At 39.5% G+C, this 144,179-nt stretch overlaps 2 protein-coding genes across 4 annotated transcripts; both read right to left on the reverse strand.

Moving 5' to 3' along the window:
* Positions 1-381: 381 nt before the first annotated feature.
* Positions 382-35,804, reverse strand: LOC149300554 (death-associated protein kinase 1-like). 3 transcript variants are annotated; one of them, XM_089485202.1, is made up of 25 exons: positions 35,587-35,804; positions 32,940-33,078; positions 32,039-32,168; positions 31,832-31,880; positions 31,714-31,740; positions 30,218-30,370; positions 28,729-28,774; positions 27,484-27,573; positions 26,508-26,600; positions 21,306-21,425; positions 18,363-18,461; positions 18,066-18,164; positions 17,486-17,584; positions 16,267-16,464; positions 14,842-15,039; positions 13,937-14,035; positions 13,258-13,260; positions 12,657-12,734; positions 11,213-11,435; positions 8,280-8,468; positions 7,744-7,941; positions 5,027-5,165; positions 3,961-4,081; positions 2,085-2,273; positions 382-1,617 (listed from the first exon to the last, which is right to left on the reverse strand). In XM_089485202.1, the coding sequence occupies exons 3-25, from the start codon at positions 32,154-32,156 to the stop codon at positions 382-384; spliced, it is 3,864 nt and encodes a 1,287-aa protein (XP_089341328.1). In that variant the 5' UTR covers positions 32,157-32,168; positions 32,940-33,078; positions 35,587-35,804. The 3 variants fall into 3 exon arrangements, with proteins under 3 accessions (XP_089341328.1, XP_089341329.1, XP_089341330.1); XM_089485203.1 differs by lacking the exon at positions 13,258-13,260; XM_089485204.1 differs by lacking the exons at positions 7,744-7,941; positions 13,258-13,260.
* On the reverse strand, positions 32,558-68,332 carry LOC149300555 (death-associated protein kinase 3-like). Its single transcript, XM_089485038.1, has 4 exons — positions 68,271-68,332; positions 35,587-35,808; positions 32,940-33,078; positions 32,558-32,566 (listed from the first exon to the last, which is right to left on the reverse strand). The coding sequence occupies exons 1-4, from the start codon at positions 68,330-68,332 to the stop codon at positions 32,558-32,560; spliced, it is 432 nt and encodes a 143-aa protein (XP_089341164.1).
* Between the last annotated feature and the right edge of the window lie 75,847 nt (positions 68,333-144,179).

Genomic DNA, 144,179 nt, shown 5'->3' on the forward strand with positions numbered 1-144,179 from the left:
ATCAAGTGGGGCAAGATATGGACAATGTTTATACACATGAATAACTGAGCAGATTGTACAAAAAAAAAAAAAAAAATCACTTAAAAAAATAAAACGTGGGAAAGAAATTTAACGATCCCAGTGGCAGTAATTAGCAGCACATTCATTTATAAGTCTAGATTCAAATTCAAAAATGTACCTTGAAAAAGCTACAATAAAAGGCAACAATTCTTATTAAAAAGTAGAAAGATCGCATTATGGTTTTGGGGGGCATGTGGCATTTGTAGATGGAAGGCTTATAAATTAATGGTTAAAAATGCAAACCCTAGTAACACTTATCAGAACTAAACGCTTTACCCAGGTTCCAGCAGGACAGAGGTAAAGTCACCCCAAATAATGCAGTCACCGTGACACTACAGAGCTAATTGAATTGTAAGAAGTTCCACTGTTACAGCTTGCTGCATATGCTTCTTGTCCGTGGACATCAAGATTCACTTTAAAAACAGAAGAGGACTTCAGCAAAAAATCAGCTGCGTCTCGTCGCCCAAGTTCTCTCAGTTTTGTCATTAGAATGGCTACTGTGCTTTCTGGGGAGTTACCCCATTCTTGCAAAACAGCACACATTGGGCTTGGGAGAAAACCATTCTCCACTGTACTGCTGTTCATATTGTATTTGGCAACCAAGTCTGGCAGACCCAAATTCATAGCCAGAAGACACCAGTCCTTGCCCATGGGATCTGGAGGGTCTAGAAGTCGGCTGAGTTTTCTTCTAGTTAGAAGGTTCAGTTCTGAGATGTGATGATCCATTCCTAAATTTCCTTGTGAGTAAATGTCCAAGCAACCAAAGCACAATATACTGCTAAAACTTTCCTTGTATCCAGCCATTGTATTCGCCAGGGAGGTCTCCCTTTGCACCTGTGCTCGGAAAAAGTCTCTAGGTTGGTAAACCATTACTGGTTCATGGTGTTCCCTTAGTTGCTGTGGGCTTAAGTAATATTTTACAGTTAAAAGCCCTGGTAATGTTGTGGAGAACAAGTTGTCAATGATACAGCAAATAGAATCTTGAAGTAAACAACACTTAATTTTTTCAGTTTCAAGACCCCTAACTTGCACTTCAATACCTTGACCATGGTTGACCAGCAACACCAAAACTTCAGCCCCCCGGTTTGCAATTTTGCAACCATTTACCCACAGACGTATATCGGCGTCTCCATCAGTGCTTTGTTGATGTATCCATCTACAAAGGTTTACTTGGACTTTGTGGAAAATGCCACATGGGAAAGGAGTAAGATGTTCCACAGGAACAATTCGAACTCCGCCATAAATCATGATGTCCTCTTCTTCATCAGTCCATGATCTGTGGAGGCTGTCTGTTTTTATAAGAGCTGGAATATCCACCATGGTTCCACTGCTTAAGTCTCGGGCACAGATATCCATTGCGTCTAAGATCTGTACAAGTTCATCAACATCACTGTCTGAGACCAGGCGCTGGATATCATCCATAGTGTATCTCCCGCGATAATGGTGTAGGGCTTTTGGGTTCTCTATGGACAGGAGTTTCCCAAGGACATTGTGACACAACCATCTTGGGTCTAAAAGCACCACATCTTGAACAGTCTCACTCTGCATTATGCTGACCTATTTAAACAAAGGTGACAGGATGATAATTAGAAATACTTCTGCACTATTGAATACAATATTTAGCAGTAAGTTGCAGTGCTTTGATTAATTAAAGTAGTCTATTAAAGTGTAATACCACTTATGATACCACTGATACCACTTATGATATCAAAAGCTGTTGCTTTTGATGCTTGTTGTATGCCCTTTGTAATTCTGCTATACGTTCACAATTTTCCATGCGGCTCAGGATTTCTTGGGTTTCGTCAATTTAGCTTCAACATCAACTAACACAGAAAACAAAACTGGAGGCTAGCAGAGGGCCCAACACACTATATATGAAAACTACTGGTATGTGTAAGGGAAATCTCTCTTCCTTAATGTGCAAATCTTTATTTTGTTATCTACAATTTAAAACAGTTTATTGAAGTCAACAAGTTGTGCTGTAAGAATGCAGAGAAGCATGTATTGTGTCTGTGGCCTCTTACCTCTCCAATACTGTGCAATTGCTGTGCTATAATCCTTATATCCTCTTCACTAGCAAGTGGGTTGAGCTGCTCCTGCACATCATAAACAAACTGCTGGAATGACAGCAACTGATTGGGCCCATTTAGCTTTCTCCATGATGGCAGAGTAGATATTATTTTCTCACATAAAGGTGTCACTGTTGGACAAGCCTATAACAACAATAGATAAGTGTCAATATCCTGGGAAAGAAAGGAAAATGGCTAGAGACATGCTAGAGACATTTTAGAGCAGACCCAGAGAGACCCAGAGATTGCAACGACTTTATACAAATGACCCATTGAACCCTTGAAAGGTCAACTGAGAAGTTTACCGGTCACCAGAAATGGAAGCTACAAACAGGACTGCTGAGTCTGCTGCATGCCCACAATGGTCACAGAGGTGTCCTCGTACTTACAGTGCTAGTACACTCAACTGGATGACACAACATAGAGAAATGCGAGGACATGTAATCCACCTAGTGTCCAGGCCTGACGAACATAAAGCGACCAAAGCCTTTGATAACGTAGCATATATTTGCTATAATTTACTCAGAGGACCCTGTCATTCAGAAATTTGTGAATGATGAGCCCAATTTAAGAGTCGATTTGCAACAGGTATTTGCATGCCAGTGTATCATAACCATGCTAGTTGCTACTGAAACTCTCTGAAGGATTACATACATAACATTTTAATATCCAACCAGATTTCACTTAGCGCTTTTCAATGCCGATGCCCAGGATTAAAAAAACAGCCTATGGAAAATGATCAAGGCAGAACTGAAGCTGTTCTGATGCAGCATACCAAACCTAGAACAGGTAATGTTTCTGATCCAAATTGAGCAATTCCCCGAAAATACTTGCCAAGAAGAGTTTTCAGGTTCATAGTTAAAAGATGATGGGGACTTGCTGTATTATTAGCTCCTTACTTTCTTTATGTGTATAGGTCACAAGCCTGTTTAGAAGGCAATCATTCTTACTATCAAGGAGAAATGCACCTAAACATGCCACATATGTCTGTGCAGGTTACACTCACAATTAGTTTTAAGAACTTTATAAAACGGCAGCTTAAAGTTGTTGATTTATACTTTGCTACATGGGTAAGAACTCCAAAACAACTACAGGGTAGTAATGTGATCCCACTACCACACAAGACAAAATCTGGCCACCAGGTGTCACGTAACATGTTTGTGAGCCTCTAACAGTCTTGTTTAAATGTATGTGTGGTATAAGTCTTTGGCCAGATTCAGAAGGAACTGCTTAATTTTAAATATAAGCTAGTTCTCTATTGGGCAAACTTACAGGTATATAAAACACACAGTGTTTCTTCTAATGGTAAGTGGTAAGGGCACCCCCTCATCTATCAACAATATAGGTACATCTGAATATTGCAGCTGTCAACATCAATTTACAGCACATGCCATGGTCAATATGGAAATAGATCCAAAATGCTATTACGGTAGTTTACATTATAGCCACAGTGTATATTGAAATGTTAATTTTATCTGAGTATATCTTAAATCCATGCAAGCAACATTGTAAAAATTAGGAAACAAGAGGGTAATGATTATAACCAACTATACAGAGATACAGGTTAGGAACAGGATCTTGTCCCACCATATCTGTAAAAAGAAGTTTTCATGTTAGCGGTACGCAACACAAAGATCAATTTTGGGGCAAAATACTAAATGTAGCACCAGTGGCTTTGCGTTCTCTCAGGTGCTATGGTATGTGTTCTACATTTAGAATCTTGCTACAAAACTTCTCTTCATAAATATGTCGCCTTGAGGATTTACCTCTTTAAAATAAACTATGCAAAGGGTGACAGCCACTAATGTCTACAGTAATTAAACCGACTTACAGAAATTAGCTGGCTCCTTAGTTCCTGGAGGTGATTACGTAGAAGCTTCATATCCTTGGAATTAGATGCTCCTGCATCCAACACGAACAGCTTGTCAGAAATGTGAAGGTCGTTTCCAAAACTAAGGAAAAGAGAATTCTTTTATTTACTCCACAAGAGAAATTCACCCCACTTATAACAACGAAATAGCTTAGTAACTTCCGTCAGGCTAAAAAGAAAAACCATCATTATCACTTAGCCAGTTTATCCCATAAGCCCCAACAACCTTATTAACATCCTAAGCTGTGAAAGTGATCTTAACAGTGCATTAATTCAGTATTATTTGTAGTAGAAATACTTCACCATCTGTCCTAATGGTGGCCTTGTGTGGAGGAGTTTACACTAACATGTCTTATGTCCACGAATAGTGTTCCGAAAAGTTTGACAGATTTATGAAAAACTATTCTGTAAAAAACGTAGAGAATATAGTTTGAGTAACCCAACACTCATCTTGGAGTTGGTAATCTATACGTAAGCACTAGTTGTTGCGGTTTCTATAATTTACTGTTGGGATTTTTTCAATGTACGTTCCTCCTCATCTTGGTAAGTGAAACTTGTGACTATACACGTCTTATACATCAGACTATACGTAATTGTGCACACCCAAGGACCTGTTGGATAAATACTGTTATTAGAAATGTTTACGTTTTAAGAAAGTATGAACATGAGGGTTCCATGTAGAACATTATATTATATGAGAGAGCTGCCGCACAATGACCCAGTACTTTGAATGTCTATTGCTGTTATGTATATATGGCAAACAGAAGAATACAGAAACATAACTCGCATTTCACCCATTAGTCCAAATGGGACAAAAAAAGACGCATGTGATCCTAGAAGGCCATCTGCTGACTGGCTGGCACTTCTAACACCATTAGACCAATGATTTACCAGCAGGTGCCGCTGACGTGCACTTTCTATTTACCTTTCTTACTGAATGACACAGTGTTGATTTATATATGCCATTTGATTTAGTTGTAACAAACATAATGCAATATGACCTCATATGACTTTTGTTAGTTCTTACCGGTTTCTGATTTCTTTTAGCAATGACATATCTTTGTCATATCCAAACTCTCCTCCAGCTGGGCGAGGCAGATTAACGATGTCGGCATGCGTGGCTACGAGCACGACTCTGAGTGGGCTCTTTAGCTTCCCTCCGAAGGCTAAACCATACGGCCAAAGAGATAAAGAGACACACAGTTACTCAGTGCTAACACACCTGTGTCGGGTGTTATTTCATCAGGGACATCATCTGCTGAAAACAGTTCTTACACATAAGCGATATGTACTGTACAGGTCCCAAACACCTAAATAACAAAATAATGTTTCCTAAAAGGTTCAGGAAATACTAATATGATTGAAGGGAAAATATAAAATAGTCATATTACAGCTACACTCAGGGGAGGGCCCTGGGGCAACATACAGCTGAGTGACCCCCACTCTAGTAACTAACACACTAGCACACACACTAACACTTACGCATACACACTTGCTATAACACACACTAAAACATGCCACATCTTTCATCCGTACCTTACACAGCACCATTCCTTATAGCTACTCACACTGTGTGAGAACGCATAATTTCACCGTTGGTTATGTTGCCTTTCTGTAGCTGCTACCAAGTCCAGGGAGCAATTCCCCGATCCTCAGAAGACAGAATGTACTATATGTACTATAGTGATGTGTTGAGCGAGTGTTAGTTTAACAGTGGTAGTATAAAAATAAGAATTTTAATATTCAATATTGCCGGCTGAAAAATGTTAATCATATTGGGGTATGCTGGGGCAGCACCTGCTGTGAACGCACACAGCGATAGACACATTCATTAAACCATTAAAGTTGTGAATGTGGACCAGGAGAAAGTCTATACCTACTTCTGAAGGGAGCCTGTCCCATGTATCTACCACCCTTCCTTACATCACAAGTTCCTTACATCAGATTAAGCTTCCTAAAACTGGAAAAGCGAAATCCGGATCACTAAAAAAAAGTTGGACTGCATTTCACAGTGCCATCTTGTGGATACATATTTAAGGACATATCACTACACATTTTTCTTAGATATTTTCCACAAAATACTAACTTTATACGCACAAAATTCCTAAATAGGAATATCTTTTCAGTGTGATTCAAAGCAAGACTGCTCAGAACCTTTCACCGGGTAGATTATTCTTGTGTGTGACACAGAAAACCACTGGGACCTAAAAATACGTCAAAAACTAGCTTTATGTGCATTTTGTGGATAGAACTGGTAACATATTTGTAATTTTTGTAACATTCTTACACTCAAATTGTACAGCGTTGCTAGGTTTCCAATCGATTCTGAATAATTACTCACACAGTACAGACCCACATCTGAAAAAAGTTACACCAATACAACTGAAATACTTTAGTAGTCAGTAGATTCCTGAATTGAAGCATTCTAAAAATCAATTGATCTTTCACCTCTATAACATATGTTGTGCATTACCATAAATAGGGCACTATAAGGTAATAAAATAAACTAATCTTTCAACCAATTGATTGGACGTGAAAGATAGTTACGAATGGAACATGTCACTAAGTAAATGAGTTGCCCTCAAGGGCAGACTGTCCTTGAGCTTAACATCAGAATTTTCTATGAATGGCAACGCACCTTTGAAAGGTTAGGTTACTTCTAGACCGATGTTGAACACGGTAAAATTAATAGTAAAGAACCTATATATTTTTCAAGCAGGCCAGAAGCATGAGGGGTTTATTAACTAATGGAAGAGTTGTCAGGAGAGATGTGGCTTCAACGCCTTGAGCTCACTATACGTTATGAAGGGTTGGCTGGCCCTATATAATGTATAGTTAAAACTCTCCTCGCATATTTCACTATACATTATACAGGACCAGCTCAGAGTGTCTTACTGTCAGCCCTTTAAAATGAATAAAGAAATGGGGAAGTTGAAACCACAACTTCTGTCATATCAAGGTCAGCTCACCTAGATGGACAACAATGATCTACAGTGCTTTTCTATTCCATTAACATTTTCTTCCTACCATATTAGAAGTCAATCAGTAAGAATTTTTCATTAATCAGGTTTCCCACTGAAAATGTACTTTCCAGATCTAGCGTTCACCCTTACCCTAATGTAATCAAAAGCCACTTTCAAAGGCTTCCATGAAGCAACCAAAATGGGGCCAGACAGAATCTGTTCTGGACTGAACAACTCCAGTCATTTAAGTAGGGATAGTGAGATATTTTTCTACTTGATCATAAAATACATTACCATTTACAGTAATTTAGACAAAAACTAGTGTAATTTTGTTCAAACAAACAGCATGTATTTGCAGACCTGGATGCTGCCAGTTGTTGTCAGCCATGTTATATTTTGGTTGGCTTTAAAACTGAGCTGTTTGGCAATGCTAATGAAGTATGTGTCTCCATAGATTTACATTAGTCTGAAAACATCACCGTTTGCAAGAAAACACAATCTCTTTTAAAACTTTTCTATTTTTAATGTGATAAAGATCATAGAGTACTTTTATATGCATTTGTAGGATATTAGTAATTGAAGAAAGGTTAACCACCAATGACTGTTTTAGCTTCTTAACCTCAGTGTAGGGCCATTCAAACACAGGGAAGTCTTGCCTTACTGATTGCACAGGATAGTTTTGGGTTTTATTTGCCAATCTCAACTATGCATTCGAGTTCTTAATGCTAAAACTGAAGTTACCATGTTTTTATATACCATAAAATTTTTTCAAAATACATACCTATAGGTTCATCTACAGGAACAAGCGACTTCAAGAAGTTGAGCCAGAAAATGACTTGATTTAACTGAATTTCATATGGTTCCTCAAGGCTGAAAACCACAACGTGAATCGATGTAGGGTCATTGGCAGCGAAATAGTCATAACTGCAGTAATATGTAGGGTTTCCAGAGAACTCCCAGACACTGAAATCTCCAACACCTTGAAGTAAAAATATTATTACATTTTTGTGCTGTACAGGACATGAAACAACTTAAATATAATGAGTCAAGTCAACAAGATTAATTTAGGTTCCAAGTTAGTTTCCCCATCTACGGTGATATGATTTAGACTTTAGCTTACCATAGTTAAAAGCCAAGTCCTAGTTGAACAGATTACATCTAACCATCCAGTGCCTTAAAAACCAGGCAATTTTGGAATGATACACAAATTGATTTTAGATTTTCTCTAGTTAGCTAAATCTGCTAAATCGAAGCACAGTTCACGTTTCCAGGGCCACTTTTTTTAACTTAAAATATGAAAAAGATCTTGCCACAAACCATTCAAGTTGGCATTCTGGATTTCAATAGCTTTGGTGGACTGGTCATCTGCAGAAGAGTGAGGGTTATGAGATGGTGCTACAAACACCTCCAGTACTCCTTTGGTTAATCCTGGCTCAAACATCATGCTGCGGCTCCGCACACTGACATTCTCACAGCCGGGGTAGAGATCCGAAATGCTCACTGAAACTGAAAAACGGCAGACAGGGGAGATGTTAGAAACAGAGTTGCAAATCACACCAAAGCTGGATTTTGGGCAGCGCATCAGGCTCTGGTTTTTCCACTCAAAAGGTACTTCATAGAGAAAGCGCAAACGTTAACTGATGAACAAAAACCATACAGATTTCCACCAACCATACCATCTTGCTATCTTTGGGATAAAACACCCTTTTCTCTAAGCAGTCTTAGTGTTCAAACCGTTTAATCACATTAAAACTGGCTTCAAGCAGTCAATCAGAAGTCAGACCATGGAGAAGGAAGGCAGCTGCTTCGGTAGGACACCAACTTCTGTGTCAGAGCCTTATTTTGTTTTTTTATTTTCATTTTGGAAGAATGCCCATTATTATTCTTCTAGTGTATTCTTCTAGTGGAGGTGTCAGGGATGTAAACCACCCCCTTTAATGGGATAATTCTAAACAAATGCTTTCTCAGTACTTTGCTTGTTTACTAGGGACTTTACTTGCTTACCAGCACTGAGTTTTAAAAACTGTTTTTCTGATTGTTCTGAAATGTTCTCCAATGATCAAAGGTTAAATGTTCCTGTTTTCAGAGCCAGAATGCATTTTCTCAGAACGTTTGCTATATTGTGACAGCAATGCAATTCACAGAGGACTCCTTATCAAACACCGGTCAGCAGTTCTGGGCAGTAAGCACTACAAGGTGTGCTTCCTGCATTCAGAAAGAAACAGGCAAGCCATAAAGACACTTTCTTTAACAGATTCCCACTAAAAAATCTAAACTTTTATTTGGAGACAATGGGAAATTAAAACTTTTTTTCTGGAGTAGGTGCATAAGATCAAATGGGATTAGTTTAAAGCTCAGGGGAGCTGAACATGGAAATGCTTTGATTAACCTTGAGAATAGTTTAACCCCTTAAGGACAATGGGCGGTCCCAAATCCCATTGAAAACAATGCATTTTGATCCCCTACATGTCCGGGCTTTGTCATTAAGGGGTTAAACTAAGAACTTGGTGAGTCTTTGTTAGTAAAAACATTTTGACAGTGGTTGTGGAAGGTGACCACAATCTTAGTCAAACCAAGTGCAGGGCTGGTCGTCTACTAGATAGAGCTGTTGATCATTTATGGAACTTTATTTGTAGAAAGTGATAGAAAGGATTTTTTATTTTTTTTTGAGGAATCTGTGTAATAATATAAAATAAAAAAAAGATAACCCAAACTTTGATGTTTCGTAACTAAATCGTCATTGGAAACATCATTCCTAGTACTGTTCAATGCCCATAAGAGTCCCATAAATAATTCTTTAATCATGCCATTTTTGTTAATTGATATTTTTGCTAGGCGGGGGATTGCCATGTGATATAAAACCAGACAGTAATAGGCTGTTGCTCTTGAGAGATTAAACCTTTAGAGGAAAAGAAGAAAATGCAGATCTGCTAAGGTTTATCTATGGAACACGCTAGAGTCAATTGAATGTTTTGTCTAAGTGGAACAGAATCTTTACCGCTTCCAGATAAAACTACAAATAAATACATTATCACTTTATCACTGCCGTGAAACCACAAAAAGGGCAAACCATAATATCATATTTTCAAGAGAAATACATCCCTGTGTCTGTATTTGTTCCATGGAAAACTACCACAATACAAACAATTGATATGTATAGCTCTGCATTCAAACGGCTTTTAAGGCATTCTGCCCTTTGTGTCGAACGATCCTTGGAACAAAGCCGATAAATGGTCTCATGCAGCACTTTGAATAGGCGCTGGAACAACAACATTGTGCTTTTTTCTCTGCATTTACAAGTGACTTTAATACAGATTAATAAACAAATTTCTTGAGGGTCAAAATCATTATTATCCATTACCACGGCACACAATAGCTGGAATACAAATCACATGATTACAAGCTGCTCATTTTACTCCCCGTATCTGAAGCAGCGACGGGTTATGGTATGCAGGGCCGGCCCGACAATGGAGCCGAGTGGGGCAACCGCTCCAGGCGGCACTTTTTTTTTTTTTTTTTTTTTTTTTTTTTTTTAAAGCGAAAGAGAGAGAAAGGGGCGCCTAGTGGTTTTCGCTTACCAAGCTATCAGTACCCGCTCGGCGCCCCTCTCTCTCTCCTCTGCGGCGAGTCTCCCTGTTCGGTCTCGGTGCCGGCTTGTAATGCTGAGCATTACAAGCCGGCACCGAGACCGAACAAGGAGACTCGCGGCAGGACTGCTGAAAGGCAAGTACAAGGGGTGGGGGGGCGGCATTTTAAAAAGGCATTTTGCCTTGGTCCGGCCCTGATGGTATGAAACGTGCCTGCACAACACTGGAATGAATCTAAAGTGAACCTGTTGCTCAAATGGTCTGCATATAGAATTGTAGAGCAAATAAATATACATTAGTTAAACAAACAAAAAACATTAAAATGCCACAGTAATCTCTCTCTCTCTCAGCCAACCTTAACTGATGGTCTCCATCAAGGCATGTCGTTTTCACAGCCTGTGGTGGCTATGTGTTAGGATCATTAAACATTAAATTAATAAATGAAATAAATATTATTCATATATCATCTTCAGTCCATAGCGAGCTGATTCACAAATTATACCTCATTAAAAATTCTGTGCTTCCTTCCACTACAGGACATCGTAAACATACTATTTTACGTTACTAGTTGGAAATGGTTAGGTGGAAAAATTATTAAAAGTGACTGCATTCTTTTTTATAACTGGGAATCAAGGAACCTTTGAGAAAACTGTAGAAACGTACGTGAAGTTTTAGAAGACAGTGGGGAAGGAGGAAAGCGACTTGAATTAGTGGATGAAATACGCAGTCTACGTCTTCTGAAAAAGCTCCGAAGAAGGCCGCATTTCAGAGATTCCACAAGGGTGGTTTTTCCGGACCCAACATGTCCGAACAATTTCAACTTTATCCTTGACTGTGGGTTCTGGGATGGCCTGAGTTGCTGTATGAAAATACTTCGGTAGGTGTCCTAAAACGCACACAAAAAAAAAAAAAAACAGTCTCAAGATTATAACATGACTGACTGAACAACATGGTGTATGGTGAAAGGAAATGTCTTTCCACTGGTGGCAGAGAAGAAATGGCTCCATCCATGCAAGTATCTGGAAGAAAAAAAAACGAAAAAAAAAAAACAAAAGAAAACCAATAATCCAGGGAGGCTTAGGGTAAAAGTATGTTATTGGATGTTGATGTACTTTATCATGTTTATACGTACCTCTGAAAACTCAATAAAATCTCTTTTAAAAAAAGAAAACCAATGCTCTTCCATACATGCATGCATTTAGGAGAAGGATGGTAACATTCAAAGCCAGGGAATAAGACTCACAAAGTGGCCAAATACCCACAGAACACATACAAAGAAAGATACACACTCCCCTAAAATAACTTTATAGAAAATCCATAAAGGAGCCAGTAAGGATCTAGGCAGAGTATACATTTGGCCTACTTATTATACTAGAAACCCTACTAAGAATTACAAGGAAAACAAAAAGATGCTACAGTATATGGGCCAAAATCTTCAAATTGGAGCAGCCTAGTGGGGCAACCGTCCCCCTTGTATTCATCATACCATAGCCTTTATTTGAATTATCAGTTTAGAGATGGAAATACAAGCTCATACATTTGTAATAAAGGGAGTTTTTATATTTTATTTACTCAGAGAGGGATAACAGGTGTCTATACTCCAAACTGAATGTAACAGCAGCATCATATTAGTAGAGATACCCATCAGACAGTGTATGATGTCTACTGGCAATTATCTATGAAATATTTTTTTTTTAGCCAGGAGGCTAGGAGAACCATCAATAATTTAAAACATTTCTAATACAGAAGAAAACATAGGTATGACGCCTTATTTTAACAGAATTTAGAGTACATTTTTAGGTTGGAAACACAAAATAAAAGTACATAGAGTTCAAGAAAACATTTTCTTCCCTAACAGCAATCCAGACAAACGCTTCCTGCGGCAGACGCTCATGGGGATTTGTCTTTTATAACTATAGCGAGGTCAAAGAGCTGAAACCAGAACTCTTAACTTCGGTGAACAGACCTGTATTAGTTCTTCCAGTCCAGAAAGGTTTTTGTTAAAAATGGCAAAACTTTTAATACAAGTATGTGTGCCTTCTATGAGTGACCATCACAAATGTTTATTGTGTTTTGAGTGCATTTGTTTTGTCTAAACTACCATTACCTTTCGAAGTCTTGAAAGCAAACTGACAACAGCTTCATGTTGTTCAGATTTGGCCAGATCTTCTGCTGTCTTACCATCCTGAAAACAGATAAATGAACATAGATCAAGAATAGAAGTTTCTTTTCTGTCTCATTAACTTAGTGGAATGTACATATAACTCACTTAAATTACACATGGGAAATTTAAGTATAAAAAGTTATTGTTAATGTGGTTTAATTATTAAAGCAGCCAATAGATTTGCCTGGTTCTTCTGCCTAAGAATAACTTTTTACACATAACTAATGCGCGATTAATTGGTGACCTCCAAATCACCAAGCAATTCATAGAGCAAAACAGTTGCTTAGATGTAAATTTAACTGAACTATATCTTTCTTTACCAATACTACAAAATAAACACTATTATCTAAAGGCCAGTTGTCTGGATTAGGCAGTAACTTCCCAAACGTGGAGAAAAAGAAAGGCAGATCTTTATATTGACCCTGTTTTGTTAGACTTACCTAGACCTACCAGAGAGAATATTTACCATGGAATGGAGGCAAAACAGAATTAAAAAATGTGGTCCCATTTAAGATGCCCCCTTACCAAAACACATTTTATTAACCTGCTGAGCAAATATGTAATTGTCACAATAATATGAATCACACATTATTATTGTTAAATGGGCACCAACGAGGACATGCATATTACTTTGTAAGTACTTTAACATGCATTCTTCAACCTACAAAAAATTTCCCTTGTAAAACGCTGCAACTCCAGAGCTGGAAAACGCCATGACGCTTCCCTGCTGTCTGTATTTAGCCTCAGTTTTGGCTTCTTCAGGAAGCCACTCACTGGCAGCAAAGGATTCCCATTGAAATCAATGGGAGTGCTTTGAGCACACGGTGTCTTATTAGACCGCTGGAACCCTTGTGCGAGACAGAGCTGAAACAGGCTGGCAGTGAGTAACCAACCATGTGAATTGCAAGGAAGAGCTGGGTGGCAGGGAAAGAGAGTAAATGCATAGTTACTCCTAAGACAAAATACAATTTCTCTACATCTACTGCTAAGCTAAAAAAAAAAAAAAGTGTGTTGGTTGGAAATTTTGTTCTCGGGTAAACTGGGGGCATTTATGGATCTTCACAAATATTAAAAAAGGAAATGCAACCCTAAAGGCAAAATTTTTATTATTCATGACAATTATTCAGTATGTCAAAGGTTGATCTCCGCAATCACATATATACTCTTACTGAGTGACACTTTTGAACATTTGCGGTTAAAATACTGACGTGAAGTAATATTACCATGGTTAATGCCTCCACATTGGCACCAGTCAGGCAAAGATAACGAACCACCTCCAGAATGCCGTTATTTGCAGCCAGATGTAAGGGAGTGCGGCCATACTAGGAGAAAACAAAACACGTGTTGTGAGGCAATGGAACTCCCAAAGTGACACCAAATGCAGGTAACGGAGCAAAGATCACAGAAGTATATTGACCATGATTGAAGCCAAACAAGCTCTCGTCAACACTAGTCAGACTCGTGTTGTAGAGCTGAACTCATCAAGGGGCTCAATGAAGCTGAGAAGACTTGCAAGCACTTCTACTTTGACCAGGCCAAACTGTGTCCTAGGATATCTGTCACCGGACAGAGCTGACAGTTCTTTTCATACATAATACTTGAGGCTTTCCCGTGAGTAGTGAGAAGAGTTTACTCATAATGACACACTATTAAATAGCAAGGCATATATATCAATGTCATCGATGCACAACCATACTTATCAACAGTCGACCAAATAACTATGTTGCATGGAAGGTGCATTTGGAAGTCTGAATCTCAGCGAACATGTTAAAGCCAAGTGAAACATTGGTTAACACAGTGGTTTATAGTAATAAAAACACTCATCTGCTTCTGCAGTGCAATAGATATATAGATAAACCAAGTCCTAAATCTGTAGATTGTTTCAGTCGGCAGATAAGACATTTATTTTTTACAAGATTACCCAAATAAAAGCAAGCCACCACTATATATATATATATATATATATATATATATATATATATATATATATATATATATATATGTATATGTGGCATCTGGTGACACTTTGAATACACACAAAAACACACGCTTCTCTGGATGGTAGATTTGAGTGCCTTTATGTAATAAACTGAGAAAAAAACATTTAAATTGCATATCCGCAGCTCACCTTGTTTGTAATATCCAAATTGCAGTTGGATTCGCAGAGTGCCATCACGATAGGAATATTCCCGTCTTTACAAGCGACATGTAAGGGTGTGTTGCCATGACGATCTTGGAAATCTACATTGCACCCCTTACTGATAAGGGTTTTTACCACTTCCAGCTGACATCTTCTCACTGCAAGGTGCAGGGCTATATGCCCATCCTGAAAGCACAGTACACACAATCCGGTCAGCTGCAATCGGAATCAAATATAAAAAGCCTACGGCCCTTCACATTTCTCATTACCGGGCAATTAAGACATTACACGCGCTATATCATGTGTCTCCAAATACATTAGCACATTATAAATCAGCTAATGATAAATCAGAACAATTTTATGTCTGCAAGGCATATTTCAGACCCCCCCACACTGCAGTTCATGTAATTCGGCATGAGACCGAATGGAAATAATTACATAAAATTATTATAGAAAATATTGCTGATCTCAGTTTGATAATATTTGCCATTAAAATACCTTGAAGTGTCTGGATACAAAATTACTGGTTGATTCAACTCAATATCTTATAAGGCTGTACAGAAAATTGGATGGAACGGTCAGACAGTAATATATGGTTAAAACACAGAAAACCCACTTTTTGTCTTGCCCCCCCCCTCATTTTATTTATTGAATACAAAATGTGAGTATATTCTTATATTTACACTTACATATAATTATCTGAAATAATGTAAATGAATTGAATAAAATAATTTGATGAATTTAGCCTATGGAAGTGTGATAAGTGACAAGTTTACAGAAAATAGATATTTTCATTTTCCCAGAGTAGCTTTTAATAATCCAGCTCATGAATGTAATTACTGTTTCTGGTTATCTGCGGAATGCTAAAGTGAGAAACTCCACAGGACATTGTGACCCATCATCCTGCCTCACGTCCTGCACTCAGCTTTTTTAATTCGGAACGCCCCCCCCCCCCCCCCAACAAACTAATACTTTCAATGTGTTATACACAGGGAGTGAGAACACCGGATATAAGTATATAACTTTTTCCAGATAAATGCCCGAGGTGCAGATTTATAAAACGCTACCGCCAGACAGAAACGTCGCAGCCTGTATTTTTATCCAATTTCAAATCATGCAGAGAGCTGAGAAACGATGCCAGCTCCTCTCGTTATTTACCCAGCCACTCCGGATTTACAGGCACACCCCACTAAACGGAGTAATGCCAAACGGCAAGCCTGGCACTGCATTTACAGCCCACGGAGAGCCCTCTTTATGCGTTAATGTATCACTGCCTGTCTTTCACAATGAGGAATTGCAGGTTACTCGCCACAGATTAGGTATCCGTGGAGATGCAATTCAGGGAGAATAACTGGCCTTCAAGCGACCATGTATGTAATTTCCAACAAAGTGAATCATTCACCCGCCATTCACCTTGTCTGTTGCATCAAGGTCAGCTCCGTGTTCAGCCAAGCATTCTACGATGTCATGGTATCCTCTTGCCGAAGCAGTCAGAAGAGGCGTCTCCCCTTCCCGGTTGCGAATGTTAACATCGCAGCCGGCTTGACACAAAGCTTTTGCAACAGGGTAGTAGCCGTGCCAAGCGGCACAGTGCAGAGGAGTTTCTTCTTCCTAGGAAACGACAATTTCAGGACGGCAATCAGACTAAAGTTATGCCAATTGTACCCGTCTGTTACTAAGAAACCCAACCACGCAACTAAGTCTTTGTGATCTTTATAACAATTTTTTCAGTAGGGCAACTAACCTAAACGTTAGCGGGCTGTTACTTAGTTATTAGACAGATGTGAAATTAAAATATTTGCACATATGTTTATTACATTTCATTATATTACTGTTCACAAGCCTAGTAAGGGCTTAGGCCAGAGCATATATTGCAGGATTATACATAAGGTATGTAACCCTCTCTTAATGTAAATAATAATGGCGGACGACCTCGATTTGGTACCTTGAATATGGTCTGTTAAGCTCGTGCGTGTATATGTATATATATATATATATATATATCTATCTATCTATATCTATCTATATATACACACACACTAAAATTTTCAAAACCCAGGACATATTTTGGCATACAGTTCAGCTTTTGTTTTTTTTATAAAGCATGAAGGAGACCCCGACTGGCACATATGAATTCACAGCAGGCCATGGTTTAGAATGCAAAATGTGTGGGCTTCCAGCACAGAAACCTTCCTGCAGCCTTATACTCAGAACAAAGTCATGTGCCGCAGAATGCACGCTGGGCTGCCAGTCGTGCCCTGTATAGTTAAGGGGGTGTTATTCTGCCAGGCCTTGGAGAAGTAAAATCAGTGGCGGCAGTATACACTATGAGACGGAGGCAGGTGTGGGAGGAAAAGTCTTCAAATATATTATTCCAATTAACTCATTCTCTGTTGGCAACAGGCAAAACATTACTTTGGGCAGTAAAACATGCTATTATAAAACACAGTAGCATTTCCATGTAATTTCTGCAATTATATATTAGCTTTACAGAACTGTGTATTTTTTTTTTTTTTAAATAACCACAGGACATGTTTTTACAATCCTGAAAACCCGGAGGGTCGGCACATAAAACACTACAAGAACCAGTGGAAACTCAAACAATGTACCCCCCTCGCTAGCAGTTCCTTACCTTATCTTGAATATCTGGATGGGATCCAATGCGGCACAGATACTGTATAACATCAACATGGCCATAGCGGGATGCAACATGAAGCGCTGTCTCTCCAGACTAAAACACACAATATATGGGGTAAACATGAAGCCAAAGATCTTCTTGTATGGTGGTAGGATAGTTGAGAAAAGAATACATTTAGTAGAGGACCATGATTGAGAGAGGGGCATGGACATTCTATTTAAAAGCATTCTCTACCTTTAATATATGTGAACTAACATGGCGTAAGTTTGTGTTGCCAAAATATGTACATCTGTTGTTATTCCTGGTGTGTTTTATATAGTTTATGCTAAAAACAGGCCTAATTCTACATTGTATACAATTAAATGGGCTATCTGTTGGGTACAGGGTGCCAAATGCTGAGCCTTATTATTGTCCTATAATTAGCACTATACACCAGGACTGCTCTTTATGAATATGGTACAATGTAGTCTAGTGCTAGGTTATTGTTAATTCAGTGATATCCATGATGCCCTTGTTTACACAAAGACGGATTGTCTCAATTATACACAAGAAAGTCAATGTCCGAAAACAATACCTTATCCTTAACATCTAAAGGGCAGTCGTTTTGATGGAGAAATTTCAAAGTCTCGACATGGCCGTGACGTGATGCCCAGTACATTGCATTAGATCCAGCCTAAAAGTAACACAATGCAAACGATGATTAGCACGAAAACATTTAAATACGAGCGTCAATGGTCAGCACTACATCAAATTAACTTGTTTAATTGTGGAATTAAAATGTATGGATTTTTCCCACCGTTGATGTGAAATGATCTGGCTACTCCAATAGGTAAAAATGCTTTATTGTGCTCTTTGAGGAATTAACACAAACCTTATCTTGTACATCAATGTTCGCGCCACGCTTTATTAGTAATTCAAGTATCTGGATATTTCCACAACCTGCAGCGATTAATAATGGAGGAGTGCCATGCTGAAAAACAGGTACACAATCATAAGGATGATAAAGTTACTGGGGGGGAAACACATCATGCAATATTCTCATCCCATGGACTCAATCAATTTACATGTTTATATTTTCATCACCTTTACCCAGCATAATTTATGTAATGGTATTTATTAGCTACCCCAAGCCTCAAGTATTAAGCCAGTATCACAACCTCATGCTGACGAGTCCCATGAAGGACGAAACAGCTATCCATGAGCGGTGATCTGGCTATCGTACCTCTTCCCGAGTTTTGTCTAAAGGCTGTCTTGTACAGCGGGCAATTACTTTCAAGGGATCCATGTATAAAGTGGATATAGAGGCAAAAGGTGATCATTGTTGACCTTATTTGCATGTGCCTACCCAGAATCCCTTGTGGTTGTGGCAGCACCATGAGACTTCTGAGGGAAAAACAAGCCTTCCGGCTTGTCTGGTGTCTGTAGATGAGTGTTTAGCAATGCTTCTACTACCCACATGTTTATATTGAAACTGTGTACAGGATAATCCATAGTCTGAAAGTGGAAGGGGTCAGAAAAGGTTAAGAATGCCAAGTCAACTCCACAGAAGTGGAACTAGGGTCATGAGCTATATCCAATTACAGATAGCAGGCAAGTGAAAGTATACTTCATTAAAATGCTAGCAGCGCTCCAAGCCTCTTACAACCTTGTTAGTAATGGGAACAGGGTGTGCGATAGTATAGCTAGAAAAGCTAAACAGGGAGAACATGGATATCGTGAAATGAGAGAGAAGACAGGGGGCCTGTTTTTTTAACGCATCTGATTGCATCATAAAACAAAGGCATTAAAAAATTGGATTCTATATGACTCCTCATTAGGACAGAGAAAAACCCTTTCTACTTAATGAATAATAATAATATCCTGTGTCCTTTAAATGTGGTTTGTAGGTTCTTTTTCTGAACAATGTTCTTAACTACCCATCTTGATATCAATTAACAAATAAATAAGCGTGAATGAATTTGCATGCTGTGAAATGTACTGTAGGACATGGCAGTAAGCTGGAGTTTTCCATTAAGGTTTCTGTGAAAACTACTGTTTTAATTATTACTTGCAAGTAGGGCCCCCTATACCTAGTATAATTATGATGCCCAATCTATTGTTAATAACCGTCTTTCATGGATACCAAATCTGTCTTTTTCCTCCGCAGAGTCTACTGAAATTCTGGGTAACAACTTCAAAGAATGCAAGTCAAACGAGCCAATTGAAATAGGTAAATTTAAGTTTGGGAAAATACTAATTTTAGCCACTAGATGATGTTTTAAGCTTGTCATTGGTATTATGACAGTGGTATGCCTGATTACACTTGCCAAATGTCCCCAGTGAAAAGAAGACAAAAAGAAGTGAAAATAACCAAACACGCAAATTGAAGGAATGAGTTCTCACAATTAGAGAACCAGAGGTGGGGTTCACAATTTTGAACACAAGTTCAAGACTTCTGTATTGTCTTCAGTTTTCTAGTGGGAGAGGCTTAATAATAAAATACTTTATTGGTATTGGGAATTAATCTAGCTGTATTATGGTACAGCAAGTCATAAAACACCTTGTTCGACAGTATCCTGGTGTACTAATGGATTACTGATTGGTACAGGCATTATTGTTGTCAGACTATAACTCCTATGAACCTCTAAATTGCTCTGTTGCCAGAAGTGGAGATTCCTGGGAGTTGAAGTTACATCGATAAGCAGAAAATATTTTCACAACAGCCCTTCAAAACCAGTTGGGGTACGTTCTTACTTCACCTCTAACTCGCTTAAAGTGGCTCTGGAGGTTTGGAAAGCAGCAAATGTGTTCCACTTCATAAAAGGGTAATTGAACAGAATGAGGGAATGATGGCCTCTAAGCATAATGAAACAAGCAAGGATTCCAAGGAGGGGAGAATAGTTTCATACTTGAAACCAAATGGCTTGCAACATCTAACAGTATGTATTTGTGTAGAAAAACATAATGCATGTATTTTCTGTGCTGTATAACTACAACAGATTAACCTTATATAATTTAGCCAAACTATGGGCAACTGTTCCACACAAGGAGCTAGCTGATGTGTTCTAGATGTGTCTTCAAAGCTGCTGGCTGAATAATTGTTTCAATCAAAACTATACAACCAGGGCAAATGCAAGTTACAATGTTGCATAGTAGCAGAAATCAGATTAGGGAATAGATGGCACTATTAGGACAAATTGTATTTGGGAGAAGGGTCAAGACTTCATATTCATATTGCTTGAACAATGGGAGAGACCCAAGATAAGAGGTAAAGGAGATTGGAGGGGAGCAAGTTAAAATATCTGCAATGTATGCGGTGGGAAGTGCTAGAGATGGAGGGAGATATTTCAGATAGGGGTGTGTGAGGGATTGGGGAGGTTTCTAATACAAGACTAACACTGTGATAAAAGGAAAGCATTCACCATGAGGATTCAAAAGACAAAACATGGTTAGATAAAGTAGATCTGGGGTATAAAGCTGGATATATATAGCAAGTGGTTCATGATCAGAGTGAAATATTTCTTCTGGTATTAATAAATATAATACAGAAATACAATTAAAAAGTACCATACAGCCCATCTAGCACAGGGCCGCGCCGAGGCGAGTGACAGGGAGCGGAGGAGAGAGAGAGGGGAGCCAAGCGGTTGCTGAAAACCTTTTCACAAATGAGCAGCTCGTTCGGGAGAAAGTTTTCAGCGACCACCCGGCACCCCTCTCTCCTCTACTCCCTGTCACCTCGATCTAGTCTGTACCTTTTGCTGCTGTAAAGCCTTAATGGAAATAAAATACTGAAACAATTATATTAATATATGAAATTGTGTATTTTATATTGTACCTTGTTTGGTTGATTAATATCATAGCTTGACAATGACCCGAGGAGATGCTGTAAACCAGGGACATTATCATCATTTATAGCATGAATAATAGCCTTCATTACGAAAGAGTCTTCTTCATCCTGCAAGAAATAAACAACGTAGACTAGGGTGACCACATTTTATAACTGCCTTCCAAGTGTCGTGTTTTAAGCGGGACAGTTACAATTTTTCTATGCTGTCCCGCCAAGGTTAAGTTATTGGTTAGGTAGGTCAGAGGATCTCCTCTGCCTGCCCATTCAGCTGTGAAATTGATTGAGGTCTGTGATTTTGTCAGATTTAACCCCGGTGCTGTGACAGCCCTGGCATAAAGTAGCACAGGAACAGAATGAGAAAATGCTAAAGAAAAGAGAGCCAAGGGGAAAAAGGCTATATAGTTATGATGTAAAACCAACAGTTTCTCCACACAAAAAATACATACTTTATTATATAATTTTAAATAAGAGTATTGAGAGCAATTGTAATAGTAATAACATATGGGACATTAAAACTTGGAAATGTTAGTTCCCTTTAAGTGCATTTTTCTATACATTGGGGTATGGGTACATGGCTGTTTATAATGATTTTGCTTGGGATTCCTTGTTGTTGGTAGAGCCACGATCTCTCCTTGGTGTATTATAGTAACAGCTCCACTTGCAAGTCTAAAGGGACCTTAATTCCCATCTCCAAATACAAGCCTTTTTCAGGCAGACTATTCCCTCACTAGCCTACAGGGCCAGTTAAGTTGTGTTAGGGGTTCCCTAGTGGATGTAGACTATACATTTACAAGAGAAAGCCTTTGGCTTCCCGATGGAGGAGGCATCAGAAAGTATATACTTCAATGAGTTCCTCACATTTATCCTCGTAACAAATCCAGATTCCATGCTTCCTTAAAAATGTTTGCCTTGTAGACTGTTGGAGGGCACAGTGATTACTTGTACTATACTCACCACTGCATGGGACATACCGTATTTGCTCGATTATAAGACGAGGTTTTTTTCAGAGCAAATGCTCTGAAAAATACCCCTCGTCTTCTAATCGGGGTCGTCTTCTAATCAGACCTCAAATAGAGTCTGATTAGGAGACTAAGATCCAGATCCCCCGCACCGCTGCAGGGGACCTGGATCCTCCTGTCTCACCCCCCCCCCCCCATCATACACACACTTACCGGTGCTTCCTGCTGTATTGCCGGGGCAGCGGGTTGACGTCTACGCGATCCGCGTAGACAACGTCCGCTGCAGCCGGAAGGAGGTGTGGCTAGCAGCGGGGGTTGTCTGCGTCCGTCGCGCAAACCTTCCCCGACTGTCAGAGATCAGAGTTCCCTGCACCGGTGCGGGGAACTCTGATCTCTGACAGCCGGGGAAAGTATACGCGACGGACGGATACAAACCCCCGCTGCCAACTCCACCTCCTTCCGGCTGCAGCAGAAGGCGACGTCAACCCGCTGCCCCGGCTGGAAGCACCGGTAAGAGAGGGCTGAGAGGGGAGGGGAGAGTGTGTGTGTGTGTGTGTGTTAGTTAAATGGGGGTATAGGGTGTGTGTGTGTGTGTGTGTGTGTGTGTGTGTGTTAAATGGGGGCATAGGGCATTTCTGGAGTGGCGTTAAGGGGGCATTTAATAGAGCACTCTGCCTCCTGAAATGCCTTATACACCTATATGCCACTCTGCCCCATAATATGCATTTTAACCCCCTAAATGCCAGAGTGGCATATAGGGGTATAAGGCATTTCTGGAGGCAGAGTGCTCTATACAATGCCTTTTAACTCCCTTAATGCCACTCTGCCTCCTGAAATGCCTTATACCTCCCTATATGCCACTCTGCCCCATAATATGCATTTTAACCCCCTAAATGCCAGAATGGGATATAGGGGTATAAGGCATTTCTGGAGGCAGAGTGGCACATAGGGGGTCAAAAGGCATACCATGAGGCACAGTGGCATATAGAGGGTTAAAAGGCATATCATGGGCCACAGTGCCATATTGGAGTGGCAAGCCTGGGGGCAGATGTGCGTAACTGGGGGACAGGTTGGAAAATACAAGAAATAAAAACAAAAAAAATATTTTTCTCAATCATAGCTTTTATTAAAAAAAATAGTTTACTGGTTTCTGCCCGTACCGCCTCGTTTTTTGTTTTTTTTCTAAAAAAAACAAAAAAATTTCTGTATGTTCCGCTTTGTATTTCCAGAATTGCTAGTAGGTCAACTATGTTCGCCCGTCGGGGCATATGCTCTCCACCTATACTCTCTTGACCATTCTGGGGCGCAAGGCCCCTTTGGACCTCTGATTCTGGTCTTGTTTCTGTCGCATTTTGTTTTCACATGTTTCATGCTGCATTTATATCTCCATTGAAAACAAAAAAACGAAAAAGACGCCGGGATGCAGTCCTTGTTTCACTATGCTTTATTTCTATTTGTTTTGTCACATGATGGGCCTGGCTGTCAATAAAAAAATTTTGAATCGAAAAAAAATAGTTTACATGAATTAACATTTACTGGTAAAACTTTTTTCCTTTAGGGTCGTCTTATATTCAGGCTTTTTCTTTTTTTCCTAAGTTAATATTCAGATTTTGGGGGGTCGTCTTATAATCAGGGTCGTCTTATAATCGAGCAAATACGGTATTTATGTATAGACTTAGTTTATATGGAGCACTATCATTGGGGATTAATTGAGAAGGTGAAGACTGGTTCAATGGGCCGTTTGGAGCATGCACCAGTCACTCTGGGGTTTACAGTGTGATTAATAAAGCACACCATGACCTCTTGACCACATAACTTGCTATTAACCTACACGGCCAAGGAAAATATGAAGTGCATAAGTGTGTCCTGATGGGAATTTTTTTTTTTTTTTTTTTTTAAAGCTTCTTAACTAAAGAAATGCAATCTCAGGACTCAGCTATACAGGTACACAATCAATCAGACAACGATATATAAATAAATCTGTTGACCTTTAGGCATAGCCTCTCAGAACTCATAAATAAAGCCATAAATAGACACTTATGATAATGTACCATGATTTAGGGGTGTTGAAGGGAAATAAATACATATGAGGCTGCTTATTACACATTTAAATACTTGTCTTCTAGCTCTGCTCGGATGTCCTTTTAGGAGGCATAGGTAATTTTCAGGTTAGTTCTTACAAACCTTATGCGTAATTTATTTTCCTCAAAAAGGTTTTTGTTTTGTTGAACTCTATACTTTGTAAAACAAATACTGAATTGCAAAACAAATTCATAATTTAGAGTGGCAATTAGGATTTTAAGGACATCTAGTCGGGCCCGACCTCCATTAGCAAGTGATGAAAATAATTATACAATTATTACCTGTTTTATTAAAGAAATATTACCGTTAAGAATCTGCATCGCACCCCTGCCACATACTTTTATATGGTATCACCACATCTAGTTAAACCCCCAGTTGCCAGAAAAAAAAAAATACTATACAAATAAAAATAAATAAAAATGATTCCCTCTGTAACCAGAGAAACAGTAGGAGTACAAACAGAAATCCAAGCACAAACGCCAGAGTGATAACTAGATCAAGTCCCTTTCCATAACGTGTAGGCCTGCCCATCATAATCCGCTCACAGTGTCTGGTTATGGCAGTATGTCACATTTTATAATATTTAAGAGCCCGACTTGGGTTTTCATTTGCCTGGCTCTGCACTTTGTGAGTCACAGGATTTGCTCCAGGTTACAGGGTGAAATCAGTGTCTCGAATGCTTTCTACTGCAGCATGTCATATTCCACTCAGTTTAAAAAGAAATATGTTGTAAAATGGTTGAAAATTACAGAAATCACAATTCTGTTCATTGTTTTTTTTTAATTCTCAAATTTCTTACTCAAACATTTAAAAATGTGTTTAAAAACACGCACACAAAATTAAATACATGAAAAGTATTTTTAATGAAGGTAAGGCTTTCATTTTATATATGGGCATTTAATATTCATTCTCAACTTTATTCTTACTACCGTGTTCTTGAAAGAACCAGTAAAATCTTTTTTATCAGTATTTCTAGCACACACTGTAATGGCCTGAATAGGAGTCTCCCCTTTTTTCAGTAATGTAATGAGTGGTGATGCCTTAGGCCCAAACTAAGAGCAAAAAACACTTGTCCAAAGACACCTCTCTTCTTGATTTGAGCCTCTTCAGATTTATCATGGGCCTCTCCATCATAGTCTAGTTTTATCAGAGTGGAGCCTCCTCAGTTATAGATAGATCACTATGATTTGTTCCCTTTATTTGGCGTCATAAAGCAGAGTGATGGAATATGATTGCATATCCTCAGGTTCTGCATTGTGATGCTTCAAGATAGAACAAATTGTAGATTGAATGCCTCAGAGTTAGCCTGCTAAACCTAAACTGGTTGGCCTAACCCTATGTAATGATCTTCCTCCCTAAGTTTAGGGATAATACTGATGTTTGTCCTACAGCTAAAATTTTACAAAATTCACTGAAAAACATTTTTATTTTCAAATGTAAAAAATGTTAGGGCCTACATCTTGGGTGGCTTATATTTGCCCTGAAACACGTATGTAGGAAGGACAATTATGTACTTCAATGTACTCAAATAAGTCTCCGGAACCGAATGCAACTTTAGATCTATCGGACAGTCTGTAGCGTAAATGTTGTTTAGTAATGTCACATGCTCACTGATCAGTAATATGGCTTATGCACATTTGGAGTAGACTATGACAACCTCAAGATTTGAAAGACCATGGAGCCTAAATAACTATTTGTTTTATTTAGCATTGTATTCTGCGGCGATGAACAATGGATCTGATTGCTCAAGAAGCTATTACAATGTACACATTTGTTCTTGTAAATCTTTAAATGCATAAATCTTGATCAACTTAAAAAAAAAAAAGATATCGTTGGTGTTCAAAGTATTTTATGCCTCATTGAATTACTGTGTAATGATCTACCTCAATGAGCAAAGTCATTAGGGGATGGTGCAGAATAAAAAAAGTGCCTCTCCTATATTATAAACAGACTAAAATGAAACACTTTAAAAGCCATTTATGTTTTCAGGACAAATTACCAAATTTGCTTGGTTAAAAATCCAATAACGGACCATCAATTGTATGTGTTTTTTTGTTTCTCAAAACTTGTAGTCTATTATAAACAAACACACAAAAAAACAAGTAAAAAACCAGAAGTTTTTGTATTTGTTGAAAATAAATCCACTTACCAAAGTGTCATCGCTTCTAGCTATACTCATGTTACTCCTGGATAAGAATGACCTCGACAGTCTTTGGCACAGGGATATTAAACGGACAGATTGCTGGCAAGAGAAACAAGAAATACTTTGTGAATTTTAGAATATTACAATGACAAGTATAACATAGTGGTATAATGTTAGATCTCCACAGGTTTTACTTTCATATTAATTCTGGAGAAAAAAAAACATGAAGACTGCACCTGTATTTCATTAATGCACAGAAACCCCTCAATAAAGAATAAAAAAAAATGAGGCAGCATGGCAATTAAAGTGACAGTCATACAACTGGGTCTATGGCTAGGGGCAACAGGTCCAAGGCAGGGACAGTTCCCCCCTGGTACAAAAACAAGGAGGCAGATCACCCTCTTGGGCAATCAACCCCACCCCCGCAGTGTCCCACTGCACAATGGACCCGTTAATGGGAGATCTTTGTTCTCGCAAATTGTCCTATTTACGCTATGGAGGCTGTGCCAGCCTCACCACATCCTCCATAGACTTCATTAAAAGGGTCTGTGTGCACACAAGGGTATGACTTCATATCCTGGAACTTCGTTTCTTAAAGGTGTGGAACAACTTTTTATTGTATTTGGGATTTTTTAAGGCGCATTACAGAGGCAAATGTTTCCTTCACTTACCTAAACGAGAAGTTTTTCCTTCAGAAACACGTTTTATTTAGTTTAGAATAGAATAGAATGATGGCTGCCTATTAATACAGTAAAGGAATATAAACCTGCATTGGATAGACATATGTCTATCCTGAATCAGGATATGGCCACATTCATCAGGCACAATAGCCTGCTGCACAGACTAACATGCCATTATAATGTGAAAGGGGTTCTGCAAAGTGCTTAACACAAAATAACTGTCCCTTTAAAATAACTTCAAGGGTAAGTAAAGCTGCTTAAAGAAAATAAAAAAAATGCATATGGATAAAAAATATACATACTTTCCATTTACGTCGTGCTGCGAATTTCTTAAACTTCTCCATGTTAACTGCAGAGGCTTTTCTACTCAGCGCTTGTTGTGTATCCTTAGGCTGTGACAAAATGACAAAGAAAAGCATGACACTTGTATTAAACAAAATTCACAATAGAATTTTTTTTTAGATATTGTGATTCAAGCTTAGCTGGCAAATGAAAAAAATCTGACCAATATCATGATTAAAAATTCATAAAAAGATTAAAAATAAAAATAAAAAAAAGCTGATTTATTCTTTTCATTTTCTGCCTGCTATAACCACAAGTAGCTCATCGGGGAGTGGAGGAGCGCAAAGAAGATATTACAGCGAGCTGTAAGGTAAGATGAAGTTCAATTTCCCTCAGGGCAGACACCAAGAACATGATTAGACATACTAAATATTGTTATTAACTCCATCAATTAAATTGTATGATACACAGTGGATCCACAGCTTATTTTTCTGAAAAATCTATTGCCATAGACGACTCTTGATTTCCCTAGCTCCGTGGTTTGCACACTTGGACAATGTTTTTCTACTAATGCAAGCTGAAGTTTCACTTAAAGTCGTACAGTCTCTGAGTTTCAAATATCTTCTGCGGTCACAATGTCTACGGTCATTGTGTACTCCCAGTTATTGACAGAGCTCTGCAAGACGTTTTTGTATACTGTTAACTTTCATTTCAATGTTCGTGTCCTTAGCTGATAGAGAATATACAGCGCTATCACTGTGTTATAAAACAGAGTTGGAGTGTAACGCATGCAGCTGCAGGTACTTAGCGGACTCCTAAGGCTTCTTAGTGCATAAATGGGCTAATTGGAGCTCTCACTAATGATATCTGTAATTATTTATTTGTCATACATACAGTTTTGCTATTTTACCACCATGCATAAACGACGACTGATTGTGTATATGCAAAGCTAAATCTTGTGATAATAGACTATTTCAATTGAAAACAAAATACATGGGTGGTGGGTCTTTAACAAAGCTTACAAGTGGTGCCCTATATTGTGTGCCAGTGGGCTATGTATAACAAGGTAAAAGTAAAAGTATTTTGGTGCAAAAGGGGGTTTGACGAATATTTTTTTTAAAGAAAAGAAGTCCACTGAGGTCCATAGAATTTGAAATTTAAAACAAAACATAGAATTTCCAAATTATTAAATGATTGTCACAAACAATGATAAAATATATTTATGTAATGCGATTAATTTGTATGAATTTAGTTTCAAAGAATACCTTAATCCATGGGTGATTTAAACCGTCTTTAATCGTCATCCTTTTCCTTTTAAGAAGAGAATATTAGGATTAGTCACATATACCGTATTTGCTCGATTATAAAACGACCCTGATTATAAGACGACCCCCCAAATCTTAATATTAATTTATGAAAAAAAGAAAAAGCCTGAATATAAGACGACCCTATAGGAAAAAAGTTTTACCAGTAAATGTTAATTCATTTAAACACTTTTTTTAATAAAAGCTATGCTTGAGAAAAATATTTTGGTTTTATTTCCTTCTATTTTCCAACCTGTCCCCCAGTTATGCACATCTGCCCCAGAAATGCCTTATACCCCCTATATGCCACTGTGCCCCATGATATGCCTTTTAACCCTCTAAATGCCACAGTGCCCCATAATATGCCTTTTAACCCTATATGCCACTCTGGCACTTAGAGGGTTAAAAGGCATATTATGGGGAAGAGTGGCATATAGGGAGGTTTAAGGCATTTCAGGAGGCAGAGTGGCATTAAAGGGGTTAAAAGGCATTTCACAGAGCACTCTGCCTCCAGAAATGCCTCAAACCCACATTTAACACTCCCCCTCCCTCCTCCAAACTTACCGGTGCTTCTGAGTTGGGGGGGCGCATAACACAGGAGGGTCCAGGTCCCCTGCATCTGAGCCCCAGGTGCTTAGTCCGGGCAGCATGTAGAGCTCCACGCGAATCGCGTAGAGCTCTAAGCACCGGGGACTCAGAAGCACCGGTACGTTGGAGGGGGCATAACACAGGAGGATGCAGGTCCCCTGCATCCTCCTGTGTTATGCCCCCCCCCTCCAACTTACCGGTGCTTCTGAGTCCCCGGTGCTTAGTCCGGGCAGCGTTTAGAGCTCTACGCGATTGTATCGTGTAGAGCGTAGAGCTCTACACGATACAATCGCGTAGAGCTCTACACGCAGCCCGGACTAAGCACCGGGGACTCAGATGCACCGGTAAGTTGGGTCGGGGGTTAACACAGGAGGATCCAGGTCCCCTGCATCTGGGTCCCCAGTGCTTAGTCCGGGAAGCGTGTAGAGCTCTACGCGATTGTATCGCGTAGAGCTCTACACGCAGCCCGGACTAAGCACCGGGGACTCAGAAGCACCGGTAAGTTGGGGGGGGGGGATTAACACAGGAGGATCCAGGTCCTCTGCATCGCTGCGGGGGATCTGGATCTTAGTCTCATAATCAGACCTATTTGAGGTCTGATTATAAGACGACCCTGATTATAAGACGAGGGGTATTTTTCAGAGCATTTGCTCTGGAAAAAACCTCGTCTTATAATCGAGCAAATACGGTACTTCATGTATGTTGTACTTCTCTAAAGAAAGCCACAGGATATACGCTGAACACATTTGTCATTTAAAAAAGCTTTAATAACAATAATTTCAAAATTGGTAATAAATTCGCACAAAGCATAAAGCATAGGATAGAAACACACAAAATAACTGGATGTTAACCACATACTTACTTTGGGTCCTTGACAAGAAGTCTTCTTATAAAATCTTTGGCCAGGCTACTAGTGCTACTGAAAAACTCGTCCTCGAACTCATAGCTGACAGCAGATATATTAGCCAGTGTCTCTTGCTTTGTTTCCCCAAGAAATGGAGACGCACCGCTCAGCCTAAGGAGTGGGACAGTTACCTTAGAACAATGCAGAATCCAGTAAGACTGCATACAATGCATGCTCGTTATTGGAGAAGGTAGCACTTCCAAGACAATTCAAATACAATGCAGAACGAAAAGGTAAAATTGTAGGTCTTAATTCAGACTTTCCCCACTGCAACCGCAGTAAATGGATGTATAATTCCAAAAATTCAACATGAAGGGTGCACATTTTAAACCTTAAAATCTGTAATAATAGCCTTTCAAAAGGGTGAATGATATGCAGGATAAAGAAAGGAAAAACTAAGTTATCTATTTACGTATAGCTTCCAGGAGAGAAGAGAGGAGATCAGATAGAAACATATAATGCATTAGGTGGTTTAACTACAAGAGGGAAGTTTAATTCAAAAGAGGAGAAACGTTTGAACAAGAAGTCAGAGACTTAGATGTAATGAATGTGGTTCCGTTGGTAAATGCCCTGACAAACCTCGGGGTTACAGGTCCTATCGGCAGGGTCAACTCAGGCCTTCATCTTTCTGAGATCGCTAAAAGAGGACCATCAATTGGGTAATAAGATCTATTATTCAGCTGCCGATTCGGGTTAATTCCGAGAGCATGCCCTAAGAAAGTGCTTTGAGCCCCACTGGGAGAAAGGCACTATATAAATAATAATTGTTGTTTTATGTTAATATAAGGACATTTTACTTGGTAGGTAAGTGGAACAGCCTCCAAACAGAAGCGGTTAATACAGTGAGGAAATTTAATCACAAATGGCACTGGCATATCTATTTATAGTCTATATATCAGAAAAAAAGAGCAGACTAAATGGGCCGAAATGTTCTTATCTACTGTAAAATTCTAGGTTTAAAATCGTAGATTGTAAACTCTCAGATAACTTCACCACCAGGTTTCTCAATCTTTCATTTTAAAGTACCCCCAAAAGCACTGGTATAAGATCCTCCAGGGTTTTTGGGGGGGTACTTCACAGTGTGTATAATATAAATCCATATATTATGTGACCCCTGCTGAGGGCCCGCTGTACAGTGGACAGTGTAGCTACCACTGGAATACTTAGTACCCACTAAAGCACAGGAGCCAATGCGCATGTGCCTAGTCTGCCTAATGGATTATCCAGCACTGACCCCTTGTGAGAAGTTCTTTCAAATACCTCACTTTATTTATCAAGTAGCCTTAACATAACCTGTTTTGTGCCAAATACCATTCATTTCAGAAGTTATATCCCACTTAATGCTGTCTCAGGAGAGCCTGTGGGGTTACACTTTCTACACGCATACAAAGGCCTGTATCGGAGCACTTGCATGTTTTCATTAGGTATTTCTGTTTACAGGAATGGATACTTACAAGATATAGGTTATTACACCAATGCTCCTATAACAAAACAGAAACAAAATAATTTAATAATACTTAAAACACAAAATTCCCACGGCAGTAAGAGTCAGATGAGAACATCCAAACTCACCACATATCAGACTCAAGACCAAGAGGTTCATAGTTGACAATTTCAGGAGCTAAAATAAAGGAGAAAAAATGCAAATTTAAATACAACAACAAACAATTTACATGTTTGCTCCCCACTGCACCAGTGAGGCCACTTTCACATGTTCACATAAAAAAGACAATAAAATACTAGTTTTATAGAGAGAAAAATATGAGCAGCAATACTAACCAACAAACTCTGGTGTTCCAAAGATATTTTTGAATTCATTTCTGGAATCAATTTTGTGAGCAAGTCCAAAGTCTATAATTTTTATGCGGGGTTTTGGTGCATTTCTGTCTAGAAGCATTATATTTTCAGGCTGTAAACAGACAAAACAATAGATTGATAAAAGCAAGCCAAAAGCTTCTACTCTGCTGAAATTGTGAAGTCTTTGGGATAATGAAATGAAATTGTCCACCCTCAATTCTCAAGGTATAAGCATAGGTGTTTTGTTTGCACTTTAGGAATAAGTATCTGTTAATATAACCGGTGCCCATTTTTTCCACCCATTATTATCTTTGTCCATCTCTTTTTAGAGTTGTATTGCACCTTTTGTGATAACACCTATTTGTACGTAATTTTCAAAATTCACGTATTTCTACAAAATCTTAAAACGTTTCAGCTTGTGAGTCCCAATTTTATGTTGGTTCTCAAAATGCCTAATTTTGTTAACACTAAACGTGATGGTTGTCTAGTCCAATTATATATTTACTCCCTCTACAGAGAAAAATATGCAATAAGCATTGCAAATGCTAGGTTTACAATTTTTATCTTACCATCCATGCTTTTGGGAGAGATTAGGAAAATCTGCTTTCTGAGTGGACTCTAATGACCCATTAAAATATAGAAATACCTATGTCAAAAAACTATTTAGAAGATACAGCCCTACAGGGATAGAATCTTCCAATTAATTTTTTTATGTGCGGTATACAATTATTTTGCCCTAAACAGAGTGCTTACAGTACCAAGTCTATGGGAAAAAAGGACACTGCACTCAGGAAATGCAATAGAAAAACTACTGTAATGAATATCTTTACAGCAGACCCCAAAATACACAAATATTTTGGAGCAACCAAGCTCCTTGCAGTACCTTAAGATCAAAGTGAGCAATCTGCAGAGAATGAAGATAATTTACTCCATTAAGTATCTGCTTGAGGAACTCTGTAGCTTCCTCTTCAGTCAACGACTCCTTCTCAGCAAGAAAGTCAAACAGCTCCCCACCTGCAACTCTGAGGATGACAGGGGAAACAACATGATTTAACTTAACAAAACGAAGGACAGAGTTCAAGTGCCACAGTGACTTAACAGAAACGAATGGTGAAACAAAGAAGATGAGACAGACAGAAATACATTATTAAGTAATTAAATACTTTGACTACATGCACCACGATGGGGGCGCTTGTTAGTAAATCCCACTGAATTGTGATACGAAGGGGGGTATTTAGCCCCTCATAAAACTGGTTCCTACAGCCACCAATAAACATGATTCACATAGTTTGATATCCTTCCATACCTTGTATAGTGCTATACAGCTGTAGCTTAGTCTCTATCGGAAAATAGAACCCAAGTTGAAAAAAACTGAAGACTCTATGAATTGAGCAAGGAGTACAAATTCAACCAAAATGTGTTTAAAGACCAATGAGATTTTGTTCTTGTTCTTTGGTTACATGTTTAACAAAAGGGTTCCCACAAACAATGATACCCACAGAGTACTTTAATATGCATTCTTCCTTAAACTGTCTTTTTAAGCCTGGATGTTCCTTGTCTTGAAGTGTCAGGGTCCTCCCCTGCAATAGCCTTAAGTCACTTTATACCTCCAATAAGTTATAATCAGGGATTTTGTTTGATCCCTTTTATCAGACAACCTGCTAGTGGTGTTTGTGCTACATAGCCTGTAAATCGTTCCTGACCCTGAAGTCTACAGCACATGGGCAGGAGCATATAGTGCATATAGTGCATGAGGTCTACATTACAGATACCAAAGATTGGATATTTAGATGCTTCATGGATACATAAACATTGAGTAAATTAAGGTGTTATGTATACTATGTGGAGTAAATGGTATAAAGTGTCATAGAACACTGATACGGATAGGTTACTGACTTGTACAACAAACAAATGGACACTTTTGCTGTGTGAGACATCCCAGCGCCTAGGGTAATGTCAAGGAGATAGATAGGACCAAAAACCAAAAGGAGGAAAAAAGGATTAAACCTCCCACATCTTACACAACAGAGCAAGCATTCTATGATATGCCATGGACTTAGTAACACTGACTGGAAAAGAGATCAAAATTGTTTTTATCACATTTTGAAAGAAGCTACTTGCTCCATGCCTATGAATAAGAATCACATGCTGTATAGTGCAAAACACTTTAGGCGTTTATCTCCATGTCTCCCATCTGGGAGCTGTACCTTGTTATATGCGATGTGTGTTGAGAAGTGTGAATCTTTACTTGACTGCTCCCGCCTGGCTTCCTGTTTGCTGTACAGGAAGGAGCAGTTCATATAGTCTATCTAGGTTTCATTAAAACATTTGACACTGGGTTCATCTCCATCTCCAGAAGGATATTAACATTGGGGAGATAGTTCAGAGGTGGGCTACTAAAATGGTAAATGGTTTTCAGAATTAAAAAGGGATAGCAATATGTACAACTTAGAGGACAGAAGAGAGGGGGGGGTGCGATAGAAACATTTAAATACTTAAGAGTTTTTAACAAAGTACAAGAGAGAAGGAGAAATGTTAGAACAAGGTTATCCTATAAATCAGATTCTTAGATGTAATGTATGGAAGACTGGTAGATAAATGGAACAATCTTCCAACACAGGCGATAGCCCCGTTGCAAGGGTATTCCTGTATAGGTTTATTTATTCATTTATTTGGGTCCTCACACACTTGCTTTTCTTTATTGAGAAGTCGTATAAGGCTTGGAGAATTTTAAATGCATGGACAAAATCCATATAACAGTACAGTATTCTTCAAAACAAGACCACTAGGCCATAACCACATTTCATGGGCACAGAAAAGTGAAGGGTAGAGAGAGAGGTTCACTCATCCCAGCGCACAACTTTTCATGTTTTCCTGTCTGGTGTGGATGTGGACAGTGTGGACTATTAAAAGTCAATAAATAGTTAAAGGCAAATATGGGTCCATTAGGCCTCCAATTGAACACATTTTACCCTTAGGTTTTTTCCCATTGTACTTTAAATTCAAATGATCCTTAGACAATGCTCGATACCTCCCTGGTGGTTTAATTAACAACCAAATAAAAAAAAACCAAAACTTTTCAGTTTCAGGCAAATATCTCCAGGACAGATACATGTATAGCTTGGACAGTGCCAAATATGTAATCTTGTTCAAGCAAAGTAATGCAAACATTTACTTTGGACAAACTAAAATAGAAGGGAGACTATTGTTTTACAGGAGGATTAAGCCCAACCACCATACCCCTCCATGAACCAAAGCCATGGAGCACTGCAAGAACACACTGGCGCTGGAAGGGTTGAGACGCTGTTCGTCGAACTCTTCTGTTTCAGATTCAATATCCCGCTGTTAAAGCAAACCTGCTAATTTCCTTGCCTGTTAAACAAAACTCTCAAGCTGGAATAATGAAGAACCCTTGAAGCTGTTAGCTTCCTTCATCGTTTTGCAATTCATGCCGTACAGGAAGCCCATTACATCATCTTTTCGGTGCTTAGGATACAAACAAGTAGCCACAGAAGCTTAGTGACACTTACAGCTCCAGAATGAGAATGACATCTGTTTTGTTCTCGTACACCTCGTGCAGAGTGATCACGTTGGGATGTTGGATCTCTTTCAGTATGCTGACCTCCCTCTCTATGTCCTCCCGGGTCACTCCACGCCGGCTTGATTTGGTTCTCCGCTTTTTGATGAACTTTGCAGCGTACTGAACACCTGCGCTTTTCTCCTGACATTTTTTTACCACTGCAAACTGCCCACTGTAAAAAAAAACAAACAAATAAGTAATTTAAAATAAACAAAGAAATTATGTTTTTTTCTGACCTTAAAGACTGAAGAATCACACATCACTCTTACTTATAGCCAAATATTTAAGCCAATACATTAGCTACTGTAATACTTGTTTAAATCCATACCATACATGTTTAAGTTCCTGCAGTCCGGTTTAATGACATCCCATTTATAGAAACAGACTGTGTTGGCAGATAAGAACCATTTGGCCCATGTATCCTGCCCAATTTCTGAATTTTAGTATATTTATAGTATGATGCAAAAAAATAATAACGTAATCCCATCCCAACATAACACATTGCAAAGATCATTTTATTTATTTTTTGCCTGGCTCTTTTATCATTCTTCAATGTAAAATATCAAACAGATAGTCTATATGTCTGCTTTATGTCCTGCCAGCCACTGACCTTAGCACAGAGGTCTGGATCAATGGAAGTTTATGGCCATAAACCACAAAGCTCTTAAAAAGCAACCCACTACATGACACAACCCCCACCATCCCTAATCAGAGACAAATAAATAAAAAAATACTGTATATAATAATAATACTCTGAAAATATTCAATGGAAGCAGTTTCTTTTCTAAGAGTTTTTGCTTCAGGTGAAAGCAAACACTTTATTGTTAAAGATAATTCTATAAAATTAGTTATACGTTATCCAGCTCCAACAAATTACACAGCACTTCTTTTGCCATACCCTTTAAATGTATGTATCATAACTAGAACTGACAGACTGAGACAAACCAATACATTAGGTAAAGTGGGCCCTGCTCACAAACTTAAAACTTTCTTAGGTTCCAAAATGGAGTGAACATGACTTCACAAATGGGTTGTGGCCAGGTTACAGAAGTAAAAACTTTTGCGTATGACCCAAGTGTTAAATATTTAAGGGGTTTTCTTTGATTACAATGCATTTGTGAGGCCCATAAGGATAAACATTATTTACCCCCTACCACGTATCCACTGAAATGTCTCTGATGCTACAATATTTGATTTTTAAGCCATCTGTGAGGTACTCTCCATAAAAAGTAGCACACAACAATCAGTCATATGAACTAAACTGTAAAGTAATATATTATGAAAAAATGCTTCTAGTTTTTATTCACAGCTACAGACTTAAAAGAGAACAAAGTTACAGAATACAGGGACTGCTTTAAGGACAAGTCAACTAGTTCATACAAGACCTAAGGGAGGCTTTTACTCAAAGTTTTTTGCGTTTTTTTTTTTTTTTTTATTACTTTTTTTTTTGTTTGGCTTCATAGGTTTTATGAGATTACTCCTTTGGTATGGTGTCAGTATGACTTTGTTAATTATTTACAAACCCCAAAGCTATAGCTTTCAGGATTTTACGACCTGTAACTTGTGTGTACACTTGGACTCTGATCAAAAGGTTGCCAACCAGAAAGCTGCATGCTATCATAAAAAAAGTCCTGGCTGTCTAGGACAGTGATTCCCACCCTATTCATTAAGACACATCAGTAATCTAGGTTTTATGAATTACCCTAAAGGAAAAGACTGTGGTAAAATGTGGAAATCATGTCCCGTTATTGTGCCTTGAAAGGATCAGTCTGAATATCACTACATTTCTAAAATTCCTTGGTGACCATCAAATCTTCCAAAGAAGATCTGTTTCAATTGATGAAACAATTGAATAAACCCTCTGACAATAGAGAATGTAAAAAAAAAAAAAAGAGTACTTTAATATACATTCTTTAAAAGTACAATTTAAATAATAATAAAACACTTAGCTGCAGCTCTCCTTGTCCTAAGTAGCCATTGGCTGCTTGACGCAAAGGCAATATAGGAATCTCCCCATGCATTTGCAAGGGAGGGATCCTTGATGATTTAAAGGGACCTCAGCTAAAGTATTTGCAAGGGGGACACCTTGAGGATTTAAAGGGACCTCTGTTATAGTACGCATTAATGACAAGAAGTAACTCTTCAATGTAGGGCTTCTTATAAATGATAGCTAATACATACACTAATACATACACTACTATGGATTTTTTTATACAAGTTACACTACGTCCCTCAATGAACCCAGTTTAAATACAGAAGCCCTGCTCTGTTTCAACAAGCAACTCGTGAGCTGAACATCTACTGGTGAACTTAGCGTGGGCAGCTGATGCTCCAAGCTGTGTTCCTCAATGTGACAGCTTACGATGGTATGTTTCTGGTGCATCAAAAACACAGTTTTTCAGGACTTTGGGTAAGCTCTCATTCATGTTTCACTAGGGGTATGGGGAATATGTGTTTGGGTTTATTTTGTTAGTGTAGGACTGTTAACTTTTGAAGAATAAAGCAAGAAAAAATTATGAACCTATCACAAGGAGTTTGCAGAGATGAATGCCTGAGAAACCACCAATAATACCACACATATACAATACTTTAATACTTGGAAAGGAAGCACAGGGGAAAAATAACATATGAACTGAATAAACCCACGAAAGAGAATTCAAGGCTCACAATAAAATGCATTCACTGATTAAGAAAGCTAATCTCAATATGAATTTTACAGTACAAGTATGAATATCTATCCTACAAAACCAATTTGTTTAACAGAAAAGGATCAAGTCTCACAATGAAATCAAATGATAAGCATCTGTTGGAACAAACAGCCCTGTAATAACACTGATTTTGCAGTGTGATCTTCTAATACCTATCATATTACTGCTAAATTAAATTACTGAGATGCATCCTTTCACTAAACTTGGCAGGCTGCCTTTACCTTCCTACGCCTAAGATCCAAACCAAAGATCTACAGTGCTCACAAGGGAACCCATATGCTTGTTGAGCAAACCCAACAAACCTCTTTTGCAGCCTTTGTTCATCGGTACTGGTGTGAGCCAAGATTATAAAGCCACAAATGCTAATGGAACCCGGTAGAAAATATGTAATAAAAGTATGTCTACATTTAACTGCAAAAGATTAAAAAAAACCAAAAAACCTGTATAATGAATCAGCAGCGTTTTAAGGGAACCAAAATCTTGGCTCCAAATACTTTTTTTCCCACTCAAAAGCCCTTGTGGTCAGAATTTCATACTTTGTACATGCACATACATACATGGTACACATACATTAACACATTTTTATTTTCAAGTCTGCTTATTTAACCCCTTAATGACAATTTACGGTCCGGGCATGTCACCTGAAAACGAACGGTTAACGACAATTGACGTGCCAGGACCGTCATGACTTTAAACGGGTGCAAAAAGCGATCTACGTTCGCTTTCTGCACCCAAACGGTGTTGCTGTAATGCCTCGACCTCGAGGCATTCATCAACGCCACGATTGGCACTAGGGGCCACGATTGGCACTAGGGGCCACGTCTGGCCCCTCCCCGGGGCGTCAACATCCGCCATGCATTGTATGGCGGCAGACGCCCGTTTTAAAAGCGTTTAGGAGGTGATCAACTTAAATGGTGTCGCTGGAATGCCTCGATCAGGAGGCATTCAGCGACACCAAACACTTACCCCAGGATGGGCTGTGACCGCTATCTGCCAAACTATAGTAACACACAAACACAACATCATGTGCTCTTATATGCTAACATCATACTCATACACACGCACACACTATCCAACAATACAAACACACTGAATGGCACTATAGATTCTGGCACTATACATACAGCTACACACACTGGCTAACAGTATACACACTGACTCTGGCTCTAGCACTATACAAACTCACACTAACACTACAGTACACACTGACAGAATACACATACGCTGACAAATACTACAGTAACCACACTGACTGTAACACGCTACATACACACACATAACACTGCTCTCCCTCCCCTTACCTAGTGGAGACCTGTCTGCACTGCGTGAGAGCTGGTAAAGAAACAGGGGGAAAAACAAGTCTGTAGTCTATTTGTACTTTTAATTCTGGCACCTATGAACGACACGTGCCTTCCTATGGGAATGCCATAGCATGACCCCCAGCTCATGCAGTCTCATCTTTTTGGTCTCCATCTTGGTAGTGTAACCCACATCTTCTGGGTCCTCCCAAACCAGACTGTACTATAAGGTTGTGGGGAGCAAACGATTCCCACAGCTCAGCCACATCTCCAGTGCTCATCGCCAATTAGATCTTCACCTTTGTTGCCGCTGGGCAGACAAAAAAATGTTTCCTTCTTCCTAACCGGGTAGAAAATCACATGTGGAAGAATGAGGGGTACATCTTTTCCAGCCCTAGCAAAGTTAGGAGGATTGTATCTCTAAAAAGTTATTTTAACGTTTATTTAAAACTGTCAAAACATTTGCTGGTGAAAAAATACGTTTTTCTTCAAGACTCATTGCTCACATTTGTCCCTAAGTTGAACAACCAAAATAATAGCTTTTTTTCCAGGCTATATTTCATAAATGTGCTTTATCTTTATGGGTTATTAGATATGATAGTTGCCAAACCGGTAATGCTACTTACAGTAGTGCAAGTCTCATAAAACGGACTCCTTTGAGAATGCTTCTTTAATTTAAACAAAGAACACACACAAAAAAACAAACACAGAGCTGCCATTGTGGGGATTATTATTCTTGTCTCATTTGTAATTATGACAATTTACATCTAGCCAACTACTCCCATCACAGCCAACCCAGAGTGTATTGGAGTGACAATTCGCATCCCCTTTTGGCTTACAAAAACAAAAATGGGTAGTATGTGGAAACTGTGTTAATTCCATCCCACCAAAGGCGAAGATCAGGTCATTTTCCTTAACCGCTTGTCACAGGGGAAAACCACTATTACCGTACTATGGAAACTGTAAAATTAAATCAACTTTAGTATTTTGAAAAATTATCTGCTCGAGTTGTTTTATTATTACTCATAAAATTCAGTAGGTTTTCAGGTTCCTTTTTTTGGTCATGTGACATATAAATGTAAAGTCAGGCCATAAACAGGACAGAAGGAAAGCAGGAAGGTCAAAGGGAGGGGTGGTTGAGGTACACAGTCATATGTTTATCATACGTGCAATAAATGATCAATAACAGGTTCGGTAAGGTTCAGCAAGCTGTGTTAGCTGAAATACCTGTTTTTATTATACATTCCTGTGCTTTAGTTAACTAAAATATTCCAACCCTTATCGAAAGTGTCTTAAAAGTTCTGCTTCAGATGATAACAAGCCATGCAAAATTCGTCTTTGGTGAACCCTAACCTTAACAGCAATGAAAGCCACATATGTAGTGAATCTGCCAAAACAGCTAAAGGTCCCTAAATGGAAAGCAAAATACACAGAAACAGCCTAATCTCAAATTATTGTCTGGGAAAGAGGAAATGTCAGGTATCACACACAAGGTTAAAGGTTACCCATGTCGTACATTTCAACAGAATGCTCTAGAAATAGTATTTGTTTTTGACAGTAAAGCAATTCATGTTATTTTAGGTTCAGCCTTGGACACACTGTTATTGCAGAGAATAGCAAAATGAATCCGATACACAAACTTTCACATTAAAAAAAAAAAAAGATCAGTTTGGTAACTCAAAAAGAGCCGTGTATCTGGGCATACAATATATATAACAACTTAATGGAAACATATGATTTTCAGAGAAAAATATACAATATCAGAATTTTTTTTTAATTTTAGGTGATATCGCAAACTACCAATTGAATAAACTTAGTTAACGGAAAAAAATATTTTATGCTTCATTTTTAAAGTTACTTGCCAAAACCTCAGGTTTATTGTTATTCAATGCACATGTATATGTGGATTGATTGGAAGGTCAGCGCTTTTTTTTTTTTTTTTTTAGCAATAGCCTAACTAGTGAGAACTAGCTGAAACCAGCGAGGGAAAAAAAGCTAATGTAGCCATTAGTGAGATTTCAGAAGCCTTGGCTACCCGACTTCTGGAACTTCTCCAGCTCAACCCAATGTGTTTGCCTCACGTGTTGCATAAATAAATAATGATGATGAACTAAAGGGAACCCAGGCATGACTCATGGATTCTCATGACTCATGGATTTATGGTGTCATAAGGTATTGCTTCTTTTTCTTTTTTACAATCATAAGTCCTATTAAGTTATTTTGTCCCTATTGTTAATTTACTGCCCCTCTTTGGTGGCTGTTGATTTGCTCACTGCGACGAGAAGGTATATGTAATTTTAAGTTTCTTCGGGGCAGCATTTCAACAGATGGAAGCTCATCTTTTTAATAAGCTACTGTATGGCTGAATATTTTAAAGAGGTCCCTTCATATGTCCCATTCAGAAAGTCTCACATACAAAGACATAACAGACACAGCAACATGTCTGACAAATATAATGCCTCATTTAACTGACATGACTTTGAACAATACTTCATAGAAATATTGGTGTAGCGATAACCTTTGTCATTATCAAATATATTGTAGATAATGACAAAGGTTAATCGCTACACCAATATTTCTATGAAGTATTGTTCAAAGTCATGTCAGTTAAATGAGGCATTATATTATAATATAATCAAATATAATATTATATATTATATTTGATTAGTGGGTTATCAATGGCAATGGGATAACCACATTATAGTGGCTGAGCTCTGTCACTCGTTATGTTTTAATTAGGAATTTTAAGGAAGCGATGCTGTGGGATATCCTGTAGTGTTTTGCATGGCCAATTAAGAATAGGGCCAAATAAATAATCACGCCACTGCAGATCCTTAACTACAGATAAAGCACCAGAAGGTCACAACTCATCAAATCATGAACAAATGTCAGATGGCTCCCTGAAAAAGAAGGTCAACTTGCCAAAAACTGGTATGTTCAGAATCAAAAAACAAGTTCATGTGATACTGTAGTGCATAACATGCCTGACGTGTTTCATAATGACTACTCTGCGGTGTCATTAATGACATCCTAATGACCTATAGCTTTAAGAACACATTTAAAGCATGCCAGTAATGTTTACAGGTTTATTAAGCATCGGTATTTGCCACCTAATCATTTGCCAAACATATTTTCAAAATATGTTTACTAATTTAAAAAAAAAAAAAAAAAAAAAAAGCCCTGCACTTAAATGTATATAAGAGCTGTGTGGTTCCGGTTGCAAATACATGGGGAGGGATTCCTTTTTGCCACTTCCAGCTACTTGCTGTATGGAGGACCACCCCAACACATACAAGAAATGCCAAACAGAGCTGCAGCTTCTCTGTAATGCAAGTATTTATGTCTTAAACATTGTAATGATCCATATTAAAGTACAGTAATCACTGCATCTTTAATTCTAGTAGACAAATGTAGCAGCCTTCATATAAATACATGTGTCCCTTTAACCTCTTATCCATTCATCCATTTAAAACGAGCTTCTTTACCTAAGATTAAATTAGTATTGTTTGAGCAGAAAAAATATACAGTCACCAGGATGCCATTGTGTACAGAACAAATAATAACTAAGGCAAAACGGCAAAGCAAGGCATGGGAACTTGCTGCCAGAATGTTAGAACCAGGACCTAGAATTGCATTTTCTTAGTATTGTGAAAGAGGCCTGGTTTGGAAGAGAGTTAGGTGCAGAATTCAGGAATTTAAAAACAGAAAAACATTACAGGAGTTAGAGTGTAAAAGATATTTTAGATTGATAAAGAATTAAAGACCGAAAAAACAAAAAACACAAAACATATACTAGAGTTTAAATCATACGGCCAAAGAGAAACACTTGTTTTAATAACTTTTATGTAATCAGAATCATTTGAATGACAATTATTTATACAGAGCTATCACACTACACAGAGCCATATAATTTGATTTAATATTTAATGCATGCAATGGATAATTAAACCGGCAGCCATTTAGAATCAGACTACCAACTCTTTAGAAGTTCTTAGGCAAAAGTGGTTACAAAATGTCCTTTGCTCTATGGCAGAAGGCTGGGAAGGTTTAAAAAAGAGGACATTCTTGGGAGACTTTCATCCTTTGTCACCCAAAGACAGAGTTCTATTAGAATAGGGCTGAAATCCTATTAATCCTACTTCATATTAGCCTGGCACGATCATGCAGACAGGATGGATGAAGCTAGGTTTCACCTTGTTGACCGTACTCAAAATATCACCTAGCTATTGCTTTACCAAGAATCGATGCTTTTTATTATGGCTTTTACTTCTATGCATGTGACTCTTGCAGCTGTATGAATGCATTGCCCTTCTGCATTCACATTTTTGTCTCATTTAGGCCACTTCTCTTACTACTTAAAGGCACAGTTTAATGTTCTGACAATTCCAGACCATGAGAACTTTAAAATGTATTCCTCCAAAGTGAATAAAATGAATTAGTGGACATAGAAGATGCAGCCCTGCTGAAGTAGCTGCCCTCCTCCTCCATGGTCCAACTATTCAAGCAGCCAATCAGTGACAGCAGGCCCGGACTGGCCATCGGGCGTTTGCCCGGTGGGCCGGGCCACGGCAGGGCCGCATTGATTTAGGGGCTGATGGAGCTGCAGCTCCAGGCCCCTACCCTACCTACGGCCGCAATGGCGGGTCTGCGGCCGCACAGGGTTTAAATTAAAACATCGGGGTTTTTTTTAACTTTATTTAACATCCTCCATGTTAAATAAAAATTTTTTAACTTTATTTAACATGGAGGATGTTAAATAAAGTTGAAAAAAACCCCCGATGTTTTAATTTAAACCCTGTGCGGCCGCAGACCCCTAAGGCCGGCCCTGGTGGGGGCTTCCCGGCCCCTTAGAGCAGGACCGGCCTTAGGGGTGTGCGACCGCACAGGGCGTCACACTCTAGGGGGCGGTCCGCACCGGGTGCCAACTTGCGGCACCCGGCACCCCTCCAGAGACGCAAGGTTCAACCCGGCTTAAAATCACTCAAGGGAGCCGGAGGTCTGCTAAAGACCTCCGATACCGCTCCCTTGTGATCCGCGCGGCAACAGCTGCTGTGCGCCGGGGTTTGTTGTTAGATCCCGGCGCACAACACTGAAGCCGCGCCCACCGCTGTCCGTGCCCTCTGACCCGGAAGAAGACAGAAGAACTGAAGAAGAAGAACAAAGAGGAGGAAAAGGAGCTGTAAGGAGAAAAGAGGAAAGGTAGGAAAATATTCAGTGAGAGTGGATTAGTATATATGTGTGGATTGGTATATATGTGTGGATTGATGTATACGTGTGGATTGGTGTATACGTGTGGATTGGTGTATACGTGTGGATTGGTGTATACGTGTGGATTGGTGTATACGTGTGGATTGGTGTATACGTGTGGATTGGTATATACGTGTGGATTGGTATATACGTGTGGATTGGTATATAGGTGTCGATTGGTAAGTGTGTGAGAGTGATGGGTGTTATGCTGTACCATTTCCAATGTCTTTTTCATGATCTAATTATGCTCTAAAAGTACATCATAACTCCCATCACTCTATACTGTTCCATACAGTGGCAGAGCTGGGAGGCAGAGGCCTTGCACCCTAACCGCAGGACTCCTGAAAGGTAAGTGAACTTCAAAGAGGGAGAGGGTAGATAGTTAGGAGGGGGTAGATAGGGAGAAGGGCGTGAGATGGGGGAAAGGGGGTAGATAGGGAGAAGGGGTAGATAGGGGAGAAGGGAGTGAGAAGGGGTAGATGGGGCAGAAGGGAGTGAGAAGGGGTAGATAGGGCAATCATACTCCTATCATGCCAAGTCTGCGAGTACATCCTGGAATCTGGGTATGCCTGGGCATGATAGGAATGTGATTGCTGTTAACAATCATATATATATATATATATATATATATATATATATATATATATACATATAATATTGTTTTTTTTAATTGTTTTGTCCTATTTTGGTGTGTTACTTACTTTAAATAAAAGTGTTTTTTTTATGGTGTGGGGAGGTCATATTCGGTTTCGGACAGGTAAATGCTGCATTTTCGGTTTCAGTCCAGAATTCGTTTCAGTGCATCCCTACTACTAAGCCAGACCATGAAGTGGTAGGCCTACACCACATCAATGTTTGGCGTAGTATATAGTGATTGGGGTTATGCTGCACTATTGTTAATGTCTGGCTCAATGTATAGTGATAGGGATTACGCTGTACCACTGTCAATGTGTGCCTCAGTATATAGTGATAGGTGTTATGCTGTACCACCGTCATTGTCTGCCTCAGTATATAGTGATAAGTATTATGCTGCACCACCGTCAATGTCTGCCTCAGTATATAATGATAACAGTGAGAAGAGGCAGAGGTGGTAGATAGTGATACAGGGGGATAGATAGTGAAAAAGGGGAGTTTTGTTACAAGTTTTTATTCCTTTCTTTTTTTGGGATGGGGGGGCACCAGAGGAGTAGTCCGCACAGGGCGCCAGAACACCTAAGGCCGGCTCTGCCTTAGAGTGGCGGACCCGGTTGCAGTTGCGGCGGGCTTAAGGGGCTCTGCGTTAATGCGGCCATATAGGCCCAGTCAGTCCAGTCCTGACTGGGCCTATTTTAAGGTAGGAGCCTGGAGCTGCAGCTCCATCAGCCCCTAAGTCAATCCTGCCCTGCCACAGGCGCGGTCGCAGTTGCTGCTTGCTCTGGCAACAAGGTAAGTAGGGTGAGGGAAGGGGCTGCAGTGAGAAGGGGCAGAGGGGGGTTAGGTAGTGAGAAAGGGGGAGAGGGGATAGATAGAGGCGGTACATATTGAGAAGTGGGGAAGGGGGTTACATAGTGAAAAGGGGGAACATAGTGAGAAGGGGCAGATAAGATGATGAGAGGGGGTAGTGTGAATGCGTATGAGAATCAATGAATAAATGTGTGGATGAATTGTGTGAATGCGTATGACAATTAATGAATTCATGTGTGGATGAATTGTGTGAATGATTTGTGTGACTGCATTAATGAATGTGTTAATGATTTGTGTGAATGATTAAATGCAAAGATGGTACATGAAGGGTGGGCTTTAACAATAAATAAATAAATATGGGCTGCTCAGGCTTAAATGCCCGGGCCTATTTTTTGTCCCAGTCCGGGCCTGAGTGACAGGAAAGTACTCCAATAGAAACCAATGGCAATTTCTTGTACACAGGCACACAAGGGTCTGAACAGACCTCAAATAGCAGTGTCTGCCGAGCCAGCTCTGAAGCTAAAGGAGTCGTGAATAATTTGCAACCCCCCCCCCCCAAAATTATAAAAATCTAATTTTTTGTTTCCTCCGAATATAACCTCCAACAAGATGTTTGGTTCTGAATCTAATTATAATTTTAAAATGTTACATGTGTATGCATTTCTTTAAATAACAGATAGAAAATACATGTAGTTGTAATAACTACAAAGAGTTCTTTTTACACGCTGTCAAATATTTAATACTGTTCTTGAAAATAAAGGAAAAATATTTGTTTTACTTGGCGCTATCTCGTGATCATCTTTTCAAGTAGCTACAGGAACGAAGACATCACGTTGTCATACACCCACAAAAACAGATGGTTCCATAGTTATATAACTTCTGCTACAGAACACAGAGGTCTTCACATATTTTTAGATAAAGATCTCTTCCACACAATATCTTTAGAAAGCACAAGAAATCGGTAAGATTGTGGCAAATTAGATGATCAAAACCCAAAAATAATAAGCATTTTGAAGAGTTCCGTAGCCTTCTCTTGTGAGGTCACCTAGGGCAACGTGTGGGGAAAGGTAAGCTAAAACAGCCTTCCTCAGCCTGTGGAACATGTACCGTGTTTTCTGTTAAGTCCAGAGGTTCTTTAAGATCTTCTTTCCAACAACTGATAGGATTTGTACAACACAAATTATCTAGCAGATATTCCTTCCTGCTGGATTACCCCTTTGGCAGAGCAGAAGCTGACAACACGTAACATGAATTGTAGCTTGCCTTTGAGCCACTGTTTACTTGCAGACCAAACCATTTTCTCAAAGGCTTGAAACCAGAGGCAACAGGCAGGTCTGATTAAAGGTAACACACAATGTATGTATGCTTTCGTTGTGAAGACCAGGTGTCACCAAGCACAACATTGCTTACGGTTCCTAACGGTCATGGGATGGCCCCAGATCTTGATGATGTTGACCTAGATAATGCCAAAATAATAATATAAAACCAATGGACTACAGAAGGCTGGTTACGATCAAAGAAAAGACCTTATCAGTCTTTGGCAAGAAAGCACTTTCCCTCATCATAAATTAATTCTGCATGTCTGCTTAATGACCTTTTGGGATAGCGCGCGCGCGCGTGCGTGTGTGTGTGTGTGTGAACACCCTGGGACATTGGACGTAAATGTCAATAAAAGAAGTTTGCAAAAGAACAATGCAGTTTAGTAAATTTATATACCATCGCAAGTTTCTCTACTGGAAACACAAGTTCCTGAGTCATTAGGTTTACTTAATGAGAGAGAAAGAGATTCTAATTCGGATTTCTCACAAATCCGGTATCAAAATCGTGAGTGGTGGCAGACTACCTGGGGGGATACAGGCAGGATTTGGGGGTTAATTTGGTATAACTGATGCCTTGTTAAGGGGTGAAGTTAGTAAATCCAGAGGCCTGGTCCTATTAACCCCTTCATGCCCACACCCTCCACACAGTCACGGCTTGGCAAGTAGTCCTGACCATGACAAACAGTAAAGTACTAAATAGGAATACTTGCCATTAAAAAAGGTCAATCTGCTTTTTTTTTTTTTTTTTTTTTTTTTTACACTTTCTGGGATTGGACTAGAATGACCAAATTTTTCCAGGGCACATATACATTTCATATATTACCAACTAGTAAATATAAAGAGTGCTGCTCGCATTATGCGGTATGTATAAACTCACAGAAGGGAATAGGCTATATCCCACATACTGCATGATAGCATATTACATGCACTGGTCGGCAACATTAAATGTGTGTGTCTTTGAATATCTGATCACCCAAAGATTAGCGTGTGTTACTTTGAGAAGTTCATCATTGTCTACATTATGTGTATTTTACTATTTTTCTTTTTTTTTCTATTTTTTTCTTTATTTTGTACAAAGCAAAGCATTCGGTTTGTATTGTTAAAAAAAGTAAAAAAAATTTATAAAATATATAATGGACAATGGAACTGTTGTAGCCCAAATGGCAGGTAAGCCACAAGTGAAGAACAGAACTGTGGCTGCAAGGCTAACGCAGGGAGGGAGTGGGACTTGTGAGTCAGACTCCTTCTCTCTTTCATACAATACTGGTGGTGTCTGGTTGTGGTGTTGTGCCAACTGGCACATTGTGAACGATGGTGAAAACACATTACCTTGAGCTACGTCTTTTCGTGCCTAATATGCCCTGCATTCCCGTACGCAGGGCACAGTAGCCATACTCTGCCACATCACAAGTGATGTATTTACGTGGATAATTTAGGCACATTCCACACATTTTTAATTCAATTTCTCACGGGACAGAACATGCTGACTGCTGTACTTTTAATTTGGGCAGAGGTGTGGTTTCTATCGTACAAGGTAGGTTTTTAATAGTCAGAAACGTAAACTGGAGTATATCAGGATAATACACTTGTGCAAAGCCTTCAGAGGAGACACAAACCAGATTGACCACTTCTTACACATTTGACACAACTGACTTGCCAAGAGGCTACTTTCATGTTTATCCTTTTCTTTAAGAAAAGATCAAAAGCTTGATTTTCCTCTTTACACCACTAAAAGCAGATAATCTGTGCAGATCAAATACAGAGATAATTAAACCGGCATCGCAAAAGCAAAAGGCTTTCTAACTAAATTTAACCTAATGCTGAATGGCATATGTGAGATCACATGGTGTTCTATCAATCTGTGCTGCTGCCAGGAGGAAAAAATAGAGAATACATAAAGTTCTTTAATAAGATAGATAGAAATATAGATGTCAGCCTAGTAATCAAATACAATCTAATACTATCTAACGAGCAGGAACATTCAACCGTCTGCTATTGGTAACCCTACTTTGCACCAGGTTATCTTTTTTCACATGGTCCCAACTCCACCTCTATGTCCTTAAAGATGTACTCTTTCTTGCAATTACAACGGAACAGTAAATCTTCTTGTATATGCGTATTTTATGGATGATGTAATAAACATAATCCGTACCTGCGAACATCAAAAGTGATAAGGGATGTGGGTAAAACATCACACAACGTAACTACATACCATATGGAATGCCAAAAGCGCTTTTCCTTATACTTACACTGTTTCCTACTTGTGGTAAAGGTTCAGGTGGCATAGTAATATTTTTGCAGGAGCAAAGACTTCTGCAATGAGCCGCTATCTCCTGCATTTTGTGAGACTTTGAGCAAAACACACTACCACAAACAGCCTCATTTTTAACGTGAAGCGCTAGTATATTTTTATTCGGTGTCAAACAAAGGACAACTGCGTTGGCGACATTGCTTTCTTGGATTTCTGTTTGACCAAGACATTCCCCTTACTTTGGCAGAGTGCACACGATGCATTAGTCATTGAAAGCCATCTCTGTAGATAACACTCCACATGAGGCGCAGGATGACAGTAATCGGTTACCTATTAAAAATAATTGTCTTATGACAGTTATACATAAATCATTCTCACCGACATTACCGCTGCCAGGAATAGTATTATTTAAAAGTTGCTTAGTTTTAAAGAGAAAGTCAATCTACCAACACTATAACTACAAAATAGAGTAATGGTCTATCTCATCTAAAGCCAACCTTTAAAGTGACAGCCTCACCAAACAACAATACAAATTAAAGTTCTTTTGACTACTTTAATAATTTTCAAAAAAAATAAATAAAATGCTTACCTTACGGAGAAGCCGCAAGAGAATGGTTCCACGACTGACAACACTCGCTGGTTGCTTCAAGCTGCCAGTCGGTGGCAGGAAAGCGCTCCCAATGAAAGCAATGGGAACACTTTCTGAATCATTAGAATAATGGCGGCCGAACACATCTCCACATAGGTGGGGAACAGGGTAAATGCATATCGAAGGATTCCTGAGGATTCCCAATGCATTTGCAACAGAGACCGCGTATAAATGTAAAGGGACAGCTTAGCTATAGAGTACATTAAAATGCATGATGGCTGCAGCGGCCCTGGAAGGAAGAAGCCTTAGAGTTCTAGCCGTATCCCTGAAGGAAATTCAAATTCAACTTCCAAACATCTTTTTCTTACTAAACATTGTGTGCCTTGTATAAGTGTTAAATCGAACCTGACATTTAGCATGCTTTTAAATTCTGCTGCATTTGGTGTTTTAATTACCATAACTATGTGATTACAACATATAAACAAACACAGCATAATTCAGATGGCTCAGACAATAAACTAAAATATTTTTTCTTTATTTTTCATAAATATTTTGTTCTGTTTATTATTTCTCAAATGGTAATTAACGAGTAACAGATACTCTCTATATTGGCAAGATTATTCTATGGCACATCAGTCCACATGTAACAGACTACCCTTTTTTGGAGTTTTCTTATTTCTTTTAAGCAAAAAAGAAAAAAAAAGTGCTTTATGTACAGGTATATTTACAAAATACATGTGGGGTATAAGCAACAACCATGTATGTACACGACCATGTATATCTGTGCCAGGAATAATATTTGCCAAGCAAATCGCTAATTTCCTTACAAATAACATTTATCAGAGCTAGGCAAATGGCAGATAAAATCGTTGGGAGCAATGTAATTTCAGAAGATGAAATGTAAAAATTGCATACACTAAAATCTCATAAAATTCAGACTTTGCTTTAGATATCACTACTGAAGAGAGGAACTCTCCACTGAACTGGCGGCTGCCCGCTGCCAATGGTGCCATAGACCACACTGGGTGCCTGCGCAGGCATCATGAGCGAGTATTCAGGTGCACCCAAAGACTCATCTGCTGTCTGTGCCACCGGCATGGGAATAAACTCAAGGCACAAAGAAGCTAGAGTACCCTAGGTAGATGCCAAGCTTTGTTTGAAAGCACCATACATACAACAAAAAGTACACGCCTATCTGGCACAGCATATTGCTTTTTCCTCCTCATTTCTTTGCCGTGCATGAACAAAAACAGGATGTAAGCCAGCTCTATTGTAAACACATTTGTTTGTATTGGTGGATTACAACCAGCTTCCAACAAGCGCCAGGACACAGTATAGCTTTCAAGATGTACAAATGGTGCAACTTGAAAAATACTATAACAATTGTAGTGAAATGTGAGACCTTTTAACTGTAGGCACTCGAATAATGGAAAGCAGAATAAATGCAAAGCCAGCAACAATCCCTTTGATACAGTATCAAATACATAATGTGGTAACCCTAGGTGTATTTCCTATGGTTTGAAGAAAAGAAAGGAAAGGAATGAAGGAAAGAAAAGAAAGCTATTATACATCAGTCTGTCAGTTCTAGTCTTGTCATTCCTGTGAATATATGTATTGTAAGAAGCGATGTGTAATATACATATTCATAAATAAAGATATATATATATTACACATTCACACCGATAATTCAACAAGGCAAGCCTTTTCCTGACCTGTGTAACTGGAACTATTAAAGCATAAGGTAGTTAGCACATATGTAACAGTAATGCGAGATAAAGGGGTAACACTTAACATTGAGGACTAATAATGTCTGATATTGGTGAAATACAGCAACTGCAGCAAAAACACCTAGAAGGCTCAGCTAAAAGAACAAAGCAAGACAATGTAGTATCATTTATTTTGCTGCATAAATAAGCACGGTGAAACCCTGGCAGAAAACCCTGCTCGGTCGAACAAACCTCTCATCCAAATGCTAGGAAAGAAATTGAAGATGTTATAGCTTTATCACTTACATATGTATATAGCTGTATTTGCATGTATTCCACAAACACAGCCATAAATATACAAATCCAAAAACGGTTTGGACCCAATGCCAAACAGACGATATTTCCTTTAGGCGCAATTGCTGGTCGAAACAGCGTTTTGTTTAATAATGTTTGTATGGTTTTATTTTAAGTTATAAAAAAACCAAAAAGTTCTCAGTTGTTGTCAGTTGTTTGAGGAAACAGAATTTAGCAATGTGTTGATGTTGCAGAATTTGTGTCAAAAGCAATTTCCTAATAAAGCGTACACAGGGCACACGGTACAGTTCTGTTGAATTATAGCAAGAACATCCTAATGTTGATTAGGACAAAATATATATATATATCATATATCTGAAAAAAGGTCTTATAATTTTTAGAATACATGCAAAATACAATAAACTGCAAGGTTTAGGTCAGCGTTGGGTAAGAATTATAGTCAAGGTGGAATATGTACATTGCAGAATTGTGTATATATATATATATATATATATATATATATATTTTTTATTTTTTTTATTTTATTTTCTTTTAAATCTTATATTACCGTAATTTGCCAAATAATACCAGGATGAATAAGCTGAAGGTACATGAGCCAGGCAATATTTATATGAAGATATAGATGGAACCTTGTCTCCATAACAAAAAACAGCAGTCCACCATTCAAGTCTCCCTGATGCTTCCATTTTACTGGATTGTTAGGGCTGTTGATTGGCATCCTACAACTTAATTGCGGCACAATGATCACTGTCACTTGACAATGTACCTACAAATGCTGGTCTCTTACAGCTCATAAGTATGCAAATATATTTCAGGGTCTTCTTCATGCCCTTTTTAATTGCACTGAGCTTTTTTAGTAACTCATTACAGCCAAACATAGGAAAATTAGATTAGAAAATAGTATTTGTACCACTTATACAGATATAACAACAGGGACCTGTCCAAACAGGGCAAGAAAACAAGTATCACAGGTCTCATTTGAGCTGTGTATACATCTGACAACCTGAAAAAATAGTCGTGTTCTAACCCATACTCCGGTGTATAAAAAAACTGCCATGTAAAAGTGCCCACGTCTTTCAAAAAACTGTCCAATCTTCTTTATATATATCTAAAATAAAAAGACTGAAAATGAAATAATTGTACCCTCCCCACCATCAACCAGATGGGAGCTGGAGGGAGTTCTCCACCATGTGTAACGTATCACAATTATACCAGCAGTATACCTCAACCGTCTAGTGTCCTACACAGCCCCACCAATGAAGAGTGCATAGTGAAGTACTGCAGCTGCAGAGCTGAAGCCAACGACCCCTCCATGGCCTGGTGCTTGTGACCGTTTTGACCGCAAGAAGAGCCAATAAGTGGCAGGAAAGGACTCCAACTTAAATCAATGGAAGCGCATGTGTGTGTGGGAGGTCTCATTTAACCCATCAGGATTCTTGTGCAAGCCAACGCTGGAGCTGTTTGGCATGGAGTGACATGCGTCTCCTTCAGCAAGCAGGAGATATGTTTGACTGAACACATCTCCTGCAAGGTTGGCGAAAAAGGCATTTTTGTATAAAAAATACCTATGATGGCAGGAGCGTCCCTTTAATGCTCAGTAATTCAGAACCTAGAGCCATAGGACTGAATTTATTGAGTGTGATTTGCAAAAAGGTACCACAAGCACATGATACGCCTAACAAAGTATTTCGTATAAACAAAATCATGTTTCTGCTGTGGATGCAATACCCCCACTTCAGATGACGCTGTGCCATTTCCACAATTCTACGTACTATTACACTATGTTACAAAAAAGTTTAGACATTGGCACATTCAGAGATTTACGAGTCCCACCCTAATGCCCACCATATAAACATGCCTACAGCATGCATCTAGAATTTTTGAATGGGCCCTTTTCAGGGCCAGATATTATTCAACTTTAGCAATACTTTAGTAGATGGATATTTGAAACAAGCTTTCCACGGGACGGCAACAAAGTATTATTAACAGCAGATATTTTTATTAACCAGGTCATGCTAAATCAAGTAGGGAAATGAAACATGTCATTACAGAAATATTATGCATTTCCATGACATCCACGCTTTGAGATACACACCATTAAACTGCAACTCCATCAATAAATATTCAAAGGGTGTTCTATATAATGATTCACCAGCACTCATTTAATCATTTTCTAAGCGGTATTATAAACCCCAAGGGACACTGTTTTGCTTTTAAATTCAGTAAAATTGTTTCACCTAACTTTTGTATTAACCAACCTAATTTATCAAAAGAACATAAAAGGAAAAGATTGTCATCTTTTCAATGTTACAAGGTCCAGTCAAACTGTATTAAAGGGGACCAGCAATCTTATGACTGTAGACATGTCTAGCATGGTCAAATTAAAAGAAATTTAGATGATTTAATACCCAAGTTCCAACCTGGAAACTGTCCATAGCCGACCACAATGAGATCCCTATGAGCCCTGCTTCCCTCATGGTACAAATATTTAGCTACTTGCCCATTGTCTTATTTGTTTTTTCCCTACTATACTGTATTTTTAGGTTTATTACATTTCTACCCAACGAGAGCTACAGAATGACCATGCCAAGATCTGTAAACTCTCTAATGTTATGATGTCAGAGGCTCTCTGCAGCAAGATTAAAAACAAATAACTTGTAAGGATTTTACATAGAGATAAGGGCAGAAGGCAGAAGTTCCCCGTTACCCAAAGCGTGGGATGCACAAAATGTGCTACGCTGTCCTGTCCCCAGACGGCTGATTAATTAATTCTATTTTTTACTTAGTAATTGCTTGGGAGCGCTGGAAGGAATGATTTGCAGAGTAATTCTTCTGGGATTAATCGTTTTGTATTACGCTGAAAAAAATAGGAGTCCGGGTATATTTACTGCGACTTTATCTTAACGTTGATTGTGCAATATTTCCAGGTGATCTGGGTCTTGAAAAATAAATAAATAGCTTTTTTGGCGCACTATTAATGTAGATACATATACATTGTGTCAATCTCTATGTCACCCATAAGCATGATGACCAATCCAGATCCCAGGGCAGATCAATATTTTCTTTCAGGTATCTACTCCTTGCAACTTGTCTCACAAAACAAAAGCACAACAAAATTATTGTTGGTTTTACAATGTTCACAAATAAATAATTCATGCTTACTCCCTGCCAACGCTCAAGTGATAATTGATTTAACTGAAACATAGGAAGCTCCTGTGGGATCCAAGCTGAGAATGAAGACCAACACTTTAAAACCGTGTCTAAGGAGTTTGTTTTGAAGATAGTATTTCTTTTGGGACGTACAACAAATAAATTTACAGAAATTACACTGTTTTAAGACTAAGCACATATGTAAACCTCGTTTGATAGATTAGCAGCTGTAGCAGTGAAGGTTTCCCAATAAGCTACACGGTTATAATTATTTTTTTTCTTTTCTTATATTCTGATTAGTTCCCTCATCCATCAGACATCCAGCGGGTAAACAAGCACATCCATTATTTCTACTATTGCAGCAGAAGACCACAATTCCCACATAATACACACATACGTACATCAGTGTCACTGTCCACAAACAAATGATTTTTTCCGCAAGTGAAGAACTGCACTGGTAACACAAAAGGGTAGTGTCTTTGGGTCAAACAACTCATTTAGCAGAGAAACCGTAATCTGGACACAGTTTTCTGTTAACCGCGTTTGCTGAAAAAAACCCCACATTATTCCCCAGAAATGGCTTTAACAAACCCTGGAATAAGAAAAAAAAATAAAATAAAAATATATATACATATATATATATATCTGATTTGCAATCATGTGTGCTGACGTCAGTGCTTTCTAGATCTTTTTCTATAGCTTTAAAATATGGCATTGCGAGCGGTCAAAGAAAAGCACCTGTCATGTCATAGCCTGCTTTGCAGCATTTTTTAACCCCTTTAAGGAGTGGATTAATGCAAGAAAAAAGTATGTAAACAGATGTATTCTGTAAAAGCTATCATCACCTGTTCAAATACACAAATAATACAGCTTGTATACATCACGTGGTATTGGCAAAGATTAGTCACATAGACGCTACATAAAGAATTCATCATTATGGGTCCATCATCAAGTTCTAATGATTCACATGAAACCAAGATGGTTCAAGGCACTCAAAATATAATACTACTACTCTTATCTTCTTTACTGATTAAAGTGACAGTAATGTCTTCTTTCCCTATTCAATCATCTATAAGGCAAACAGGCTTGAGCGTGGGTGTATGGAAATTCTCCACGGGGGTGGGGGGGTTGGGACATTTACTCCTTTAGCAGGTAACAGCAGTAACATTTGTTTTATACCTAATAACAAACAATAAGATTTCAAGGCAGTACTGCAATAAAAAACTGTCATTTGGGTTTTTTTTTTAATACTGTACATATTTTATTTCCATTTATTTCTCTACAATGTGTGTTTGTTTTTTTTTTAAAAAGGACACACAAAATGTAATACAAAATAAAAGGGACATGACTATTAAAGTCATTAAAGGCTGAACGTGAGAAGGACTTGCTTTAGTCCAAAATCAGTAGAGGATCCTATTTTATCATTATAGTTGAAAATAGAGAGGCTGCAAGAGATGGCGCACAGAGGTCTCAGATCCCAGCCTCCGGGAGCATATCACATGGCAAGAGATCTATTGTACATCGCTTGGGAGTATGTTGGCGCTATATAAAAAAAATGCGTTCAGCTGAGCACATTTTTCTGCATGCTAAATAGCTTAGGGGGCCAGGGAAGAAGAAGGCAATGTGTTATGATAATATTAAAACATACCCAACAAACTAGTATATACAACCTAAAAGGTGTGGACTGGTGAAACACAATCCACCGCTGCACTTGTAGCAAACAATATAGTTACACAATATTGCTTTAGCAGTTTACATGTATTTCTTAATGTGTCTTTTTTGAAAGAGGCATAATGGCAAAACAACTAGTATGTAATATGAGAAAGTGTGCCTTAAAACGGAACTCAAGGTCTGTTGATTTAAAGCGCATAACAGCACTTTACCAGACAGGCCAATGTTGACACCGATAACACCAGCTTGATGCTCTTGTTGCCTGGATATAATTTCCTCTGTAGCGTAACATCATAAACAGTGCTGAAGGCAACGCAAGATATACTTCTCTAAATAAAACCAAACGCACAAATTTAAGAGAAAAATAAATGCTTTGATTTTAGGTTAACAAGACATCTTTTAAAGACTCAGAAACTGGATAATTGATGTTGCTCTGATTACATTGTTATATTGCAGGGGACAGAGGGGTTTATTCACTAAGGCAAGAGTTACCAGAAGAGTTTGCAAGAGTTGATCTTCAGCTTCTTGACTTCACTATACATTATGAAGGGCCAAGTCCAATAAGCGTCTGCTGCAGGACGAGCTTGGTTCGCCATGTATAACATATAGTTAAATCAGTAAGATTTCTTCAAGGTTTTCTTATACACTGAATTATGCATTATACAGCTCAGTACTTAATGCGGGATAACCTGGGTAGTGTTGGCTGTTCATAATAAATAGTGAAGTTAGCGAGTTAAATCCACAACTGTCCCATCAGCTCTCCCTTTAGAGAATTAACAAAATGGAAAACTCAGAAATATCAGAAAATAAGTAATACAACAGGTGAAAATATCAATATATATAATAAATGAACTGGAAGTAGGCGATCATCAGGAAACTGCTATCTGGAAAGAGCAAGATTCACATGATGACGTCAAAGCTCTGTGAAGGCTGTATGCTCTGGTATTAATTAAAAGCATTCACAAACAGAGTGGATAAACTATAACAAGTCCCCAAAGCAACAAGCTCATGCGACAAGCCTTAGCTGAAAGCTAGCAACTATTTCCAACAGCAACCTGTACCTCAAGGAACTAAACTTACTAGTAAATACTGAAATATAGATTTATGTGCACTTGGGCAGAGATGTGATACACAAACCATATTTATAAGTAAAGCATAGGCAAGTGAACATGTTTTCATCGCTAATGAACATTTTAGTATTTCACAATTTCCCACATTTAATGTCAGTGACATTAAACTGTCCCTTTAATGAAACCTCACATATGGTAAAAAAAAAAAAATAAATCACTATTATCCAAGCCGATTTAATAGAAATGTAAATTAAACTTATCGTTGTTGCTTGCTTCCTGCAATCTGCCTCCGCTACGTTGCTGGCTGAGTCAACGCACGTTATGGACATTGCCATTGACCGTCAACAGAGCCAAGGTGCACTGCAGGAACCTAGTGGTAAGTTTCTTTAAAAATTTTATTAAATACAGTAACAGTTTCATTTTGACCCATCTATGATAGATTTTTTTTTCGGTTCACATTTATATTGACTGTTCACTTTTATGAACATATAAATTTGTCAAACAAATATATATTAATAAAATGTTAAATGTAATTTAGGTATGCGGAAAAACATTAAATGCCCTTTTAAACAATTTAATGCAGTAGACTTACAAGCTCATGTAAAATATGAGGCAACTACCTGCTTAAGGTAGAGGACCAGGGAGAATTAGAAAAATGTCAAGGACTATTCAGCAGGTCTCTTGATACAAGTATTACTTACTGTCGCTATGCAATGCCTCCAAATATAAGGAGCACGAAAAATAACATCTGCTTGGGGAACAATAAAATACGGAGAACAACCAGAACGTAAACTCAATGGAGATAGGTGTGTAGGCCATGTTTATACCCTGCATCAGTAGTGGTGCTACCACAGGAATGGACAAACAAACATTAAGAACGTGTTTTATTGAATTGTTTATGTGAGAGAGCTCAGTAAAAAAAGGACTTGTGCCCCAGAAATATTTTATAGGTATTTTATTATTTGTTCACCAATACCATTTTATTAAATATTACATTCAAGTATCGGACTTCCCAGTGTTGGAGTAGGTAATCTTCTACATTTTAACCACATTTTATCAAGGAACTAGATGTTAACCTGACTGCTCTAGCTGTCCCTATATACAAATCCTACCAGTTTGCTTGCCCGGCAGAAGGTTGAGTACAATGGAGTCTGGAGAACACCGATTCCAGCAAGTTGGAATGTTAGCCTGCTTAGTATTGTACCTCATGGATACTGGAAGGGTTCAATCAGCCCGTTACTGCCCGGAATGCACATATATCCCGTTGGGAGCCTAGAGACTAGAAAGCAATATTAATACTGTAAGGAAGGATCATTTATGATTATACGGTATATTCTATATTTTAATAAAGGCTCGTGAGCGGGGCCCTTAGAAGCCAACCTTGTTTTCCAGGAACTTTGTATTAAAGTGCCATAAGGCAAGATGGCAAACTCATGACAGGGTCTGAATGTAATGTGTGTATGTATGTATTTGTTAACCACGCCATGTTTAAATTGTACATCATTATAAAACTTTGTTAGCGCTTAGTAAAAATACCAATTCACCAAGCGCAGGAGGATGAATGAGAATAAAATGATTTTGATGTGAAGCCATTTAATGCAAAAGCCACTATTCCCTGCTATATATGAGCAATATCATACTGGCCTCAGATAGCACTCTATAACCCCATGCCTTAAACGGTGCCATAATTTAACAGCCTGTTCCATCTGCAACATTAACATGTGCAAAGAGATAATGGCGCTTTGCGTAAGATTTATATATCCTCAACAGGTGCATTCAAAGATTATGCAACATTCATAGGCACACGCGTTTATCTTCCTAGGTAAAGGTCACAGCTCTCTGGCAGACACACAATGCGCAGATCCGCCAATTTCGCTTTCCTATTAAGTTTGACTTTTTTTTTTTTATTATTATTTTTTTTTTTTTTAAGTCCCGCTTTTCTTGGCTCCTGGAGGGCCCATTGACTAAACTACTACAAAATGGCATTTTCTGAAAACCTCAAATTGATATTTTTAGCACAATTATTAAAATGCGTACCGGCCTGTTTTTCAATTGAACTAATTAAATGGGAATTGTGCCAAAGGGACAGCAGACAAGTTTACAGATCTAGGCCCAAACTATGTTGGCCTTCTTAAATACATCACGGCATTCAGGGGTCTTAAATTCCAAGACATGTGGCTTAAACAAATACCCTCCTAACCTTTTGTTTCTGTAAGTTCATTGTTTTGCGAGGCACTATTTGTAAAGTCTTGTACACACTGTACCGCACCGTGGAATACGATGGCGCTATATAAAATCAATAAATACTAATTCAGCACTACGTGGTAAAAGCCCTGACGCGCACAAGTACAAAAAACCGAAGCAAAAATAAAATAAACAGAAAACCTAACTGAACATAACACCCGGGCCACTATTAAGAAAAGCTCTGGTGGTGGTTTCAGAAGGATAATTATTCCTTCCCAGTCAGTGGAAATATCTGACCTCCTTACAAAACGTAACATTTGTCTTTATCATAAGCTACCATTAAAGAATAATCTAAACACATGCAGCTGTGGATTCAGCACTGTTTCTCACTCCTACCTAGTCCCTTAAATACATGTAAAAATAGAGATATAAGGACTTGTTGTGATAAAGGAGTTTAAGGCATTAACCATCCATGTCAATGAAAGGAACACACATGGTTACGTAACAAGATGCTTCCCGATTTATTTATTTTAGCTTGTTTATCCTCTGTGGTTTGTATTCAGACGCAAAACCAACAACTGAGCTGCTGCTAGTGAGTCACGACCAGATCTTCTTACGATAAGTGTTATATGAGGCAAAAGTTGGGCAGTCACCATGGAAACCTGTGGAACATCCCTTGCCGATTTCTCCACTTTTAGCAATTTCGACCAAAACAGCTTTTTGTGCTGAAGTAGTGACAGACATGGCCATGCCATCCCACTTGAGCAAGTATTGTCCTGCACACCAACTTCAACACTATGAAGTAATCAAATTTAGCTCTATTCAGGAAATGCTGCAGCCGTATAAAAAAAGGAAAAAGTTAATTAAAAAGTTTATTAAAAAACATCAAATATTAAAACAGGAGAATTAGCCCACTTCCCATTTACTATGCAGTGGCGCATTATACATAAATGAAAGCATTAGACCAGAATCAACTTTTGCTCAGGGAAGCTAAGAACCTTTATTTGAGGTGGGGAGTAGGGGCAGTGTAATGAACCATCTTGTTGAAAGTCTACAATATATCATTGTGCCATGATTTTAGACAATTTTATTTATGAAGATATTTAGAGGACACATTAATTCATGGGACTTTTAATTTAGCTATGCATTATAGAGGGACAACACTCGAAATTTCTTCCTCCTTTCAGGGGTCAGTAGGGTCTGCATGAAGTGACTGCATTCAAAATCCAGAAAAGCCCCTTCATGACACATTTTTAGTCAGCACATTGAAAGGTTTAGCAAATTTACCCCTTCGCCTAAATTGTGTACTTCTCAGAACGTGTGTGTGTGTGTGTGTGTGTGTGTGTGTGTGTGTGTGTGTGAGAGAGAGCTAGATATATATCTATCACACGCACACTCTAAATATAATATTACATTGCATGGCCCAAGTACACAATGCATAACTTATCCGTTATATTAGTGTATCATCTGAGCTTGTTATTACACAGCTCTTTAGTATGGCTAATATTATAGTTGCAAATATATAGCACATAAAATACTTTAAAAACCGAGTGTATTTTATTGGTTCGAAATCGCATTACTAATACGGCCAGTAGTTTTCGACAGGACATCAGCAAGGTTTGGATAGAGTATCTAACGGAAACAGCTAAATAGAGGGATAAATACATAAGAGGGATTTCTAGCTGTTCAGCTATTTTTCAGTAAACCACAGAGAAAATGGGCTTTTCCTTTAAACAGGAACACTCGGCTGCTAACAGAATGCAATAGCAATTTAAACCATCACATCTGATATAATTAAACTCTAGAGAGCGAGAACTGTTATTAGCGCTCCTTGCTTTACAAGATTACAATGCAGCTTCATTTTGGAACAAGAAGAGATAGGGAGGTAAAATGCACCCAAAAGAGCAGTCATTTCTAAAACTGCCCTGAAACGAGCACGAACCCAGGCGCGCAAATTCAGTTAACATAAAACACGGCAAACGGCTGGTGCTAGCATTTATTTATGCGGTGATACAACCAATAGAGAAAATATTCCTATTAATGGGCTCAGACGCTCGTTCACTCATCCTTCAGTGCAGGAGTGATATGATATTAGCACAAGGACTGGACAAATTTAAATTAAATCTGGAGGCAAAACATTGAAATTAGGGGACACACAATTTAACAATCAAAAGCTCAAGGCTCTCTGTACACGCTGATAATATATATTACAACGTACAGCAACACTGCTGCTCCCTTATTGCATTTTTTATGCATTGCTATACCTTACCTAGCACAAGAGCAAGCGATGCCTTAACAGCTATAGTAATTTTCCTTTAAGGAGCATTACTGTGCTGCTACATCTTTCCCACAATACAAAGAAGATAGCCAATTCTGTAAGCTCAAAGCTTTAATTACCCTAATAAACTGTTGACTCTTGTTAGTGTATTGTCTTCTCCAACTGCTGGTCGGTGTGTTCAAGGATATTGAGCTAAACAAAATGTGTGACCCAGGCTCCAGATCAGAATTTCAGACATGCACGTCTCCAAATGAGGTTTTCCAACCTCGCGACATAATGACAATTTGATGTTAATGAACATCATGAAAGGATACTAAGTTAATATGCCTGATATTCAGCCAGCCATAGACTGTTAAGGTTACAGTATTTTCTGCCTAAGGAGTCGCACAGTTGCCAAACGGCATATAAGTAGACCGGTTATCTTATTCTATTGGTTTCTATCATATCTATTGATTTGAAAGCAGACTTCTCACTTTCTCCCAAATTCTATGATTTAATTGCTTAAAAATGAGATTAAAATGAGAAATATATGTATCCTATTGTACAATGACGCAGAATATCATGGGTCGATATAAATCAATTAATAACAATTAGAAGTCAATCTAATGTGTATAACACAGGGAAAGTCACCCTAACGTCTTTCCCAGCACCTACATGATCTCCTACTTATAGGTTTCTAATTGCTGATCCAGGCAGCATGTGTAAGGGTGTCCCGCTGTACCCAGCCGTTAACAAGGACATAAATATTTACACAATATACCAGCCACATATCACGAGGAAACTGAAAACAGGAAGTGAAAGGTTTAAAGAGAATGATATTTTGCGTGACTGAGGTAATCAGTGCTTTCCACTCAATTAGTCACTTGCAATGTTATGTAAATATGAGAGTTTGCACCTTGGCTATTATCCCATTCCTATCATTATTATCCTTTATTTATATAGCGCCAACAGTTTACGCAGCGCTTAATACAATACATAAATTCAAGGGGTATGACAAGACAAGAATTGACAGACTAAGACAAACCGATACATTTGGTGGAGAGAGCCCTGCTTGCAAGCTTACATTACAGCATTCAATGGTTATAGCTTATACAGATGGCAGCCCTGTAAGCGTGATTAGCCATCTTATTCGAGCAATAAAGTAATGCTATGCAGTAGTCTGCTTCCTATAGGTACAATTTCTATACAAAAAAATGGAAGCTATGCATTCGAAGTGCTTATGGTTCAACGTTTTGATTGCTGTTCGCACTGTATGGTAAGCAATTGGGGACGGTAAATAGTTTAACTTGGTTCACATGAGCTGATATTAGTGTGTTAATCTAATGTAGTCAGTGAATAATCAAAGTACTCAAATTGGTCAGTTATATCACCAACCACGTAGAAGCCAAATAGATCTACATATTCCAATGCTACTCATTTCTTGACACTTAAAGTTCTAGAAAGACCCCCGAGACAGCAATATTTTAAGTAAAAATGAAATTTAACAGCAACATGTGTACCGGTTGCCATACCTCGGCATACCCAATAACACTTGAAATGATATTGCTGTTTGTTAACATTATTGGTTGAGGAAGCACTTTTTTAACGTCTTATTTCTAAGGGGAAGTAAACATTTACAGCACTTACCCTGAAAATACTTTAACTCCAGTCCTCATGTTCCCCCCCAATGAGTTATTTGAAGGTGCTGTTCTACCTACTTTGCAGAATTTAACACTTAGAACTAAATGCAGAAACATTACCAGGGCCGGCCCGACAATGGAGCCGAGTGGGGCAACCGCTCCAGGCGGCACTCTTGAAGGGGCGGCACTTCGCCGCCCCAAGCCCCTTTTTTTTTTTTTTTAAAGCGAAAGAGAGAGAAAGGGGCTCGGCTGTCAGTACCCGCTCGGTGCCCCTCGCTCTCTCCTCTGCGGCGAGTCTCCCTGTTCGGTCTCGGTGCTGGCTTGTAATGCTGAGTGCCGGAAGATTTCCGGCGCTCAGCATTACAAGCCGGCACCAAGACCGAACAGGGAGACTCGCCGCAGGACTGCTGAAAGGCAAGTACAAGAAGGGGGGGCGGCAGGGACGGAGGGAGAGGAAGGGTAGATGGGGGGGGCGGCAGGGACGGAGGGAGAGGAAGGGCAGATGGGGGGGGCGGCATTTTAAAATTCGCCCCAGGCGGCATTTTGCCTTGGGCCAGCCCTGAACATTACTACTAGTACTGTTGTCTAAACCCTTCAAAGAAATCAATCATTCTTTAATCATGTGTCTCATTCAAAAGCCACCGACATAGAAAAAGCTTACTGAACATTTGTGTTTTTATGCGATTAAAACTTTAGCGAAAAAAATGGTTTCTTTGGTTAATAACAGAAGACTTGATTATTGGTTTTTTTTTTTTATTGCGGTGGAACAGGTACTAGAGGCAAATACCAATAGGGCCACCCGTGCTCTTCTAAAGAGACGTACAATATACATTCATTTCAATAAAATATAAGGCTTTATGAAGACAGTTTTCAGCTTCCCAATCTACCAATGCATGGCATTAGCAGATTTTTTTTTAAAGATAATATTGACTTCCATTTAGTTTCTGATCATCAGAGTGACCTGCAGCTCACTAGCTTCATGGTAAATGGTGTCCAGGCAATAAGGTGGTTAGGTGACCTTGTCTGTGATATTCTGATGAGTATGCATTTTTACTATTTCAACTATGCTTTCTCACTCGATGAGCAAGGAGAATTAAATAATGACCATGAAGTCAGTTGGTGCCAAAGCTTTGTCATAAATAACATGGCAATGAAGATGATCGCTTGCACCACTGCTTACACAAAGGCATATCTGTAATAATGGACAAGGTTATGTGCGTGAAGAAAATTGCCAAGATATAGTGAACTTACTGCCAAATGCTGTAAGACACGTTAGAAAAATCTCTCAGAACGCTTACTGCACGCTACAATAAAGCATACAATAAGTATGGACAAGGCTATAAATGAATTTATAGAGTGCTGCATAGAAAAGGATTCTGCAAAATATATACAATTTGGTACGTGGTTTCCAAAGTGACTATAGTATAGCAAGGAGGATCAGCTACTGATCAGATCTTTGTTCTTTAAGGTGCCTTTTTCTTGGAATAGGAGATCTGCAAACTACGCACTAGTATGGATGCATCATATGTCTACCCTCTGGAGCATATATATGAACACAACTATTTTCATGTTTTCACTTACAACTCCTTCTCTTGGACCAATCCATTACTAAAGTGGTTTAACAGAAAACTAACATAAGAACAAATTTGCTGAGGTTATGTGGGGCCAACGTGACCCTTGTCTCAGATGAAACCTATGAAGGTTTGGCCTTCAGAATACGTAGATAATGTAACTCATTTATCTCATCATAAATCACTGTCTAACGTTTTGTTCTTAAGAATAACGTAATACAGGGCTCGACAAATCCCAGGCGCCAGATCGCCATGGCGACAGAGAATTTTGTCCTGGCACCTAGGTGTTTGTCAGCCTCTTACATCTACAAGAAATTGCCCCTGCGTCACCACGCGGGGGCGCTGCTGCTGCTGTCTGCCCAGGAGTCTGGGCAGACAGCACAGCCACTCAGAGCCCGCCCCCGAGCCTGAGATCACTCCCACGGAGTGATCCTGTAGGCTGAAAATGCGGTTGCAGGAAAACCAGCAATCGTGTTTTCAGCTGCCACAGGCAGCTTCAGGGATGGGGGTTGTGTGTTGATTGGGTCCCCACACAAGTGTGGGGACCTGACACAACACCCCCCTGCTGCCTGATCGCTCCATGAGAGCGACAGTGCAGCACTAACCCCTTCAATGCCGCGGCATTTAGGGGTTAATTCCCATTTGCAAGGGGCTCTGCTGCTGGTGGTCTGCCTGGAAGCCCAGGCAGACCAGCAACAGCAAAAATGAGCCCCCACAAGCCCTTTGATGACTCCTGTAGGCATGGAAGCCTACAGCAGTCATCAAAGAGACTCCCCCTGCAATGGCTGGCCTATAGACCAGCAATTGCGTCCCAGCTGCCAGAGGCAGTTTCAGGGACAGGGGAGAGGGTTCTTCAGTCCCAACCCTCCCCTGCTGCCCAATCGATCCATGAGAGCGACAGTGCAGCGTTAACCCCTTCAATGCCACAACTGTGTATGACACATTCGTGGCATTGCAGGGGTTAACATTTGTCCCCAAAAGCTTGTGGGGACTAAATATCAGTCAATGCTGTGCTCCAATGGAACATCAGCATTGAAAGAGTTAAAAAAAAAAACCAAAAAAAAAAACCAGCACTGACCTGGAAGTAAGTTTAAAAAAAATCCTTGCTCCTAACTTTTTTTGCTGGCGCCTAGATTCACAACAAATTTGTCAAGCCCTGAAGTAATAAAGGTTTATTGAGTGCTATCATCATGATAAGATGTAAAAACTACAGAAAGTAATGCATGAAATATAAAAAAAACAACAAAAAAAGTAACATTTTAAGAATTTGTTGGAACAATCCAGGTTGTACTTAAAGGTTAGATAACCAGTGCCAGTGTAGAGACCTTTATTTAGTTGTTACGAGCCGTTTTAGGCTGCATAGAACATATGCCCAGACCTTAAATCCATGCATTTACATATATTTGAATAAGTCAGAACAAAACAGGTAAGTAAACAGACTGTGCACAAGAAAATTTACAAAATGTAGTGTATTAATCAGCTTTGGTGAAGTATTTTCACTTTGTATTTTGTTAATCCAAATATTTAATAATACAGTTTCTCAGAATTAAATGGGGAGACGCCTAAAAATCTTGCCTTCTCCCATCAGGAGAGTAAAAAAAACATGCCAAATAACTGCAAATACATGGAAGACACGTGGTAGCGTTTTAGATGGGGCTTTAGTATTTCTTGGAGGAAGAACACTGGGATATGAGGATGTCTCCTGGGGATATTAGATAAGGTTGAGGATGTGGGGAGATTTAAAAAGTCCATGTTTAATGTCGTATGTAATTAAAAATACGGCATTAAAAAATATATTATAATGAAAATGATAACATGAAGAATGCAGAAGTTCCTTTCGCTAAAAACACAACCACCTTTTCACAACTGTCATCATAGTAACTACGCAATGCATAGATAGATTTATTTTGTGTGCTCTACCATGTAGAGTACATGGGGATCAGTTTCAACAGGTCTAAAGGGCCTTGTGTGCCTGATGCTACCAGACACTACATTTGGATCATAGCATCTAAGCTGTGATTAAAGAACATGTTTAGGTAGTGCTACTGATGACATATCAGATGCCTTTTAATTATATCATTTATTAATAAACATCACATTTACAGATTCGTTTTTAGAACAGTTACCAATGAAAATTGTAATTTGCCAGTCAACATATACTCATCGGGTTTCCTTCCATAACACACAACTTCAAGGCAATTCTCTCTGTACATACCTTCCAAGTTCTTCTCCAATCTCATAATAATCCTCAATGTTCTCCTGCCTGAACACTGTCATGGTGTCTCAAAGCTCTGTACGAGGGAGGCTCCTAACGCACCTCCAATTCATCACCACATAACCAGAGAGCCAGGTCCTTCGTGCATTCTTAAAATTACCTTCTGCAATGAAGAAGGAAAAATACTCATTAATATATTGAATGTGTACACAAAAGTGTTTCTCTTACTGCATTTTTAAAGTAGAATAACTCAATTATGGGAACCCATAAAGACCCATATGGTAAAACAAACTTACAACATGCACACCCATAACAACATGTTAATGTAATCATATAAAACAGACCACTCGGTAGTCGATGAATGATCATATAGACCTTTTGATTACTCTGGAGCCTGGATAACCTCTGTAACAGAGGCTATTAGGTAATAGGTGGGAGGACCATGATTGAAGCCTTTAAAATAAGAAAAATAAATAAATTAGTTTATTTGAATAGATTATTGGATCTGTTTTGCCTAAAGATGCTTTTTTAAGATATAGAAGCTGTTGGATCCTTGTTGTTAACCTGTGAGAGATGGACACAGTCGGCTACAATAAAGGTCTCCAAACGGTTCTATGATGAAAAACAGACATGGCGCACAGGGGAAGACAGAATCTGCTCCAAGGCATCTCTATGAGAAACGGAAAACCAATTCCTTTTATTTTTTTGTGTAAAAAAATTAAGACAAAACTGCACGAGGTTTCTGACCTGAAAAGGACAGTCTTGCCTTTCTTTCTGAGGATGATTATATTTTATTTATATAGCGCCAACAATTTACGCAGCGGTTCTTACAATACATATATTCAAAAGGAAGGACAAAACTGGAGTGGACAGAGGAAAGACAAACTGACGTAGGCGGCCCTGCTCACATTTCTTATTATTATTGGCCTTATTATCTGAAACTATCCAAGTTCCAAATCATGATAAACAGTACTAAAAGGTATCATATTTGCCAATCTGACAGCATAAAGCCAATGAATGAATTCAGTCATTCTAGTTTGGGGATTATGAAATAAATATGCAGCCCACTTTGTTTGCCGGGTTCAGAAATTAATACACTATCCGTGGCGTGGAACGGTGTCATCGCAAAATGGCATATACTATGCTGGAATTAATGGCAAAATCAAACAAATACCTTTTTTCTGCCTATAACAAAGACATTTTTCTAGCAACTGCCATCAAATTATAAATTAAAAGGTAAGAAGAAAGTCAATGGGGATATCCAATTGCATAATGGTGAGCACAATGTGCAGATGAAACTGTACCCACTAGATACGTTGTCGCCTGTAAATGCACGTGTATGTGGAAAGTGTTAACTTTGTAGGGGGGAGCAGCAGGAATATAGTCATTGGCTTTCACAGTGATTGCTCTGCATTCAGTATTTTGCTCACGAGTTGCTCTTTATATGCGACACACCATGTTTGTTTCTATAGAGGAGTGGACCTGTACTGTCACTGACCCTCCTTTCTTATGTATCACAGTATAATTTCTTTATTATTTATAATTTTTGTACTTTATTAACATTGCCGACATTCACATAGGATTATAAATGGATATAGCTATGGACAAACTATTCTAAGCATTTTGGAATGTTATAATGAGGCTGCAAAAAAACAAACATAAATCATAGATGTTTCACCTCCTTTAATTATTTTGATAATGCTACACTGAGCCAAAACAAAATTCCATTGCTATAATCCGAGTTGTTTCTTCCTACTATACACACACACATATATATACATAAATATATAAACATTTATGTGTGTGTACATAGGTGTACCGCATATGGATATAGATGTGTGTGGCTATATGTGTGCATGCGTGTTTGTACGTATGCATGGACGGGCAGAATAGACGTTAGGATGAGGATGAAAAATGTAAAAGCAAGATAAAAAGAATGCCAAAGACATAAAAGAAAGTGAGGAAAATGTCAGTAATCATGGGGGGGGGGGAAAAAGATAGGGCAAACAAATTTGCCAAGGAGGGAGGAAAGAATAGAGCAGAAGGGAAAAAAAAGACCACAAAAGGCAGAAATGAGAGGAAAAGGGGAAAAAACAAGAGTCTAACGTTAGGAAATGACATGCTCCAGGGCCCAAAGAGCTCCAATTTGGCCTTGCATATCCTGAATCTAAGACAAGACCAAGGACTGATTTAGGTCTGACATCAGGATAAACTTGCAGAGGAGACGGGCAGAATGGGTCTCCTCTCTCCTACAGTATGTTCCTATGACTAAGATTCTCCTGGAACCAGAACTGAGCTTGACCTCCATAATAAACAGTTTCATTAATGAAGATATTTTCACTGATTTAACTATACATCATACAGGATCAACAAAAAGCTCTTGTTCCAGAATACACTCATTGGGGTAAGACCTTCCCAATGCTTATTAGGTCTCCTGCAAATTCACCTCCAGACTTTCACTTTGAATAAACCACACGGACCTACGGAAGACAAATCCCTTTAACAATTTAATTTAAAAACAAAAAAACAAACTGTTTTAAAGCATATTTGTTGGTGTTAAAACCAGTAGGAGCCACAAACCGTACATTACAGAGGTTATTTGGGGGTATGGGAGATATTAGTTAATGAGTGATTTATACGGACAGCTTTACATGTGCTCAGGTGGCTTCTTCGTTTGTGCAGGTGGATCTGCCACAATAAAAAAAAAAACAAACAAACTGATAATTACACCTGCGTTTATCCCTGGATATTCAAAAATTCCAGGTTGTTATTGGGTCGATAGGGCACACTATTATCTCTTTAGATTTTAACACCCATCATCTACAGTTTAATGCATACGACAGTGGATTGTCCTTTTTAAATTATTGTATTCTCCTCCTGCAAAGGCATGAATGGTTTCTGCAGACCCCCCAGATCTAATGGGATCCCCCCTTAGCGTGCGCAGAAAAGGTTCCCACTGATTACAATGGGAGTGTTTTCTGATAAGTGGGGTGGTGTGCTGCAGCTTCTTTACCGGTGGGGGTGCATGGAACGCAAACTGTTTGTAAAAGAAATGTTTTGTTTATTTACAATTGCTGCAAAATCTTAGAAATAACAATTTGTTTATATTTTTGGACACTAGCACACCATCAGTATTCAATGTTTTAGGCAAATTTGGGCTCTGAATTACACATGCATTATTGAACTGCTGTTCAAACTTTTCCCTTAATATTTAACATCCCGATATCAGGTGTATAAAGAGGAGAATGTTATCATTAGAGGTAATTCTGAGCCATGCAACTCATAGAATGTTATTTTTGACCTTGAATTACAGTAACCTTGAGTTACACTAAGCATAGGCTAGGGAAGATTTAAGGACATTTCAGTGTGCCAGAGACGCCTCCAAACAAACAATGCATATGAAAATCTTTTGTAAATATTTTTATTTGCATTTTTTAAACTGGAAAAAAGGGAAACTGCAACTGCACAGCTGCAACAGCTCACCTCCTCTGTGATCTGATGATTGCTGCTGCTGATTGGCTGCTTCATTGGCAGCACTTTCTACACACAAAGGTCTGCACAGACCATGCACATCATTCTCTGAACTAGCAGTGAAGCGGAGTGGAGGTAAGTATCTCGTACGCATTAAGAAGGTCGGCCGAACACATCTTATGCACAGAAGATAACTGGGCGGCGGGGATGTGTAAAAAGGACGCCATGTAAATTTAAAGGGATCGCTCACCTATCATACGCATTTAAATTATTTTGTTTTTAATTCCAGAGGTCAGTAATCAATCATCTTCCCAAATTCCAATCAATGAGTGTCAGGTGTATAAAAAGGATTCCTAAAAGCGGCTTTATCACCATAGCAGCCAATAGAATGCTCATGCCGATTGGACAATTCCCTTAGTTGCTATGGTGATAGTGATAACCAAAGTAGTCTACTTTTCAAATGTTGCACCCCATTCTTTTTTTATACATAACTCCCAATGTTTCACTTAGAAATAATTATTGTTCACTTATCTGAAAAAATAGCTTAATTGGAGGGGTTTCTTTACCTTTATTTGGGTCAAAAACAGACAGGATAGGTAAAAAGGTTGAACTTAATAGACTTGGCTAGGTCTCTTTTCCACCTAAACCACTATGTTACCTCTCGGCTGTCTGTGCACGTTCAGTGTTACTAAAAGATCTGGCCTCAGTAGAACACATTGATGAGATACTCCAGTATATGGCGTCTCACCAAGTATCTGACCAGAACTGAACCAAGTAGTTCCCCATTTATCTACCAGATTGCTAGCCTTATCGACTGGGTGACTAAAAAAGAGGAACTTAGAGGCTGTATGGAGGAACTTTAATAATAACTAAAAACATTAACATGTGTCATGTTGTAGACTCTACCTCAGCATAACTGATGGGAGTTGTAGTCTATGGGGGGTTGCTGTCAGGCCACTCTGGTCTTATGCCACAATTAGAATTACATTGTTTAGCCCAACTATAATTCTCTATATTGGTATTTAGTGTGTTATTGGTCAGTAAGCTAGAACTACACGATAACCTATTTCAACATCACAAACTACTTGGGCGATCCAGAAACACATCTGGAACTCTGCAAGGAATTTTTGCTTAAATACCTACAAAATAATTTCCACAACAGCACAAGCTTGAGAAAAATGTTAAAGAAAAGTAGGAATAATCATATTATTTGATGTCCATTACACCCCAGCCATGAGTGAAATCTACTTTTTCCTGTTCCACCAAAACCTCACATACTGGTAAAGGATCTTCTCTATACCCCTTACAGACAAGTCTCCTACATTAAAAAATGCTCAATACATCGTAACTTTTTGTGTATATGGACACTCTCACTCTTTTCTGCTGGATAAGCTCCATTATCCCTACCAGCAAACATTTTGCTGACAATCATGAATCAAAATGATTTTCATTTTCCTAGTCATTTCACATGCGCGCAAACCTTGGTTTATCAGGGAAGTAGATATTATACATATATGCAATAAAGATAAAGAATGCCATATCCACTTCATAGATTACATATACACCACTCAGTACACAACTAAACTTCAGAGCATTGCCCCATCCAGCTGCTGACTTGGAAACCTTTTTCAGGAGTCCACTAGAAAACAAACAACACTGTTCTGAAAACATATCCATTATGCAAAGGCAGCCACATATGGTATTACATGTCAGGATCTCACAGGAGGTCTCTTAAAGTGAACACATGAAACCAGATTGTTAGGGTAACCTAACACCAATAGTGATCTGAAACCCACAGCGTGGAAAAAAGCTATATCCCCCCAAAAAAATCAGAATCCAAACCTAAATGGGAATTGCTCCAGCATTTTGCAGTCAAGCACCATGATACATATACATCACATATTATAATTTATACATTTACATACATGTGCATATGATCTGCTTGGCTTGATAGCCGTAGATCACTGTCCAATATATCAGTATTCCACTTTGACCTATGTGTACATTACATCACCTTATGTACATAAGTGCAAAAGATTAGCAAGGTAAGGCTGAAGCCACTGCACCGATATCCCCCATTATCCTACCACTCACCCCGATCGGTAAGGGACACAGAGCCCAGCCTTTCGGTGCCCGCCAGCAGATAGCAGAGCCGGCCCCTTCTTCCCGATCACCGAGGCAGACTATACAAGCGAAGAAAGGGGAGCCGGGGCTTACCAGACAACACCCCGGCGCCGCAGGACACAAGGCAGGAGGACAATGCAATGGAGCAGCATGCGTTCTGCGCACAGCCCGCCAGCCAGCGGTGGAACGTCTGCTCGGGATCGACCGCCCCGACTCCCACAGCAGCTCCACCAGCCCAGGGTGCTCACAATGACTGGGAGAGGAGGAGGGGTGAGGCGGAGGGGGGGAGAGGCAGCAACAACGGGGAGGGGGAAGGAAAAAGGAGGGCTGCGATGTGTCAGGTACATGAGAGGAGGAGGAGACACGGAAATCACAGAGGGGGAGCGCGCAGGGCAGTGTGGTGGGCTCGGTTTGGGGATTGTGTTCCGTTCGGTTATGGACGGGGAAGGTGTCGTATAAGGAGTACCTGTCATTCCTGTGAAACCGCACAGAATATGTCACCCCCGTCCTCGTATACGTTCACACACTCTCCATTCCCCAGCGAGAGACAATCAGTGCTCACTGCATTTCACACACAAGGCAATGTCAGTATGTAGGGGTTTGCACTGAAAATGCCACAGTGGAGCAGGCTGCCCAGATACTAAGGGCTGCGTTGGGAAGATGAGCTGACCTTTTGGCCATCAGGTCCACTTGGAGACCTCAGTGTTCTAGGGAGTGGGGCCCAGGTGATCTAGGCTCTCTTTGGAGAGAGTTGTTTAATGAAGGGGATCACAGAAGACAATGACTGGGGACTCCTGCAAGACCAGCCCAAAACCTTGTGCTGCCTGGGTCATAGGATGAAATGCTGCCCCCCCAAACACCAAAGCCATTATGTTATAGCATGTTTAATAAATTCACTCACGCTCTTATTCATGCTCATTCACACTTTCTGTCAATGTCTTTCTACATACTCCACTTCTCCTTTTCCCGCAGCTTAGCTTCTTCTCTGGCCTATCTCCATGAACCTGGCCTCCAGGTGCACTTTTGCAAAAGGCGGAGCTTCTGGGCACACCCTATGCTCCAACTCAGGGCCGGCCCTATAATGGGGCAGACTGGGGCAATTGCCCCAGGCGGCACTTTAGAAGGGACGGCACTTTGCCGCCCCAAGCGCTTTTTTTTTTTTGAAGCGGAGGAGAGAGAGAGGGGCACCGAGTGGTTTTAGCTTACCCGCTCGGCGCCCCTCTCTCTCTCTCCTCTGCGGCGAGTCTCCCTGTTCGGTCCCGGCTTGTAATGCAGAGCGCCGGAAGTGACGTCAATTTCCGGCGCTCAGCATTACAAGCCGGCACCGTGGCAGAGCAGGGAGACTCGCCGCAGGACTGTTTAAAGGTAAGTACCGGGGGGGGGTCGTAGATTATGCCGTCGGCGAAGTTTAAAATGCCGACCAAGTAAGGTTTCAGGTTTTTAGAGCAGTTAAAATGGGCAGACCAGATGGGCTAAATGGTTCTTTATCGTCAAATTTTATGTTTCTTTGTCAGAAACATATGCACTACTGGTTAAATAAATTATTAACCCCTTAAGGACAATGGGCGGTCCCTAAACCCATTGAAAACAATGCATTTTGTCATTAAGGGGTTAAATTAGAAATGATTACCTATACGTATCAATAACATATTTATCAAGATGACATATCTCCCACTTTATTTAATGAGGGACCCAGCATTTTGAAACTGTTGAAGTGGCAGAGCATTTGATGGAGGTGTTTCTGGAAGGTTGTGCATCGGATTTGTAACCTGTGTGTCCCAGGGAGTTTTCTATCCATTTTACTGACTGTGTTCCATCAGGTTAGCTAGGACAATGGAAGCATCAGTTAGTGTTTGGTGATTGATGAATTACTGTCTTAAAATAAATGTCTTTACAAATTGTCTACTTTAGACAGATGCTTTTCAATACCTTTGTGACTGCAACACTTTTATGCATATCCATTCCTGGGAACTTCCCAGGGTAGGCTGCATGGGCGTAGGAACCGGGGGGGACGGGGGGGACAGATCCCCCCCAGTAACTCATGCGGGGGGGGACCGATAATTAAGAAATCCCCCCCCAGGGCCGTAGGAACCCCCCCAATAGAAACGCCGCAAATGCGGCCCGCGAGACCTCGAGGCAGGGGCGGGCTGGGCAGGGGGGCAATTGCCCCCCAGGCCACCCTAAATCCGGGCCGGTGGGCCGGACGGACGACCGGCAGACGAGCATTCAATGCGGCTGCGGCCGCAAAGTTAAAAACTAAGCGGCCGCGAGCAGGATTGAATGCGGCCGTCATGCGTACCTGGCGGGGGGGGGAGGGGGGCGGTCCGCCCCGGCTGCCGCTCATCTGAGGGGTGCCACCATGCCGGCACGCCTTCAGAAACGATGCGCGCGGCAACTGTGGCTGTGCGCCGGGACTTGATGTCAAATCCCGGCGCACAACACTGAAGCCACGCCCACCGTCTTCCGCGCTCAGTGCACCGGAAGGACAGGAAGAAGAAGAAGTAGAAGAAAAAGAGGAGGAGGAGGAAAAGTGAGAGTGAAAGAAGAAAAGGTAGGAGAGAGTGGATTAGTAAGTGTGTGAGAGTGATGGGTGTTATGCTGAATGTAAGTGTGTAAGAGTGATGGGTGTTATGCTGAATGTAAGTGTGTGAGAGTGATGGGTGTTATGCTGAATGTAAGTGTGTGAGAGTGATGGGTGTTATGCTGAATGTTTGTGAATGAGGGTTTCAGATAGCATGGATGTGTAAGTGTTGGGGGATAGCTTGGCATAGGGAGTCCGTAATCACATTCCTTTCATGCCCAGATTCCAGCATGTAGTGGCTGCCTAGGCATGATAGGAGTGTGATTGCTGTTATAAATTATTTTTTGGTCCAACTTCGGTGTGTTAACACTTTTATTGGACAGAATAATTCAATGACAGTATTAATATATATATATATATATATATATTTGCAAACAGCAATCACACTCCTATCATGCTAAGTCAGCCAGCACATGCTAGAACCTGGGCATGATAGGATTGTGATTGTTGTTATATATATGTGTATATATATATATATATATGTTAATATTGTTGTTGATTTTTTTGTCTAATTTTGGTGTTACTTTTAATAAAGTATTTTAAAGGTTTATTTTTGTTTTTTTTTCAGTTTTGGCCAAGTGAATGCTGAATTTTTAGTTTCAGTCCAGAATTTTCATTTCGGTGCATCCCTACTATGTACTATGCCAGTCACTAAAGTGGTAAGCCTACACCACATCAATGTTTGGCTTAGTATATAGTGATAGGGGTTGTCAGTGTCTGGCTTAATCTATAGGCACACATTGACGGTGGTACCGCGTAATCCCTAAGCATATAATGATAACAAATATGCTGTACCCCTGTCAATGTTTGCCTAACCATAGAAACTATGCAGTTTTAAAGTGTGTGTGTGTGTGGGGGTGCCACATACAGGGTCTACCACAGGTGCCAAATACTCTAGGTACCCCCCTGCATCATGCGGCTGTCAGACCCAACGGCCATTCCTCAGCTCCTCTTCCCACGTCTTAAAAGGGGTGTGATGAAGAGCTGAGGCATGCGGTGCGTGCACGCCGGCCAATTTAATTTCATTAGGCGCTGGTGGAGTGACTGCCACACGACGGCCGCTTTCAATGTCGATCGCAGTCGCTTTGATGGTGCAATGGGCCAGTTGACTAGACTTGCCCCCCAGGCCTTAGGCTGACAGCCCTCCCCTGCCTCGAGGTGCGGCCCGCGTAAGATCGGCAGCCAGGGCAACCGATCTTACGCGGTCCACACCTCGAGCCATGCTACTTACCTGTGGGAGGGTCTTCTGTACTGCCGCGCCCTCTGCTGAAGACTGTGAGCGGCATCGAGGAGCTGCAGTGCAGGTAAGGGGGTGGGGAGGGTGTTTGAATGAGTATGCGTGATTGAGGGAATGAATCTGTGAATGAATGAGTATATGAATGAATGAGTGTGTGTGTGATAGAATGGATGTGTAAGTCCTGGAACCTAGGCATGATTGGACTGTGATTGATGTTAGCAATCACACTCCTATCATGCCAAGTCAGCCAGTACATGCTGAAACCTAGCTAGCTGCCCCCCTTGTGTATTGATGCTGCCAGCAGTATGGGGTCTGCACATCACTTACAGCCACCGTGTACCAGCATGTACTGGCTGACTTGGCATGATAGGAGTGTGATTGCTAACAGCAATCACAGTCCCATCATGCCTAGGTTACAGCATTTACTGGTTGGATGTGTAAGTGCTGGAACCTAGGCATGATGGGACTGTGATTGCTGTTAGCAATCACACTCCTATCATGCCAAGTCAGCCAGTACATGCTGAAACCTAGCTAGCTGCCCCCCTTGTGTATTGATGCTGCCAGCAGTATGGGGTCTGCACATCACTTACAGCCACCCTGTACCAGCATGTACTGGCTGACTTGGCATGATAGGAGTGTGATTGCTAACAGCAATCACAGTCCCATCATGCCTAGGTTACAGCATTTACTGGTTGGATGTGTAAGTGCTGGAACCTAGGCATGATGGGACTGTGATTGCTGTTAGCAATCACACTCCTATCATGCCAAGTCAGCCAGTACATGCTGAAACCTAGCTAGCTGCCCCCCTTGTGTATTGATGCTGCCAGCAGTATGGGGTCTGCACATCACTTAGAGCCACCCTGTACCAGCATGTACTGGCTGCCTGGGTATGATAGGAGTGTGATTGCTGAGTCCTGAATTTGTAGGCCCAGAAATCAGTGAGAGGAAAAGTAAAGGTTTTGTGTCATTTACTTTATTTTAATCTGCATATTTTATTAAAGGCCATATTTTCTCACAGTGAAAAATGAGTGCGGCCCGCGCACGTATACAATTCTGATGTAGTGGCCCACTTCAGAAAAAACTTGGACACCCCTGGGGTAGACAGTGAGAAGGGGGGTTAGGGAGAGGGTAGCTAGTGAGAAGGGGGGGTGGGGAGAGGGTAGCTAGTGAGAAGGGTAGGTAGGGAGAGGGTAGCTAGTGTGAAGGGGGTGGTAGGGAGAGGGTAGCTAGTGAGAAGGGGGCGAAAGGGAGAGGGTAGCTAGTTAGAAGGGAGGGTGGGGAGAGGGTAGCTAGTGAGAAGGGAGGGTAGGGAGGGGGGTAGATAGTAAGAAAGGGGGAGAGGGGGTAGATAGTGTGAGAAAGTGGGGATCTGATGGGGGAAAATGCTGTCCCCCCAAGATTTTTAGGGGTTCCTACGCCCATGGTAGGCTTCCTGGAGCTTTCCATCTTGTGAATGGGTAGGGCTAGCCCCAGACAGCCTTAGGATGGAGGGTGGTGGGGAAATGGGTGTGGAGTAGGCAGAAAAGGGGACAATAGTGGGCATCAAGCATCACTCCCCTACCTGGGGAAATATGAAACTGACCTAGAGAAGCAGGGCTACAGGGCTAAGACAACAGGTCAAACATGGAGAGTTTCCAGGTATTTTTCCAGAAGTGGATGTAGTCAGTTAGGTAAGCCAATTAGGGTATGATTCAGTCTTGGTAAGAAGTCATAGATAAACCAACTTAGGGAGTTAAATATGTTCCACATATACATACCTCGGAACACTCCAGGTGAAACCCAAAATCTCCTGGTAAAGCCCTTCTTTTCCTGGCCTCCACCTCAATTTATTCTTTCTCCAGGCAGGAGAGCAGTGTTTGGACCCACACGCATCCACCTCCCAAAGGGTTTTTAAGAGGCTAGCCGTGCCCTTTCAGAGAACCACTGTCCAAGAAGAGAGAGAGCACCAGATACTCAACTTTGGAAAGTTCCCAGATGTGCACATATATAATTGGAATGGGAATCCAAGAGGGTTTATTGGATATATCAAATAGGCATAATATAGGGATTAAAAGTGTTTTATTATGTATTATTACAGCTACAGTAATATTATCACTACTGTTTTTTTATTTTAGACTGTATGCATGACAACTTCCTTTACTGTACACCATTTCAGTCTACTATAATGCCTGGTCATAGCCTTGGCACTAAAAAATACATGAAAAGAGAATATAGGTAATAATAATATACTGCTATCTGTCTCGCTTTATGCGTTTTGGCATTTGTATCAAGGCATTATGTAAGGATCAAATTCTAATATATGTGACATGAGGCTTTAGAATCTTGGGGCAAAAATCTTGAGGCAAGGAGGTATGGGTGATTCATTGCACCAAGCCGACATCTTTATGGGGGGGTATATGCGAGACAGAAAGAAAAAATGGATATGGGGAACGGAATGTTTGTACCTAGCAGCCAATTTGGGGTTTCCCTGTTTCAACACCTATGGATTTACCTTTAAATACACATATGTACAAAACTAAGCCTAGTAAGCATCTATTTATTGAAGTTTCTGGTTCCGGGAACAGTTATCTTATAAATGATGATACTTCCTGGATAGAAATAGTTATGTTATTTCAGCTGGTCTTTGAGTTTAAGTGGTGCGCTCATTGGAGTTTCCCATTTTATTGTCCTGGCAATCAGCCCTGTGACGGGGGGGGGCAGAATTAACTTGTCCAGCTTTGTTATAGCGAAAGGCTTGTAAGGAGGTCACCTCCTCGATAAACAAAGAATGTAGCATTCTGAACCATGCTCACAAAAACTTCTGAACAATATCAGGTTGCCTAGCAACTGAAAACAATAGAGTACTGGTGGTCTGGGCACTGATTTGCAAATGTACAAGACAGTTTGCACTGAAACTAAATTCTCACAAATAGTTTGTGAGTCATTCATAGAAATGTGTAGAATGAGTAAACTTTACATTTTGTAGTAGAAGAAGCAAAATATTTTCAAAAAAATGCCTGTTCTAAGGAAATGAAATTACTGTGAATATGAGAGATGATTTCAGTTAGTGGATCACCGGGATTAAAAAAATTCTGTTGTGATTATCACGTATTGAATTTAAGTCACTTTGGTTACAAATGCATAAATAAAACCTGCCAGTACAAAAGTAATATTCATTAAAAGTGTCACCTTCCTCTGCATAAAGATGTATGGGCATAAGGACGACTAGAAGGTTAGAATGAATGCAAGAAATTCAATGAAGTGATTTGATTACATCCTGTTTATTAAAGGAAAAGTTGGGATCTTGTTAAAATCAAGAAAAACATTTTCTCAGTTATTACATATATACTTATGTCTGATGGGGTCTGGCGATGCTTTGCAATACTTTCCACTTATGAAGCCTAGGGCGAGAAACGCTTTGATACATAACCTAAACTCTTTGTGGTCATATTACTAAAGTAGTGGCAATGTTTCCCACAAACAAGCAAACAATACCTTATACTTTGGCTGTGTAAAAACATACCATTCATGTAACAACACATGCAAGATTCTAGGACTATAACATTTTTAAGAAAAAATATTTTTAGTATGCCATAAATATATGTGCTATTGTAAGGACTTCACGGAGCCATGCAAATAAAATAAAAATAATACACTCTGCTAACTCATACTCTTTATAATCTACAGTATATAGCAAAACATTACTTCAATAACATGAGTTTTCAGATAAGAGAAACACATTTGTCGAGTTTTAGGTGAGTTTCCAATTTGTCAACATTAGCGTTGGCTTTGTTTCCCATGGAATAAATGTGTTTGGAAAAAGGAGCCATCATAACAGGTAAGGGTGTGCCATTTAAGAAAACAGAAAGAGAACAATAGCCCACTCAGGATTTACATTCATCAATATTTTACTTGGGTTTTTCATTTGAATTGGATAATAAAATTAAACTCTTGAAGAAATGTAATTAAATATTTACATGACAGTGAGTTCATATGTGTCAACATTCCCAAACTTACAAGGACAAGCTCAACAACCAGGAGTATGTCCTGTTTACTGGAATAAGGCATTGTTCTTTCTGAGACAGGATCTGTGATCACACATGGCAAAATGAAGACCGCTCAAAAGATGTGCAGATGGTCAGTTGAAAGATGGAGTAAAGATGGTGTACCAGAAGACAAGCTAATATCAAATCCAAAAGAATACAGGTCATATTTGTCAACCAAGCATTAATTCAGGCATCAAATTAGCTTTTAATCTTTTGAGTGTTGAAGTCAGGCCAATTTTTGTGGTTTTGCTATAGTTGTACCAGAGTAGGTGCAACAGAACCTTGAAAGTCACCTATTCTGGTGAAGGCAGGAGGCATAGGTGGCTGAATTATTTTTATGGCTGCAGGGTAGATTGGCACGGTGAATTCCTGTACTATGAACTAGAAGGTTCAGGAGGAAGTTCAGGGCTTTATCCCCTTTAACATTTCCTTATCTTTGACAACTTACCCTTATGCATTCAACACTTCTTCCCTGAACTAAACAAACATTATTGTAACGGGTTCAACAAGAGAGCTGTAGTCACTCCCAGAGATCACCCAGTATCCTCCTGTTGTCCCTGAAATCACTTCCAGCACCAGCCAGCATGCACACCTTGGAACCCTGCTATGTGTACCCAATAAGTAGACACAACTTGAATTGGGTACAGCAGGAATGAACATTTTATTGAACAGAATATAGCATATTTATCCACAGAAACATCAAGACAACAGTTGGGTTTAAACAGAACAAAAGGGCTCAATCACATCAGCACATAATTGAATTACATCACACAAGATTAAGATTTAACAGAAGTTATAAAATTAACCAATTTAAGGTGCAGGGAAACAATGACTATAGAAGGGGCCTCCTATGGTGTGAGCAGATAATCTTTGTACATGTCAACCTGCATTTTTACAAGTGACCCCCCACACTTCCCCCACAGCAAGCGTCCACGAGACTGCAACTCTCAGGAAGGGGATGTATCTGCTCCAGCAATGGAGTTCTGTCACATATCTTCCCTTTAAAAAGAAGACTGAACTAGGGCCAGGCCCCAACCGGGTGTGTAACCACTTTAGTCGGGGAGCACAGCTCCATCACTCCTAGTTGTGGATGCAGGGGGCTGGCAAGAGGCACCTGTCCCACTAACCAGTACTGGGGTGCACTTAAAGACTGGGGAGTTCAGGTCCCAGGCGAGGACAACAGTCCCACTCACCAGGGCAGGGAGACAGGGTCCATAATCTGTGGGTAGCAGGCTTGCTTTCAGTCCTCTCCAGAAGTCCCATTGACGGGCAGTTCCCTGACACACTCCGTCACAATGATCATAATTATTATATGTTTATAACATAAAACATACTACATGCCATGTAACTGCCCACTTTAGGGACCCTCTGCTGCTGTCTTGCCCAATGGTGTTCGCACTATGCAAAGATCCCTGCTGCAATGCAGCCATCTTTTTTAGATTACATCTTGGCAGAGAGACTGGGAGGGATACGCTAAGGGTAGAGTTGCAGAGAAAGTGTGCATGCAGTGCGATGGGGTCTGGTAAAAGAGATTACATGCTTGCAGCAAGATGGGTGTGCTGCTTTTCCAGAATGGAAGTTTGGAATGTATGATCCTCATGAAAAAAGTCCCTGTTCCTTTAAGTTTACAAACCACTAGATTTAAATGTATTAATTGGATATTTCCTGCCAGTGATATACTCACTGCCAGTCGCCTTCAGCTCTAGGTCAGTAAACGTTGCAGAGGTCTTAACAGGAGTCAATACGTGGCTGTAAAATTGCCAGACCATGGCAGAGACCGGTAGTTTCAATTCTAGACCTGTAGTTTCTACCTAAGATGAGTCATTAATTTATTTTAAGAATGTATATAAAATTACGTTTACCCCTTCCTTACCCTATGGACGTATCGGTATGTCCTGAAAAACTGTGGCAAGATGGCCATTAGGACTTACCGGTACGTCCTGACTTTGTTGCATAGAAGATCAGGCTGTCTTTTACAGCCTGGACCCCCCCACCCCCTGTCAGCAGAAGCCAGCATTGCGTCGGTACGCCACTACATAAGGAATGCCGGATCGTTCGATCGGAACATTCCGTCACTGCTGATCTTACTAGAGGACAGGATATCCCCTGCAGGGTCTGTCTAAAAAACTGCTGAAAGATCACGTGCTGAGTGATGTCATTGTGACATCAATGGTATACATAAGATGTATGCGGGATTCTTAAAGGGATCTCTATCCATATTCCGCTAACAGTACCAAAAAATATAAATAGTAATAAAACCAAAAAAGAAAAAGCCCTTCCATCCAATTGCCTTAGCACTACATGTAAAAAGTATGACACACTGCTCCTGTTCACTATACCTAAACCCCTTATGCTAGAAATATTAAAAAATACTACCCTATAGGGTATGATTTAAGGGATGCATGTGGCCCTCTGGAAATAAAATATGTAAATTTTATGGGTGCAAATATGTATAATATGTGTAATTTCTGTGCATGCATCAAACACAGAAAAGGGGAATCTTAATTTAACCCACATATGGTAAAAATGGCTAAAATGTACAGAAATTGGGCTACTAAAATAAATATATAAATATATATGCTGCTTATGTAAACACAGCGTTACATGGGTATGAAAAATTATTGAGCCACTAGGTTTTCAGCTTATATGCATTAAATGGGAAATGAGATGAGATCACAAAATCATATGTATAAGTTGTGTTTTCATATGCCATTTAAGTGCTTTGTAAACCCCATTTGTAACGGCCAGTTAGTTAACAGTAAGATAGATGTCAGTTACAGGGATATCTCATGCTTCTTCCAAATTCAGTAAAATCCGCACTGCTAATGAGGCAAGGTAAAGGTTTATTTTTTATTTGTATGTAAATGTAAAGTTAGTGATCTGTTATCTTTTGGTGCACCCTTACTAAGGTGCATTGCTGTTCCACTTGACTGATTTTGCTCAAACAATGATTGTGTTTAGGTATACCTGCAATACAAAGAAAATGTTACTAAGAATAGAACATTTTGAGCATTTGAATAACAAAAGACGATTGCTAATTTTGCAGAGCTGATGAGCGGGAGTCTTGGGAAAAATAGACACACTTAGGACAAAAGAAGAAAAACACGAAAGGTATTACTTGACTTAATACAAATGATATTGAGGTTGATATTTAGGTTTTCGTGGCACCATAAACTCATTAACATACTTCCCAGAAACTATTCAGGCTAGGCCAGTTTGAACTCTCTCTTTCTCCTTTTAGAAAGCAGGATGGTGGTGTGTCTGGTTTAAGGAGGTGGTGCAAAACATAAGTAGGTACTGGACTAGCTGGGATGGGTAGGATCAGGGCAGGACCTGGTTGGAGCAGACCTAGTAATCAGATTTGATTTTCAAAGCCTATGAGTGATATCTGCAGCATATTGTGGCTTGGCTTGAGTATTAGGCACAGTCAGGGCCAGACTGGGAATGAAAAGCATTTGGAGACCAGCCCCATGTAGTTTATCTCACGGTCGAGCTCTTGTACCCACACACACACACCTTATACATACCCGAGTCACACTATCTGTTATACAAATAACTATAAAACATTCATTTCATCACATTATTTGCATTAAAATGCCAGAAAGCAAAAGTGTTAAAAGGCCCTAATAAATACATTAGACAGAATGGAATCAAAACATTTGCTACTGCAAACAATTTAAGTTGAAAAGGTTCCATTTTATTCAGTGGAACAAAACAGTGATCACATTATTCTTCATGATATTCTTTTTATTTTATAAAAGCTGTGATTGAGAAAAATATTTTTTTGTTTTTATTTCCTTTTATTTGCCAACCTGCCCCCCCCCAGTTATGCACATCTGCCCCCAGGCTTGCCACTCTGCCCCCAGAAATGCCTTATACCCCCTATATGCTACTCTGCCTCCCTGATATGCCTTATACCCTCCTATATGCCACTCTGCCCCGTGATATGCCTTTTAACCCCTTTATGCCACTCTGCCTCCAGAAATGCCTTATACCCCTATATGCCACTCTGACATATAGGGGTTAAAAGGCATATGATGGGACAGAGTGGCATATAGGGGGTTAAAAGGCATTTCTAGAGGCAGAGTGGCATGAAGGGGGTTAAAAGGCATATCATGGGGCATTCTGCCTCCAGAAAAACCTTAAGCCCCCATATACCCCCCCCCCCCGACTAACCACTGCTTCTGGTGTCTGGTGGGGGCAGCGGGTGGAGGCTGGCATTCATGAAGTTAAAGGGGCCGGTGTTCATGCACCGCACGGCCCAATGGTCGGGCCTCAGCTCTTCGTCCCATCACTTTTAAGACGTGGGACGAAGTGCTGAGGCACTGCCATTGGGTGGCGCGGTGTGTGCACCGGCCCCCTTAATGTAAATAGATGCCGGTGGCGGGAGGAGGCGTCCTGGGTACCGCTTTCAATACCGCTCACAGCCGCTCAGCGGCTGTTTTGAAGGTTTGTCTGCCGCCGACCGGCCCACGGAGCAACCGGCCCACCGGGAAATTTCTGTCTGCTCTCAAACACATAATAAGAGTGTATTTTTGAAATGTTGAAGAAATTTTATTTTTGTCTATATGAATTGTTAATACCAAAAACAACACTAATTAAACTTTACTGTGCAAAAAGTACATTCTACAAGGTGCTGGAAACATTCCTCAGAGATTTTGGTCCATATGGACATGATGGCATCACGCAATTGCTGCAGATTTGTCAGCTGCATGTCTATGATGCAAATCTCTCACATCCCAAAGGTGCTCTGTTGACCCGGTGACTGTGGAGGCTATAGGAGTACAGTGAACTCATTGTCATTTTCAAGAAACCAGTTTGAGATGATGTGGGCTTTGTGACATACTGCATTATCCTGCTGGAAGCAGCCATCAGAAGATGGGTACACTGTGATCATAAAGGGATGGACATGGTCAGGAACAATACTCACGTAGGCTGTCACATTTAAACAATGCTCAATTGGCATTAAGGGATGAATCAATACTTTCATGTTGTTTGAATGTCTGACCCTGCCATCTGAATGTCGCAGCTGGAATCGAGACTCATCAGACCAGGCAATGTTCTTCCAGTCTTCCATTGTCCAATTTTGGTGAGCCTGTGCGAATTTTAGCCTCAGTTTCCTTTTCTTAGATGACAGGAGTGGCACCCGGTGTGGTCTTCTGCTGCTGTAGCCCATCTGCTTCAAGGTTCGACGTGTCAGAGATGGTATTCTGCATACCTTGGTTGTAACAAATGGTTATTTGAGTTACTGTTGCCTTTCTGTCACCTTGAACCAGCCTGCCTATTCTCCTCTGACACCAACAAGGCATTTTCGTCCACACAACTGCAACTCACTGGATATTTTCTCTTTTTCAGACCATCCTCTGTAAACCCTGAATAGCTATTTGTGTTAACAAGCAATTGAACAAGTGTACCTAATAAAGTGGCTAGTGAGTGTATCTCCACAGCAAAGAGTGGATATAAAGCTTCTTAGATGTGAGGTTATTTGCATACTAGATGTAAAGAGGAAGAAATTTTATTTTTGTCTATGAGTGCTTTTCTTCATATAATGCAATGTCCAAAAACTGACACGGAAGATTTATTCTCTTTCTGTGCCGCTGTTCACTTTGATTCTTGAAGAAATACCTATCAGTTTTTGTTATTAATATAGCAGTTATTTATAGTTTTTTGCTTAACTTTGTTAGTAGGTGATTTTTATTAAAGGCTTGGACTCACTCATCTACAACATCAATTGTTTCGGTTTTTCCTCATGTGTCCCACATGGATTCTGTGATTGCTTGCAAAACTTTTTGTTCACATGCCCTGCCTTGATATTCTAACTCAATCTATGACACAGACTAGAAATTGGATAAAAAAATAAATAAAAATATTTTCATAGCAACCCGTAGGAAGCGTTAATATTTTATTACGTAAAAAAAAAACAAAAAAACAAGTGAATTAAAAAAATGCATGGTTAGCAATAGGTATAAGGGCTTGAACATAATCCCTGTGTCATGCCTACCTCGTCTGGCAGAGTCCCGTGTCCTCCTGCCGCTGGTGGGCGGTCCCTCCACTGTGCCACTCGTCCTCTCTGTGTACTGACGTGCGAGTGGCACATACACGGAGGGGCGTGCGCACTGGAGGGATACGCCCACCGCCTTGTAACAGCTCACACTTGCGGCACACGAACATTAAATCCTCTGCCTATGTGGTTCCTCCACGTTTCTCGCAGAAGTAACACAGACAGAGTTTGTTTATTATGTGTTGCCATCGCGACGCCGCCGTTTTGCGTGCGTCGGTCACGATGATGACATCTGTCCCGTCATTGGTCTGTTCCCCTCTCCCCGCCTTTGGGCTTGTGAGACGACAGGAACGGTGACAGAAAATATAGGTGGAAACCCGGTATGGAGGTAACAACTGGGGCACACCACCAATATAGGCACGTCAGGAAATAGCCGAGGTCTGGTACACGAGAAGGCACGTCAGGAATATCCGGGATCTGGTACACGAGAAGGCACGTCAGGAATATCCGGGATCTGGTACACGAGAAGGCACGTCAGGAATAGCCGGGGTCTGGTACACGAAAATGGCAGTAAGGAAAATACAGGATACTAGAAGTACAAGGCACAATAACTGAGCACTGAATGAGTCTCAGTGCTCAGTTTTTAAACTTCCCGCTAGTGATTACCACGCCCATAGACGTGACGTCACTCGTGTGCGTCCCCCGTCGGCTGAGACAGGGAACACATAAAGTTTTGTGAGGGCGCGCGCGCTTAGAACAAACCACGCGGCCAGCTGAGGAGAACGCGACAGCCGTGGCGCGGGACCGTCTACCCGGAGCGGGTAAGTAATGCCGGCGAGAACCCCGCCGTGGGTTCTGACAGGGCTCTATTTAAACCTCCCAGTGCCATTCTATTGTGCCCGTTCTACGAGTCTCATAAGTAGTACTCTGGGTGTTTTGTGCCTTCTGTGTTCCTGTTTCCCTTTTGCTTGATTTACGTGTACCAGACCTCGGCTTGTTTATTGACTCTGATCCTGTGCTGCCTGACCTGACCTCAGCTTTGTATCCTGACCCTGCACCTGCGCTGACTACCCCGACCTCGGCTTGTCCCTGATTACCCTTCTCTGCCCCTGACCCCGATCTACCTACCTGCTGCACTACTACCTGGCGTATACGTCACCATACCTGCTTAGTGGGTCCAAACCTGCGTTGCCTGCATCAGCATAACACTCTAGGACCTTGATAAGTGTTAATGTTATCTCTGCAGGCAGAAAAATAGTAGTTTTCACTTACAAATTAAGTTATTTATATGAAGGAAATATTGACTGGTGCTGTGATACAAAAAGTTTGATACAGACTTTAAGGTGCCATTGTCACTGTCCTGAAACAAGACCATCTGCCGCAAATCCTGATCTGAGGTTCAGCATTCATGTGATTTTTTGTGGCCTCGTCCCCTGCTACAATACATTAATTACCTGTCGGGGATTCGGGGTGAGGAACCTGGTATGCAGGATACCTCACAGCGGTGAGGGCAGATGGTAACTCAGCAAGTCCAGGAATAAATAGCCAAAGCTCAGGATTGGAGAAAATAGCGTAAACGGTATTTATTAGCCAAGGTTCAGGAACGGAGAAATCAGCATAAACGGTATTCAATAGCCAAGGGTCAGGAACGGAGAAATCAGCATAAACGGTATACAATAGCCAAGGGTCAGGAACGGAGAAATCAGCATAAACGGTATACAATAGCCAAGGTTCAGCAACAGGAATCAATAGGAAAAAGCAGCAACACAATAACTGAGCCCTGAGTGATACTCAGTGCTGGTTTTTAAAGCTACCACCAGGGGTCGCCCCGCCTCCGTGCGTAATGTCGTTGACGCACATTCCCTGCCTTCTCCATTCAGGAATCCACAAAGAGAGGTGGGGGGGGCACGCGCCAGACGGCGAAGCAGCCGACGGAGCAGCAGTGAGGACGGCAGCGGCGTGGGAACTGGTGCCCGCCATTGGCGGGTACTCAAGTGAATCGCTTCGTTGGGGTCCTTGCTGAGGACCCTGACAGTACCCCGTCCTGAGGGGAGGCCTTCCGACTCTAGCAGGTTTAGGGCGGTCAGGATGGTGATGGTGAAAAGCAAAAACTTGATCAGGATTCTGTACTGTCCCTTTTCTGTCTCTTTCCAGAAAAGTTAGGAAAAAAGGCAAAATCCTTAAGGACTGGGCTTTTTTTATTTACCCTTCTTGACCGAGGCTGTATTAATATTTTTGTGGTGCATGTGTTGAGCTGTAATTTTCTTCTCTCTCATTTAGTGTAGCTACACAAATTATTTATTGTTTGCTTTTTTCAGGACAAGAATGGCTTTCTTCTTAATATTTTGATTCCATAATCTAATTTACTATAAAAAATATGGTGAAAAGTTGAAAAAAAACTTTCTTACTTTTATTTGAAAAAGCTTTTACTCATCTACCAAAACTAATGAAAAAAAAACCTGCTAGTTTAGTAATACCCAATGTTTTTATGTTTTTTTTAGCAAATTATATTTCAGGAAGCTTTTTGCTATTTCAAAACCATTTTCTTCAAATCTGTTCATTCTGCCCCATGTGTTATTAGGGACATCTTTGAAGCTGACCAATTCAGCATATATTTTTGAAAACTACACACCCCAGGTTTTTTTAGATGCTGGTATTTTAACTCTTTACATGCACTAATTTTACCACCAGTCATTGTCAATGTTTGTAGTAGTCATTTTTTTTTGTATTCAGGTGTACATTTACAGCTCCTGGTACATGTCACTTCAAAACAACACCCCAAATGTGTTCAGCAACATCTCCTGAGTAAAGTGAGTTATTTGGGGGCTAAAAGGCCACATTTAAGACATGCATAATTCAGTTTTTCAACTTAGAAATGTTGACATCTGGTCATCCTACCAGCTTGTCCTATTTGGGACATCTTTGAATCCGGCCAATTCAATTTACTCCATATATTTTTTAACACAAGACATTGCATTGTATTTCAAATGCTGATATTTTAACACTTGTTTAATTATGTGTGTTTAAGCATGGATGTGTAAGTGGGGTGAGATATAGTGTGTGTTAATGAGTATGATTAAGTGTGTATAATCTGTGTGTTTACATATGTTGTAATTTTGGAATGGCACAGATCAGTTGTGTGGGGTCAACGATGGCACAGACTGAAGTTGGGTCCGGAGGGAATTTTCGCACCAGGGCCCCGTGGTTTCTAGTTACACCCCTGCATACTGTTATACTGTGGGTCATCTGATGGACAGTCTAAAATAAAGTAAGTTTTGCTAACCAACCTATTCTGTTGAATTTAACACTTTTGTAACTAAATGCAGTATTACAAGCATAATTGCTTTTATTGAATGCCCAAAGTATTCCCATAAATAATTCTATAATCATGTCAATTTTTTTTCATTCAAAATGACAGATTTGGGTTTATTTGCTCTTATCTAAGAATACAATTCATGTTTAGTCAAGAGGAAAATGACCCCTAATTCTATGATATCACATAATTGGCTATGGATATACTATCCCTTTTAGCACATCACTAAAAACAATTCCATAAATACCGTCTAACTAAATATCCCTTTATATAAATAAAATTCTAGAGTAGATAATTGAGAAATTGTACATATGATCTGTTGTTGGGATGTTGAGGGTTATCAGATTATGTCAGCTTGATGTTTTTGAGATAGAAATTACATACATAAAAAGTTTTTTTTACTTATCTATAGTAAAACATCCTTCTGTATTTTCTTTATGGACGTTGGCTATATTGAATAGAAATAAACATAAATAACAATGTCGGGTATTTATTTTTAAACACGCCACCCTAAAGCCTATGGAGTTGTGGAAAGGAGTCTCAAGGTTTTGCAGTCTAGTTAATAATGTTCCCACATAGTAACTGACACTCAACTTGTCACATAGTGAAATGCAATTTTCTGTTCCTTACAAGTACTTATTTGCATACATTTCTATGTTTGTGACTCTTATATTCTTAGAAACCACTTTTTTTTTTTCTGCCTTAGATAATGCTTACGAAAAACCATAATCTGCAAGATGAACACAGTTTTAAACTGAAGAGATAGAGCCCCAGGTAGGTGGCCTGGAGATGAAGAAGTGTTTCAGGTGAAGACTCAGGTGCAAACCCAGAGAATTCCAAGGTATGCCCATATCTACCCATATCCAGTGATATATTTACCTGTGGGGTCGCCAAGCCTTGAACTAGGGCAGCGCCCCCTCCAGCCACCACCCTCCTTGTTCAGCTGCGTGCCCCAAAAAATGTGACAATAAATGCATTAGAAAATCCATCTGTCTATGGCACACTTAAAAGAACCCCTACGGATGAAATATAGTATAAATACTAAAGCCACTTGAACCCAATCTTTCAGAGAGTTAAGACCAACATTGGTCATAACATCAGACCATGACCTCAATGCTTTAGCTTACGCTTCCCACATAGCCCTGGATAATGGTTTAGCCAACAAACGTATCTAGGAGTTAAGTCCCATAAACTCTCTGGAACTGTCAGCCCTTCTTCCTCTACCCGAGGCAACAGACTTCTGAAAATCCAAGCAGGACAAGGCATCAGCAACCAACTTATTCTTTTCAGGAATATGCCTAGCCTTGACATAAAATTACCAAACACCTGAGCAGGGTAACTGGTATAGATTTCACCCTTAACGTATTAATGACCCACACCACCCTGATATTGTCGCAATTCAACAAAATCCTTCTGTTGGCTAAATCCTTACCACAAACTTTCAAAGCCACCACTACTAGAAATAGCTCTAATAATACCATCATTTTTTATCTATCCTGCCTCCACCCACGTACTCGGCCCACTAGCTGTCGCCCATTTTCCTTGTGAAAATATGGCAAACCCTTGAGATCACTCCTACTGTGAAAATGTCCTGAGAGTCGCTATACCTAAAGTCACAGCTAAATTGTGGAACCATTTAACTTTTGAAGAAGAAGGTTCTATCCCCTCAAATTCTCCTTAACCTGCTGGGTTACTCTTACAAGATGATGGAGCTCCTTCTTCCCTGCAATAGATCTACCAAGGTGTCTAAAAAAGATCTGGCCCAACAGGATAACCCTGGAAGCAAAATTCAATTAACCCATAAAATGTCCTTATGGTGACCTTGGAAGAATGTAAAACTTCCTGTAAAAAACACCTCTCATCATGGCAATCTTCTTCAAAGGCAGTTTAATTATTATGTTACATATCTATATGAATTATGATTTCAAAATTGTAAAAACATTTTGGAGAAAACCGTCTTATCCTTGGCCAAGGGAATACCAGAATACTCAGACAGCTGTAAGAAATATTTCAGGAACAAAAAGCAATCACTGCTCCTAGCCCTTCCAATAAATAAAAAGTACGGTAATTCAAGTAATCTGTTGTAGATTCCATACCAGAAACAATTCTAACTGCTCATTCCAAGAAGGACAAGGAAACTTTGAAATAAAAACATGAAGCAAAGGAACCCATTGGCATGCACTTATCAAAATGAAATGAAATCTAATTGAAAGCCTAACAATTTAGACAGAGTGAGTGGGTAGCAGTCTAAAAGCAGCTTGAATATCAACCTTTGTCAGCAAAGAGCTCCTCCCACAAATGTTTACCAATTACAGAGCGTCTTCAAAAGACGTATAAGACACCAGAAAATTTGATTTAATGATTTCATCATTTAAAGAACTCCCTAGAAAAAGATAAAGGGTGAATTAAAATGCTATTTGGGAACTAAGCAACAGATGATTAATAAAAGCTTGAAAATGGTGGCTATGAAAATGTATTCTTCCAAAGCTTAATTCCATACATTCGAAATATTATCCGTAACTATGTTTTTATTATAATTTACAGACTTTCCATAATGTTATCCACCCATATAACACATTCAGAAGCATAAACTGGAATCCTAAAACCTTCCTTAAAACCTTCATGAATCACCTTAGCCATCTGCATGTTTGGATAATTGTCTAAAATGGGGAGCAGACTTGACAACCTCAATTGCCCCCATTCTGTTCCCTGATTACCTTTTAGCTACATCATCTGAACATACAGTATTTCTAGGGACTGTGCATTTTTTGTAGGTATGTACACAAATAGACTAATGATTATTTTTAATTGATTTTTGTTCTACGTTTTTTCCTGGAATAGTAAGGCTTAGTTTCCTTTTTTCTTCTCTGATGTTCAATTAATGTTTGATCTGGAATCTGTAGAACTGTAATGATTTTATCGTTTATGTGGAGGACACTTTCTCTACAGTAAATGGTATTTCAAGAGCCCTCCTGAGTAAACTTTCTTTGCAAAATACATAAAGATTGCATTTCTTTCTGTTATTTATTGAAGAACTAAGAAAATGTTGCTGATACAGTTATCCTACAGAACACTTAACAGAGCAGCAAAACTCTGGCTTTAATACACATTCCTGTGCATATCACATAGACTATATTAAGGAAATGTTGAAATAAGTGGATCAGTTATAAAACAAAATATATATATATATTTTTTTATAATTGCCATGTATAATAAAACATTACAGCCTAAGCAGAAACTCACAAAACACCCCACTCAAAAGACACAACAGCTTTATTCATATGCCCCCTACCTTTTGCCCAGTGGAACATAACACCAGTATTATAAAACATAACTGAAACGACCCACCAACTACCAAACAGTTAATCTACTACGTGCGCCAAGAGTCCTACTCCATCCGATGTCATCAGCTGTCTCCAGGACACACCTCCCCAAGCCCAAAGGGCAAACTCCAGGATTGAGAAATTTATCAGCATGCCCCCCAACTGTCCCGATTTGTGTAAGGGCAGTGTGTGTATATGTGTGTGTAAGCACAATGCACGTGTATATGTGTGTGTAAAGGCAGTTGTGTGTAAGGGCAGTGTATGCTTATATGTGTCTGTAAGGACAGTGCATGTGGATGTGTGTTTATGAGCAGGTGTGTGTAAGGGTACTGTACGTGTATTTGTATGTTTATGGGCAGGTGTGTGTAAAGGCAGTGTATATGGAGAGGCGTGTGTAAGGGCAGTGTATGTGTATATGTGTGTTTATGAGCAGATGTGTGTAAGGGTCCTGGGAGGGAAGCTAACATTAGTCTTTTTTAATAAAAAAAAAAAAAATCTCTGCTGTTGTTGACTACTCTTCCAATGATACTCAGTCAGCATTATGGCGGACACCTGGCTGGCTGAGAATCATAGGAATGGTAGTTCACAGCTAGCATCTGCAGCTTTACTGTTGACTGCACTAACCATGATGCTCAGCCAGCATCATGGAAGCAGTAATATTTCTGCTGAATGTTATAGGAACTAACCACATTTCAATTCTGCTACTTTCCAGTCAAGTTGTACTGTAAATCAGTGCCCTGTAAAAATACTTGGTTAGAATGGCTTATTCTTTTTCGCACTAGAAGCAATTTTACCCAAATAGTGCTTGCTTGTTTTCTTCTGTAGATAGTAGGATGCTTCTCTTTGGACTAAAATGTATTTCTAAACAAAAAACTTGTGCAGCTATACTTATTTATAGTTCACTGTTGTAGTGCCTGGAAAAAAAACTATGAAGCAAAGGGGTTAATAGTGTGGCATGCTGGTGTAAGGGATAATTGTTGTGGAAAAGGTTAATATGATATTTTTAGTTGTTACTGTGTAAAAGCATAACAAGAACTTTGATCCAAAGTGATGTCACGTACAGTAGCGTACCTAGCGGGGGGCGGGGGGGGCGGTCCGCACCGGGTGCCGCTCATCAGGGGGTGCCAACTTGCCGGCACCCGGCACCCCTCCAGAGACGGACAGTAATGTCCGCCGCTGGAGGAGAAGGCTCGCAAGGGAGCGGTATCGGAGGTCTTTAACAGACCTCCGGCTCCCTTGAGTGATTTTAAGCCGGTTCCCTTGAACCGGCTTAAAATCACTCAAGGGAGCCAAAGGTCTGTTTAAGACCTCCGATACCGCTCCCTCGCGATCCACGCGGCAACTGCTGCTGTGCGCCGGGGTTTGTTGTCAGATCCCGGCGCACAACACTGAAGCCGCGCCCACCGCCGTCCGTGCCCTCTGAACCGGAAGAAGACAGAAGAAGAGGAGCGAAGAGGAAGAAAAGGAGCTGACTGCTGTAAGAAGAAAAGAGGAAAGGTAGGAAATCATTCAGTGAGAGTGGATTGGTATGTGTGGAATCTGTGGATTGGTATGTGTAGAATCTGTGGATTGGTATGTGTGGAATCTGTGGATTGGTATGTGTGGATTGGTATGTGTGGATTGGTATGCGTGGAATCTGTGGATTGGTAAATGTGGATTGGTAAGTGTGGATTGGTAAATGTGTGAGAGTGATGGGTGTTACGCTGTACCATTTCCAATGTCTTTTTCATTATATAATTATGCTCTAAAGTACATCATAACTCCCATCACTCTATACTGTTCCATACAGTGACAGAGCTGGGAGACAGAGGCCTTGCACCCCCACCGCAGGACTCCTGAAAGGTAAGTGAACTTCAAAGGGGGGAGAGGGTAGATAGTTAGGAGGGGGTAGATAGGGAGAAGGGAGTGAGACGGGGGAATAGGGGGTAGATAGGGAGAAGGGAGTGAGAAGGGGTAGATAGGGCAGAAGGGGGTGAGAATGGGTAGATAGGGAGAAAGGAGGGTAGCAAGAATATTGAAATAAAGAGTCAGAATGAGAGAGCGAAAATGAATGGATTAATGTGTGGATGAATTGTGTGAATGAGTGAGAGAATTAATGAATTTGTGAGAATGCATCAATGAATATGTGTAAATAATTTGTGTGAAAGAATAAATGATTGTGTGAATGAATTGTGTGAATGAAAGTGAATTAGTGAGTGACTGTAAAAGTGTTTGTGTTAATCATAGGTGTATAGTTGATTTGTGAAAAAGGCAAAGATGGTATAAGCAGGGTGTTTATGGGACAAAAATGACACAGGCAGGGTGTTTATGGGACAAAGATGGCACAGGTAGCGTGTTCATGGGACAAAGATGGCGTACACTCGGCTGTTTTGGAACAATGCTGACTCATGCTGGGCTGTTTGGGGGCAGAGATGGCACGTCCTATGTGTGTGTGTAATTTGGGTGCTGGTCAGGTTCTATGTGGGTAATGTGGACGCTGTTTTTTTTGGAGGATTATTAAAGAAAGCACTATTATATGTTCAGTAAATGTTATTTAAACGTATTTATTTTACTTATAAGTTATTAATTTATTTTTTCAGATTTCTTGTTGTTTACAGTTGACATACAGTTTACAAATTGGTGCAATAAATATTCTTAACATAATTTTGTAGATGTGTTTACATTTGGTGGGGGGGGTGCCACTTACAGGATCCGCCCCGGGTGCCAAATACTCTAGGTACGCCCCTGGTCACGTAGAATCTTCTAGTGGGGCTGAATACAGTCAAACATTTCCTTGAACCTATAGATTATTATGCATGTCTTTTAATTTGGTTAATAACCTATATGCATGATTTTCTCTTTGTATTCTTAAACGCAGGCGTGTGCAGTCCTGAGTTAAAACAGTAGGCATTTACATCGTGGGATAGCTTCCATAGAAATGGTAGGTAGAAATGAATTCTATTTATTTCACAGGATGAACACCTGCTGCTGCTGTCACCACCAAATGTGAGCTAGACACTATTTCTATGCATTGTTACTTAGAACAAGCATAATGATCACATAGGAAGTATATTTGAATATGACTCATGCATGCAGGTGCAATTGCTTCTCTTCCCATGAAAATCAATGATGTGACGTACATAGATAACTCAGGTAATCGTCGGGGAAAGGGATATAAGCTGTAGATTTTCTAGGCTGAATATGAACAATATTATATATTTTTATGTTAGCTTCTCCACCTCTACTTCCCCTTCTACTTCCATACAATGGGGGGGAAGAGGTTGTATGCATGGAGGCTCCACCCAGTTGGGGAAGTACTCTGAAGAGCGCTGGAAGAAAAGACAAGAAGAGTGTCTAATGAGAAGTGGAGACAGAGAAGTGGGGACAGACAGGGATGTGGATACGCGGAAGCGGTTGTTGGAGAAGGTAGGGAGAGAGTAAGAGGAACGGAGGAAAAAACAATGAATTACAAATGACAATTTTAAGCTTTCTCCTTTCTTTTCATTTATTTGTTGGGGCTCCCTACTAGTTGTAAAAATTTACAAATTTGACAAAATTAGTTACAATTTGAACTTGTACGAATCCAAGGGCACTAAATGAAAAAAATGTATGTTGACACCCCTCCTAATTATTACCTTTAGATGTTACAGCCACTATTCACTGGAGAGGACTGAAAGCAAGCCTGCTACCCACAGATTATGGACCCTATCGCCCTGCCCTGGTGAGTGGGACTGTTGTCCTTACCTGGGACCCGAACTCCCCACTCTTCAAGTGCACCCCAGTACTGGTTAGTGAGACAGGTGCCTCTTGCCAGCTCCCTGCATCCACAACTGTGCTCCCTGACTGAACTGGTTGCAGACCAGGTTGGGGTCTGGCCCCAGTTCAGTCATTTTTTTAAAAGGGGAGATATGTGACAGAATGACCTGTCATACAGGGCCCCAAGGATGCCTCCAGCCTGGCTGTCAAACAACTAACAACTAACTAATCCCATCAATACGATTGCTGCCATGGGAATTAAAGGTTGGGTTGTATACATGTATCTGTTTATCTATGTTAATGCAGTTCTGTGGATATATGAGGCTATGTTTTACAACAACATGTTAATTATTGCTGTACTCAATTCAAGGTAGTTGTGTCTACTTATTGGGTACACATAGCAGGGTTCCAAGGTGCGCATGCTGACTGGGGCTGGAAGTGATTTCCGGGACAACAGGAGGATACTGGGTGATCTCTAGGAGTTACTACAGCTCTCTTGGTGAACCCGTTATAATATTCTCTGGAGCTAACAGAAATTCTGCTGGATGAATCTGTGTTTGGCAGATGTCAGGAGAATTTTATCTACTGGAATGCATAGCGCCTAGTATAAAGTTTAGTGTATGAGGGAGAATGATCCGAGACTGTTTTTCAGGGTCTGGGCTAGACAGACACCTTAGTTCCAATGAAGGGTAATATTAATGCTACAGCATACAATGACATTTTAGACAAATATATGCTTCCAACTTTGCGGCACCAGTTTGGGGAAGGCCGTTACCTGTTCCAGCATGAACTGCTCCGTAGCAAAGGGCTTGCTATTCATGCTATGTGTCAGCAGGGCCGGCCTTTGGGGTGTGCGACCTGTGCGACCGCACAGGGCGCCACACTCCAGGGGGCGCCGCCGCGGGGTCCGACGCCACCGTAGCGTACCGCTGCCGCCAGCAGCGTACCTAGCGGGGGGGGGGGGCGGTCCGCACCGGGTGCCGCTCATCAGGGGGGCACCCGGCACCCCTCCAGAGACGGACAGTAATGTCCGCCGCTGGAGGAGCAGGCTCGCAAGGGAGCGGTATCGGAGGTCTTTATCAGACCTCCGGCTCCCTTGTCAGATCCCGGCGCACAACACTGAAGCCGTGCCCACCGCTGTCCGTGCCCTCTGACCCGGAAGAAGACAGACGAACTAAAGAAGAGGAGCGAAGAGAAGGAAAAGGAGCTGTAAGGAGAAAAGAGGAAAGGTAGGAAAGCATTAAGTGAGAGTGAGAGTGGATTGGTATATGTGTGGATTGGTATACGTGTGGATTGGTATGTGTGTGGATTGGTATATATGTGTGGATTGGTATATATGTGTGGATTGGTATATATGTGTGGATTAGTGTATGTGTGGATTGGTATATGTGTGGATTGGTATATGTGTGTGGATTGGTATGTGTGTGGATTGGTGTATGTGTGGATTGGTGTATATGTGTGGATTAGTGTATATGTGTGGATTGGTATATATGTGTGGATTGGTATATATGTGTGGATTGGTATATATGTGTGGATTGGTATATATGTGTGGATTGGTATACGTGTGGATTGGTATACGTGTAGATTGGTATACGTGTGGATTGGTATACGTGTGGATTGGTATACGTGTGGATTAGTATGTGTGGATTGGTATATATGTGTGGATTAGTATGTGTGGATTGGTATATATGTGTGGATTAGTATATATATGTGTGGATTGGTATATATGTGTGGATTAGTGTATATGTGTGGATTAGTGTATATGTGTGGATTGGTATACGTGTGGATTGGTATGCGTGTGGATTGGTATGCGTGTGGATTGGTATATGTGTGAGAGTGATGGGTGTTATGCTGTACCATTTCCAATGTCTTTTTCATGATCTAATTATGCTCTAAAAGTACATCATAACTCCCATCATTCTATACTGTTCCATACAGAGCTGGGAGGCAGAGGCCTTGCACCCCCACCGCAGGACTCCTGAAAGGTAAGTGAACTTCAAAGAGGAAAAGGGTAGATAGTTAGGAGGGGGTAGATAGGGAGAAGGGAGTGAGAAGGGGTAGATAGGGCAATCATACTCCTATTATGCCAAGTCTGTGAGTAAATCCTGGAATCTGGGTATGCCTGGGCATGATAGGAATGTGATTGCTGTTAATCATATATATATATATGTATATATATAATATTATTTAATTGTTTTGTCCTATTTTGGTGTGTTACTTACTTTAAATAAAAGTGTTAGATTTTTTTATGGGGTGGGGGGGGTCATATTCGGTTTTGGCCAGGTAAATGCTGTACTTTCGGTTTCAGTCCAGAATTCGTTTCGGTGCATCCCTACTACTAAGCCAGACAATGAAGTGGTAGGCCTAGACCACATCAATGTTTGGCGTAGTATATAGTGATTGGGGTTTTGTTACAAGTTTTGTTACAAGTTTTTATTCCTTTCTTTTTTTGGGATGGGGGGGCGCCAGAGGAGTAGTCCGCACAGGGCGCCAGAACACCTAAGGCCGGCTCTGTGTGTCAGTATATGATATCGTATCCCGGTACAGTAATTTTGTACCAAACAAACTTCCTTTTCATGTTTTATGTGCAGTGTTGTCACTTGGTTTGCAACTTGGTTTCATGCAGAAAATTGCGCCATCACTGCTCTAGATCATAACCTGTATGTCATTCCTGATTCTGCGTTTTTGAAGACAGGTCCATCGGACTTAATGATGTAAATGAAGTGATAAACAGGCCCCCTCTTTTCTCCCTCCTTTCCCCTTGAAAGTCTTACTCTCTATAACACTCCGCTCTATTTCAGTGTATAAACACTCCTCAATCAGACTTACTTAATATAGTCAAGTACTTGATACCTCTTTATCGGAGAAAGATCTATATCTCCTCTTATAAAACCGGATCAAAAAACTTGTGGGGAGGTGAGGGTTATCGAGGAGTTGATACACTCCACCTTGGATCAAAGGCAAGTTTATACAGCTTCCTGGATTAAGTGGCTAGAATTCATAGGTTGAGGATAGTGTGATGATTTTACTAGTTTTGTGCATTGCCACTGCCGTGTGCTCACCTTCCCTTACAATTCCATTTTCTCTATGATTCTTCTTGACTCTTTTACTCTTCTCTCTACTTATGTTCCTCCCTCCCCTTCTCCCTCTCTTTTTTTGGCAAAGTTGGTTATAGAGATATTATGTTGAGATGGAGCTGGCTTGTTATGGGCTTTTGGGATTTATTCTGTTTTTATTTTTTGGATTCCTGCATCCTTTTTGAGCCCTTATTTGGAAATTAAATAATTGTCTAATACAAAGTTCAATGCGTAAGGAAAATAACTCTTAACGATTAATTTATACATTACACATGACCAGACAAGTTCTTCCACAACTCTCCTTCAAATTTACCTGACAACCTTCCATTTAGTGAATAAACCCCTCTGTTTGCTTCTATATATATATCTGCTCAGTTAGCAGTCAAAGTCAACCCATATATATATATTAATGTGGCAAATACACTTTGACTTAGGTACCTGGATTCTGTTTAGAATCGGAACAAGTACTTTGGTGACACCTAGTGGTCACTGTTGCTTACTGTGTCAAAACTTGATTCCATAAGAAGCTTGATATTAAGTCTCATGGGCCAATTGCTGAAGCATGTTTTTATGTATTCACGCAGTGGGTGATAGGGAGGGACAGGCTACCAAAAATGCCACCTTGCAACTCTAGTGTATTCAGCGGAGTAACCAGAGTTATGGTCACCCAGGGCAGAATAACATTTTGTGCCTCCTCCATCTACCCTGTCCATCTGATTGTAAGCCTACAGGCTTACACCCATCCAAACATATACACATACACTACCCTTACACAAATAACACTGCCCTTACGCACACCTGTCCTTACATACACACATATACTGCCCTTACACATACACTGCCCTTACACATGCCTGCCCATACACACACACATATACACTGTTCATATATACACAATTTCACTGCCCATATATACTGCTCTTACATATGCCTGCCCATACATACATACTGTATATAGATTGTCCGTATACAGGTCTGCCCATACACACACATACAAACATGCTGACTCACACTTGCCCTTACAGCACCCCTTTCTCTCATTCATCAACCCCCTTTGCTCACTACCCCTACCCGCTTTCTCCCCATTTCACAATGCGCCGACAATTAATGAAGAGCACCAGGATATGATGTCATATGCTGGCACTCTGCATCAATCGCTGGCGCATAATGTTTAGGCAAGTTAGAGGGAGATTGTGTTCTCCCCAACCAGCCCTGCTCAGACATTGGATAGCACTTCAAGCCGCCCCTCCACCGTCGCCATCCTGAATAGGTTAAAACGCACTGTGCACCTTTAAGACATAGCTGCCCGAGATATGACGTCATATCCCGACGTGCCATTTCTTAAAAGTATGCAGTCTATGTGTATGTAGAACAGCCGGGTAAATCAAAGATATCCTCTGTAGAATACTTAAAGATGCTGTTAGAAAGACAGCCATGATCAAGCCTGATGTGGCACAAAAATGATTTACTTCTCATTTTTGGAGCACAGCTTCTGTTTGGATTATTTGATACAGTCACCCCCATTTAAGATTTTTTATATCCATCGCATGCTGGGGTTGCACATGTCCAGAAGAATTATACTTATACTAAGATGTAGTATATATTTTTCTGTTGCTACAACTTCTGAAAATTGTTTTTAGATGTATTTAACAGGAGATGGCGATCTTGCTCTTATTTTAAACTTTTGCAGGTGTCTCCCAGTGTTACAATTTTTGAAGTATATGTAAATATTGTTAAAAAATGTGCATTGATTTAAATATCGTTCATGCCAGGATGTTTAAGTGTAAGGGCAGGCATTTGTAAGGGCAGTGTATGTATGAATGTATATATGTGTGTCTACAGACTGTGTGTCAGCATATTCCCTCAAGATTGTAAGTTTGCGAGCAGGGCTCTCTCCACCTAATGTTCTTAGTCAATTCTAGTCTTGTCATACCCCTTGAACATATGTATTGTAAGAAGCGCTGTGTAAATTGTTGGTATAAATAAAAGATAATGATAATATAGTATACGTGTCACTACAGCAGTACCGGCTGTGTATCCACACTGCAGAAATTGGAAAAGACGCCTCCTAGCGGAGATAGAGAGCTCAGCAACCAGCGCAGCGAAGACGTTAGCAGAGAACAGCAGAGTCAGCAACGTAGATAGGTTCAGATAGTTGAGGAACAAAAATAATAAATTCCAGGGGTCAGGCAAAAGAGTAGTCGGGGTCACAAGCATAGGTCAGGGCAGGCAGCAAGCAACGTAGGTCAGAAACAGGCCGAAATCAAAGAACCGATAGATATAAGCAGGTCAAAACGCTAGTGTAGGCAATAAGGCACTATCACAGGCAAAGGTGTAGTACCAACTGAGGGTTTAAATATCCCTCCACAAAACTGGATCCTCCTACCCACCTAATTAGGGGGAGGAGGAAAAAATGTAAATGTTGCTTTACGAAGCGACATGAATATTCATGCACGAACGGCTCTCATGACGTCGGGACGCACGCCCCTTCAAGATCCCTTGATTAGTACCGTATTGGCCCGATTAGAGGCCACCCTTATTTTGAATGAAAAAATACACATTAGTGGAATGGTAAAACAGTATTTTAGCTAATGAACAGGAAAATATGTACTCTGCTCCTCTGATGCACCTTATGTTCCTCAGATATGCCACTCTGCCCCCAGATATGCTGTATACCCCCAGATATGCCACTCTGACCCCCTGATATGCTTTATGCCCAAGATATGCCGCTCCCTAGACTTGCCGCCCGTGCTTCAGACTCCCTGGTGTCTAGTGGGGGCAGCCGATGGATGTCTGCGTGATGAGTGTAGACAAGCTCCGGTGGGCAGCAGTGGAGGTTGTCTGGCTGATACGGTAATTGATAGCTCTGCTACAAAGTGTCCCTAGGATTTTTTTCAAATATTGGCAACTATGCTATGGATGCAATCTAGGTGCTGGGTGAATCCTGTGTGGGCAATGTAGGTGCTGGGACAAGTCCTTGCCGTGCAATGTGGGTGCTGACCAAGTCCTATGTGTGCAATATGGGTGATGGGCAAGTCCTGTAGATGCAATCAAAGTGCTGGGGCAATTTATTTATCTGCTTTTCTTAAAATAACCTCGGTAAAAATATAGTGAGAGGGGGCACAATTTTCTGTTCTTTCTCGGGCCCAAAAGAGCTAGCTATGGCTCTGCAGTCATGTTTTGGGTGACCACCCCTACTCAGACATAACACTAAACTTATCCTGCCAATGGTAATGAAGTCTGTTTCCCCACAGAGTTCCCTTAATCAGTTTCAGACTGATTAAAACTGATTCTTCTTTTTTTTTTTTTAACCACAGACTAAAATAACAGAGCTAGAACACAAATAAATGGCACTTTTATTGCATATTTAAGTCAGATGGAACCCTGAAATGTACTGAATAACCTGTAAGGAGCAGTCCTGTTATAGGCATACATAGCAGAGTTGAGCCTATTCCTTTGTGTCTGTGTATATTCCAGCTCTGTGACTCTCTTACTAAACCCTGGCACAATTTAGCTTATTGGTGATGCGCTCGTAGCGGAAAAACCAATGGATCCCCCCACTCTTTTGTAGGTCCACCAGAAGATTGTGGACAATGTGAGACAATTTTTTCCTTTCTCGTTCTTATTTTTTATTGTTCTTTTTTTTTTGTAATGTTCTTTTCATGTTAGGATGTATAACCACCACTATATAGCTTGGTTGCTGTGCATGCATTGATTGTTGGATACAGTTTTTTTTCTATAAATAAAACATGTTTAGAAAAAGAAACATAGAAATTGAAATTTACTGTATTGCATTTCTGTGATTAAACCTACTCAGGAAAGAATAAAAAGGCATATTGGCTAAAATATATTTCCTCAACAAACGAGAATGTGCAATTAATATTTTGTCTAAGTGGAGCCACAGCATTAAATATTCATTTTTTTTAAAATACAGTCCTTTTTCTGTTTCAGCTGAGAAATCAGTAAAAAACTATTTGGTTGAAAATCAATTCTCTCAGCTAATAAACTGTTATGAGGTTTTAGGCACAGACTTGTCCGTTGGATGTTTTGAATTACTTTGGCTGCCACTCATCGTTACCTACTTGTTCTTTTTCTCTAAGCCACCTTAACTACAAAAACATACGTTATTGTGAAAAAAGAAGAACTCATAGTGACTCCTGGATATTGTATGAAACCCGATATACCATTTTTCGTTATGTTTTTGAGGGCATCTGGAGAAGAAATACTACTTGTCTTTACTTTGGACGATCATAAGGGTCAGGGCCGGCCCAAGACAAAATGCCGCCTGGGGCGAAGTTTAAAATGCCGTCTCCCCCCATTATCTACCCTTCCTCTCTCTCCATCCCTGCTGCCCCCCATTATCTACCCTTCCTCTCCCTCCCTCCCTATTATCTACCCTACCCCCCCCTTGTACTTACCTTTCAGCACTCCTGCGGCAAGTCTCCCTGTTTGGTCTCGGTGCCGGCTTGTAATGCTGAGCGCCGGAAATGATGTCATCTTCCGGCGCTCAGCATTACAAGCCGGCACCGAAACCGAACAGGGAGACTCGCCGCAGAGGAGAGAGAGAGGGGCACCGAGCGGGTACTGACAGCTTGGTAAGCGAAAACCACTCGGCGCCCTTCTCTCTCTCTTCCGCTTAAAAAAAAAAAAAGGGCTTGGGGCGGCAAAGTGCCGCCCCTTCAAAAGTGCCGCCTGGAGTAGTTGCCCCACTCGGCCCCATTGTCCGGCTGGCCCTGATAAGGGTTCCCTTCTTGTCATTATCTTTGAGTTTTAGAGTTTGTATGTGAACTGGAGAGTAAAAACTGTAACAAAAACATATTCCCTCCATTATTTTCCCATCACTTTACCCAAAAACAAATTGTAAAACAAAACAAAACAGTTACATGGAGAAAATAAAAATAGGACAAAACCCACAACTAAACAGAATTAGATGCTCAAATTGTGTGTAGAATTGATATCATTTGAAAGAGGAACAGGTGAACATCTCTCCTCGATTAGGGCAATAACTAGCTCTGAATGTGCGGGAGCAGACCAGAACTGTTTATCAACATGAGCATTTGTACTTGTCACTTGCATGTGGTTTCACAACATATAACAGATGGGTTTATTCACTAAAGTGGGAGTTTTTAGAAGAGTTGTAGTTTCACGTCCTTGACCTTGCTTTGGATTATGAAGGGCCAACCCCAGTCGGCTTTCCCTGTAAAATAGATGGTAAATATAATGCAAAATTGAATTTTTGCAATAAATTGATGAGATCCTTGCTTGGATAAATTATTGATACAAATGAATCTTGACAGGAATCAGTACCACACATTTTCCAAATATCCACATCAAATTACTTTTTATAATTCAGTAATTAGCCGCTCAGGCATCATCTCTCTCTCTCGCTCTCTTTTTTTATATTGTACATTATGCAACTCTGGGCAATATGTTGATCATAGTTCTTTTTCATGTTGAATTAATTCAGTAATTATGTTTCCTCTATAAAACTTCCTAATTCAGCAAAAACCTATATGTATATATTCAGTAAATGAGAAAAAGTGAGTGGCGTGCAATATATGGTGGCTTTATATATAATTTCTTACACGATATATACTTCTTGTTCTTATATGGTTCTTTTTGTAACAGTCTTATTGTTTCTAATTTCCTGGTTGCCTTCTACCTCTGTATTGTTTACTGTGCCATTTCCAGTGATTTTGACCTGTTTACTCTGTTACATTTTACATCTTTGTTAAAGACAATGGCTTCAGTGTACCCACAACCGCATGTTGTGCCCATTCAGCCATTTGCCAAGTCCCAGTCTACTATTGGCAACTAGGTTCCAGTGTCTCCAACCATCGTACTCCTGTGGCCCAAACCTCTGCTCTCAACCTCCAGACAACAGTTGTCATTGAATAACTACGCCAACCAAGGACTCTGGAGCTTTGACCTGTGCTGGGTTTGTCTTGCACATTCTAACACATTCCAATATTTATGGAGCCTTTTTGTTTATTTGCATCCTTGATTTTAAGTTAACTTTGCCCATCACCCTGTATTAGAATGGACACGCTAGGTTGCATTTAATGTCCTATTTAAGTGATGTCTTTACCATATAAAGGCGATCATACTGAAATATGTGCTTGTCAGGTATGCTTAATCTCTATACCACATTGTAAACTTTTGTCTCTGAGCAATGTTTTCTACATTATGTTGTGTGAATAAAAAAATTGAAATAAATATTTGGCTGTCTAACTTTCTCTCCCAGTCCTTGAGATTTCATTTCCTCAGTTGGTGACCTCTTACTGGGTTAGTAATGGAACATAGATTTTTTTTGTGTGTGCTCAGCATCTTATTTCTCCGTCTTTATATGTCTCTGTCTGTAAAACTAATATCTTTAGTCTGGGGTAGTATTTATCCCCATTGGGCCATACTTCCTGTTTTGCTGCATGCTTTACAGAATTTATATCAGAGCCAACTCTTCTTTGTTCTGCTTCCATCTTGACAGGTCCAAGTTTATATAAAGTGGAGAGTGGCTTTTACAATGAAATATTTTATTTCCAGACTTTATAAAGAATGTGACCACATTTTGATAAATATGTTTGTTGATATCTGGAATTTACTTTTTTATAAATTGGTTCACAGCAATAGTGAGAATAGCTTGCTATTTTCAAGATGTATTCTGGGATTGTGAGAGAGGAGAGAGAGCGAGACCAAAGAGAGAGAGAACAAGAAAGAAAAAAAAGAGAGCGAGCACACAGACATACATACAAGCCAGGTTTTTTCTTAATACTTGCAGAGGGCCCATTGGAGGGTCTCAGATGAGGTGTTCCAGAAAATAACATTAAGTTTTCCAGCATTTTATTCACACACTGATGTAATACTTTAAAGCTGCAACTGCAGTGTTGAAGAAAAACATCTGCGTCCAGATGTAGACAATGTATGGGAGTCTTATAAATTTAAAGCTGTGTTTTATAGTTTAGTATGGCAAAGCCTACATAACATATTCAGAACTGTTTTCACATTATAAGACAGAAAGGGAGGTGAATGCCATAAGTATTCACACTCTGTGCTTATAGATCAACATTATCGTGTTTTATATGCCGTTTTCTTAGCATGTACTTTATAAGTAAAAATGTAATATAATTTACATTTACAAAATATCTTGTTCTAAAATGATATTTTAATTTTATAGAAGAGTTATGTTTCTCCTGTTAAGAACCCAGATTATTAAATAAATGAAAGAATTGCTTTATTGCATTTTATATGGCATTTCTAGTGATTTTTTTTTCTGTTATTGTAATCATATCTAGTTACGATATCAATCAATTTCAAATGGTCCAAATTATTTCTGTAGTGTCAACTTAGAAAGGAAGAATGACAATTTTTCCCCCTAAAGCCAGTTCTAATTTAAGCTAGATGATGGTAAAAAAAATCCTATACCATTCCAAAGGTTAATGGAAAATTTTTTTTTGTGTGTCCTCTGTATACAATGCTCTATTCATGGGTATCTGTGTATTTACAGAATTTACTTTACCATGTCCATTGGTGTGTTTATACATTGTATCTTTAAAGATTTGAATCTGTATCTGCCAACCCGAAGTTTAGTCTTAGAATTAAACACAGTTATCTGTTCATTGATCTGTTACTTAACCACCAAGTGGAATATGGTCTTCTGTTTATGAAAACAGCAGGTGGTCTATGGAACACAAAAATGATAAATGTTCAGCTTTGACTTTATAGGAACAGATTAGAGTTTATAAATTCAGGCACTTGTCAAGCTGTCCTCTGCAGGCAGAAGCACAAGTACACTTTATATCTTCGCAAGGAATAGCTGTAGTGCAGGATCATTTTTGCTTATTTTCAATTGTTGTACTTACAAAATAAACAAATACAATACTTTTTCAACACTCTACTTCACCAGGAAGACACCATCTACTCCCTCTACCCCAACCTCAATTGCCTGTTCCACCTCAGTACCCTTTAAATCCACCCATTTACACTATCTTACATTACAACGACCCTTCCATTCCCCTAGCCCTCAACATCCAGCCAACCCAAACCCACCACAAACACTTAACGTGTCTCAATTGTTCGAATTCTGGCATCAGGGGGGAAAAATCCTTCTTGACTCAAAAAGGCAATTATTGTCCCCTCAGCCCTGCTTACCTTACCTTGTGAGACTGCATCTTTAATTAACCTAGTGAACTCTGGGAGTAGGCAACATCAGTTGGGGTACTTTTACTTACCGTAGGTCAGCAAGCTTGATGGAGAATCATAAAAAACATAGAAAGCGATAGCAGATAAGAACCATTTGGCCCATCCAGTCTGCCCAACCTCTGAATACTTTCCTTAGTCTCCAGCCTTATCTTAAATCTAGTTTAACATTATGCCTAGCCCATGCTTGCTTAAATGTATTAACATCTATCACTTCTGTTGGAAGACTATTCCATGCATCCACTATGTACTATGTCCTTGTTGTGGTAGTATTTCTCCTTTGAAATAAACTTTCTTACTTCATGTTTACTCCCTTTAAGTATTTAGATGTTTCTATCAGAAAGCCTTCCCAGAAGAGTTATAGCTGCAAAAGGGGGGGCAACTACATATTAATGTATATGTATTTATAATGCGATGCCATAAAAGTCCCTGTTGGTGTAATGTTTAGGTGTCCCAATACTTTTGTCCATATTGTGTGGTTAGCTGAGAAGGAAGTTCAGACTCCAATAATATTCCTAGCATATAACCAGGCAGACCAGGAACAGAGGGACATGGATCCAATAAAGCATACTGCAGAGAGATGTTTTAATATTTTAAGGATCAGCTGCAGAGGGCTGGCAGACAAATGATATCACATTGTAATGTTATATGTATCTAGGGAAATGTGTTGCTTAGAGTTCACTGAATTGTAAGCACAGCTGTATTTAAATAGAAGCTTCTTAACATTTGAAAATAAAATAAACAACAATTAAAACACTCAACACAGAATGTGTTTCAATAACTAAGTTATTTGAAAAAAAAATCATGGCCTTTTTAAACATATTGTACATATTTGTACCTCCAATATAACGTATTGCCGATGCTGATCTCTTGGGACATACACAATATCTTTCTGTCCAAGTGAATTGTTTAAAGATGCATATCATCAGAAATTTATATAATTTAAAAGCCTACAAAAGAAAACAACAATTAAAGCAGAAATGAAAATTCATTATTATATGTCTTTTTCATTATATAATGATGGTACAGGCAGGGTGTTTATGGGACAAAGATGGCACAGGTAGCATGTTTATGGGACAAAGATGGCGTACACTCGGCTACACACGTCCTATGTGTGTGTAATTTGGGTGCTGGTCAGGTTCTATGTGGGCAATGTGGACGCTGTTTTTTTTAGAGGGTTATTAAAGAAAGCACTATTATATGTTCAGTAAATGTTATTTAAACGTATTTATTTTACTTATAAGTTATTAATTTATTTTTTCAGATTTCTTGTTGTTTACAGTTGACATACAGTTTACAAATTGGTGCAATAAATATTCTTGCCAACATAATTTTGTAGATGTCTTTAAATTTAGGGGGGGGGGGTGCCACTTACAGGATCCGCCCCGGGTGCCAAATACTCTAGGTACGCCCCTGGGCTAGATATTAAGAGGGCAAATTGTCACAGAGATCTCATGCGCCTTTTGTTTTGTCAACAAATTAAATATTTGTGTCAAACTGAGGAAACAACCCCATTGACATGACCTGTCCAGGCTCACTATCTGCTGAAGGATTTGGAGTCTTCTTACATACCAAAGGACATACGTGCTGGATACATGCGGAATCACGTTATGTTTTTATGTTCTTGCAGCATGCTGTGGCTGTACAAGTCAAGACCGATTCTGCCACAGGAGCAGACAGTATCTGTAACTATTTGGCCACAGGTCTTTTGGGCATTTGCCCAGTGTGCCAAATGACCTGTCCACATCTGCTGATACAGACAGCTTTCATCAACCAGTTTTATTTTTTTCTTCTGACTATTAGCCAGGGGCAATTTTACCTTAGAGGTGTGTGCCTTGTGTGCAAAAAAACCCCTTTAGAATTAGTCTCCCTGTTCGTTTCTTCTAACAATTCCATCCTAAACTACTGGGACATAATAATGCCATCTAAAGATTAGTAAGCCTGCGTATGTGTTTTGTTCAGTCTTTACTGCAATCAATTTAATTTTTTTGTTATTTGGTATTTATGCTGCAGTTATGGCTAACATTTGGCAATTGAAGTGTTGTTTTTACATTTCTCATGATGTTCAGCCAACCAAAGGGATGGCTGAGAATCATGAGATGTACATTCCACAGCAGCTGAAGTACCAATCCATGATGATATAAAAGCTAATCTTTGGCACTCCATTTGTTGAGCACTTCCCCATGATGCTTAAAATAACAGACTAGCAGAGAGTCATGGGAAATGTAGTCTCAGCAGCTTGAGTATTAACTAACCCTAGCTGCAATACATGTTTTAAATAAACTTCCTTGTCTGCAGCATGCAAACTGTGTCTCTCTTCAGGCAGAGACTCTGTGCCTGTAAAGGAGCAGCTGCCAGAGTGAAGGGGATGAGATCAGCTAGAGAGAGAGAGGAAGATAGCAGAACAAACCACTTTGACAGCAGGGGGGTGTATAAAATGAAACCTCCATCACTACCAGAAATGTCTAGTTAACATACTTAACCTAAAAGCCTTCTATTTTCCCTGTTGGCCTTTTTTTTTATTTCCAGGAGGGAGGCTCTTGAGCACCCCTTTCTGATGTCTCTGCACTGATAAATAATGCATTATGCAGGAAAAGATTAGGTTTTGCAAGAGAATCTTGCCAGGGTTGTCCCTTCATAATGTTTAGTGAAGTTAGTGAGTTGAAATCACAGCTCAGGATTTTAAAATTCATTCACCCTCTACCCCATGCCTTGCATAATCATAAAGGAGACCACAACAAAGTGTACCGGAGACCAATGGTGGTCTGTTGACATACAATAATTGTATTATTGGAAATATAAAGGATAGTTTATACTGCAGGTGCATAGTGTTTAGTTATATTAATTATCCTACAGGCTACCACAGGACGAGGGTACTTGTTGATTACCATTTTTTAGAATGAAAGCCTTGGAGGTTTATGTCATGAAGGCCAACCCTGATAAATACATAGTTAAATCAGTGAGATGTCTTTAAAGTTTCCTCAATAATCAAATTATGCATGATATAAGGCTAGCTCAGAACTTGCTGAGAAATATGGACCAGAAATGCTTGCTAGTGTTGGCCCTTCACAATGAATAGTGAAATGAGGTCCTTTTGGCAAATACACCCCTTTGTCTAATTAAAAAAAGATTTTCATTGGTAATCTTACTACACCTTTGATTTTAATGTATTTGAAACTAGAAAGGAATGAATTTGGCAATGTTAGTGCCAGAAAACTGACAAGCAGCAGATGGATAGTGTTGAGCTAATGCAACTATTCATCTTTAATAAAAGCAAACAGATGTCAGAAGAACTATTTTGTAATATTTTATAGATAGCGTTAGTTGCGGGAAGGTGGTCTAAATAGCTCCACTAATCAGTCAACTTATTAGCTCTAAGAAGCTTACCCTGATGAATGCAAGAACATTTAACATTATACTAACCACCTGATATGAGACCTGTCGTTTTTTAGGGTCATTAAAAGGATTGTAGAAATATTGGAAATACTAAAAACAATACTACTGAAAATTAAGCATGAAGTCAGAAAGTCAAAAGTAAGGTAGAGCAGTGGTACAAGGCTCTCTCTCTCCATAATGCAATGCAAACTTCCAAAATGTGTGTACAAAATGATAGGGCCAACCTGGGACTAAAAATCGGCATAGAAGCCATTGTCCCAAGCAGGTTCTGGCACTACTGCTGTCAAATATGTACAAGCATGTGAGTGACATCATAACCTGAGTGTGATCTTATCCCTCCTCCTGTTCTAGACCATTAAATGATTACACCTCCAGGCCCCGCTAACCTTTATCAGAATGAGTGTGGAAACTGAAGGAACAGTGTAAAGTCTAAACTAGTAAAAACAGTGGCAGATGGGTCTGCGTGGAGTTATCACCTTAACTTTCACAGATGCTTTCTGCTGTCATAATAATGAACATTGATGGAAAGGAGTTCATCCTATGCTTCATGAAAGTATTAATGCTGATTTCACTTAACCAATTCCCTAACAATATACCCTACTTTTAACCCTGTTCCAACTGCACGTTGCCTAGGGGTAATGCTAGATTCTTCTCTTTCATTGCCAACCTATGATAAGGAGGTAGCTAACACTTTTTGTGAAATAGGAATATAGGAATAGGAATATCTGCCTATTTCTCTTTCACTCTACCAAAACACATATGCATGCACTGGCCTTGACTACTGTAAATCATTGCTCCTGGTTTCTAATAAAAAAACCGGCATTGTCTTCAAAGTCCTCATTCTTACATTCAAGGATCTCCATCACTCATCCCCATACTCTATTTAGTCTCTGATATACCACCATATACATAGATGCTGTCTATGGCATATCCATAGTTCCTTTAAGAACTCCAGTAAATTACACTGCCTACTACAACTTAGATTGTAATCTCTACAGGGCAAGGACCTCTTTTCCAAATGTATTTATACCTACTGTACCCCAATCAAATTTCTGTGGACTGCACTTTTTATTCAACTGCACTTATTGTGCCCTTTTTATTATAGTATAAACTAGACTTGTGCATTCGTCTTCGGGCGAACATGAAAACGAACACGAAGAGTGCGTTTTCTTGTTCGTTCCGAAGACATGAAGAAGAGAAGACAGTGCCGGTAAAACGTAGGCGAAGACGAAGACTCACACACGAAGAATCTTCACCTTCGTCTACTATTCTCCCCGGTCCCTTCCCTATCTAACTTACCTTATCTTCACGGCATCGCGGGAGTTGACTGAAGTGGAAATCCGCAGGTTCGTCGTCAGGGGTTACAGGGCAGTGTGAGTGAGCCTATTGGTCACCTGCAGGGTCTTCCTCTGGCATCAACCAATTGGTTGATGCCAGAGGAAGACCCTGCAGGTGACCAATAGGGCTCACTCGCACGGCCTTTTTAACTCCTGATTTCCGCTCCCGTTAACCCCTGCGATGCTGCGTTGGATAACGGGAGCAGTAATCCGTAGGGTAAAGGGCTGTGCAAGCGACCAATAGGCTCACTCGCACGGCCCTTTACCACTAGTTGCTAGGCAGAAAAAAAAAATCAACCTGGGACCCTGCTGCAACAGTTAAAAGTCCCTGCCAGCGACCAACAAAGTCGCCGGTACGGACATTTAACTGACACAGCAGGGACACCAGTGGTCTCCCCGCTGTGTCAGTTAAATGTCAGTGCCAGCGACCAACAAAGTCGCCGGTACGGACATTTAACTTAGCATTAATAACTTACTATAACTTCGGACACAATGCTGCCCTCTGTTGGTTTTACATTAAGTAGCATATGCTTGAAATCCAAAGTTATTATGCTACTCAGTGTAAAACCAACAGAGGGCAGCATTCTGTCTGAAGATATATTAGCCATATGTGGCAGTGTGTTCATTTTCATTTATTAATTATTTAAATAAAATATATCCCCATGATCCGCTGGTCTCCCCGCTGCAACAGTTAAATGTCCGCACTCGCGGACATTAATTCTGTCGAACTTGAAAACTCTTTTTTTCTATTTATTTTGGGGGTTTTTTGTATTAAACTGTTAGACGAAAGCATCATGGGAATATATTTTATTTGAATAAATGCAAATGAGCTCACTGCCACAGATGGCTAATATATGTTCGGACAGAATGCTGCCCTCTGTTGGTTTTACATTAAGTTGCATAATAACTTTGGATTTCTTTCAAGCATATGGAACAATGCTACTTAATGTAAAACCAACAGAGGGCAGCATTCTGTCTGAACATATATTAGCCATATATGTTCGGACAGAATGCTGCCCTCTGTTGGTTTTACATTAAGTAGCATTGTTCCATATGCTTGAAATCCAGTTATTTATTATGCTACTTAATGTAAAACCAACAGAGGGCAGCATTCTGTCCGAAGACATATGGCTAATATATGTTCGGACAGAATGCTGCCCTCTGTTGGTTTTACATTAAGTAGCATTGTTCCATATGCTTGAAATCCAGTTATTTATTATGCTACTTAATGTAAAACCAACAGAGGGCAGCATTCTGTCCGAAGACATATGGCTAATTTATGTTCGGACAGAATGCTGCCCTCTGTTGGTTTTACATTAAGTAGCATTGTTCCATATGCTTGAAAGAAATCCAGTTATTATGCTACTTAATGTAAAACCAACAGAGGGCAGCATTCTGTCCGAACATATATTAGCCATATGTGGCAGTGTGCTCATTTGCATTTATTCAAATAAAATATATTCCCATGATCCTTTCGTGTAATGGTTTAATACAAAAAAAACCCCAAAATAAATAGAAAAAAAGAGTTTGCAAGTTCGACAGAATTAATGTCTGCGAGTGCGGACATTTAACTGTTGCAGCGGTGAGACCAGCGGATCATGGGGATATATTTTATTTAAATAATTAATAGATGAAAATGAACACACTGCCACATATGGCTAATATATCTTCGGACAGAATGCTGCCCTCTGTTGGTTTTACTCTGAGTAGCATAATATTCTGCCCGAGAATATATTAGCTATATATGGTAGTGAGCACATTGGTCCCCAGCAGGAGGCCCCCTGCTGGCGACCAATAGAGTTACAGCAGAGCTGCTGCGGTAAGCGTTAACCCCGTATTAACCCCTTAACCGGAAAAAACGAAGAAAAAACGAATATTCGCCCGAAGAGAAGACAGGAACGGGCGAATATTCGCGGAATACGAAGATTTTTTTTTTGACGAAGACGAGCACGAAGACGAACACGAAGAGCCCCCTGGTGCCCAAGTCTAGTATAAACTAAGTGTTAAGTAAACCTGTTATCCACAGAAAATATACACACATACTAACTAGGGATGCCAATCATACGTGAAAGTAAGTTGTAATTACAAATTTACATGAGGTTGCCCTTTCAAGACAATTATTGAGCAATTGCAATTATGTTGCAGTCTTGATAATTGATTGCTTTGTACAAAGTAGCAATCAGACTATCTGGAAAGATAACAGTTCATGGGCACATTCAACATAAGTTTTATGGAGGCGTATAAAATAAAAGACAGATAAGGACTGTTTCTGGTATTCTAGGCATGTGTTTCTGAGCTTAGTTTACCAAACATTTGTCTGTCTAGAATATGAAAAATCGGAGCCAAAAGATTAAACAGAATTTTGTTATTTTTTGCCTGAAGCGCTGTAGCAACATAACCCACATAAATAAAGGCAAGGCCAACTTCCTATACAAAACAAAATAGTTTGTTAAAGAAAATATAGTACACTTCCTTAGATATGCACAGGTGATATCTTAAAACATCCTGCTCCAGGAGAATATCTGGGTAACATGATTGATGTTTTGCTACTCTAGAAAAACTTGTACAAGAACTATGTAATTAAAAATATATGGAAAATAAAAATGTGAACAATCACTTTGTTATAGTCATGTATTTGTTTATGTAAATATATGCATGTAACCGTTAGCTTTGGGATCACGAAAGGCTCATTGTTGGTGGGCATATAGCTACAATAACGCATATATTGGGAAACTTAGTTCCCAGATATACCTCGGCATATAGACATGTCTGGGAACTCGGTTTTCCAATCAACCTCAGGGTCTTAAGGTATACTATGCAAGGTCACACAGCTGGAGCTGACTAATTCATGGTTTACGTAGTGAAATCTGAATATATTTAATCTCAGTGTGATTCAGTGCATTTCTCATTGCTATAACAAGGTTGAAATCCTTGCTTGGACCCAGGTGAACTTATTCATGGTAATTAATAGTTTTCATAACAACCATCACTATAATTATTTGGCTGCTGCTATCAGAAAGTCACAAAAAGAGAATACTTGAAATTAACTACTTATATTAACAATAAGGTTTATATTTCTCATTATCAGCTTATTTAGCTATCAGGTAGGAAAAATCATATATCAGATACATTTGAGTATAACTTAAACTATACATCTGTTAGCAATCTTCATACATGGGGAATCTACAGGTTTGGAAAAAACAAAACTACCGTAATTCCCGAGCGGCCTAGTGTGGAAGCACCATTTGGCTCTGCCCACTCCTGGTCCTGCAAAGATTCTACCCCTCACAGCACCCTTCAATTCTTTTGGGTCCTCGTCTGTCCCCTACATTTGGCTAGCCCTACCTCCTTAACCACATATACTCCTTTTGGCCTCCTATGAGGAGGAACAAAGAATGAGCCATGGGAAGTTACCAGGTATAGCAACCTGGGAAGCAACCACATGATGTTTTTGTGACAGATGCAGTGGTGTGTTAGGAGACTTAAATAGGAGATTTATTTTTGATGCATTTTGATCATATAGAAACATATGAATAAATACTTTGGGATATGTGGAAGCAGTGTGTTAGTAGATTATGCAGTTGTTAGTAGAATGATATTTGAAAATTGCAGGCTGTATCGACTCCACAATGTAAATGAGCCAGTTGGAAAGATCAAAGGACTCCTCTGTAACGGCCCATTGTAGAGGGGTATACTAACGGACCTGATCTCCCAAGAGGGCGATCTGGCCCCGGTTTTGCAGTAGGGAGACTGCTACCCTAGACCTGGGCCTAGTCTGCCTAGGCCAGGATATTCATATCTGGGAACTCTCCGGGTTTGGCCTGGATAACCCTCAGGAGAACACACAAATCCTCCGGGTTGAGGGTCCTCCGGGTCATGCCCCACTCCCCACCCATTTGCCCTTTAAATGGAAGTGTTTTCTGAGATGTCAGCAGGATTGTCCACAGACGTCAGTAGGAACGCCCACTGACATCAGTGGGAACGCCTACTGATATCACCGAAAACACTCCCGACATCAGGAGAGCAGATATGCCTAGGAAGCAGAGGATATGGACACTACCTCTTACTCCCCCAGAGAACCATGATCATCAGACAATAACTTAGACTGAAGTGCATTAAAAAAATATGTTTATTAATCAAACAACATAAACCAATAGCCACCTTATAACTTTATAACCTTTGTGGGGTGGGAACGGCCACAGCATAACATAACCCTGGTCCTTGCCCAACATACCTTAACATCTCATAAACATACTTAACCAAACACATTTTCATCGTCCATGCCCGCCACGTATTTACGCGTGTCACCATGCTGGAACTAGTCTGGCTGGTATCTATGTGCTTCTTCATCTGGTACCCCGGCAAGGACCATACCTTGTGCTGTGACAGTAAAAAGAGAACCAGCAACCAAAAACATACCAACCGTACCATATATACATTGCTAAAGAAAAAGGAGGCAGGAGGGAGGGAACTGCTCCGCACAACGTTCTGATGTGGCTGACAAAATACGTCCACTGTGTCTCTTCCCCTCAGCCCAAACAGTCCAATCAGCTTCCGCTTTCTTGTCATTGAGCCCCTCCCTGAGGTCTCCAGGTCTCCCAATCACAGCTTAAATCCTGCGTTTTTCGGTTATCTACTGCAGACATACCTGGGAACTCTCTAGGTTTTGCCGGAGACTCTTCGTGAAGCGCATCTTCTCTGGGCCCCTGCGCCACAATTTAAAATCTCTGGGTCTCTTAACTTCCTTTTCTAGATCAACAAGCTTTTGGTTGTTGATTCATTCAGGCAAGCTTTGTAAAGGGTGGTGATAAAAAGGGAGAAACAGAAAATTGATGGCTCTGCCACATGCTCTATGTCAACTTTCATCATGTTTAACTAAATCGCTAAAACAAAACAATTGGATTAATGAATTTAGTTATTTCAAGATTTGTGTTTTTGATAGTTCCTCTTTCATACTTATCCTGTTTTCATTGAAAAACATATTCAGCAAGATTATAATTATCAACCGAATATACATAACTGGTGAAAGTACAAGTTTAGAAAAACTTAAAGTGTAATAGGAGGCAAAGTAATGGCCGTGGGTCACAATTTTTTAACTGTTTGTGGTCAATTATAAAAGATATTGCTATATAATGTTATGTTTTTCTACAGGGAGTATAATTCCATTTTTTATATTTAACTCAGCAGAAGAAATGAGAAATGTTTTTCAGATGTAAAGTTCCAGGCTGAAAAGATTTCCTTATTATATCCATTTAGTGAGTGAGATCCAGAAGATATTCTCACTGCATGCATAGTTTTTAGTGTGAGATATGGCAGATGCATGATTTATTAATTAACAGCTGTGGTGTTGTACACCAAAAGAGTACAGGAAGATAAAGGAGTGAAACTTGATTTGGAAATGAAAAACATTACCAAATGCATAATGTAAACTAAATTTGCCTCACTTTTTTATTTAAGCGAACAAATTCTGGAGCTTAGTATGGGTAGTGGACATTATTAAGTAAATGAACACAAAAGGGATTTTCCAAAAGAGTGCAGTCTAAAACTGGACAGATGCATAATTATCTAAGTGGAGGGGTGAGAACACACTGCCTGAAATACCCATAGGCTCCAAGTTCAGGTGTATTATGCCATTAACAAAATGGTAATCAGACCCACAAACCTTAATTTTACGGTATATGGTTCTCTGTATTAAGTACCGTATTTGCTCGATTATAAGACGAGGTTTTTTTCAGAGCAAATGCTCTGAAAAATACCCCTCGTCTTCTAATCGGGGTCGTCTTCTAATCAGACCTCAAATAGAGGTCTGATTAGGAGACTAAGATCCAGATCCCCCGCACCGCTGCAGGGGACCTGGATCCTCCTGTCTCCCCCCCACACACACACACACACTTACCGGTGCTTCCTGCTGTATTGCCGGGGCAGCGGGTTGACGTCTACGCGATCCGCGTAGACAACGTCCGCTGCAGCCGGAAGGAGGTGTGGCTAGCAGCGGGGGTTGTCTGCGTCCGTCGCGTAGACCTTCCCCGACTGTCAGAGATCAGTGCCACACCGGTGCAGGGAACTCTGATCTCTGACAGCCGGGGAAGGTATCCGCGACGGACGCAGAAAAACCCCCGCTGCCAACTCCACCTCCTTCCGGCTGCAGCGGAAGGCGACGTCAACCCGCTGACCCGGCTGGAAGCACCGGTAAGAGAGGGCTGAGGGGAGAGAGGGGGGAGAGAGTGTGTGTGTGTGTGTGTTAGTTAAATGGGGGTATAGGGTGTGTGTGTGTGTTAAATGGGGGCATAGGGCATTTCTGGAGTGGCGTTAAGGGGGCATTTAATAGAGCACTCTGCCTCCTGAAATGCCTTATACCTCCCTATATGCCACTCTGCCCCATAATATGCCTTTTAACCCCCTAAATGCCAGAGTGGCATATAGGGGTATAAGGCATTTCTGGAGGCAGAGTGCTCTATACAATGCCTTTTAACTCCCTTAATGCCATTCTGCCTCCTGAAATGCCTTATACCTCCCTATATGCCACTCTGCCCCATAATATGCATTTTAACCCCCTAAATGCCAGAATGGGATATAGGGGTATAAGGCATTTCTGGAGGCAGAGTGGCACATAGGGGGTCAAAAGGCATACCATGGGGCACAGTGGCATATAGAGGGTTAAAAGGCATATCATGGGCCACAGTGCCATATTGGTGTGGCAAGCCTGGGGGCAGATGTGCGTAACTGGGGGACAGGTTGGAAAATACAAGGAAATAAAAACAAAAAAAATATTTTTCTCAATCATAGCTTTTATTAAAAAAAATAGTTTACATGAATTAACATTTACTGGTAAAACTTTTTTCCTTTGGGGTTGTCTTATATTCAGGCTTTTTCTTTTTTTCCTACGTTAATATTCAGATTTTGGGGGGTCGTCTTATAATCAGGGTCGTCTTATAATCGAGCAAATACGGTATTAACTCAACATAATAATATAATTAAATGCACCAAAATATTGTGATATGGAGTCATACATTTATTTTCATTGAGATACTCCAAAATAGCATCTCTTAGGAAACCCTCAAACAGTTTACACACAACAGAAGTTAAACTAACAGGCCTATAATTCCCCGGGTCACTTTTTGTCCCCTTTTTGAATATTGGCACAACATTTGCTATGCGCCAGTCCTGGGGAACAGACCCTAATATTGCATCCTTTTTAGCAAACTAGAACAATATTGATTGCACCAATGTATAACTAGTTTTCAGGAGAATTAGTCTTCTCATATTTTACTACTTTGTACTACAATAGCTCTTTGTACCTTATATATACAGTATATACCTCATTACACACAAGTCTTTAGTGTTAAGACTCTTCACCTCTGAGTGATAATCCAAAACTGGATGGCCTAGTACCTTTTGTTTTTAAAAATCATGCCTGTATAGAGGACCAGGCACACTATGATCTTGCTCTCTAGCTGTATGTGGCCATGTGTAACCAGTCAGAGGCTGTACATTGAGGCACCGGGCCTGCCACTGGAGCCGCAATAAAGGTTAGTGTGGGCGTCATCGGCCACCAGTCTACCAGGCATTTGCCGGTTTGCCAAATGACCAGTCAGGGCATGTCTGTATAAGAGTATCCCGTATTACACAGCTTCATTTCACTATACTTATTGAACCCCAGCCTCACCACATTGGCAATTTTTTTTTTTTGCCCTGTACCTTAATTCTTCTACAGAAAAAAAAAACACTAAGAGCTCTGACTGTATTACCTCACAGAGATTTTACTAGCTAAAGATTAAGACAGTGCTTTAAACAAACATGTCAACTTATTTATTAAACAAATTAAAAAGGGAGTGAGGTTATGGATATAACCTTGACACATTCCAAGAACAACTTTTATCCATTTTGAAAAGGTTCCACAGCACCCTCCGGCCAATTTTATGTTCAAGCACAAATCGTTCCTCCAAAGTATATACTATTAACTTTGTACAGTAAACTTTTTGTATGGCATTTTATTAAAACATTTGGAAAGTCTAATGAGACTACATCCAGTGTAACACATTAGTTTACAGCTGAACACAGTAAAATTGAATGCGCTGGCACATAAGAACAAACTGGCCTATCTTATATGTTTATTTAATCAAATGTCTATACACGGTCCTGGATTATACACTAGGCACAACGGGCATGTGACTAAAAGCCCTCAAGTTCTAGGCCCTTTTAATGGATAATATGCCTATAGTGCATCATGGAGGCAGACTATAACTAGTGCAGAAACTCTATTCATGTCTAGGAGGTTTGCGTTTGTGTATGTATGTAAGTGTGTTTGTGCCTAGGGGTCCCAGATGGTTTTACAGCGGGGTTCAAATATCAATAACCACAATATCTTCCACTCAATGTGATCCCAAGCAGTTATTACATTCTCTATGAAAATGTAATAAAAACAATTCATAGTTAAACTTTGAAAGGAGCTTAACACAGAGTGTTAATGGAATTTGGAACATTAGGGAAATAATAGCTTGATATGGATAGATGTACAAAAATGGGGCCAAGAATTTGGAAAGAGAGAAAGATAATGAGCGTGTCATGATTGAAGACAGTAATATGGGGTGATGGAATGAAAATGTGCTGGGAGAAGGCTTAAAATTGCTCAGAAATACAGAGTAAAGGCCAGAAAAAGTATTAAGAAGCGAGAGAGAATAATTTAATATTAATAGGACAACTCAATATGTCTGGGATTTTTATCTACTTTACCAGTTATAGTGAAAATAAGATGTGTATGATTTTGTCAAATGTGCAAATGTTGAAAAATGACTCATGATGTTAACTGGAACTCATACAGAGTATTTGATTTTGTTACCTTAAATGGGAAATGGACCGTTAATAGATATTGCTGGTGAATGGCTCTATGTGATTTTGTTGAACTAAACATGGTAAAAATGTAATCATTTATCATTTAGAGGAGAATCAATAGGTGGGTAGAGATGGGTCTTTTGTACGGCATGGAGGGAAGTTTATCAGAAACTGCGCAGTGGGTGCAGAATTTTGTAGTTTAGAAGTCCAGCCATCCTACAAAGGAAGCAGCTGTCTGGATTTCTGTTTTTGCCAGTAACGACTAACTTTCTTCTCCATATTTCTTTGCTCTGTATGGATTTATTTCAAATCTGTCCCAAGCTTTGAAACAGGATATCCCAGCAAATAGCTTTCCCAGGGGACCCTTGTTCCTACAGAATTATCCTGAAATCTCTGATATTGACGGGGCTCATTAGCTTTCTTTTCCCACTGCCAGCATTGTCCTGTGTGATTGATACAGAATCAGGATACAGGAAGAACATTTAACTACAATTTAATTTTAAGTCCTCAAAGTCATGACTGCCACATCTGGAAAACATTTAATGCGTGGGTACATAGGGAGTGTAACAGTACAGACTATATTTAATAATGTCTCCTGTCTCCGATGGCCAGATAGGGAAAACACTCCAACAAGTGAAAGTGTTTATGTCATTTTACAAGAACACATAGGCACACATTCTGCTCCAAGACTTGAAAAAGAAGAAAAAATTGGAACATTCTTTGGGAAGTAGAATATATAATGTTTAATGCATTGTAGAGCATTATTAATACAATTCTGAATATATTAATCACAATGATTTACAAATTATTATAAATATATAAAGCGGTGACATTTCCTTAATTATGTCCACTATAGTAGGATTGATATTACATCATAACGAAACAACATATTATGGGTATTATTAGAAATTCTTAGAAGTTCTCCTTTGAATTTGCATTTTAAAGTAATAATAATAATAATAATAATAATAATAACGAATATAACAGCCTTGTTTATTTTATCTGTTATACTGCCTTCCTATTTTTTGTTTGACAAAACTGACTTTTGCTTTTCAAACTCTTATACTTCCAACATGAGTTATATAATATAAATATATATAAATATACTGTATTTGCTTAGTTATAACATAGGGAGTGAACTAGTTCACCAGTTCATCTCTTATTACTTATCAATACTTAACTTAATTGCTATTGTCCTGACTGCCATTCCTGTTATTTAAAGAGCCAGTAAACTTTAAAAATAAACATTTGAGAACGCGGCTTGTACTTTAGAAATTACAAGCTGTTCCGTTCAGGGTGATCGGCACTGCCTGCATTACCCAGTTTGGTAGAAGGGCTGTAGATCCCTTTTTTTGTGTGTGTGAGCCAAAACAAGAAATCCTTAACGCAGTAGAAATGAAAGATCACCTTGTTACATCATCAGTGCACCCAGATCTCATCATCTGTCAGTCAGACAGCTACAAAAAATAAGGTATTTCTCAGTAGATACCTCATTCTCTAACAATTCCAAGCAGCAGTTAAAAAGTAACTGATTTTACAGGTAAAATCCCACCAGGAATTGTAAAAAAAAATAATCTTAATATACTACATTTCTATGCACACTTTGAAAGTAGGTGCCTATGTATTTCAATATGTTTAGGTCTTCCTTCATATCCCTCTGCCCAAAGGTGTCTTAAGTGCCTGAAAATGATTCATTTATAACAGCTGATTGTTCTCCATCTCAACCAGTTTTAGAACTACAAAGATAGTGTGGCAGAGTTTCAAATGCATTTTTAAAATCTATATTGCATCTACACAGTTGGCTTGACCTAAGGTATCTTAAAACAATCCCCAGTGGTTAGTTTGGCAAGAGCTAATTTTCTTAAACCACATTGATTTGCACTATTAATTTAGTTTTCCACAATATAGTCCAGCACACTGCTTCATATTATCCCTTCAGGCAAATGTGATGCCAGGTTTTTTTTTTTACTGTAACTCATAGGTTTGTTAATCTAATTTTTACTTTACTTAACACTATGTAGCCTCTCATCTAATCTGTAATAGATCAATAGCACAGAGTTTTATTTACATTTAATATTGCAGTAAAAATAGTTAAGTAGTTCCATATTCATCAACAAAACATTTTAATTAACTTCATTCTGGGACCATATCCCATTGTGAGGCTAAACCAGAGGAAAATGAAATGGCATTAAAAGCTAATCTACCCTTAAAATGATACACTTCTTTGGCTAAAATTAACTTTGGCCAAAATACAGTAATACAGTCCCAATGATTTAATGTAGCTGAGTGCTGGTATTTTTTTTTAGTATGGCTGAGTTTTTGCTCTTGCAGCCATCTAACAGCAAAGGAATCACACCTTTTTTTGCCAAGCCGCCACCAACCTTTAAAAAAGGTGCAGTGTAACTTAGGTTGTAGGTTATAAGCCCAACTCCTCTTTTGTTCTGGGTTTATTGGAGCTCAGAACAGGCATTCATTTGAGTTGGGCATTCCGTTGCCATGTCTTCTTAGCTATATTCACTTCATATGGGCTGTATTGGGTGCCATACAGGCTACATGAAATGGCAAAGTTTGGTTGTTATTGTAGTGGAGAAATACAGTAAGGAGTACAGGTAAATGAACTACTGCCTCTCCCATAGTTGAACTACAATGTTTATGTTGTTACTAATCAACGTATGTTAAAGTGAAAAATTGCAGTAGCCAATTTGGCTCAGGAGCATGCACAATTATTATTATTACCTTCTATTTATTAAGTTCCAACAAATTACGCAGCACTGTACAATTGAATTAGGAAAGTTAACATATACATAACAAATATACATTAATCCATACAGACACCTCAAGTGTTGAGAACCCTGCCCGTGAGCTTGCCTTATGATATTTTTCTAAAAAGTTCCTGGCAGGAATGGTGGACCTCACTCGTGAGCTTTACAATCTAAGGCAGTAGTATGGGTAATCGAAACAAAGGGAGGGGAGAAAAGAGGGAGTAGTAGCTCTCCCGTAGCAGTAATTATTACTAGGGATAAGTGCTTTCAGGATGCAAAATAACTTGTATAAATAAAATGAACAGAGGGGTGGGTTAGTGGTTGACTTTAGATGGTGGTCTAGTGAAAGCTTTGGATGTTTCATGAAAGCTATAAGAGGGGAAAGATAATATATATAAAGCCAGAAAATGAGTCAAATAAGTGTGGCTGTAGACAAAGTTTGTGGTATAGACACCAAATGAGTATGACACTAAAAACATTGTGCTAATATGGGAATGTATAATGAATCAAGTGAATAAACAAGCAGACAACATACTAGTGTGCAAATTCCTTTAATTCACGTTGAATTTCATGTAACTAAAATAAGATTCAGTGCTTTTTTGTCACCTTTTATGTTTTTCATACATTTTCTTTCTCAAAATATGTGTTGGACAGTAGTGGATCAGGTACCTGGAGCATGTTTTCTGCTTGATTTGTTTTGGGCTATTTTATTAATGGACTGCTTAGCTGGGGTTCAATGTTACCAACCCTCACTTGATAAAGTAAATAAAACAATAGATTTCTCAGCAGAAATGGCCCAGCAGTTTCTATCTAAAACTGTTTCTACTACAGGGAACCTGTCTAGTAAATGCACAGCTAACTAATTATTTCAAATCTCTCATGAAGGCAATTACCTAGAGTGCATGATTTCAAAAGAAAGTGAGGTTTTGGAAAATACAGAAAATTTGGATTTGTCTATTTTTATCTGATCCGTAACATTATTAAACTTTGGTATGCAGAATAAGATTATAATACATTTCCATTTAATGAACTGCCTTATGACCTCTGCAGAATGGATTATTGCTGTCCGGGAGAACTTATTGTGTAAACATTTCTAGTTTTAGTGAAGGACTGTGTCACCCTAGTAGATATAATTATTTTACATATGAATTAGGGATCTACATTATCTTCTCTTCGCGTTGTTGCCTTCCTCTGTTTTCCAGCAGTACTCAGTATGTTATATTACATACTTAAACCTATTTTAAGTTGAAGAAAAGCATGCAGATGTAACAAAGGCAAAAATAAATCTTGTTTTAAGGTTGCCCAGTGGAAACAAGGAGGATAGTGTTAGTAGAGCACTGCCACAGATATCAAGGAATTAAAGGGTCAGGTGCCTTAGTACTTTATGAAATTAGCCACCAATAACATTATTTACATATTGGCAAGTCTATAGTGTTAAACACAGTGTTGGGTAAGACTTTCTTAAATCAAACTACTACAATTCTCCTTTCATTTAATGTCAGTTACTTATAACTAATGAACAATTTTGAAAGCTACTATAGAAATATTATAACATTGTATTTTAGGGTTTAATGATACATTGTCAGCATTTTATAGACGCATTGTTTTGACCTTTGACATTAAGACGCCTGTGCTGAAGCTGGGATATCCAAAATGTGGCCTGATTGCAGTTCTCGAAAACTTGATTTGTGCACAACTTCCTTGTTAATCATTGTATTATCTAGTTGGGGGGAAATTGTTTTTTGTTTTTACTGCTCTGCCCTCATTTCTTCATAAAAGCAGAAACATTAACTGTCAGTGCAGACATTCCTATGCCCAGCATTTCTTGGAAGGATGAGGGTGTTTTTGTTTCCAAGAACATGGCTGCGCTATCCCAATGGGTGGTATCACAGTCCATTAATACAAGGACGCACATGCTACGTGTTTTAAGAGACGATAAACCGATAGTGAATATAAATGTCTTGCTAGGTACGTGTTTGGAATCTTCTGGCTTAAAGCAATTCAACACAGGCTTAGTGTAAAAGTTATATTTCATGCTCAGAAACACTTAAAAAATTGTATAAATGAAATATCAAAGGGCTACTGAATATAACACGGTGAAGCCAGTACATATGATTTATGTAAAGAAGCAGAGGGTTTACCACACACACAGCAGATTGTCTGCTTTATGTCAGGAGTATTAAATATTTACTTTATCTTCTATCCTAGGCTATGATGAGACATTTCTCCCTATTTAAATTGTAATCACTAAGTTAATCTTAGAATGTTCTTGAGATTCATTTATATAGAAGACCTCAAAAGAAGAACTCAAAGATGTACCTTATGCCTTCTGATTTAGACATTACGGCAATTGACTCATCTTCCTTTTTCTAAAACATTTAAGGTAATAGTTGATTCAAATAACAGTCTCCCTGTACAAACTGAAAACTGGAGTAATAATGAATGTAAATTCTCATGTATAATGCTCACATTTTCTCTTTCTAGAACACCTAAAAATGGTGTACATATTATATACAAAATATATTAAAAAATATACAAAATTACCTTTATTGCCCTTAAAATATAGTTTTTAAGGTTCCAGGTATCCGCAACACAATGGCTTGGATCTCTTGACCATCAATAACAAGTACATGACATGTAAGTTACTAAGAGGACTCCTTCCTCATTTGGAAGCTAGCATGTACTCTTATAAAGTCAACTTGCTGGGGAACTGAGCCTTTGTTTTTACGTTTTGCTCATTGACGTCTTGATGTTGTCTATGGCTTGTAAGTAATTCACGTTACTTTTCTACTATCAATCATATTTTATATTGTTAGCTGTAGAGGCTAATATATTAAGGGAACTTAAACATGTATGAGATGGTGGTAAAGCTATCTAGGAAAAGATCAAGAGCTGATTAACGCCTGAGTCTTTACATCAGGAAAAATGGGCAGACTAAATGGGCTGGGCGGTTCTTAACTGCTGTCAAATTCTATTTTTCTATAAACCAAGTGTATAAAAAATGGTTCTAGTTGTATCAAAAAATTGAAAAACTTTTTTGAAAATTGTGCTGCTTGTTCTTGGTATATTCCTTTACATGTACTTACAAAAGTAACTTCCAGTTTAAAGTTGGCAAGCCTTTTAGGGATATAAGGAGAATCTTACTCATTTGGGATGGCATTTGAGGAATGTTGGGGGTGTTTATTGATTTATGAGTGAGATTTAGATGAGGACATCTACCTGAGAACTGTTTGAATTACAGCCCCACACCTTAAATCACATTGCCCTTTTATTTGTAATGCACATAAAACAATCATCTTGTGAAATTCTAGCATTTGCTGCAATATTCAAGAACTACTAAAATCCTGTGGCTATTGTAAATATTTTTTTCTGATAAAATCAACAAAAAGAAACCTGTTAGCAAACGTATTTAGAAAACTCTGTGTCCTTATAAGGCTTCAATGTTAGTAGCCAAAATAAATGCTTATTTTGCAAAGACAGTCTCATTTCCTGGAGTAGAGACCTTCTGTTTATCCTAAGGCTACTTACTGCCACTGCCTGTCCCTGACATTCTGTTAACCCCTGTTTGGAAAACTACAAACCAGATGTGTATCCACCCCCCTAAAAAAATCAGATGCTTGCGTCTTACCACAGTTAAGTGCTTCCAGGTCTCTAAAACATCATCCAGAAATACGACTATAATTCTCCACATCAATTTGTTATCATAATGGTTAATCTATTCAGGAATTTATCAGTGGTTCTTGTGTATTACTTTGTGTTAATCTAGAAATATAAGAAATAAAACGGTTAAATGTTTATTTCAGCATTGCAGCAGTTGTTTATTGAATAATGTGAGGGGTAATAACAAATGTCTGAAAACCAATTTATTGCAAAAACAAATCTTCAAATTTGGCATATTTTAAAAGATTAAATTAAAATAAAGGAATCAAAATCACATTTTTGGCAACTGTTACAACAACTGATATCTTTTGAAAAATGCTATTTCCACATTCCAGTAAAACATTTCAGTGATATGTGCCTAATGGTCCATATTGTTTTCAAAATGATGTCAGAAAACCTACTCTTTTATATATTCATAACATGTAAATAAATATTTCATATTCTCTTTAAAATGTCAATGACATTATTTTGTTCTCAAAAAGCTATAAAGGTGCACACATACAAAGGAGTAAAAACCTTTGTTTGCTTGACAGTTTTTATATAAAGTTAAAATATATAATATTAGCAGCTGAACGTCAAAGCCGATTATAATATTTCATTATAGAAGTGCTAGATAGTCTGCATTTTCGACAATGCCAAAGGGATGTTATTAACAAAGTCTGGATATTGTAGAAATTTAAGAAAACTCTTGTGAAAAATATATATACAGTATATTGAGGTAACAGTTCATTGCTGACATCTTAAATTTCAATTCTATTGAAAGAGTGAGACGGGAAGACCAAGCTTAAATGACCTTTAACCTATATTACTTGTGGCCTCAAGAATTTTGCTAACCTCCTCCTCACCTGAACTCCCCAGGCTTAATGCCTGTCAGAACTTGAGCCTGAAGGGTATTTTTTTCCTATCAGATTCTATTTATGGAAAAAATAAGATTGTCCTTTCATTTGACAAAATGTGCAGGCCTAGAATAGAGGGTAAAACTAATGATTTGCTTATTTAACCTTTATTCTAATGGGTCAGAGTATCAGTTTTGTTTTTTAAAGTAATGAAAAAGTTAATTGTTATGCACTATCTTTTTTAAATGATTTATGGAACATGGTTGCATATGATTCCATTATTTTTTTGAGGAACAATGCTTTGGAATGTAGTATGTAATGTAGAATGTCTATACATATGTCATGTATGAGCCCCTTAATAAAAAATAAATCAGTATTGATGCATTCCTGGAATCTTGACCTTATAGTGATCTCTACAAGTAGTTGTCCAGTGATTTATCTTATTTTAATAAATCAGATAACACAATTCTGGAAAATGGATTTCTGAAACTCCCTAAGAACCAGGTTGTTTTTTTCTTTGTTTATCTTTTGTGACCAAGGCTGTTCTAACATTTATGTAGTGCTTGTGTTTAGCTTTAATTTTCTTCTCTCTCATTTAGTGTACCCACACAAGTTATAGATTTTTTCAAGACAAGAAGGGCTTTCTTTAGATACCATTGTTTTGATGATATCATGTAATTTACTATAAAAAAAATATGGTGACTTTTCTTTTTAAAAAAAACAATTGCTAAATAGCTTTTAATATCTGTCCAAACTTCAGAAATGCTCAATGTTTTTATGTTCTGTTTTTTTTTTTAAAGTTATAGGACAATAAGTGCAACATCTCCTGAGTACAGTGATACCACCCTTGCATAAGTTTGCCTGCTTGTTTGGGGGCAAAAATGTCACAGTTGGGAGTTGCGCATTTTTAAATGTAAAATTTTGACATTTAGTCATCCTGTGCCCATGTCTTATATAGGACATCTTTGAAGCCGACCCCATGAAACCATATATTTTAAAAAATTAGACACCACATGGGTATTCCAAAGGCTGATATTTATACTATTTCCATACATGGATCTTTGGTAAGATACAGAGCCAATTGTAGGACTTGCTCATAAACATTTTCTATTTGGTATTTCGTTTTTACTTTTGTTTTTTACATTTTGTTGGAACTGGATGGTTCCCCTAATGGTGACATCACCGGAGAATTGTTTTTGCATGTTACTACATTATTTATGTACTTTAACTATTTTTATTTATAATTTTTTTTATTATTAAGCTGGGCTCCATTGACCTGCATGGTTGAATGCAGTATCTGTATTCAACCTGCAGGGAAGCTCAGAGTTCTTCTCTTTTCTATTTCTTCATCTGTATCTCTGCGGACATAATTCCCCAGTGAAATTTCTCCAAAATGGGTCAGAGGATGTCACCGAAAGCTCTTCCATTTCCCCTTAGATGAAGAAAGAAGAGAAAAGATACAAGAGAGGAGAAAAGAGAACAAGAAAATGCAGAGCAAAATGATGCGAGATACGGAAGCGAAGCTATGATACATGGAAGCATAAGCGGTAGGCAGCAGTAGGGAGACATTTCATACATGGCTTCTCCATTTTGGCTTTAATTGTGTTGCATAAATCATGACATGCTATTATATGTCATGTGTTGCTGTTCATCTGATGTTGTATTTACCTAATTTTTAGACCTGCTAAGGAACAGATGATTGTTATTATGTCGTGATATGTAAAACCAAGGAAAAAGACAGAACAAGAAGATACAATAGAAGATGCAGAGCCAGGGACATGAAAGGGTTTTCGGTATGCTGTAAGGTAGGGGGGCATTGAAAATATCTACACCTCGATTATAGGCTATAATATGGACAATAATGTATATGTATGTGTGTATATATATATATAAATGTATATGGAAAAAATGCCACAAGAGGTAGAAAGCAGGAAATGGTTATGCAAATCTGTCAGTCAATTCAGAGGTCAAATTAGCCACTGAGTTTGTTTTGTGAAGTTGGATCTCCTGTTCAAATGAACTGCTAGCTTGACTTAGTTTTTTGCGAATAGGTGGGTTGCTATGCTTTTTTTAACAGCCACTCACTACAGTCTGGCAGTTGTGTCGACTTGAGTTAAGTGAACTTGTGTTTTAGGTGTCAGTTGGGTTTACCTTAGTGAATAGACAAGTTGCTCTAGTTCGGCACACTTAATAGAGTTGGCTTGAGCAAAATGAGATGAACAAACCACCCTGTAGACTTATCTCAAGAATAAAAAATTTTATATTTGGCATTTTTCAAACCTGACAACCTCATAGTTAGTGTATGTTCTTATAATAAATATGTTTTCTGTACAATTCTACAAGTTTTATGAATATATGACCTGAGATATCATCTATGATTTTGCTGATGGCAGAGATAGTTAACTCAACTCTGTAATAAGTTCAGAAAGTGAGAGTCATTTTTAATTATGAGTGATTGCATGTTGCTAACACATTTTATTTTACTGAACATAACTATGATTTATTTTACAAATGTTCCTGTGTTTTAGGTGATCTCAAGTGTAAGTTATTTTATTTGGCAAGTTTTAATACACTGACATAGCAACAGAACATATTGCAATATCCATCTTTTCCCAAATGTAGAACATATGGGTGTGGTGCTGCATATGTGCTCAGTGAGATACTTATAGGGAGAAAAGGTCAGAAGGACTTGGAGCAAAGAATGTGGGTACATGCCAATTGTAATGAATTTTAGATTCTAGCTGAAGAAAAAAAAACCTGCATGTATTTATACCTTCAAACATCTGGTGTCCTAGGAGGCAGGGCACCCAGAAGTATGACTCCTGAGGGTCAGAAATCACTTTCACATTCTTCAGAGACCTGAAGTTTTGGAATTTTAGTTTGATGTGTGGCAAACCCCTACTTTGTTTACATCGTATTAGGGTTGTTTTCTATATACTAGACTTGTACATTTGGATTCATATGCAAATTTTGAGAAAGTCTACAATTCATGCGAAGCCCCAGAAATGAGGCCAGACCACCACACGAATTGGGTGAAAATGAAGCAGAAAGCTCAGAATTCGTGAGTCCACACTCTCTCTCTCACTCTCTCACACTCCCATTTTCATTCACTCACTCTCATGCTCTCTAAATGTTTTCCTACCTTTTCTGCTGGTGCCAATGGCTGTGCTTGAGGTTACATCCTCTCCTCAAACTTTCCATTAGGGGGAGAGGATGTCACAGAAAGTACCACTATTTTGCTCTACCTTGAACTGAGGGCAATATGGCGGCACTTGAGGTGACGTCCTCTTCCCCATCCTTCAATTGGGGATAGGATGTCACAGAAAGCACCATCATTTTGCCCTAACTTGAACTCTGTGTGTCACGGTCTGCCCAGGCTGCGGAGCTGCATATCTGTCCTGCTTTAGTTTCTCTGCTTTGTTTTGATCCATTCCTGGATTTCCTTTTGCTTTGTTCTATTTTCCATTCCTTGCTTCTGCTCCGACTCTTTGCTTCAGCTCTGCTTCCTTTATTAGGTTTGCCCCACCTGTGTTCTGTTTGTCTCAGTCTGCAGTCTAAGGTATGTCTCTGTGCTGTGTTTGGTTTACATGTGTGGTTTGTTTTGTATCTTGTCAGCAGGGATTAGCGTTAGGACCCACCGTCATTGGAGTACTTTGGCGTAGTGGTGGGCTAAGCATACTATGGCCATATCATGTGACGAAATCTCCAATAGTTATCTTGTAGTCCTAGGCTAGTTTCTGTAGTCATGTTTGTGTGTCTTTATGTACCTTTGCCCTTCTTCCTTGAATCATCTGAGGATTCCGGTTCCTCTCTCCTCTCCCCATGTCCCTGTTAATATGTCCTATCCTTGCTTATAGGAGAAGCGTCCGAGGGTTTCGGCTCCTCACTCCTTCCCCTGTGTTCCTTGCCTTCTTCCCTGTCCTTTGTTGTGCCCTGTACTATGTATGTCTTGTCTAGTTATGTTTATTCCTCGTCTAGTGCCTGTTTATATTTTGCTCTATTCATATCTTGTTTCTAGCCACTTCTCATGTATATTCTATATCATGTTTCTTGCCTGGTCTCCCTTTCCTTTGCTGTGTTATGTGTCTGCTACATTAACCCTTTGCTTAGCCTTCATTCTCCCAGCCTGCAGCATCCTGCTCGTGATCCGTGTGATATGCTTCATGCCTGCTCCTGGGTGCCTGCAGGATTCGTTTTATTCTGGACTACATCTGCTGCCATATCAGGGCGCTGGTGTTTGGCTGCACTTCCTAGGTGCTCAACGCCTGGGTGAGTGTGGTCACCCTGCACCAGGCCCTGCCCCAGACTCCACTGCTGCATCGAGACTCTTGCAAACAACCATCGGGCGCGCTGGGTCCTTCTGCCATCAGCTTGGACCCAGTCCGTGACACTGTGGACTATGGGGCCACTTGGGGTGACATCCTGTCCCCGATCCTCCAATCTTTATTATATAAGGAGATAAAAAAATGTTTAGGGACCTCATTTGTCTAAAGGGCTCCTTAGAGGATAAAGGGGAGACACGTATAAGTTGGACACAGATTCCCAGAGTCAATCAAATGACTCACTCATACGTAAATATTTTTGCAAAAGTGATAGTACTTGAAAAGATTATAAATGCCATTTAAAGAAGGCACAGGGAAATTGTAAAATCTAACAAGATCAATTTGTACCATTTTCTAGCGAGGTGACATCATTCTTTCATGGCTGGTGTCATTTCAACAGAATTCCCTTCTAAACCAAGCATGGATATTTGTGGTTTTTGGTTTGGCAGAACTATAGAATAAGGCAACAATCAACTCTAGTACACAATCCCTAGATAGCATAGACTTATAGAAAATATTTGCAACGTGTATATTATTGATATATTATTATTCAGTAATATGGTGCATTTCCTTCTTCTGTATTTTAGTAATAATAATAATTGAGACTGCTTTGAAATGTGCATGATACATGATGCAGCTTTGCACTCCTTCCCATTCAGATGCTATATGTTTTGTAAATAATCCTAAATATACAACAAGGATTATTAACACTCCAACAAGGAAACAGGAACATGCTAAATCTGCCCATATACAGTATACAACAATCATTATGACCACTGAAGTGAATAACACTGATAACCTTGTTATCATGGCACCTGTCAGTAGGTGGGATATATTAGGCAGCAAGTGAACATTTCATCCTCAAACTTGATGTGTTAGAAGCAGGAAAAATGGACAAGCATAAGGATACGACTGGGTCAGTGCATCTCCAAAACTGCAGCTCTTGTGGGGTGTTCCCGCTCTGCAGTGGTCAGTAGCCATCAAAAGTGGTCCAAGGAAGGAAAAGCGGTGAACCAGCCATGGCTCATTGATGCACGTGGGGGATGAAGGCTGGCCTGTGTGGTCAAATCCAAAAGACGAGCTACTGTAGCTCAAATTGCTGAAAAAGTTAATGAAAAGTTCTGATAGAAAGTTGACAGAGCACATAGTGCTTCGCAGTTTGTTGCGTATGGGTCTGCGTAACCACAGACCAATCAGGGTGCCCATGCTGACCCCTGTCCACTGCTGTAACAAACATTTCTGGGAACTATATGGCTCTCGATACCCAGAGCCCTCCTTTCCGGCTGATGTCAGTGGGCATTCCTGGGGTACACACAGTAGTAAAAACTGGGAAATGGCTGAGAGTGGGGCGACCCAGAGAAGAGGCGCTTGTCCTGGAGAGTTCCCAGGTATGGTGACAAGACAAAGACTAACCGATACATTAGATAAAGAGAGCCCTTCTTATAACTTATACACCAAATCCATACAAAACATCTCAATGGGGCTATACAGTATCACTATATACTGTGTATATATCTATATATTTATATATATACATATACCGTATATATATATATATATATATATATATATATATAAGTATATACTTATTACCACTTTTAAGTATAGGGCCTCGACGGATCGGATAGCACTGTAGTTTTTTATATATGTGGTTTTCTGATTTACTGATTTGATTTGGGGTTATATTTGATTTTAAAATGTTTTCTCTAATTTGATTTGAGCTTGGATTTTGTTCAATATTTACAAATATATTAGGCTAAAGTAAGCAGGGTATACCAAAATTCTATACGTTATAAGTTAGCGTCTATCACCCCTTTGGTGGTCCAGCATGCATATTGGGTCTCCCTAAGAAGAAGTGTTCAGTTTCATCCACATATTTTGAGGCTTTTACCACTATTTTGAATTGTTGTTTACAAATTAGGATTAGCAGAGAAATAGTACACCACTTAGCCATTTTTGTTAATTGGTCCCTTAGGTTGATATAACTAGCAAGCTTCTGTGTGGACTAGTGGCTTTGATGAATGACATTTAGGGGATTTTCCAGTCTTTCACAAGTTGGAGGCTTAGCCTGTGAAGGTGGCATGAGGCAGGGTTTTTTGTTTGTTTTTGATTTATTGTGCTGCTACATTATTTGAGATAACCCCGGATAAGCTGTATACATGGGTTGTGAACAACTTTGGGCTGGAGCAATGGAAGAAGGAACGCAGAAGTCTTCCAGTCAGCTCTGTGCCGTAATGATGTCATACTGGGTGCGGTGCCGACTGGCATATGCAGAGTGGAGGTAAATCTATTTGACTCCTGCAGATTCATTGGTGGCTGCGGCCACATGTATAAATAGATGGCGGGCCCTAGGGGCCGTGGCTTACAAGGACATCTCCCGGTATCTTGGTAGGCCAGTCCGGCCCCCGGTTTTTGTGTTTATATTTCACGAGGGCATAGTGTTGTTAGGTACATTTAATTCCTAAAGGTATGGTGAGCCAGTGGACTGGCACAGTGGGACAGCAGATGAAGATTAGTGAGATTAAAAAATAGTACAAATGCCTCCAGATTGACAAACTGGTATAACTGTTGTGAGTCTTCCTGCACATTCATATCATTTACAATCAAGAGCTCTAATTAAGTAATTAGTAGACTTGTGCATTCGTCTTCGGGCGAACATGAAAACGAACACAAAGAGTGCGTTTTCGTGTTCCTTCCGAAGACACGCCGAAGAGAAGACGGCGGCGGTAAAACGTAGGCGAAGACGAAGACACACACCACGAAGATCTTCGTGATCGTCTTCGTCTACCATTCTCCCCCCCTCTTCTAATTTACCTTGTCTTCGCGGCATCGCGGCAGTTCCCGGAAGCGGAAATCCGCAGGTTCGCCGTCACGGGTTACAGGGCAGTGCGAATGAGCCTATTGGTCACCTACAGGGACCTCCTCTGGCATCAACCAATTGGTTGATGCCAGAGGAAGACCCTGCAGGTGACCAATAGGCTCACTCACACGGCCTTTGTAAGTTGTAACCCCTGACAGCGAACCTATGGATTTCCAGTGGCATGTGCAGGGTAAGTTGCAGCATTGGGGTTTTAAATTCAACTTACCCTGCAGATGCCACTGGTCTCCCTCCCTGTTCAATTAGTTAAATGTCCCTACGAGCGACTTTATTGGTCGCTCGTAGGGACATTTAACTAATTGAACAGGGAGGGAGACCAGTTGGATGTGCCGGGTAAGTTACGGCACCAGGAGTTTAACAGTCTGTACGAGCGACCCTATTGGTCGCCAGCAGGGGGCTCGTCTGCCATCAACCAATGGCAGACGAGCCCCCTGCTGATGACCAATAGAGTTGCTCATACGTACATTTAAACTCCTGGCGCCAGAGCTGCGTTAACCCCGTATTAAACCCTTAACCGGGAAAACGAAGAAAAACCGAACACGAAGAATGTCCACGAATATTCGCCCGAAGAGAAGACAGGAACAGGCGAATATTCGCGGAATACGAAGATTTTTCCCCCCCCGAAGACGAGCACGAAGACGAACACGAAGAGCCCCCTGGTGCCCAAGTCTATTTAAAATATACTTTAAAAGCTAATTACTTAGCAGGTATGTCATATTACTTTAAATCAGGTAAAACACCAAAAATTAGAAGCTTTTCCCACTTCTTTGACACCTACAGTATAAGTCCTTGCTTTTGTGTCACATGACAAATCAGTATTCCCAGAAAACATTTTGAATTATACAGCGTTTTATATGATTAAAGAATTATTATTGGAAGTATTTCAATAATAGTCTTCCAATAGATTTTAGCCTAAGCGGTGGATACTTTAAAAAAAACAAACAAACCCAAAAATGGAAAAAATAAAAAGTGCTAAGTATATGGTTTTTTGATGTCCTAACCAAAAGATAAGATTACTCTGATTTAAAGATATAGTCCCACTTTATACCTCTATAGAAATATAACACAATTCTTCAATATGTCTTCAATATAATCACCAATGACTTTTCTACGGTATTAATTTTTTTGCCTTGAGTTTATGTGTTATGTAGCATAATTTCTAGCATTTCTAAAATGTTGCATTTCATGCGAAGTACAAATATACATGTATATATATATATATATTTATATTTATGTATATGTTTATATATATATATTTATTTGTTAAAAAAAAGTTTTACCTAAATGATCAGTTCTAATATCTGTACCTTTAAAATATTTAACAGCCCCCCAAAAATAACATTTATCTTTAGGAATTCTGTTTTCAGTGAACAAAAGGGATAAGTAACAGGAAATACAGTCTTTTCGTGTCTTTTATTTTCCATTCACTTTGCCATTTGTGCTGGCAATTAAAACCAGCTGGCTTTACAAAAACTTTACGAAAAGCCCTGCATTAAAGAGGGCACAGAAGGCAGCTGTGCTTTGTATGTCAGCGGCAGTCAATCTTGCTGGCAGCTGTGCAGCACCGCATTTGCTGATATTCTCTATGGGAGTAAAGATAGAGTTAAAACTCGAATGGCATGTGATAGAGACCTTAAGTAATGTAGTAGTAGTTGTTAATACAATATTTACATTATTATTATTATTTCATAGTTTAAATTTAAATCTTTCCTATAATTTCCTTTGTGTTGCCATTTACCAACGGTGCTGTTTCACCTATAAAATGTCTTTAGATAAGTGCTGTATCGTGTAGAGAGAAGGGAAATACGTTAAGTAGGAATCGAATCCATTTTTTTTCTCCACAATTCCTTTTCCATATAAACAGAAGATGAACGAAATTACCAGTGTTGCTTAGCATCTAGGAGCTTTGCTGATACCAATCACATGCATTTACACAACCACCCCACCTCCACGCAATAACTGACAACATTCAGTGGAGGAAAGTGGCCACAGCTTTTATAAAAATGAACAACTCGCCAGCACCAACGTAACCGAGAACATGTATTTTAATGACAGACCAACCAACATCTCAATGCCATGGGCACATATGTATACGGTGCTTCACCAGACCCTCAGATATCTTCTTCTTCTGAACTGCTTGGACCAGGCTGGTGAGGCTGCTGTGGCAACACTGAAAAGAGAAGAAAGAAAAAAGTAAGAAACACAAAACAAAGCCCAAACACAAGGAAAAAAACTCATAACTAAACTCAAAATGATGAAAAACAGAATAGAGGGCCTGAGGGGACGCTCGCCTTCACTCCAACGTGAGAAGAGGCCTCCTCTCCCGCTTAAATAGCCCCGTTCTTGCTGCTACTCAAACCGGTGTAATGGAAAAAAAGGGTGAGAAAAGCTTGACAAGCCGCATGTCACACCCGCTCCACGCTTGACGCAGCCCTCTCTTTAAAAAGTTACAAAACTAGGTGTCTTTTAAAACAGGTGTCAGCTCATTTAGCATGCATACAAGAGAGGCATATAATCAACAAGGTAGTTTGGTATGATAAGTAGATGGAACAGCACCTAGCTGCTAGCTAATAAATACTGCTAAACAGAAGGCACCATTATGATGAACAAGGGACTAAAGAAGGTGTGAGAAGTTCTGCATTGGGAAAGAATCAAGAAATAAACATGATATATGCAGACCAGAGGTGCAAAGAAATGTTTTGACTTTTTTGTAATCTGAGACAATAAAACCTACGTTATATACAAGCATTTACTAGCCAGTTACTCATTTGTGAATATGTACACGCACACATATAGGTATACGTTTCATTTGTGGTAACTTTTATGGGAAATTTGGACTCTGGTGTATTGTATTGTAACAACTTAGTAGTGTACTTTGAGACTACTCACCACTGTGTTTTACTGTTTCTTCTACTGTTTTCCTTAAGCCTTTATAAATCAATGCATAAGTCAACAAAAACATACAAGTTATTTAAGAATCACAGCACTTCCCTCTTTACATGTATAAGTTTTGTGAAATAGGGAGTATGGGTGTTATGAATTTGTAGATAAAGCACTACTTTATCGCAAACAAATCTGTCCCAGCTAAAGCTCTAAAACTCGTTTCCTAACCGTTCCTAATTTTGGGTTAAAGTATTCAACAGAAATAATAAATGTTAACCAGAAATTCACTACCCTAATCCATAAAAAGTGTTTGGTTTCAGGATTTACAATCCCTCAACTTCAACTCTCAAAGGCAGCAGACACTAAACTATTACAAGGCGAGATGGAAAAAATTTAAGGTATTCAAGCCAGACTTGCAAAGATGGCCCTTCTGATCATTGGCAAACTAATTCAATTAATTTTAACGTATCCACTAAATATCACAGATTATTATTATTATTTATATATTTAATTTTATTTATGAACTCCTGACATTCTGAATGTTAGTCATTTCATGTACTGTATAAAAATGGGCCGATTTGACTTTACTGAGAGGGTGGTAGATACATGGAAGAATTAAACATGCATGGAATAGGCATATGGCTATCCTGAATCTAAAGACAAGACCAAGGACTGATTAAGGTTTAAGTCTTTACATCAGGAAGGGAAGACCAGATGGGCTGAATGGTCCTTATCTGGAGTCAAATTCTATGATTCTATATGTTCATATAAAGATATTAAGATGATGTAATTTTTTTGATACAATATTTTTTTACTTAACCCCGAGATTATTAATTGAGGAAACCTGGAGAATTTTAACGTCAAGATTCCAAACTTTCTCCTGGAGCCTTTGTAGAGATGCGCCGTAAATTATAAGGTATTTAATGGTAATTGTTTCATGATGTAGCAGATCATCACATTTTCTGCAGTTTACACTAAAGTACGCAAGGTAATAAAACCAAAAGAGACACAATAAACATGCAAGACAGGGCTAATAAATAGCAGATGATAGTCGACATATGGAGGGAATAAATAAGTATGCTACTTACATTTTATTGTTCCATTTTATGGTGTAACATTGCACTCGGTATTTGCATGCTTGCAGAACTGCATATATCCAAAATAACACCCTATCTGAGCCACTGCTTTTCTCCCACTTGTATATTAGTTATGGCGCTTTATTTTCCTGTAATTTTATAAGCTTACTAGAACAGGAATAGTGGATTTTCGAATGCAACTTGCATATTCATTACTACCAACCGATATCCACACTCACGTAACAGACTTTTGCATTCTGATTCGTACGATTTGTACGAAGCCCTGGGATTGAGGCCAGACTCCCCAAGCAAACGAGGCCAAAATCTTAGAATTATCAGAAATTCTTGAATACACATTTACTCTCATACTCTCATTCTCCTCCACTCTCACATTCTCTAAATGTTTCCCTTCTCTGTTGACCACTTCCGCTTCCACATGTTCTGTCTTCGCACTTCACTTCTCTCCACTCTATTCATCCAATCTTCAATCTTCAGTCCTTAATCTGCTATCTTCTTTCTTCGTCTGCAGATGAAGGATCAGGGGGGTGACAAAAGTGCAACCTAAAATAGATATATCTAGAGTAGAGTCCTTTAGTGAATCAGTGAATCTGTTTTTTGGTGGGTTACCGTTTTTATGTAAATAAAAAGTTTAACAGAATATTTTGCATTAAATTTGCCAGATTCAAAAGATGGAAAGGATAGCAGCGAGTTTAGCCCCATCGATAAACAACATATTCATTATTTTAAAATGGAAAATAATAAATGGATTAATAATACTAAACATTTGCTAGAACATTTCTTCAGCTGTATGACGAGAAAGCCGACTTGCAGCGTTGTTTCAAGTGTAATGATGGCAGATTATTGATATTTCCTGTTTGTCTTTATTACAGCATTACAGTATTACTCTTTCTATGTGTGCAGTTTTGGTTTCGTAATTTGTTTCTGCTTCATTTGCAGTGGGAGAAACCTCTTTTACACAATATTTCCACTGATTTCACTTTTCATGCTCGTAATCACAGCTGTCATGACTTCATAGTACAGTAAGGATGAAAAGCGCCTGAATGCAAGTGATGATTGGAACTGGACTTGTAGAATAAATGAGCTTTCGTATATTTCTAAAGACAGAACTCTCAGTCTATTATTGACACAAAATATCTGTTTAGTGGTAATAGGGTTACTCATTAAAATAAGTGTCATTCACATGTATTCCTAATTGCATCCTGTAAAATAAGCTGAATATTGAGGCTTTATTTTACTTAGAAGTAAGAACAAGGTACAGTCAATGAGAGAGAAGCTGGAAAAAGATTGCTTAACGTACATATGTCTATAACCCACACCTAGTATTTTTGGCATTTACACATCATCAAAAGAAATTATGAACAGGGCTGTGCAAGGATTATTGCCACTTTAGGCAAAATCTCATTTGGCTCAGCCACTTGCATGAACCCCCCCCACGTTAATTTTGCAAAAGTCTCCAGTCCTCTGAGTTACAAAATGGAGAAGCTGAAGCCTGGAGGACTTTTTATATAAAGAAGGCAGAAGGTTTTTGGGCGCTCACTTATTTAGAGTGGTGCGTCTCTCCTCCCTGTCGGGATACAGCAGTCCTGACAGGGCTGACCTCAGGTGTTTAGGCTCTGCCCTATCATCACCACTAGAGTCCTTTTTTCGCCTCCTTCAATGTGCTACACCTCTTTGGTACTCCAGCATGTAGTCTGGGCATACATCAAATAAACAACACAAACCTTGTATTTGCAGGTATAGATCAACAAAAATTTCACAAGCAAACCCAGCATTGAAAGTATAGGTAAATTATGAATGGAAAACCTAAATTTTAGGCATAGATAACAGTCAGCCCTTGCACCCAGGTTGCACACATAGGACTTGCCCCAGCACCCAGATTGAACACATAAGGACTTGCTCCAGTACAAAGATTGCACATACTGTATACTCTACCCTTGCAAATGCCTGCCTATAAACAGACATACCTTCCCATACATATATACACACGCACGTTCATGCTTGTCCCTACAAATAAACATCTTAGCTTACACTTGCCCTTGCACCCACATAGTAGTTTGCCCTTAAAAACACTTTCCTTAACATACAAACATTTTCAAAATGCGAACACTTTCAAAATACAAACACACTCTCTCAATTTGAGATCTCATTATCTCCCCCTTTCCCTTTATCCCTTCTCTTCTCTTTAATCATTCTCTTTCTTATTATCTCTCCCATTTATTTTTATCACCCCTCCCTTTTCTTGTTATTTCTCCCCTACTCTTTGATCCCCTCTTTTTCTCTTCATCTCTTCTCTCTATCTCTCCTCTTTTTCTTTATCTATCCTTTTCTTTTAATCTCTCTTTATCATTCCTCCTCTTTCTCTCTTCCCTTTTCTTTATTTCTCCTCTTTTTTCCCTTTACCTCACTATTTTTTCATGTCTCCTCTTTTCTCTGTGCCCCTCGCCTTTGTCTTTTATGTCCCCCCCTTATGTTTGATCCCCCTTTCTCCCCCCTGTCTCCTCTCCTTCTCAGTATCCTTCTCGTTTCTTGACATTTCCGCAACTTTTACCCCATCTCTCATCTTTCTCATTATTGCTCTCTTTTCTTCCCATTCCTCTTCTTTCTCACCCCTGTTTCTCACTATACCTCCCCTTTCTCACATCTCTACTTTTTCTCATTATCCCCTTTCTCCCTATCTCTCGCCTTTGTTTTACCTCCTCATTATGTCTCCCCTATATCTTTCTTTTTACCTCTCCATTTTCTTACTATCTCTCCTCTTTATCACTGTCATCTATCTCAACAGACCTCTCTCTCCCTTTATATAAGGCCAGTTAGAGGGATCAATCT

The sequence above is a fragment of the Sceloporus occidentalis genome, unplaced genomic scaffold (assembly GCF_023333645.1).
Source record: "Sceloporus occidentalis isolate IW3139 unplaced genomic scaffold, rSceOcc1.0.p SCAF_24, whole genome shotgun sequence".
Classification (NCBI taxonomy): Eukaryota; Metazoa; Chordata; class Lepidosauria; order Squamata; family Phrynosomatidae; genus Sceloporus; species Sceloporus occidentalis.

What these genes read in the sequence shown, in the direction of transcription:
- LOC149300554 (XM_089485202.1), bottom strand. Translation starts at nt 32,156, where the DNA reads ATGCTTCTAGACAGAAATGCACCAAAACCCCGCATAAAAATTATAGAC. An exon ending in CAGCACGACGTAAATGGAAA is followed by an intron (nt 26,601 to 27,483) that starts GTATGTATATTT and finishes TTCTCTTGCCAG; the next exon opens with CAATCTGTCCGTTTAATATC. An exon ending in ACTGTCTTCTAAAACTTCAC is followed by an intron (nt 8,469 to 11,212) that starts GTACGTTTCTAC and finishes GCCGTTTTTCAG; the next exon opens with TTTCAGTGAGCATTTCGGAT.
- LOC149300555 (XM_089485038.1), bottom strand. Translation starts at nt 68,332, where the DNA reads ATGACAGTGTTCAGGCAGGAGAACATTGAGGATTATTATGAGATTGGA. An exon ending in ATTGGAGAAGAACTTGGAAG is followed by an intron (nt 35,809 to 68,270) that starts GTATGTACAGAG and finishes TTTTTTTTACAG; the next exon opens with TGGGCAGTTTGCAGTGGTAA. An exon ending in GTCATTCTCATTCTGGAGCT is followed by an intron (nt 33,079 to 35,586) that starts GTAAGTGTCACT and finishes TGTCATCCTCAG; the next exon opens with AGTTGCAGGTGGGGAGCTGT.